We start from the raw sequence: 140470 nt of genomic DNA, 5'->3' as shown, positions 1-140470 counted from the left end.
ACCAAGAGTGCCATCCTGACTTTTTGGAAGGCATCTACTAGCTGGACCTGGCCTTCCTGCCCAAATGCCCAGGAAGCTCCAATGGCATTAGCACAAAACAGCTACCTCATGAAGTGCTAAACAGGTAGGAAGCATCCACAACAGAGTGAAAAACAGCCACCCTGCAGGAAGTGCAACATGCCCGGGAAGCTCTAACGATGCAGCAGAAAGAGAAATGGTAGTTTCCTGCTTTATTTGCCAGCCTACATGGAAAGTGGTTTTGCCCCTTATCTTTTTGTAGCTCAAAAGATAAGCATCTAGGCAAGTATAAAGGTTAACAACAGCATGTTATATAGGGTTGGCAAAAGCTGCAACTACAGTATTCTTTGTTAATTATTAAACTATAAGAATATTCTTTCTATGATACAGAAAGCCATATGTCAGGGCTTGTGCTGCAGAGTTCAAAGTACCCAGATTACTTTTAATATATGGCTCTTCTAAGTGCACAGTATTTATTTTTATTGACATGGGCTAGATGAGAGAGCAAGCTGAAATCAAACAGGTAAAATGAAAGTGCTGCTGGTATATAAAAAACTGATTGGAGTTGAGATTCAGTTTGTTTTACATAGTAGTGGTAAAGCTCTAGGGTACTGATTGTTACCACTGGATTGTAAGGAATAGTAGAGTGGGATATAATCAGCATATTGAAAGTTTCTTAGTTCAAAGTATTGAATGACTCTGACCCATCAATTTTTTGTAGATAGTAAAAAGCATGAGACCCCAAATGGAAACTTTTGAGACATTATAGATCAACAGCCTTTATATAGAACAAAAGTCCCTCAACATCACCTTTTGGGGGTATAGCCTGACAGGAAACATGAGCCATTATAGAACATTCTTCCTAAGGACCAATTTTGGGAGCGGTCCAAAGAATATGGTTGATGGTATTTATTGAAAGCTGCCAAGAAATGCAGGAAAACTACCAGAGCCACACTCATTTCTCATCAATTTCTGGCAAAAGCCATTTGCTAAAAGTACCAAGGCAGAGGCCAAGAGCCACTGACTGAAATGGGTAAAAAAAAATAGATATAGGGAATTTGCAGGTCCAAATTCATTTGAATTATAAGTAATTGACTATTTGGGACTGGCCTACAATTATACAGTAAGGTTCTACATTTAGGCCAAAAAAACAAAATGCACCGGTACTGTATATGTGGTACCTTGCTCAATAGTAGTACCTGTGAGAGGGATCTTGGAGTCCTAGTGGATAACCATTTAGATATGAGCCAGCAGTGTGCAGCAGCTGCTAAAAAAGCCAACACAGTTCTGGGCTGCATAAACAGAGGGATAGAATCAAGATCACGTGAAGTGTTAGTACCATTTTATAATGCCTTGGTAAGGCCAGACTTAGAATATTGCATCCAGTTTTGGTCGCCACGATGTAAAAAAGATGTTGAGACTCTAGAAAGAGTGCAGAGAAGAGCAACAAAGATGATTAGGGGACTGGAGGCTAAAACATATGAAGAACGGTTGCAGGAACTGGGTATGTCTAGTTTAATAAAAAGAAGGACTAGGGGAGACATGATAGCAGTGTTCCAATATCTCAGGGGTTGCCACAAAAAAGAGGGAGTCAGGCTGTTCTCCAAAGCACCTGAGGGTAGAACAAGAAGCAATGGGTGGAAACTGATCAAAGAAAGAAGCAACTTAGAACTAAGGAGAAATTTCCTGACAGAACAATTAATAAGTGGAACGACTTGCCTGCAGAAGTTGTGAATGCTCCAACACTGGAAATTTTTAAGAAAATGTTGGATAACCATCTGACTGAGATGGTGTAGGGTTTCCTGCCTGGGCAGGGGGTTGGACTAGAAGGCCTCCAAGGTCCCTTCCAACTCTGTTGTTATGTTATACAGAATATCAATCAAAAGAATGTATCAATATAAGTTTTATTACTCCTTTAGGTAAAGGTAAAGGTTCCCCTCACACATATGTGCTAGTCGTTGCCGACTCTAGGGGGCAGTGCTCATATGTGGCCAGCATGACTCAACGCCAAAGGCGCACAGAACGCTGTTACCTGCCCACCAAAGGTGGTCCCTATTTTTTCTACTTGCATTTTTACGTGCTTCGAAACTGCTAGGTTGACAGAAGCTGGGACAAGTAATGGGAGCTCACCGCATTACACGGCAGCACTAGGGATTCGAACCGCCGAGCTGCCAACCTTTCGATCGACAAGCTCAACATCCTAACCCCTGAACCTTTAGGTAGTTCACAGTAATGGCTAGGCTTGCAACTGGAAGACTGTGAATTCTGGTGCTGCCTTAGGCACAAAATCAGCTGTCTGGCCTTGGGCCAGTCACTCTTTCTCAACCCTAGGAAAGAAGCAAGTAAACCTGAAGAATGTTGCCAAGAAAATTGGAGAGACTATTCCATGCAGTTGTTAGGAGTCAAAAGCCAAGTCAAAGGCACATGCTGGCACACAAAGGCACACACACAGAATGGAATACATCCTGATCACCTCTTAACTTCGGGGCCAGTTCCATCTTTAGCAGATTTAGTGAGTTAGTAGCAGATGCATCTCTCATACAGCCTGTCAATGTTTAAAAGAATCATAAGTAATAGGACAAACTATTGCCAAATTACATCATGTATTCCACCAATATGGTGTTTAGATCAAGATGGCTATAATAATCTGATCCAATAAATTTTAATAAATTGTTGATAATTTATTAAATCAATTTATATAGCCCATCTTGCAAATAGCTTTTTTTTTTGCAGCTTTGAACAACTAACACCCATAAAAAAATACTAACATGAGACAAATCACACACTGGTCACCAAGAGTAAACCTGGAAAAAACAATGAAAACCTGTCAATGGTCTTCTAAATTCCTAGATCCCAAACCATGAAACACATTCCAGTCTTCAATAGTTTACAAAAGGTCAGAAGGGTCAGGATTAGTTTAGTCCTGGAGGATGTGATTCTCCAGAGACAAGTGCTATGGCAGAAAAAGCATGCTTCCTAGATCCCGTTGTAGAAGTTTAGCACCTACCCATCTCCGAGAAGAATGAAATATTTTGAGAAATATTAAAAAGGCAGAATATTATATTTCCCTGGATGAGAAATTGAGAAACGTGCTCTTGGAGACAGAAAGCAGCCCCTACCTTCTTAATAGCCCACAGCAGATGTCAGCATTTAAGAGATAAAGAGATAGCTTAGCTCTATTCATAGGCAAAAATTCCCTGCAGTAAAATCTGAACAAAGGTAGGATCAGCCCCAATAGGAATTGCCCAACAAGCCCCTTCATTGCATCAGCCAAACTTCAGCTCAGAAAAATTCCTAGGATTTGTACATGGCCCTATGGGAGTCTGACAATAGCCAATAGAATACATGTTCTTGCACAGGAACAGGAAGTTCAAGTGCAAAGCCCAAGAGAAGTTATAAATACCCCCAGTCTCAACTCCATGTAGTCAGCTGCCCAGAATCCATGTGGTTCTGCTTCATCATTAAACCCTTTTTCCAATCAGCATCCAGCCTCTATTTTGTCTCCAGTGCCTTTCTCCAGGCTTGGAACTGAATCAGATGAATATTTCTTCCAACACCATTAGATGACATTCTTAAATTGGGGAATCTGGAGTTTCTTGCAGGACTTAGTGGCATGGGTAAAAACAACCAGAGAGGTTGTTCTACAAATAACCCAACTTCATGCTATGAAGAACTTTATAGATGATAACCAGCAACTTGTAGTCCTCCTCGAAGTATATTGGGAGCTAATGCAGATCACAGAGCCTACCTATACCATATAGTGTACCTGGGTGTACCTGTAGTGATCTGTGCCACTGCATTTTGGACGATCTGCAGTGTCTAGATGTCAAGAGCAGCTGGATGAAGCAAGTGTTGCAGTAATCCACTTGATAAGGATAGAATAATAGTAATGATAAGAACTCCTACAATGAGCCACCTCACTGTAAGAGTTTGCCCAGCCCTCATTCCACATCTTTGTCAAGCACCTGCACAATACTGTATCAAAAAAATCCCATCTTCAGCCAGTCTTTATCTTCTTCAGCCTCTCAATGTTATGTTTTCTTTTCCTTTCTCACTTTCTCACTTTTCTTTTCCTTTCTCACTTTAACATCTCAACATTTCCTTCTGCCTGTATATGTCATTATTGGTCTGCTTCTCTCCCTTTATTTTATATTGAATTATCCAGTCCAAGTTTTTCAAAGAAGGTTCTCTAAATCCAAATTTTATAGTCCCCAAAAGCTTCCAAGTTAGTCAATATTCTATTTGAGGTCTGCAGTCCAGCTTCCTAGTTTCAAAGTTCTTTCATTCTTTTAAAAGTTCTCTTGTCTTTCTTTCTAGTTTTAAAAATGGCTCTCAGGCTTGCTTGACACTCTTTTGGGAGGTGGAGGGAAAACAATTCCACCTCCTTCTTTCTGGGTCCCACTTTCACCCAGGTTAATTTCCAAGGGGCTCATTTCTAAATAGAAGTTAGGAGTTAGAAATCTTTCGCCCAGATCGTTCACACTATTCCTAAGTCTTTCGCGCTTTCTTCATTGGTTGGCTGTCACAGCTTCAGTCAGACATGCAATGGCCCTCTTTTTCTTCCTGCTGGATTGAGAGCCTTCTCCGGATCAATCAGGGAGAATGTGGACTTCCTGAGACTGACGGAGTGTGTGCTCTTACTTCATCACCCCCTTTAGGTCCATCCTAACCTCCTTGCAGTTTGAATTTCAGTGCGACCCCATGGAGCCTCATAGAGATGTTGTGTTGCCATGATGTCAGCCCCGCCAGCACCAATAAACTGTTCATGTTAGTTAGATGAGACCGAGTGAAACACTGAGACTTTTTTAAAAAGTGCAGCTCTTGGAACTTAAGTCACTGTTTTTTTTAATTGTACTCCCAGAGGAGCGTAATTATAATCCACAAAAAAGAAGTGAGACTGTTAATTATAATCCAAGAGGAAAGCAAAAATATAATTAACAGTCTCACCTCTTTTTTGTGGATTATAATTTTGTGGGATTACAATTAAAAAAACAGTGACTTTTTTGTAGATTGAAGATAAGGAAGAAGGAAAAAGGGATACTGGAACATTGAATACTCTGACTCCTGAATAGCTTTCCCTGAAAAGGGGAAATTGGAAGGAGATAGTGAAGTTGGCGGTCAATACAGGGGCTGTTGGGGTATCGTAGTTATTATTTTTAATAATTGGTTTAAAATTATTAAAGTATCACAAAATAAAGAAAACTACATCTGCGTCATCCTCAGCATCATCATCCTCAGCATCTAGTCCAGCAGGTCAAAGGTCATTGGACATTATGTTGCAGCAAGAGAAAATGAATATGATGCAGTCAGAGATGAAAGTTATGATTCAAGGCATGCATGAAGACATTAAGGAAAGAATAGAAAAAGTAGAGGACAAAATAGAGAATCTTCAACAAATAATGACTAAAAATGAACAATGCATTCAGAAAGTAGAAGAGAAAGCTGAACAAACAGAGAAAACAGTGGAAGAGGTTGATTACAGACTTACCCTGGCAGATAAAAGTCATGAATAAACAATAATATCACTTGAGATGGATAAGGCTGATTATTACTTGCAGTTTCATAATATTGAGGAAGAAAAGTGAGAAACCTGAGGGAGATAATGGCAGAGCTGCTGGCAAATGTTTTAGAGGTGACCCCCCCCCAAAAAAGGTGCTTGTTGAGATGGATGAAATATTTAGAGTTTACACCAGATATTCAACAAGAAACAGACTCCCTAAAGAGGTACGTGTGAGATTCATTAAAAAAGCAATAAAAACAGAGATACTATGAAGAGCGAGAGATGACCCTTTAAAATACAAAGGGAAAGAAATAGTAGTCCTAAAACAGATCCCCAGAAGAGTAAGAGATATAAGAAAGGAATATCAATTTCTGAAAAGACAGCTCAGTAAGAATGGAGTAAATTTTAGATGGCTGATACCAGAGGGAATACTGGTGACATGGATGAAGCAAAGATAGATTGGATTCAATAGAAAAAGTGGAACAATTTTATGATCATTTTGGATTTCAAGAGGAAAGGAGAGTAAGAGAGGAAAAAGAGGATAGACAACAAGAGGAAGCCATAGGAGAGAGAGATACACAACAAAAAGAAGATGAAAGAGAGGAAATAGCAAAGAGAGAAGGAGCAAAGGCAAAAGAACAGAGAACAACAAAACCAATCTATAAGTAAAACCGTGGGAGAAGAAATAAAATTACTGTCAATTAATATAAATGGACTGAATTCTTCTATGAAAAGGAAAAGGATGTTTAGTAAACTAGAAAAATTAAAGTTGGATATAATTTGCCTGCAAGATGTTCATATTAAAGAACAACACAATAAACTATTGGAATATCCCAAAATTGGGAAACTATACACCTCTTTATCACAACATAAGAGAGGAGTAGCCCTTTACATAAAAGAAACAAAAAATGTTAAGCATTTTTTTACGGGTGAAGAAGGGAGGACTTTGATGGTGGAGGTAACAATGAATTACAAATAAATATTCTTGGTAGCAATTTATGCACCAAACAGCAATCAAGAGTACTTCTATGGTGGACTTCCAGTGGCTCCGCTCTCTCTGAAGGACGCCCTAAGGGCGCCCGCACTGGGATTCTGTAAAAAGCCGGCGAAAACAGTGAATATCAGATGTTCGCCAGCTGAAAGTACTTTCCCTGGGTAAAGGGGAAAGGAAAGAGCAGAGGAGGGATAGGTAGAACTCTCTAGAGGCCCCGCTTTCTTGATTTGAAAGCGGGGAACTCGAAGGGGAAAGTTCCCTGGAAATCCCTCTGCAGCAGCTCCAGACCCAGCGTGTCTCTGCTTCGGCAGAAAGAGAAGAGAGTGACCACTTCTGCTTCAAGTGATTGCTATGGATTTTTATAAGCAGATGGAACAAACACAGGAGATCAGTCATTTAAATTGCAAGTATTAAATCTGACTTCTATATTTTTTTAAAAACTTTTTTTTCTTTCCTCTACAATCAACATAATGAAACAAAATGGTGTTTACTTGCTGAGAAACTGGAAGTGAATGGAGACTTTATCTGATTGTGCTGGACTGTAAGTAGAACAGAGGCTTTTTTAGGTTGGATTTTTACTTATTTTTAATTTTTTTCCCCTCACCTGGATTTAGGTGGACTGTTGGATTATTTTAGTTTAAGTATTTCATGAGGGGACCCTCAGCAAGAACTTTGCCATGAAGGTTCTTTCAGAAGAATGGATTCGTGACTTTATACAAGATTATACAGAAAGAATGTGTTTAATTATTCAAAAATACGAATTGATAAAAAATGGGGACATTTTGGATGAAAGCTTGGAGGAAATTAACCAGTGTAATCAGTACTTGGAAAATGGAATGGAGGAGATGCAAGCAAAAGTGGATAAAAATGAAGATAGGGGCCGGGATAGCTCAGGCAATAGAGAAGCCTGTTATTAGAACACAAAGCCTGCAATTACTGCAGGTTCGAGCCCGGCCCAAGGTTGACTCAGCCTTCCACCCTTTATAAGGTAGGTAAAATGAGGACCCAGATTGTTGGGGGGGCAATAAGTTGACTTTGTAAAAAATATACAAATAGAATGAGACTATTGCCTTATATATTGTAAGCCGCCCTGAGTCTTCGGAGAAGGGCGGGGTATAAATGTAAACAAAAACAAAAAAAGATATGATCGTGAATAAACAAATGATGTAAAGAGGCTCTTTTTAAAAAGTTTGGATGAAATGCCTGAATCTGTGTTACAAGAGGCTGCCTCCTGAACCGAAAAAATTCACAGGGTTAATGCTTTACAAGAGCTCTCTTCCCGGACTGATGGAATATATGGCAGTAACTTGTGGATTGTTGGACATAAGGAACTATTAGGAAATATTGTGATTGATTTTTCAAAAGGAGTAATGAAGGAAAGACAGAGACTAATGCATCAAAAAAAAATGCAAGAGACAAAAGTATTATCCTTGAAAGAAGCTTTTTTTGAAATATTAACAGATAAAAATATTAGCGTTCCTGAAAGATTATATGTGAGAAAGATCTGGATGAAATGGGTTGATTATATGTTCCACATCTATCATAAAAGACTAGAAATTTGGATTTATATTGGATTTTGACAAGGAAGGACTAAAGTTGAATAGATATTGTAATTTCCTGTATTGAAATTATATAATATGTTGTATTTTTTTTTGTTTTTTTTTTGTTTACATTTATACCCCGCCCTTCTCCGAAGACTCAGGGCGGCTTACAGTGTATAAGGCAGTGTATTGAATTGTAAATAGAATATTCTCGAAAGATCTTATGTAAGAAAGACTTGGGGGGAAAATGGGGTGATTATATGGTTTATAGAAGCTATAAGGGAGATATTCTTTGAATTGGATTGGATTTTTATGCATTAGCTGGTTTTAAATACTTTAGGATTAATCTGTTCTATTGACTTATATATTTTATTACTGTTAATTGTTAATTTTTTTGAAGGATTTTGGTTATGTAAGGAGGAAGTCAGAGCTAGAGAGGGAAAATTGGTATAATAGTTTTGGGGGAACTCTATAAGCAGAACTCTACAAAGACTTACAAAATATTCTAAGTATACCAATGCTGGAACTGTTCAATGAAGTATTGTTAGAAGCGAAAGTACCAAATTAATGGATGGAAGCATATATCACTCTCATACTGAAAGAAGATTCAGATTTACAACAGATAAGAAAATTACAGAATGATATCCTTGTTGAATGCCAACTATAAAATATATGCCTCAATAATAGCAGAAAGACTAAAAGGGTTCTTAAATCAATTTATACATTCAGATCAAAATGGATTTTTACCTAAGAGACAAATTAAAGACAATATGAGAATTTTAAATACACTGGAGTTCTATAAAGCACATCCAGGGAAGCAAATGCGTTGATTTTTCTAGACACACAGAAACCATTTGATAATGTGAATTAGCAATTTATGCTAGCACAATTAAAAGATATGGATTTTGGGGAGAGATTTATTAACATGATTAATAGAATAGAATAGAATAGAATTTTTTATTGGCCAAGTGTGATTGGACACACAAGGAATTTGTCTTGGTGCATATGCTCTCAGTGTACATAAAAGAAAAGATACGTTCATCAAGGTACAACATTTACAACACAATTAAGGTGATATAAGCAAACAGCAAAGGTGATGGTAAATGGAGATTGACAGAGAAGGTTAACATTGAAAAAGGTACAAGACAAGGATGCCCCTTGTCTCCACTATTATTCATATTGACACTGGAAGTATTAAAACAGAAATATTAGACAAGAGAAAAAGGTATGGAAAATAAAAAAGGAAAAAATATAAACTACAAGCATTTGCAGACTATTTAGTCTTCATTCTGGAAAATCCACAAGAATCAGGGCCTAAATTAATAAAAGTAATAGAGGAATATGGAGAAGTGGCAGGATTGAAAATAAATAAAGAGAAAACTAAGATATTAGTTAAAAATCTTAAAGACATGCAGAAAAAAGAGTTAATGAAGAGAATAGATATCCAGATTACTAAGAAAGTAAAATACTTAGAGATTCATCTGACAGCAAGATGTGTATTAAGGAAGATAATTACTATAAACTGATGCAACAAATTGAAGCAGATTTGGAGAAATGGAAAAATCTGCAATTATCGATAGGAAGAATAGCTACAATAAAAATGAATATATTACTGAGACTACTATACCTATAAACTTAAAAATGCTGCAGGATTTGAGAAATAGAGGTGGCTTTGGGCTGCCGAATTGGGAATTAATCAGGCTGCGGTATTTACATGGGTGAAAAAATGGATTGATTGAGGCATACAAGACTATTGACTTTGGAGGGGCATGATTTGCAATTGGGCTGGCATGTCTTCTTGTGATATGAAAAAAATAAAATACATGGTTACTTTCAAAGATATTATATTAGGAATGTATTATTGTTAGTGTGGGAGAACAGCATTACTTGAGGATACCAGTTTGGCTCTCAACAATGGAAGCACTGATTCACCCGAATGTTATTAACATGGAAAATATTGTTAGGTAACATGGAAAATATTGTTAGATATTTTGAATGAAAAGGGGGAACTCAAAACTAAACAAGAACTGAGAGATCAAGGGATTGATATGGCATGGTACTCACAAGTGCAGATACATTCTAGATATGAGAAAAGGTTAAACCAGTGATGAAATCCAATTTTTTTTACTACCGGTTCTGTGGGCGTGGTTTGGTGGACGTGGCTTGGTGGGCGTGGCAGGGGAAGGTTACTGCAAAATCTCCATTCCCACCCCACTCCAGGGGAAGGATACTGCAAAATCCGCATTCCCTCCCCACTCCTGGGGGAAGGATATTGCAAAATCTCCATTCCTACCCCACTCTGGGGCCTGCCAGAGGTGGTATTTCCCGGTTCTCCTAACTACTCAAAATTTCCGCTACCAGTTCTCCGAATTGCTCTAAATTTCCACTACCGGTTCTCCAGAACCTGCTGGATTTCATGGGTTGATTATATGTTCCACATCTATCATAAAAGACTAGAAATTTGGATTTATATTGGATTTTGACAAGGAAGGACTAAAGTTGAATAGATATTGTAATTTCCTGTATTGAAATTATATAATATGTTGTATTTTTTTGTTTTTTTGTTTACATTTATACCCGCCTTCTCCAAGACTCAGGGCGGCTTACAGTGTATAAGGCAGTGTATTGAATTGTAAATAGAATAGTCTCGAAAGATCTTATGTAAGAAAGACTTGGGGGGAAAATGGGGTGAGTATATGGTTTATAGAAGCTATAAGGGAGATATTCTTTGAATTGGATTGGATTTTTATGCATTAGCTGGTTTTCAATACTTTAGGATTAATCTGTTCTATTGACTTATATATTTTATTACTGTTAATTGTTAATTTTTTTGAAGGATTTTGGTTATGTAAGGAGGAAGTCAGAGCTAGAGAGGGAAAATTGGTATAATAGTTTTGGGGGAACTCTATAAGCAGAACTCTACAAAGACTTACAAAATATTCTAAGTATACCAATGCTGGAACTGTTCAATGAAGTATTGTTAGAAGCGAAAGTACCAAATTAATGGATGGAAGCATATATCACTCTCATACTGAAAGAAGATTCAGATTTACAACAGATAAGAAAATTACAGAATGATATCCTTGTTGAATGCCAACTATAAAATATATGCCTCAATAATAGCAGAAAGACTAAAAGGGTTCTTAAATCAATTTATACATTCAGATCAAAATGGATTTTTACCTAAGAGACAAATTAAAGACAATATGAGAATTTTAAATACACTGGAGTTCTATAAAGCACATCCAGGGAAGCAAATGCGTTGATTTTTCTAGACACACAGAAACCATTTGATAATGTGAATTAGCAATTTATGCTAGCACAATTAAAAGATATGGATTTTGGGGAGAGATTTATTAACATGATTAATAGAATAGAATAGAATAGAATTTTTTATTGGCCAAGTGTGATTGGACACACAAGGAATTTGTCTTGGTGCATATGCTCTCAGTGTACATAAAAGAAAAGATACGTTCATCAAGGTACAACATTTACAACACAATTAAGGTGATATAAGCAAACAGCAAAGGTGATGGTAAATGGAGATTGACAGAGAAGGTTAACATTGAAAAAGGTACAAGACAAGGATGCCCCTTGTCTCCACTATTATTCATATTGACACTGGAAGTATTAAAACAGAAATATTAGACAAGAGAAAAAGGTATGGAAAATAAAAAAGGAAAAAATATAAACTACAAGCATTTGCAGACTATTTAGTCTTCATTCTGGAAAATCCACAAGAATCAGGGCCTAAATTAATAAAAGTAATAGAGGAATATGGAGAAGTGGCAGGATTGAAAATAAATAAAGAGAAAACTAAGATATTAGTTAAAAATCTTAAAGACATGCAGAAAAAAGAGTTAATGAAGAGAATAGATATCCAGATTACTAAGAAAGTAAAATACTTAGAGATTCATCTGACAGCAAGATGTGTATTAAGGAAGATAATTACTATAAACTGATGCAACAAATTGAAGCAGATTTGGAGAAATGGAAAAATCTGCAATTATCGATAGGAAGAATAGCTACAATAAAAATGAATATATTACTGAGACTACTATACCTATAAACTTAAAAATGCTGCAGGATTTGAGAAATAGAGGTGGCTTTGGGCTGCCGAATTGGGAATTAATCAGGCTGCGGTATTTACATGGGTGAAAAAATGGATTGATTGAGGCATACAAGACTATTGACTTTGGAGGGGCATGATTTGCAATTGGGCTGGCATGTCTTCTTGTGATATGAAAAAAATAAAATACATGGTTACTTTCAAAGATATTATATTAGGAATGTATTATTGTTAGTGTGGGAGAACAGCATTACTTGAGGATACCAGTTTGGCTCTCAACAATGGAAGCACTGATTCACCCGAATGTTATTAACATGGAAAATATTGTTAGGTAACATGGAAAATATTGTTAGATATTTTGAATGAAAAGGGGGAACTCAAAACTAAACAAGAACTGAGAGATCAAGGGATTGATATGGCATGGTACTCACAAGTGCAGATACATTCTAGATATGAGAAAAGGTTAAACCAGTGATGAAATCCAATTTTTTTTACTACCGGTTCTGTGGGCGTGGTTTGGTGGACGTGGCTTGGTGGGCGTGGCAGGGGAAGGTTACTGCAAAATCTCCATTCCCACCCCACTCCAGGGGAAGGATACTGCAAAATCCGCATTCCCTCCCCACTCCTGGGGGAAGGATATTGCAAAATCTCCATTCCTACCCCACTCTGGGGCCTGCCAGAGGTGGTATTTCCCGGTTCTCCTAACTACTCAAAATTTCCGCTACCAGTTCTCCGAATTGCTCTAAATTTCCACTACCGGTTCTCCAGAACCTGCTGGATTTCACCCTTGGGTGAAACTATATGGTTTTTATAATGAACTAACAGAACTAGACAAGATATTAACAGGGACAGAAGAAAAATTGATAAAGAAAACATACAGCTACTTATTAGGCATGAAATTGGAAGAAGAACAAGTGAAGGAGACAATGATATTAGGGGCAAATAACTTTGGTTATACAATAGTTAGATAAATGACAGAAATTGTGTGATAGGAATTATAAATTAACAATGACAACTGCATACAAAGAACATTTGTATAAGATGTTTTATAGATGGCAATTTGTGTCAGTGAGGTTGGCAAAAACTTAAAGATAAATCAGCTAAACACTGGAAGTGCCATCAGATACCTGGGTCATATTATCATATCTGGTGGACATGCTCAAAAGTAAAAAAATATTGGACAAAAATACATATGTGGCCGGAAAAATTGATAAAACAGTATATTGATTTAAAGCCAGAAATATTCTTGCTGGGGATTTTACCTGAAAAATATAGTAAGGGGAATGCATATTTAATTATCCATATATTAACTGCAGCTAGAATTGTATTTACACAAAATTGGAAAAGTGAAGAGATCCCCACAGATGAGAATGTGATCAGGAAAATATTAGAATGTGCAGAAATGAATAGACTAACACTAGCAATTAAGGAGAAAGAACAAACTGAATAATTATATGACATGGAACTTATTTTATCAATGGTTAGATAACAAAAATGGAAGTTAGAAACGGAAACAAAAGAAAAAGATTAGTGAAATAAAGAAAATATGTTAAGATATGTTAAGGGCCTCTGGTGGCTCAGACTGCTAAAACAGTCTGTAATTAAGACAGCTGCTTGCAATTACTGCAGGTTCAAGTCCCACCAGGCCCAAGGTTGACTCAGCCTTCCATCCTTTATAAGGTAGGTAAAATGAGGACCCAGATTGTTGGGGGCAATAAGTTGACTTTGTATATAATATACAAATGGATGAAGACTATTGCTTAACATAGTGTGAGCCGCCCCGAGTTTTTGGAGAAGGGCAGGGTATAAATGCAAATAAAAAAAAAAAAGAGGGAGAAGCAAATATTATGATTATGTTTAATATTATTATTTTACAAAGATATTTGTACCCGGATGACACGCTGTTTAATTAAAGATGGAATTATTATTTTAAAAAATAAAAAAATTATTTTAAAAATCCCATTTTATAACAGTGAAGTTAGAGAAGTAAGCTCTCTTGGCTTAGCCTTAGCATAATATATTAATAACTACTGAGTGATTTCACATAATGTACTAAAACATTACGGTACTGTATTTGCTTAACAATAATTTATGGAATATGCAATTGCCTGTTATATATCCAATAAGCCACCAATCATGGTTTATAAACAGTACTATTGTAAACAGTGCACGTTCGCATATGGAATTAGCTGAGACAACTTGAAAGCAGCAAAGAAATTAACGTATTTGCAAATACGAGTGCAACAAAGGTGAACACAGAACGAAGCATAAAGGTCAGTTTATATTCCCTTACACAGACACACAGTCCCCTCCCCTTGTTACCATAACATCCTTCCTGTCAAAGCATTTAGTTTATCACCCCCACCAAAACCCCTTTCCCTTTTGTCCTAGTCAGTTTTTAATTGTGTAACTCACTTGCATAAGTTCTATTGTTCTTCTCATTCCGTTTGCCATTACAGCTGGCATCTTGCTTGCTAGGCTTGTGGTTTCACACACCTAACATTTAGCTTGTTACATGTTTTTGAAGACAGCTTACAATTTTTCCAGCTACATGCATTTATGCTAAGCATTTTAGAAACGATACATACTCCATCTTGTTTTTGCATTTAATATTTGTATGTATTAAAATTTGTTTATATCAGTATCTTGGTTTACTCATTTTATTAATTTGTAGGAAGTTAGCATCCACCCCCCTCCTAGAAGAATTAAATACACTGCTCAAAAAAATAAAGGGAACACTTAAACAACACAATGTAACTCCAAGTCAATCATACTTCTGTGAAATCAAACTGTCCACTTAGGTAGCAACACTGATTGACATTCAATTCCACATGCTGTTGTACACATGGAATAGACAACAGGTGGAAAGCATAGGCAGTTAGCAAGACATCCCCATTAAAGGAGTGGTTCTGCAGGTGGTGACCACAGACCACTTCTCAGTTCCTATGCTTTCTGGCTGATGGTTTGGTCACTTTTGAATGCTGGCAGTGCTGTCACTCTAGTGGTAGCATGAGATGGAGTCTACAACCCACACAAGTGGCTCAGGTAGTGCAGCTCATCCAGGATGGCACATCAATGCGAGCTGTGGCAAGAAGGTTTGCTGTGTCTGTCAGTGTAGTGTCCAGAGCATGGAGGCACTACCAGGAGACAGGCCAGTACATCAGGAGACATGGAGGAGGCCATAGGAGGGCAACAACCCAGCAGCAGGACCGCTACCTCCGCCTTTGTGCAAGGAGGGACAAGAGGAGCACTGCCAGAGCCCTGCAACATGACCTCCAGTGGGCCACAAATGTGCATGTGGCTACTCAAACGGTCAGAAACAGACTCCATGAGGATGGTATGAGGGCCCGACGTCCACAGGTGGGGGTTGTGCTTACAGCCCAACACCATGCAGGATGTTTGGCATTTGCCAGAGAACACCAAGATTGGCAACTTCGCCACCGGTGCCCTGTGCTCTTCACAGATGAAAAGCAGGTTCACATTTAGCACATGTGACAGACGTGACAGGGTCTGGAGACGCCGTAGAGAACTTTCTGCTGCCTGCAACATCCTCCAGCATGACTGGTTTGGCAGTGGGTCAGTAATGGTGTGGGGTGTAGGGGGCCGCACAACCCTCCATGTGCTCGCCAGAGGTAGCCTGACTGCTATTAGGTACCGGGATGAGATCCTCAGACCCCTTGTGAGACCATATGCTGGTGCGGTTGGCCCTGGGTTCCTCTTAATGCAAGACAATGCTAGACCTCATGTGGCTGGAGTGTGTCAGCAGTTCATTCAAGATGAAGGCATTGATGCTATGGACTGGCCCGCCCGTTCCCCAGACCTGAATCCAATTGAGCACATCTGGGACATCATGTCTCGCTCCATCCACCTGTTGGAAGAAATGTCCATCTGGGTTCAGTTCCAAGTGGGGAAAAAGACGCTGGAAACATGGAGACTGCTTGGAAGGATGGTTTAATGGTGGTCAGGATCACATGGCCTGAACAGAAAAGGGGCGAGATGCTGTGCGCGCCCTGGCTTTATGCTCTAAGCTTTGATCTTCCTGGGGCACAGGAAATATATCCTGATTAATTGTCAGACTCCCAGGGGGTGGGGGTCTTAGCTAGCCTTGCTGGCTGATGTAATCTTCTCAGGTGTCATGTGGTGAGTTTCTGTTGCTAGATGGGTCCTATTGTGTTGCAGTTGATGGCCCATTGACAAAGATGGGGGGAATGAGTGAGCTTGGCTGAGGCCTTAACGGCCCATTGACAAAGGTGTGGGGGGAGGTAGGAAGCTGCAGGAGCTGCTTTGTCCTAAAAACATTTTCTCAATTTCTCATCCAGGGAAATATATTCTGCCTTTTTAATAATTTCATTCTTCTAGGAGGGGGTGGTGCTAACTTCCTACACACCAACGCCACATTGCACCACAGACTGTCCAGGAGTTGGGGGATGCTTTAGTCCAGGTGTGGGAGGAGATCCCTCAGGAGACCATCCACCACCTCATCAGGAGCATGCCCAGGCGTTGTAGGGAGGTCATACAGGCACGTGGAGGCCACACACACTACTGAGCCTCATTTTGACTTGTTTTAAGGACATTACATCAAAGTTGGATCAGCTTGTAGTGTTGTTTTCCACTTTAATTTTGAGTGTAACTCCAAATCCAGACCTCCATGGGTTGCTCAATTTGATTTCCATTGATAATTTTTGTATGATTGTGTTGTCAGCACATTCAACTATGTAATGAACAAAGTATTTAAGAAGAATATTTCATTCATTCAAATCTAGGATGTCTTATTTTTGTGTTCCCTTTATTTTTTTGAGCAGCTTATTTTAGGAAATATTAAAAAGGGCAGAATATTATATTTCCCTGGATGAGAAATGGAGAAACATGTTTTAAGGACAAAGCAGCTCCCTGCAGCTTCCTGCCTCACCCCACCTTTGTCAATGGGCCAGAGACAGAAACTCATTCCCCCCCACCTTTGTCAATGGGTCAGAGACAGAAACTCATTCTCCCTACCTTTGTTAATGGGACCATCATCTGCAACACAATAGGATGAGAAGATTAATAGTAGTGCAGATTTAGTAAATAGTAAATAGTAGTGCAGATTTAGTAAATAGTTTGACAGTGTTGAAGGAATTATTTGTTTATCAGAGTGATGGCCTTCAGGAAAAAACTGTTCTTGTGCCTAGTTGTTCTGTTGTGCAGTGCTCTATAGCGTCGTTTTGAGGGTAGGAGTTGAAACAATTTATGTCCTGGATGTGAGGGATCTGTAAATATTTTCCTGGCCCTCTTCTTGATTCGTGCAGTATACAGGTCTTCAATGGAAGGCAGGTTGGTAGCAATTATTTTTTCTGCAGTTCTAATTATCCTCTTAAATCTGTGTCTTTCTTGTTGGGTTGCAGAACCAAACCAGACAGTTATAAAGATACAAATGACAGACTCAATAATTCCTCTGTAGAACTGAATCAGCAGCTCCTTGGGCAGTTTAACCTTACTGAGTTGCAATTAATATCCAATTAATATCCAATTAATATAGTTATTACATACTTATACTTATATATATGCTTATATATTGTATAGTTATTTCATGCTTATGCTTATATATACTGTGTGACAAAATAAATAACTAAATAAAAAATAAAAAAAAATTCAAAGCTAATAAATTACATTATTACTTAATGCAAAGGATGAAGCAACACAAGGTGGCTTATTTTTTAAAATAGTCAAACAAACCATGACTTAGAGTTATTTGTATACTTAGTCACTGAATTACTTTGGATTTTGTCCCAAATCTATCTAGTTATTTTGAAGGCTATTATTGTCTGTAAAGGTAATTCATTGAAGCTGCTCTGAAACAGGGAAAAGGTCTGAGTAAGCACGCCGATTCAGGAGGGAGGGGAAGTAGCAGAAAATGGTGCGTATTTTAAATGTTACAACCTGCCAGGTCTTATTTTGAAATGCCTTGATAATAAACATATTTCAAGCAAATACGCGTTTACTTGTCGCCCAAGTAAGGGGCGTGCATAAGAGCACAAAACTGCCTACCGTTCCTGTCCTATTGTTCCCTTCATTATATTGTTGGAAGAAATATCCATCTGGGTTCAGTTCCAAGTGGGGACAAAGACACTGGAAACATGGAGGCTGCTTGGAAAGATGGTTTAATGGTGGTCAGGATCACATGGCTTGAGTTCCTGAACAGAAAAAGGGCCGAGATCCTGTGTGCTCCCTGGTTTTATGATTTTTCTGAGCTTTGACCTTTCTGGGGCACAGGAAGAGTATCCTGATTGGTTGTCAGACTCCCAGGGGGTGGGGGTCTTAGCTAGCCTTGCTGGCTGTCTCTCAAGCTTGCTTGAGCCTTGCCATGTGGTGAGTTTCAGTTGTATTGTGTTGCAAATCATGGGGGGATTGAGTGAGCTTGGTTGAAGCCTTAATTGCCCATTGACAAAGGTGGGGAGAATGAGTGAGCTTAGCTGAGGCTTTTAATGGCCCATTGACAAAGGTGGGGGGGAGTCAGGAAGTTGCAGGGAGCTCCTTTGTCTTTAAAATATGTTTCTCCATTTCTCATCCAGGAAGGTATAATATTCTGCTTTTTAAAATATTTCCTAGAATATTTCATTCTTCTAGGAGGGGGGTGGGTGCTAAATTCCTACAATATCAAATTAACAGAGCTGTTGCATACTTTTACTTTATATATATATATATATATATTATGATGTGTTGTTTTTTTTATGTCGATGTTTGTGTATACTGTTGTGACAAAATGAAATAAAAAGCTTGAAAGACGTTTTAGCTATTTTTCGATTTTTACCACCTCCGTTCACGTACTCAGATCAAAATTCCTAGAATTCACAACCTAGATTAGAACGGCTGCTGAAAAAAGCGCTTGCAGAATTTATTTATTTATCAAACATATATAAGATTACAGATTAAAAAAAGTATAAACGTAATTTGAATATATGAAAAGGGTAAGAGTAAAAAGGGACATTGCATGCGAATATTTAAAATACAGCCCTGTGCATATTTAATAGAACACTAATAATGCACTTAAAGTTTGTTCACGAAATGGGGAGAGGGAGCACGTGCTCCAGTTAAAAATGTGTAAAAAGGACAGTACATCATCTTCCCTCACTTCCCAATAGCAACGCATCTTCGAGCTATATAGCAGAGACGGTGTCCCGAAAGGCCTATTTTGCTCAGGAAGGCGTTGCGATGAGGGCGGGACTATTACGGTGGCCGAAATAGGCCCTGCTCTTCCGGATTGGCGGCGGGAGAATGGTTATTATTTGCTAGCGGCATCGAAGTGGCGGGTGATTTCAGCATGGCGGCCTCCATAGAAGCTTGTGTTTCTGGTCCACGGGAGGGATGCTGGCCCGAAGGCTCGGGTGCCGAAAGCGGCTTTATTCGCGCCGTCTTGGCGTTGCCTGCCAAACCGAATACTACTGTGAGGTTCTTTGAGCGCGGCGACTACTACACGGTGCATGGCGAAGATGCAAAGCTGGCGGCGACGGAGGTCTTCAAAACACAAGCGATCATTCGGATCCTGGGCTCAGGTTGAACTGAGGGGCTTTCCCGACTTCTCCTTGGCGGGCTTATAATAGCAGGGTTGGGTTGCTCAGTTGCAACTGCGCTCCCGGAGTTCGCTATTTATTTCACCTTAGCGCTGCAGTAGACGCCATGCTTTGTGCTCATGCCGGCGAACCGCTCAGTCTCTTGACAATTTCAGGTAGCGCTGGAAAAGCCTTCTGAAAAGTCGCTGTAGTCCGTGTAGGCTGACCTTCCCAATTACAATTTCCATCTGCCTTGTCCAGCAAGCCGGAGGTGATGGAATTTCTAGTTCCACGGGTCTGGATGAGTATCAGACTGACGAAAGTTAATCTGAGAAGACGCTTCAAATCCACTTGCTGGAGAGGAAGAGTAAGCAGGTGCCTTGTGTTCCAGAGTGGATTCATCCACTCTGGAACACAAGGAATCCATACACTCTGGAACATTCTGGAAGTGATCCGGTGATTTTAAGCTTGCTGGCTTCGAGTGTTCCAGAAGAGATTTTGCCTGCCTTGTTTATGGTTGATGATAATGATCCATAATGATCTAGACTCTAAACTTTACTTTTCATATATAGTATAACTTCCCTATATTTTTCCATTATTGCTCCATCTTTTTCTTTTTCAGATTATCAATTAAAGATTGAAGTATAAACTAACTACACAAAGTAATATTTGGACTAGGCTAGAAGCAGATTGTTTAGAAGTCCTTGGTTCCTTCAATCATAGGCGCTTGAAATTCTAAAAGCTTCTACTCAGATTTCATTATTTATAAAAATATATCAGTTGCCCACACAATGATGCAATATAAACATAGAATAAAATAAAGCTGTATGAAAAGGAACAAAACCAAATTTCTGTATCAACCCATTCAACTATCTCAAATCAAATTTATCTCACTTTTGTTTTGCACAATTTGCATGGCAAGTCAATGGCTTCCTCTTGTTTTTCCCACAACAGCCCTCTTAAACTTAGAGTGAGTGTGGGAAACTTTCCCACAAAGTCATCCAGCTGGCTTCTGTGCGTAAGGAAGGACTTGAACATCTGGTCTCATGGTTTCTAATCCAGCACTTTAAGCAGTACATTGGTATCAAGAAATGATACAAATGTAACTGTAATAGCATCCAGATATAACCAGCCTTTTTACAGTCAATGTTCTGATCTATGTCTGACTAAGTGTACCTTACTTCTGTATCAGAAGAAAGTTTCGTTGACTTTTGCATAACAAACTTTTATCAAAGAAAGGAGAGTAAAGCAGAATGCATGTGTTCTTTCTGGATATTTGGAATTCTTTCAGATAAGTGCTTTGGGAAGACTTCAAATAATACTAAACTATGCAAAATAAGTATTGAAATGCCTGCAAAACATGTTAAAAATAATATAAGAACTGTTAACTTGATTAGTCTTGTATTGACTGAATAGGGATTCAAGGCATTATAATTAGAGACGAGAAACATACTTAGATTTATCCCTGATTAAATAGTTAATTGTTGCTAATGAGCATTATATGCATAGAATAAAGGAATGGCTAAATTACAGAATAATATATGGCTTAGATCCTAGTTAATTTGAGAGGCTGCTTGTCTTCCATAAGGCCTCTCATAGTGTCAAACTGTCCAGTGCATTCCAAACGATGGCATTCTTAATTCCTATGAATTAAGCAATACCATCTAGTAGTGAAACCAAGAAACGGGCCTTTTCTGTTCCAGTTTCTTCCCTTTGGAACAGCATTCTTCCAAATGGCCTCATCTTGTCCAATTGAGCTGTAATCTGACATCCTGTAGTTTAAGTATGTTTAACAGAGATTATTTGTGTTTTTACTGTACTTCCCAATCAGAATCAATAGCATTTACCGTTAATCTTATTTTAACCAAATTGTAACTTCTAATTATATGTGTCAACGATATTCCTTCAATTTTTTCCCTTTTTAGGAACTCAGAAACTCGAGAGTGTTGCACTCAGCAAGATGAATTTTGAATATTTTGTGCGAAATCTTCTTCTGATTCGTCAGTACAGGGCTGAGGTATACAAGAACAAGGCAGGAAATAAATCCACCAAAGAATCTGAATGGTATTTGGCCTATAAGGTATGTGTTCATTGTGTTCAGAAATGTATATTGTTTTGATTATAGATCTATGAGTACTTTTCATTATTTCATTGGCAATTAAATTCAAAGCTTGTGCAATTGCAGATGTTTCTGTTAGGGCAGCCCACCTAATATTACATTCTATAGATCTGGTGAAATAAAACCCTTATGGATTATATCTAGAGATTGCCAGGCTGTGAAAAATTGCACAAAGAGTGTTTAGTTCTTTAATTGCTAGATGTACGTTTTTACGTGTTAGCAATGTTATTTCAGAATATTATTCCAAATAAAAATAATAAATTATTCCAAATAAAACAAGATTTATTCATGCATTCTATTTAACATATGGCAAAGAAGTCAGGTTTCAAAATTTTGATTGCATAGCTCTTTTCGTTGTGTAGAAAATTATTTGCATTTGTCAGTCATGAGACTCCCCCTTCAGCAACTTTAATAGTTTCAGCCCAAATACAGGTTTATTTATTTATTTTATTTATTTATTATTCGTACTTTTATACCGCCCTATCTCCCTAGGGACTCAGGGCGGTTTACAGACGCTTAAAAATATATATATATATACAAGATAAAACATTAATTTAAAAAACTTATTACATAGGCCGAATATTTAAAATAGAGATATAAATAATAAAACCCCCTTTAAAACCAAATTTAAAATTTAAACATTTAAAAAATTTAAAATTCTAGTCCAGTCCTGCGCAGATAAATGTGTCTTAAGCTCGCGGCGGAAGGTTCGAAGGTCAGGAAGTTGGCGAAGTCCTGGGGGAAGCTCGTTCCAGAGGGTGGGGGCCCCCACAGAAAAGGCCCTTCCCCTGGGTGTCGCCAGTCGGCACTGCCTGGCCGATGGCACCCTGAGGAGTCCCTCTCTGTGAGAGCGCACGGGTCGGTGAGAGGCATTCGGTGGCAGCAGACGGTCCCGTAAGTCTGCTGCCGTAAAAATAAAATAATGGCAAAATCAAAATATTTTAAAGCAAAACAGAGTAATATTAATATAACTTAAAAATCAACAATTTGATCTTACTGCATAATAACACAATAGCCCTGGAACATACCCAATATTTCTCAGAAAGATTTTCCTCCATGAACTTTTTTAGAGTCCCTTGCATAGTGCCTATAAGTAGCAACTGTAGGACTCTCCTAACAATTACTTTTTTCCCCTGTAATAAAGAAGTGGGGAGGATTTTGGCCACAACTGATAGCTGCTGGTGACATTCAGGTCCCTATTTTTGAGCAAAAGGCTGCAAGGTTCTTCTTTCCCTCTCACTCTCCTTGGAAAAAGTAGAATGATGTGAAGTATAACTGGGAGTAAAATGGAAAACTACCCAAAACTACCAATATAACTCCCATCTACCAATATAGCTTTGAAAGATGCAGGAATTTTTTTTTGCTTCTTCTGTTCTCTAGAATCATAACTTACCTCTTGCATTCCTCCGCTTGAAAATGAGCAGTTTCACCTTAGCTTAGATCAAACCTTTTGGGAAATATCTGTATAAAACCGATTGGGAATGGAACCATATTTACTTTCTTGGTTCCCTTCTTAAACCACAAAGTTAAATACAAACATAACAGCAAGATGTCATTTATGGAAATTGATGAGAAACAAAAGACTGAATAGATAGGTAAAAGAAGCAAAGAGATTCCTCTTTCAAGGAATCATGAGGTAGGAACATTTAGGTAAAAGTTTATTTAGGTAAAAGCTTATTTATTTATTATTTATTTATTTATTATTTATTTATTATTTATTATTTATTAAAACATTTAGGTAAAAGCTTATTTTCCAAAACTACTTACTTTATGGGGCTAAAGACGGACATTTTGTGGGGTGAGGAGAAATCAGTGAGTGAAGAGTACATTTAAGCCATGTGATCATGAACAAAATACCCTGATTGAAGTTATTGATTTGAAATATAGTTTTTTCTAACCTCGCAGTTCTCTGAGGAGAGAGAGAGGAGGAGAGCTGTTGCAATAGTAGTGCTCTTGATTAGCAGCCCCTGCAACATTGTATCAGATAATTTAAATAAGTGTATAGAAAAATCCAGATAATCTTTTGCAGGGTGAATTTGTTTTAAGTCAAATCATGATTTAAATCGCTAGTAAAAAGGATTTAAATCATTATTTTTAAAAAGCAGCTGTCATCTCTGTCTCGCAGTGGCGCCTCCTCTGACCTGCTGTTGACTCACCGATAGTCTCATTCACTTTAATGGGACGGCTGGTGATGCGGCAGTGACACAACAAGGTGAGGGACGTGGCAGGCAGCAGGTGAGTGGATGCCCACTAACAGGCTCTGCCATGATGGAACTGAAATGACAGGTGCTCTTTAATATTCTATTCTATTCATAAGATGCTTGGAAGGTTTCACTTTCATTTTTACTGGTTGCCCTTCTTCCTCAAACTTAGAACCTGGTGGTAGAGATGGCATCTGGTGGCATTTCTCTTCAAACAATCATACAGTTTGCAGTATGCATAGATTTGCAAAACAATGAGATAAAGCAATATTCCTGAACTTTGTTTTATGATTTATCTCCTGGTTACTGTGAAATTGTGTGAATGTATTAATGTAGTGCATGTTATCTCAGCTTGCAGAACTTGGATTCATTGAATGTTTATCAAAAATGTAAATATTGCAGAATATACAGCCTCATGCTATATAAGCTCCATTTCATGCTGAATAAACTAAACTATTAATGCATCTTAAATCACTATCTCTAGATAGATTTTTACTCCAAAAGCATTTTATTAAAAATAAAAAAAATCTGATTAAAAAAAAAACCATTGATTTTTATCCGTCCTGATCTGTTGATAGTTTTATTGCTGTATTTGTATAGAAATTAATATTCTTGTGTTATTCTTTCCTTAAATAGGGTTCTCCAGGTAACCTTGTTCAATTTGAAGATGTTCTTTTTAGTAACCATGATATGTCCTCTTCAGCTGGTGTTGTAGCCATTAAGCTGTCCTCGGTTAATGGACAGAAAGTTGTTGGAGTAGGATATGTGGATTCACTGGCAAGAAAATTAGAAATATCTGAATTTGCAGATAATGATCAGTTTTCCAATCTTGAAGCACTGTTGATACAAATGGGGCCAAAGGAATGTTTGCTGCCAGTTGGGGAGACTGCTGGAGATATGGAGAAACTGAAGCAGGTAAGCCATGGAAACTCTGAAACCACAGACATTGTTTACATGAACTTAAAACTGAAAAAACCCTCTAGGAAATGAACTTAAAATGGGCATAAAATGGAGCAGCTCATTCAGTTGTGGAGTTCTTGGTGCTTCCTTAATAAACATCAATAATTATTTTGTGTAGGTTTGCATCTGCACACTCTAATTAAGTTAACTAATGGGTACATTAAAGCTTCAAAGGGAATCTGTAGCGTAGCACTGTATAACCAAGCGTAAGAGTATTGGTTACTCTTCTGCTTATTGGGCATGCTATTTACTTGCCTAAGGCTGGGGGAAAAACACTCTTCAGGAGCTGTTAAGAATTAACCGCTTTGAAGGCCTTCCCAACAGATAGGAGTATTTCAGCACTAGGAGTCAAAAATGCAAAATGAATCCTAGTCAGAAAACCCAAAAAGACAACATAAGCACATTTTCAGATATCAAAGAAGAATTGAAAATTCCTTCACTGTGAATTATATTGTGTTGGGGGTGTGTGTGCATTGAGGGAGCTCAACCAATCTCATTGTACATATGTTGTGCACCAACAATAAAGATCTGAAATTTGAAGGCATCTGGTTCAATGAAGATATAAAAGCTGAACAACAGAATCAAGGCATTGGTTGTCTGTAATAACAGTTACTTGAAAAGGCAAATATTTAAATCAATACTGACTCTTAAGGGTATCTCCAAATTGTACAATTTGGAAGAAAAATCCTCTAGGAAAAATATTTGGCCCCAAGTATGATAGCTTGAACAAGTAGGCCTTATTTAGCAATTGCCCTGTTTAGCAACTGTTCAAATTTATGACCTGTCCTTCCACTTAACGACAATTACAGCATCCCCACAATAATGTGATGGAGATTCAGGCCCTTTACAGCTGGTGTGTATTTAAGCTATTGCAGTGTCCCGTGATCAAATGTTTGCCATGTATGCGTATCACAGCCAGCTTCTAGCTAGCAGAGTTTGAGGGTTGTTTGCTGTCCAAAGACTGGTCACAACACAGTGCAGTAAACTTGTACACGATGCTTTATTACAATACACACTTTCCCCAACAACAGGCTATTGCTCTGGGTGAACTCCGCTTGGAGTTTTCAGGGCGATGTTGTCACATAACTTCGTTTTAATGCTCAGTCAGTCCTTTATACTCTGTTAAGACACCATTCAAACACAAGTCTCAAAGTCCTTAAAGAAATATACAACCGTTGCCTTTTCCAAACATTCTTACACTGGTTGTGGTGTTTCAGTGTGGTTGCTCTTTTTTCAAATTGTTGCTGACTTCCAGACGAAGCTTCAAGCCCAAGGCAGGTGTCTCACTAGGATATTTACACTCATTGTGGTTTGTGGTCTGTGGTCCTGGCAGTTGAGTCATAGTCCTCTTATCCGCTTGTAATAGCTATCAATCTTAGACATCACCTATGCGTTCCCATAGAGGCTTTTGCTTATCACCTTTCCTGCCACACTGCCTCCTTTTCCACTCTGTCATAGCATTTGTTTTTGTAAGCTTAAAAGACTGGATGAGGTGACGCTGTCTGTGGACGTCAGCGTGTTTTTGAAAATATCAGGGTGTGGCTCGGTTAACCAGGCAGCAGGACCACCAGCTTGAATGCCTGGGACTACAATTCTAGGGAATGGATGAAAGTTTGAGGGAAGGAGGGGTAGAAAGTTCGTTTGTGGGACTACAGGCACTTTGAGAAGAGGAGATAGCAGCTCTTTTTTTAAAAAAAAATATTTTTATTACATTTTTATTTCATAACAATTGTGCATATTCAACAAAGCTGTGACGTATATTTCGACCTCCCATATAATTTTGATATACATTATATACATCTAATCATCAATAGCCTTATATATATATTATTTTCTATTTCTATTAATTGTCCATGTTTACCAGTTTTCCCAGACCGCATAGTATTCTGAATCTTCTTTTTCTTGTAGTTCTATGGTAAGCCTGTCCATTTCTGCACAGTCATATACTTTTTGGATAATCAGACTCTCTGGTGGTATGATACTAAGTTTCCAATATTGCGCGAACGCAATCCTTGCCGCTGTTAGAATGTGCAAAATCAAGTATCTTGTTTTTTTATCTAATTTTGTTTTAAACATTCCCAAAAGAAATGTTTTGGGAAACATTTCTTTTGGGAGCAGCTCTTAACTTCACACCCTCAGAGAATCAGTGGACAGCACTGCCTTGTTTCATGACCACAGGTGTTTTGTTTAATGGCTGTGGGAGAAATGACATAAATCCGCTGCAGCCATATGATTTTTTGATTAGTATGGAATTGCCTAGCCCAACTATGGTATAGGTCAGTCCTCAATTTAGTCCTCAATTTAGGACCATAATTGGTCTGAAATCTTTAGTCATTCAATGAAATGGTTGTTGAGACATTTTGTGACTGCTTCATTGAACAACTGCAATCCCAGCTCTCCCAGTTGCGGTCATAAAATGATTGCATATGTCATTAAGGAGAACATGGGGGTGCCTCAGGTCAGGGAAGCTCTGAGCAGACTACAGGGTCCACTGGTGCTCAGAAATCTGCCATGGACCAGGAGGCCTGGCTGACCAAGATATCACATGTCGAAACCTGCTGTGGCCCTCAAGCCCTCAGCCTGTTCCTCAATCCACCAGGCAAGGGAGCCCTTGAATAACTGCTGGGCGCACTGGCTACAGACACCTGCTCAAAGGCTGGGAGGCTTAGGCCTGTTCCCCTTCCCCGCACCCACCCAAGAGGCCTCAGCTGGTTACAGGGCCCAGCAGCACATGGAAATTGCTCCACTTGCCTTTGTATTTGTCTGCAGCAACTGACAGCCATGCCCAGAGCATATAGAGACTGGCTTCTGCAAGTGGGTGTCATTTTCACAATCGCTAGGAAGGCTTCTAGACTAGAAAGGCTAGAAAACTAACCAACATGATTGCTAGCAGGAATCAAGGAAAGCTAGGAAGAGCCTCCTGGATCATTCTCGCTATCTTTCAGAAGGCTCCATCTTTAAATCGTGTCATTTGGAAAAGGAGCCTTCCATGAGAATAGTGCCTGTTTGCAGAATGGTGTAAGGAGGTCTCTGTAGGAGGGCCGTGTCTCACATAGGCTGGGTGACAGACAGATCCATCTGTCAGCAAAAAAAAGAAGGAAAAAAAGGTAAGGGCAGCAATTTATGCATAACTGCTGGGCCCTGTAACTGGTTGAGGCCTCCCATGTGTGGTGGGGAGCAGACCTGGTCCTCCAGAGCCACAGTAATTTTCTCTTACTAGTGGGCCAGGTGGGTAGTTCAGATGGGGAGAGATAGGTGGCTAGAGGCAGCTGCAATGCTGCTGTTGTAATGGTGAGCGGACTGCTAACTGCCTGTATTTTCATTCCATGATTACAAGGGCTTTGCAATGGCTATAACTTGAGTACAGATTGTATGTTTGTTTGTCAGTACCATTTGAATTTTGAACAGTTGTTGCATAAACACTTACTAAACGAGGACTACCTGTAGTTAAGTAAAGTCTGTATGTGCTGCATTGCCATGGCTTTTTATTGGTGTGAAAATGATGTAATGCTTCAATGCCAGTCATGAAATTTATTGAGTGATCAAAGAGCTCTAGTCCTTACCAATGCTGTTTGCATCTCTCTTTGTACTTTAGAAGTTGTTCTTTTCCTTTGTGGGTCAGTTAGGTATGAAAGTAACTCTTAGCATACTTTGAAAATAGGCACAAGTCAAAAAGAGGGCTGTAAAAATATTTACAGATCCCTCACATCCTGGACATAAACTGTTTCAACTTCTACCCTCAAAACGACACTATAGAGCACTGTACAGAACAACTAGACACAAGAACAGTTTCTTCCCAAACGCCATCACTCTGCTAAACAAATAATTCCCTCAACACTTGTTAAACTATTACTAAATCTGCACTACTATTAATCACCCATCACCCATCTCCTTCCACTTATGACTGTATGACTGTAACTTTGTTGCTTGTATCCTTATGATTTATATTGATATTGATTGTTTCCTGATTGCTTATTTGTACCCTATGACTATCATTAAGTGTTATACCTTATGATTCTTGATGAATGTATCTTTTCTTTTATGTACACTGAGAGCAAATGCACCGAGACAAATTCTTGGCCACACTTGGCCAATAAAAAAAATTCTATTCTAAAAGTAATAGAACTTTATTTGAAAATACTGAATTTTTTTCCCCTCCTCTTTCCTACCTCCTACTCTCTCCTCTTTTCTCCCTCCCCACCATTCTAAAATGGTAGCTGGGCAGACCCGACCCTACATTAATTATATTTATACATCTTCAATAATCCCTGTACATTAACCATCACTCCATCCTCTACCCTCAACCCCCCCAATTCCCCTCCCCCTTACCCCCCACCCCGACTTCCCAGAACAAAATGCAGGGTATCAAAACTAACAATCATAATCCAAAATAATTCCTAAATTATAATCTCTAGTCACTCCACACATAATCACACTCTCAATTCCCCTCTCCTTCAGAAATATATCTAATACAAAATATTTCCTAAATTTACTCATATGCTATTTGATATTTTTTTATCTGATACTTATTTTGAATATAATCAATCCACATTTTCCATTCTAAAATATATTTTTCTTGTGTATAGTCTTTCAAGTAAGCAGAAATTTTTGCCATTTCTGCCAGATTTGATACTTTGAGTGTCCATTCTTCAATTGTAGGTAATTCTTCTTTCTTCCAATATTGAGCAATCAAAAGTCTCGCGGCTGTTATTAAGTTCAAAATCAATTTAGTCTCTATAGCTGTACAATCCATAATTATTCCTAGTAGAAAGAACTGTGGGGTAAACTTAATCTTCTTTTTCAGAATGTTCTGCATGATCCACCATACTTTAATCCAAAATGCTTTAACTTTTTTACAAGTCCACCATATATGGTAATAAGTAGCATCTTCACAATCGCATCTCCCAACATTTAGCCTGTACATTAGGATACATACATGACAACTTTGTGGGGTCTAAATGCCATCTATAAAACATCTTATAAAAATTTTCTCTCATATTTTGCGCTTGTGTAAATTTAACATTCCTCACCCAAATTCTTTCCCAAATTTCCAACATTATTGGTTGCTGAAAATTTTGTGCCCACTTAATCATACAATCCTTAACCAATTCAGTCTCTGAGTCTATTTCTACTAATACATTATACAACCTCTTAATATGCTGTTGGCCTTGATCTCTCATTTGTGAAAATACTGAATTTTATAGTACAGATGGAGAAGGAGCTGGATCAATCTATGTCAACAAAATAGAGTCCGGTAGCACCTTCAGGACAAGCAATTTTATGGAGGCATACTTTTTGTAAGCAGCAACTTACCTAGATTTGTTATTATAGGACTTTAAATGGGTTTAAAAGGACTTTAAAGAGTTAAAAGGAGAAGTTGGAGGAAAAAAGAGTGGGAAGTTAATGAATTTCTGTGATAGCAGAAACTGAGAAAAGAGGTTGTTACATTATCAGTTATAAATGAGACATTTCATTCTTTCAAGTCAATCCATCACCAGTCATACAGATCTCAGCAATAGTGATACATGTGAAGTTTTGTCAATACAATTGAATTAAAGTACATTAGAAAAGTCTAATCTATTACAGAAATCTTGAATAAGGACAATGACTTCTTAAGTCACTACATTTGCTGACTGATAAAATAATGCTTCTACCTTCCTCTTTGAGAGCTTTTTTTACTCTGCTTTTATAAATCCATTTTCTTCTCACCTTATTTTTCCCCCTTCCCTCCCTTATAAGTCTGCTTTTAAGGTTTTATAATACTGAACCCATTCTTTGTATCTGATGAAGTGAGCTCCTGCTCACAAAAGCCTGTGCCTCAATAAAGTTGGCAAGTTTGTAAGGTGCTATCGTATTCTGTGCTTATTTTGTTGAATACAATTAAGAGTGTTTTAAACCTATAGCCTGCAATAAAATTATTCCTAATTATTTTATTTGTAAAGGTGGTTCAAAGGGGAGGAATCCTGATCACGGATAGGAAAAAGACTGAATTTTCAACAAAAGATGCTGTTCAAGATCTCAACCGTTTGCTGCAATCAGGAAAGAAGGACCGTGTGTCTAGTGCAGCATTACCTGAAATGGATAAGCAGGTGAGTGAGTTGGGTATGGATGTGTGTCTTAAATCAAATAAGTATGTGTCAGTTTTAAACAGATAATAGCTGGCTTCAGTAACATTGTAATTTTTGCATCCCTCAGAAATTCCCACAATCTCATCAATCATAAACCATACAATTAAACACACTTTTAGATTCATCTTCACTTTTTTGCCATGTGTTATACATGGATGCTTAAAATCATGTTTTCAAAACAAACATTTTTCTAAGCATAACTCTGTGTTGTAGATGACTCCAGAGGAAAAAACAGGAGTCATCTACAACAAACAGTGTAATGATTGAAACAGCCACTATGAAGGAAGGACAAACAGGCAGAAGACTGGGAAAACACATCCATGAACACCAACTAGCAGTCAGAAGACATGATGAAAACTCTTTAATTTCACAATATACGGAAGATTTAACCATAGTTTCAATTGGGAAATTGTGACCATCCTAGACCAAGCCAAGTCCAAAAATGCTAGGGAATTTCTAGAAACTTGGCACACTGGCAAATTAAACATCAATAGTCAGACAATATCTGTAAAAGAGGCAAGAAGTCAAAAAAGAGAACAAAAAGACCAAAACATCCCCTCTGCACTAACAATCAGCACCCAGATGAGCATAGATTAATTCCAAGATTAGCATCAGATCAACAAGTAAACAGTACCCCAATCAAGGAACTGCCAAACAAGCTAACAGTACATTGCAATGAAAGAAGCTCCAAAGCCACCCTCGCCAACACTGACAGGACAAGCCACTAGAGCAGGGGTCCTCAAACTTTTTAAACAGGGAGCCAATTCATGGTCCCTCAGACTGTTGGGGGGGGGCCCAGACCTGCTGGGTGAGCATGGCTAGATGGTCATGTGACTGGGTGGGCGTGGCCAATTTAGTACTCCATTAAAGAAAACACTTTAATAAACTTTAATTTGTTATGCTTCTGGGGGAAAGCAGGGTAGTGAAGGAATGTGGCTGCCTGGGGGGGTTGAGGGACTTCTGTTTGTGTGTCCCTCCCCCCCCCCCCAGGCTGTGGAGGACTCTGCGGGTCCCGTTTTTGGCTGCTTCAGCCTCCAGAAGAGGGGTGAAATGCTCCCGGTTCGGACCGATTGCCTGATCCGGTACCGATGGCAGCGTGTGGTTCAGAGAACCGGTAGCAAAAATCCCTGCCCACCCCAATGCTCAGCTGAGCCGCGCGATCATCAGAGGTTTCTTTTTTTTTTTTTAGCTTTTAAAAGCATTTTTTCTTCGGCTGAAAAAAATGCTTTTAAAAGTTAAAAAAAAGCCTCTGATGATCGCATGGCTCAGCTGGGATCGTCGGAGGCTTTTAAAGGCATTTTTTTCGGCCAAAGAGGTTATTAAAAATGCTTTTAAAAGGCTCCGATGATCCCAGCAGAGTTGCCTGATCGTCAGAGGCTTTTTTTTCCTTTTTTTTTATTATAAAAAGTTTTTATTGGTCAAAAAAAAATTTTATGCAAATACATATCAGGTATGGTAAATTTTCATTTTTCTTATACATGATAAGAATTTTACTCAAAATTTTAAACACATACAACAGCCATATGGCAAGCAGGTGATACGAAGTAGCTAAGTTTCAATCTTACACAATAAGGAAGGGTCAAGAATAATCAGAATATCATACGAAAGAGAATAAGGAAAACCAACACAATACCAAATATCTTTGTCACTTCCTAGTTTTGGATCTCAGAACTCTGGGTTCAGCCTGACCCAACTCCAGGGCCGCAACAGCGGCAGCCGCCTCCGCCCCATGGTCTATAACCTCCCCTTCTTCAATTCCTGGGTCATCTAAATCCAGGAGGGCTTTGTGTTCCTCCACGTAGGCCGCAGCCTCCGCAATTGTACTAATTTTTTTCGTAATGCCCTCCCGGAAAATCATCAATCCCTCTGGAGAGGCTTTTTTTTCCTTTTAAAGGCAAAAAAAATGCTTTTAAAAGAAAAGAAAACCTCTTTGGCCGAAGAGGTTGTAGAAAAAATGCTTTTAAAAGTAAAAAAAAAAAAAAGTTGGCCACGCCCACCCAGTCACATTCCCCCTCCACCCCAAGCCACGAACCGGTAGCAACAAAGTTTACATTTCACCACTGCTCCAGAAGGCAGGTGGGGGCCGGTGGGTAGGTGGGGTGATGTGGGCGGGGCAGCCTCGTGGTCCCGCGTGGGCCAGATTAATGGCTTTGGCGGGCCATATCTAGCCTGCGGGGTGTAGTTTGAGGACCTCTGCACTAGAGTATAATCTAAGAGCAAACTACACTCCCTTTTATCACTGATGTTACCTAGTTCAGATGATGAAATGCCTGCAAGAAAACAACCAAGCACAGAGAACACCAAGGACCCCTGACTACATGTATTTCTTTTTCTCTTGGATTGCATTGATGATAATATGTGTGTTACATTTCAGTAAATGGAATGAATAATGAACAAGCTTATAAATAATGGAAAACCTTATAAATTGAACAGTGAGCTGTTGGTTAAATTTCTGTAAGGTTATGAATCATAAATAAGCAGTGCACTTTGTAGACAATGTTTGTGTTCATTTTAGAATTGTAGTCTAGAAGTGAAGGAAAGAATAGGTGAATTAATAAATGCTCAAATATACCTGTCTTTCTCTATAGGCACTAACATTATGAAGTTTGCTCCTTAAATAGCATTCATAAATATCAGGCTAAAAGAAAAGTTCTGAACTAATGAAATATTGTAATAAGACTTTTCCCCAAGCCTTTCCCAAAATTTTACAGCTTGCTATTTGAATAATTATAGCAGCTCTTTTGGGCTGATGTTAATACCTAACTGCCACTAGAAGCCATTTTAACATACGGACTTGAGAAGGAACTGACTTAACCTGATGATGCTGGAGAAATCATTTTCTTGGAGGAGTATATAAAGTTGAATTCTGTGTAGGAATGTAAGAGAAATTCCTTCAGGCAAGTTCCTAATGTTTGCTACAGTTTTAAAATGATGCATACCTCTAATATTTATTGCTATAAGATTTATTAGAAATTTCTAAGTAGAGGTAGTAGTGGCAAAGCAGCCACACAGTTTCATATAGAATGATATTCATGTGTGTTTTTTTAACATCAACCTTCCCCAATTAGATAGTCTTCAGTTGTGCTGGTGCATGACTCCCAACATTTTGAGCTAGTAGAAACTCCATACTGTCTGGCAATGATGGGGATTATACCACAGCAAATTAGGGATTGTGGAAAGCTGCCCTAGAAAAAAAATCATCTATGTTTTGTAGGTAAAATACAAAAGCAATTCTTGTTGAATGCCATGGAAACTGCTTCCCTCTTTATAGAAAGTTCTTCTCTCTTCATAGAATAATATTTAATAATGGTTGTATGATATTTGTCTGATCCTCCTTCTATTATTTCCCCAAACGTTTTCAAAAACCTCTAGCGAAACATTGGCAAACTACTTGGTTCTTTGAGCAATAATTTAATTTTGAAAAACTGCTGTTAAGAACTCTATATTGTCCACATTGCTTCTAATTTAGTCCCACCAATGCCTCAGTGACCAATTTTCAGGCTCAGTTCATATGTGATTACACTTCTGTTGAACTTTTATTCTCCAGGTTGCCATCTCTTCTCTGTCTGTAGTGATTAAATACTTAGAGCTGTTAAATGACGAGTCTAACTTTGGACAATTTGAACTTACCACGTTTGACCTTAATCAGTATATGACCCTGGATCATGCTGCTGTCAGAGCCCTTAATCTTTTTCAGGTAAGATGTATAACTTGCCCTTATATCTAATTTCTATCACTACATTGAGTAATATATGAAACCTAACTAATTCTCCAAGGCTTAAGGGGATCAGCAAGGTAAGATGTGGGGGGGGGGAGGGAGATAGGCAGGGGGTAGGATGGGCTGCTGCAGTGTCCCTGAGGTTGATTGTAACGATTAGTGAATTACCAAGTTCCTGAATTTTGTTTACATGATTGTGGGGGTGTTGTGCCAACTGTAACTTTGAGACAAGTCAAAAGTAGCTTTTTGAGGGTCTGTCATAACTTCAAATGGTCACTAAGTGATTGTTCATAACGTGAGAACAATCTGAACTTACCTTGAGTTAAGCAGAGGCTAATGATAGAAGGCTATCATGAAATTATAAGATACGTTTTAGAGCAGGGGTATCAAACTCGATTTCATTGAGGGCTGCATCAGAGGTTTTTTTTTTTATTTGCATTTATATCCCGCCCTTCTCCGAAGACTCAGGGCGGCTTACACTATGTCAAGCAATAGTCTTCATCCATTTGTATATTATATACAAAGTCAACTTATTGCCCCCAACATTTTACCTACCTTATAAAGGATGGAAGGCTGAGTCAACCTTGGGCCTAGTGGGACTTGAACCTGCAGTAATTGCAAGCAGCTGCTGTTAATAACAAACTGCATTAGTCTGTTGAGCCACCAGAGTTGTGTTTGACTTCGGGGGGGGCGGGGGGGCATGGCCAGGTTGGGCATGGCCAGCTCACCATCACTCATCAAGGCTCTGTTTTCAGCTGTGACAGCCTCCTGCACCCCTCTGCCAGCAAAAATAGAGCTTGGGGAGGCTATCTGCGGCCTCCCTGGGCTCCATTTTCGGCTGTGACAGCTTCCCCAGGCTCCATTTTTGCTGGCAGAGAGCTGCAGGAGGCTGTTGCAGCCAAAAACAGAGCCTGGGAGGGCCATGCATGACCCTCCTGTGCTCTGTTTTTGCTGGCAGAGGCACTGCGCCGTGGGCCGGATCTAAGCACCCCACGGTGCTATGGATGCAACCCCTGGGCTTCAATTTGACACCCCTGTTTTAGAATCATATTGACCTTAGCATATGCACCCCTGGGAAGCCAAATGTTTATTTCAAAGCTTTAAGTCAGGGGTCCCCAACGTTTTGGATCTCAGGGACCACCAAGTTCATAATTTTAAATCCTGCAGATCACTAATATGAATCCATCGTGCTGCTTGCTGTGAAGTGCCTAGACTCCCAATGATGGGATGGGGTCCTTCAGGCACTCTCCCTCCTCTTTTTCTCTTTCTCTCTCCCCTCTCTCTCCCCCACTCACTCACTCTCTCTCATTCTGATTCTCTGTCTCTCTCATTCTCTCTTTCATTCTGTCTCTCTCATTCTCTGGCTGCTTCCCAGACCAGTCGCCATTTACTGCTCTGAACTCCAAGGGGTAGGAGATGAGGGCTGCTTTGTGCCACCGGCTGGCGCAAATATACCAAGGCGGAATGCTGATGCAAGTAGTGTTTTGCTCCCGCAGCTTCCAGCCATCACAATTGCTGCTTTGGCCCACTTGCATCGCCCCCTCCCCCACCATGATAACAGCACCATTATTTCATTCCAGACAGAGAGGGCTGCGCTCCTTGTTGCGTATTGCACGTGCCACCCCAGGGCAGAAATTTCCAGCCCCGCCATAGTCAGTCCCATATTCCAGAGCTGTAGTAATCACATTCAAAGGACTGGCCCATTGGTCATCCCGGAGCAGCTCCTCCACCAGGGTGCACCGGCAAAAATATGAAGATTTCTCCACGGACCACCAAAATTTTCTCGTGGACCACCAGTGGTCCGTGGACCACCGGTTGGTGACTGTTGTTTTAAGTGATTTTGTTCATTTAAAAAATAGATTATTTTTTGACTTCCATTAAGGTGGCTTCTGATTTCTCTTTTTAAAACGGATAAAGTATATTTGTTCAAATAAGCATGGAAAGTAAAATTTTACCCTTTGTCTTTCTCTCCTAGAATGCTATATTTAATCTCTGTTCTGTTTATCTATTCTTGTGATGTCTTAAATGGGTAGGCTACAATTTATGAAATTGTTGACAAATGTAATTTGTCTACTGTACTTAAAAAAAACATTGAAATACAAAATATATAACATTATCTTCTGTTGCTATTCTTCTTATCATTTTCTGAAGGATTTAAACAAGGTCAGCAAATTTTGTTCGGAGCTTAGAAAAATCTAATTTAGAATAGTGCATTAGACATTTTTGTTTGTTGTTTTGTCTTGAAATAAGTTCAAACATTTGAGGTTTTCAGACATATGAGAAAGTAGAATCTTAAAACTAATTTCTTATTCTCTCCTTTTTTATGAAAATGGCCAGAAAAGCACTTGTTTTTAATTCTTCCTAATGTGAATAATAAACCACTTAAAACAGCAGAGAAAAAAATTCAGTTAAGGCAGAATTCTGGGACATCGATTGCTTTGTTCTAAGATCAGAATGTGAGTTTGAAACATTTTGTAGACAGCAGTGGTCAGGGTTTATAAAGGAATCTTCTTTTTATTAATCAACTAGCTGATGACCCAACGCTGGTTGGGTATTTTTTCATCCTAACCCCGCCTCCCGCGCATGTGCATACGACCCGCCTTGGGGTATTTTTTTCCAGAGAGTAAGTCATCTGTGTATCAAGTTTGGTTGAAATTGCTCAAGGCGTTCCAGAGTTATGCTGGAACCACACCCCTCCCCCGAAGGGGTGTTATGGGTGTCTTATCCCCACAGTGTTTGTCTCCAGAGGGTAAGTCATCTGTGTACCAAGTTTGGTTGAAATTGCTTGAGGCATTCCAGAGTTATTCCGGAACACACACACACACACACACACACACACACACACACACACACACACAGAGGGGTGTTAGGGTTGTCTTACCCCCACAGTATTTTTTTTCCAGGGAGTAAGTAATCTTTATAAAAAGTTCGGTTAAAATTGCTCGAGGCGTTCCAGTTATGCTGGAACACCCACCCACACCCACACCCACACCCCAGGGGTGTCTTATCCCCCACAGTATTTGTTTCCAGAGGGTAAGTCATCTGTGTACCAAGTTTGGTTGAAATTGCTCGAGTGGTTCCAGAGTTATACTGGATCGTATATATATATATATATATATATGTGTGTGTGTGTGTGTGTGTGTATGTGTGTGTATGTGTGTGTGTATGTGTATACACATACGTACACACATACATACATAGATCCTTTTATATAAATATAGATGAACAATGCCTAAAACGAACCATTGTGCCTTGATCTTTTGCATGCAAGATCTTGAGTTCCTTAAACTGAAGAAAAGGATGGAAGAAAAAGGAGGCAAAATGATGATCAGTGTTATAGTTAGAGATTTGAGTTAAAACTGCAGACTGTCTATAGAAATTGCAAAGAGAATTGGTAGCCAGTATGTGTTAAGGAATCAGATTTCACATGTACCATCTTGGAACAAAGAAGCAGTGCTTTGATCACCATTTCTGAAAACAAAGACTAGCAATAACTCAGCTTCCTCTCTTCTTTTAGTTTGAAGTAAAGACTTTTTTGTTTTTAATGACAAAAGTGTCACAAAACAACATACATCCTTATCTCTTTTTCTCCTCAGGATTCTTCAGAATTTACCCAAGGAACACATTCACTGGCTGGATTGTTAAATAAATGCAGAACACCTCAAGGACAAAGGCTAGTCAACCAGTGGATCAAACAACCATTGATGGATAAGAACAAAATAGAAGAAAGGTAGTAAATAAATAATGCATTCCTTCTCAGGGCTCAATTGCTTATGCTGACTAGAAATTCTGGGAATTTTAGTCTTAAAATATCAATGGGAACCAGGTTGGGGAAAGCTGTCCTGGAAAATGCATTGCCTTATTGCCACCATTTTAGAGTTATAACCTTTAGCCATTTAACATTTGTGCTTCAAATCAGTCAGTTGTATAGTACTCGGAGGAGACATATACTTAAATTCTGCAACATTTGCATTCTGAATAATTTGGTGATCAGGCTGGGGTGTTAATGAAGGTTTTTGTCAGGGTCCAAGAACCAAGAAAGACATGGGAGAGTTACTAAACAGCAGTTTCCTTCATTGTTCCTCATCTGTAAACAGAAGTCTTGCCAAATTAAAGCAACTATTTGCATCATTAGAATAGAATAGAATTCTTTATTGGCCAAGTGTGATTGGACACACAAGGGATTTGTCTTTGGTGCATATGCTCTCAGTGTACATAAAAAGACAGGATACATTCGTCAAGAATCGTAAGGTACAACAGTGATAGTCATAGGATACAAATAAGCAATCAAATCATACTGGAAAACAATATCGATATAAATCGTAAGGATTCAAGCAACAGAGTTATAGTCATGCAGTCATAAGTGGGAGGAGATGGGTGATAGGAACAATGAGAAGACTAATAGTAATAGTAATGCAGCCTAATGTGAATAGTTTGACAGTGTTGAGGGAATTATTTGTTTAGCAGAGTGATGTCATTCAGGGAAAAAAACTTTTCTTGTGTCTAGTTGTCTTGGTGTGCAGTGCTCTATAGTGTCATTTTGAGGCTAGGAGTTGAAACAATTTATGTCCAGGATGCAGGGGGTCTGTAAATATTTTCACAGCCCTCTTTTTGACTCGTGTAGTATACAGGTCCTCAATGGAAGGCAGGTTGGTAGTAATTGTTTTACAATTACAATAAGTAATTGTTGTCTACAGTTCTAATTATCCTCTGAAGACTCTGTCTGTCTTGTTGAGTTGCAGAACCAAACCAGACAGTTATAGAGGTGCAGATGACAGACTCAATAATTCCTCTGTAAAACTTTATCAGCAGCTCCTTGGGCAGTTTGAACTTCCTGAGTTGGCACATGATAGATACACTCTGGGAATAGCTAGGGAGGAGCCTTCTTACCTCTCATCCTCTTGACCAAACTTTCTATGTGTCATTGCCTCTTTGTCCCCCTGGGAATTCATATTGCATCCAACCACATCTTTTTGTGGAGAAGTGGCTTTTACTTTGTTGTTGTTGTTAGTTGCGAAGTCGTGTCCGACCCATCGCGACCCCATGGACAACGTTCCTCCAGGCCTTCCTATCCTCTGCCTTTTACTTAGTGGTCCTCTTTCCCTTTGCTTGGAAGCAGGTTAGTTGACAAAGACAAGATGTATATTAACAGAACAGAGTAGATAGCATTTATTTGGGATCTTATTTTTTTCTATATTTACTGGTTGTTGTGTCATAAGTTCTGATAGAAATACTTTGGAACAAGGCCTTAATTGTTGGAAGAAATATAAATGTACAAAGTACTTCTTAATTACGAAAAAAGGAACTGGTCCAGGGTGCTCTCACTCTTGGAAATCTTGAAATGACACAAGACCAGGCAATGTCTGAGATTTCAACTTTTAAAACTTTAATATCTCTATTTGGTGTTCTACAGCAGTCATCTGATATCTTGACTAAAACACTATAATGTGCTGTCTTTTGTGATGATGAAAATATTTCTAGTATTAAATCCATATTTTAAGACTAAGAATCTCATTATTTAAACATTGCATTATTATGTAGACCAAATTTATTTTGTGTTTAGCTCTAACCCATTGCCTTTTACGGTACAAAGTAAGTTGGGGTCATTGAGTTTTAAAAGCAATTAATAGTCTGGATTCAAACTCCCATATAGTTAGCTGGTTCTACTATTATAAAGTATATAATATACCATTACTTTTCTAGGAACTCAGTTCTTTGTTACTATTAAAAAAATAAAATGGCTGGCTTCATAGTAAGAAATGGAACAAATACAATGAGGATGATAATTAGGAAACCAGGAATAACAAGAATTAAAATGAGTTGCTATCAACCGGTATATGTCTGTGGGTATGTGTGGTATGTATGTGTATTTGATTTACAAACCCAGTCTTAAAATTGACTATCTGAATTAATTTAAAGCTATGTCATTATTTATGGGAATGAAAATCAGTTTGATAATAGCAATCAATGCCTATGCCAAAATAATCTTATGCGATATATTATCGCATAATCTCTTATGAGATATATTGTGTATATATCTCTTATGAGATATATTGTGGGATTCTAGCTTGGGAGAAGGGACAAGAAAAATTCCTGACCCTATTCTAAATGTATCATTTCTAAAATTATGCCTGATTGATCTAGCTGCTGATATGGACCTGCTTTTATTATTGCTTTGATAGCATTTTATTATGTTTTGTGCTCATTTGTTAATCTTGTATTGCATTTTTAATGAAGTGTGTTGCTTTGAGGTACCAGGCCAGGTCTTGTGAAAGAGAATAATCTAATTAAGCAAGTATGAAAGAATTGATCTTATGCTGTTTGTTTGCTCCTAGCTAATTTCATTAAGAATGTAGCTCAGCCTATAATTCTTTGAGCAAGGATGTGGGGATCCATATGGAAATGCTGTTTTGTTTCATAGTAGGAAATCTAATCTTACTTTCCTGTTTCAAAAAGGCTGTTAAGTTTTATTGAAACTAAAATATTCTTTAAAAGTAACAGCAGATAAACAGTGTCCTGGATACCATAAACAAATGAAAAGGTCATGTCATCTGTCTCCACCTTTTATTTATTTATAAAATTTATTGACTGCCCATCTTACCTCTGGGTAACTCTGGGTGACTTAAAATCTTTCACTCAGCCTCAAACACACACACACACACACACATCATTAAAATCCCATTACAGATAGGGAAGGCAGGGGCATAGTGGAGGAGGTGGGATCTGCTGTTACTTAAGCAACCACTGCACTGTGCTGCTGCTCCATTGGTACCCCAAACTGACTGGCAGAGACAGGTCTTGAGGCCCTTACGAAAGGATAGGATTGGGGTCAACCTCATATCAGGACCAAGGTCCTTCTCCAGGACCCCACCAGCTGAGATTAACAACTTTTCCCCTTGAACTGGAGGAAAAAATTAATCTCCAAAAATTAACCAACTAGAGCAGGGGTCAGCAACCTTAAACACTCAAAGAGCCACTTGGACCTGTTTCCTACAGGAAAAAAAACACACTGGGAGCCACAAAACCTGAGTGGACGTGGCCAACTCAATGTCACTCCCTCCCACCCAGTCATATGACCACCTAGCCATGCCTACCCAGCCACAAAACTATTCTCTATGTCTCTCTCCCCTCCCCCCCTGTGTCTCTCTCCCTCTGTATCTCTCCCTTTCCCCACTCTCTATGTATCACTCTGTATGTGTCTATGTCTCTCTCACCCCCTCTGTGTATCACTCTGTATGTATGTCTCTCTCCCGGTGTATGTATGTATATGTGTGTGTGTGTCTCCCCCCTCCCTTCGGGTGATCATCCTCTTCCTTCCCCCTTCCTCTCATAACTCCCTGGCCTGCTGTGGCTGAACCAGGAGCGTTTGCACGCACAGGGAGACTCAAGCCTGAAGTGGCAGGAAGTGAAGGCTGCCTTATGTGCAAATGTGGCGCGAAGGCAGTACAGGGCAGCTTTGCTCCTACATTCTCTGGCGACCACTTCCCCCTCCTCTCAGGATGCCCGGGACAGCAGTGGCTGAGCTGAGAGTGTGCACACATGTGGGGTGACCCTCCTCAAGCAAGTGCCAAAACTCAGGAAAAGCGTGTGTGAGATGGGCAGTGACTCGCTTATGGAGGGTCTCTCCGTGCATGCGCATGCTCCCAGCTCAGCCACAGCCGGCCAGGGGGTTACGAGAGGAGGGGGGGAGGAAAGTGCAGGAGCGAAGCTGCCCTGTACCTGCCTTTACGCCACATTTACACGTAAGGCAGCTTTCACTTCCTGCTGCTTCGGGTTGGAGTCCAAAAAAGAAATAAGACGGGATGGGACAGGGAGCCACAGCAGAGGGCCCAAAGAACCACTTGTGGCTCCAGAACCGCGGGTTGGCAATCCCTGGAGTAGAGACTTTGAGGACTCTGGAGTCTTTGCAGGCTTTAGCTGTTTATCTTACTGTTGATTTCTTCATCTATTTCTATGTAGTAGGACTTTGTGGTCAGACTTGTTAAAAAATTCGCTAGTTTTCAGATGCCAGGCTAAAGCTTGAGAATTCAAGAGGGCTTTTATTCTCACATTATATCTAGGAAAATAGATTGCTGTTGACTGAAATTTTAGGTAAACATTCTGTTAATTTGGCCTGCTTGATGTGTTTTTGTTTTATTTAGTATATTTCATCAGCTGCTATGGGAATCGTAAACTAAAGATGGTTGTTAAATGTGTGTGTGTGTGTGTGTGTGTGTGTAAATAAATAAATAAATAAATAAATAAATAAATAAATAAATAAATAAATATCATTTTAGTCTTTCTAGAGTGCACCACTTCTGAATACTGAGAAGGCTCCTTTGTCAAGTATACTGTGTAGACTAGAAAAATAAGTGCTTATTCTAGTTAATTGAAAAAGCTTCCCCTGATGTATTTTGTAAAACTGCTCCTGCTTCTCATTTTTTTTATTGAAAAAGTTTTACAAAATTTTTTCCCCCTTCCCCCTCCCCCTCCCTTCACAAACCCCCCTCCCCCCTCCCCCCCGTCTTCCCAGAACAAACACAAAGTATAGTAAAATTAAAACAAACATATACTAAAAATGTTTCCTTCCTAACTAAATTTATAGTCCTACAATTCTCATCAATTCCTAACCTCCCCCAAAACAATCAAAAATAATACATCCTAATCATTCAAAGGCAGTCTGATAACTCTTAGTCTGATATCTGTTTTGAATATAGTCAATCCATTTTTTCCATTCATTTAAATATCTTTCTTGCATATTGTCTTTCAAAAAGGCTGAGATTTTTGCCATCTCAGCCAAATTGGTAACTTTCAATATCCATTCTCCTATTGTAGGTACTTCTTTTTTCTTCCAATACTGTCCTATTAATAGTCTTGCCGCAGTTATTAAATTTAAAATCAACTTAGTCTCAATTACTCTACAGTCCGTGATAATCCCAGCAAAAAAACTTGCGGCAGGAACTTTATCTTCTTTTTCAAAACGTTTTGTAGAATCCACCAAATTCTTATCCAGAAAGCCTTAATATTTTTGCAAGTCCACCAAATATGAAAATATGTAGCGTCATCACAATTACATCTCCAACATTTTGCTTGCATATCTGGATACATACACGATAATTTCTTAGGATCTAAATGCCATCTGTAAAACATTTTATAAAAATTTTCCCTTAAATTCTGTGCCTGCGTAAATTTAATATTTCTAACCCAAATTTTTTCCCAAGTTTCCAATAATATTGGCTCCTGAAAATTTTGTGCCCACTTTATCATACAGTCCTTTACCAAATCCCTTTCAGAGTCTATTTCAAGTAACACATTATACAATCTCTTTATATGCTCCTGAGATTGATTTCTAATTTGCTTTACCAAATTTTCCTCATTCTGGACTATACCAATTTTCTGATCTTCCTTCCATCTAGCACGTAATTGCCCGTATTGGAACCAAGTATAATTTTTCCCTTCTTCTTTTAATACATGCAAATATTTTAATTGCAAACTACCGCTTTCAATATACAAAAGATCTTTATATGTAGTCTTGAGTCTGTTCTAAATTTATGTTTTCTATTGTATGTCTAGGACTTGCCCACATGGGAACCTTATAATTTAATTTATAAAAATATTTCTTCCAGACACACAAGAGAGCAATTCTTAACACATGGTTTTTAAAAGCCTTATCCACTTTTTTATCATAAATTAAATATGGGTGCCATCTATATAATAAATCATAACCTTCTATGTTCAAAATTCTCTCCTCCGTTAGATTAAACCAATCACTTATCGCAGAGAGAACAGCTGCTTCATAATATAATTTAAAATTAGGCATTTTAAAGCCTCCCCTTTCCCGTGAATCTTGAATTATTTTCATTTTAACCCTGGCCTTTTTACCTTCCCATATAAATTTGTTAATTCCAGTCTGCCATTCCTCCAAATTTCTGTCTTTCTTAATTATTGGTATCATCTGAAAGAGGAATAAAAATCTAGATAAAATGTTCATTTTAATAGCAGCTATTCTCCCCAACAACGATAACTGCAATTTTTTCCAAACCATCAAGTCCTTCTGAACTTTTTGCCATAAGACCTCATAATTATTCTTATACAATTTTACATTTGATGGTGTAATATAAACCCCTAGATATTTAACCTTTTTTACAATTTCAAATCCTGTTATTTCCTCTAATTTTTCTTTCTGTTGTTTGGTCATATTTTTATCATAGTGTGAATGCTAAAAAACAGTTCATTAGGTGATCAAATTCTGGTGCCCATATCTCAAGTTTGATTATTGTAATTCATTAAAGTAAGATTATGGACAACAAGTAACATTTTGATATTTCTTGCAGCAACAAGAAATTTTAATATAAAATATGTCATTTCAAGCAAGTATTAAACTGCCAATGCCAGCCCACTAACTATACTCCTTAAAATGAATGCAAAATTGAATGATTCTGCCTTAAGGTGTCTTTGAATAGATAAACAACAGGCCAGTTGTGTGATTTCTCTTTTTGTGTTTACCTAAACAGCAGAACAACTTAGAAGCTTAGAAACAGAATAGAAGTTAAGGACCATTGTTTTACTCCACACCAAATTAGAGAAACACACAATTAGCTTTTCTATAGTATGTGGCATACCTTTGCCTTTAAATAGTAATGCCCACTAAAATGGAGCAGTGTATTGCTTACACTGTCAGGCATCAGTATCTGGCAAATGTTATCCTTGGCCTTGAGTGGTATGTGGGAAGTCTCTCTCCAGAAGGAAGGTGGGGCCTGAATGAAATATTTCATTTCCTATTCATCTAGTGATGTGGAGTATAATTATTACATTTAACTCCCCCACTCATACTGTGTTTCCCGAAAAATAAGACCCACCCTGAAAATAAACCCTAGCCTGATTTTTTGGGGTGGGCCTAATATAAGCCCTACCCCAAAAATAAACGGGGTGATGGGTGTGGCCATCACAAGAGGCAGTGAGTGCGTGGGGGCCAATGGTGTCCGGCAGCAGCTGCAGTCCGCCAGCCCCTTGGTGCAGCACAGAAAAGTCTGAGCGTGGAGGCAGAGGAGGAGGGAAAGAGATGATCCAGATGTGCTGCGTGGCTGTCTGGCTCATGGGAGGCTCGCACAGCGGCACTAGCAGCAGGTGAAGGCAGAGACATGGGGGGAAGAAGGCGATCCCGACATCCCGCATGAGTGCCTGCCCTGGCGTGGCCGTGGGCAAGCTGAGAAATGGGATGGAGTGGGCGGCACATTGGGATCATCTGCCTCCCCCTGTGCCTCTGGCTGCACATTTTTCAACCAGAGGGAAACAGACTTTGTCTGCTTGCAAATGGGGTGCTTTGAAATGGAGTTAATCACTCCATTTCAAAACCCCCTATTTGCAAGCAGACAAAGCTTCCAGTCTCTGTCATTTCTCTGTCCGGGCGAAGCCCTGCAAACTGTTGTGGCTGCAGGCAAGCAGATGATGGGAGGAGGTAAGCGTACAACCTCAAAATAAGACATCCCTGAAAATAAGATCTAATGGGTTTTTTTTGTCCCCCCTCCAAATATAAGACCCAGTTTTATTTTCAGGGAAACGTGATACTTTAATAGTTTTTTAAATCATATTAAAAGTTATAATTTGGCAGAATTCCCCTCATGTACTCAAAAATAAGTCACCATTTACTTTTATAGCCTTGTTGGTCAGGTGTAATTTATGGCTTAGGGCAGGGGTGGGTTCCACTTAACTTTACTACCGGTTCACAACGGGAGCGCACTCGCTCTCTCTGCTCACACGCGCTTCTGTGCATGTGCAGATCATTTATGATGACATCCGGGCACGTGGGCAGAGCCTCCTGCCGCTTTTACTACCAGTTCGCAAGAACCGGACCGAACCAGGAGCAACCAACCACTGACTTAGGGGTGACATGATAGCAGTGTTCCAGTATTCAAGAGGCTGCCACAAAGGTGTGGGGGTCAAATTATTCTCCACCAGAATGGTTGGGAACCAATCAAAGAGAGAAGCAACCTGGAATTAAGGAGAAACTTCCTAAAAGTGAGGATAATTAACCAGTGAAACATCTTGCCTTCAGAAATCGTGGTCGCTCCATTGCTGGAGGTTTTTAAGAAGAGACTAGACAGTGATGGCTAACCTTTTTGTTGTGATATGCTGAAAGCGGGGGGAATGCGGTGGGTCGCATACATGCATGCCTACACCCATAATGCAATGCCCCCGCGCATGTGCACGTGACCCACTGACCCCACACATGTACGCTACCCCCCTGCCGTTTTGGGCCTGGGTTGTCATGCACATGCGCAGGGTGGAGATCGTGTGCGCATGCGCAGGGGGTAGGGTCATAGCATGCCCCCCATGCCAAAGGGGAGAGAGAGGGGCTTCCCCACCACTCCATCCCACTATCTCTCAGCTTGCCTGTGGCCGCGCCGAACAAGCCCCAGCACAGGGCTTCTTGATTACCTGCCTCCCCATGCTTCTGCCTTGACCTGCTGCTGGTGGCTGCAAGCAGAACCCCAGCTGCATGCGGTTTGCTCCATTGCCCGGCTAGAAAGGGAGATGGTGGAGCAGTGCACAATGCCCACAAAACCTTTCCCACTCCTGCTGGGTTAACGCGCAGCTCCTTGCCTTCACTCTCGCTCCACCGCCCCAGCTCAAAGAGACGTCACTGCTTCTGCACAGAGAGCTTATTACTGCATGCCAGTTTCCTTTTCATGGCAACTGGCTTAAGAGCGCTGGGTGTGGGAGAAGAGAGAGACACGTTTAAACTTAGTGAAAAATGAAAAGATATGCACAGGAATTGAGAAACTTTCCTCCCTTCCCTCCCTCCCTTGTTATTCTGCTCCTTTGTGGCCTGCGCATCTGCCCAATGCTTCCCGAGAGCCTTGATCGCCTGGGTGCCTTTAAAGCAAGGCTCCGGGAAAATATTGGGGAACCCAGGAAGGATCTCTCTCTTGCCTTGCTGCTCTTCCTCTCTTAAGGTTTCCGGGAGTCCCTTTTGTCACCTTTATTTTCTTCCAAGAAATCGTGACAAGGAAAGGCTTCATTTCCTCCTACTTCCCACCTCCACCCCCCCCTTCCATGCATTAATAACAATGTGATCCTCAAGGGTGATCAGGAGATGGTTCTCTGGTTTTTGCTTCTTTTAAAATGGGGGAAAGGCCTGCCGGTTAGTTAGGGTTGAGGGAAGGGATCTCTCTCCATTCGAGATAGCCAGCTGACCCTTCCCATTCAGGAATGCTGTGCTGGGCAAGTTCTCCTCCCCCCCAGCCCCTTGCAGGCCTGCCCGCTCTCGCTCCTCTTCTCCCGAAGCTACCCACGGACCTTTTGCTCTTTGGATGCCTTGAGCTCGAGAAGCTGAAGTGAAAGGCTAATTCCCTTCCTAGAGGATTAAGCGGATAAAAGCACTTCCTCTCTCTTGCTTGCAAGGGTTCTGGCCACTCCAGGAGGTCAGGCGGGCTTCATTCCACCACCCTTGCGCCCATGGAGAAGCGAATCCTGTGCATGTCTTTTCACTTTTCACTAAGTTTAAACATGTGTCTCTCTGTGTGTGGTGGGGAGCGGAGCTCTTTCCGAGAAGAGATACAGGAATCGAGAGGCTTTCTCTGTCTCTTCTCCCACACCCAGCGCTCTTAAGCCAGTTATCATGAAAAGGAAACTGGTGTGCATTCCTCCACTCTCCAAAAACCGGGGGAACCTTTGTCTGGCGCCAGGGTAAGAGATGCACTGGCCAGAGTTTAAGTTTCTTAATCTACATGAACTTCCTCCCTTTGCATTCCCCCCAAAAAAGAGCTTTGCATTTTCTGTGGCAAATGGGCGGAAGAAAAAAAAATCAATCCCCGCTCTTGCCAGGTCCAGAAACAGCAAGAAAAGGCAGGGAAATTCGTCAGTTCCAGGCTGGCTTTTGTGCTTTTGCTTTGGCCCCAGCAGATAAAACAAATCCCTGCCTCTGTCTTTGCAAGGGAGTTCCTGCAGTCGAAAAACCAACCCCACCGACTGTGACTCCCATTCCACAAGAGGTGGAAGGAGCCCGATGAGCCCCTCTCTCCCACACCCTGCTAAAAAACCTCTCTCCATGTTCTGCTTGGGCATTGCACCCAGCACTTAAACTAAACAGGTGCCTCCTTCGCAGCTAGGCTACTTTCCTTTCAGGCCAGTCCAACAGAGGCACCCGTTCAGTTTATCCACTTAATCCTCCGGGAAGGGAACCTGCCTTTCTCTTCAGCTTTTCCATAGTAATTTTATTAATTTTTAAATGAATTGCATATTCCTAATTATTTCTAATTAGATAATATTTCTTATTATGCAATTAGATATTATAACATAGTGGCAGTCTTTGGAGGAGCTCAAAGAACTGGACTAAGAGCCTTAGCGATACAACAAATTACCATATTTTTCAAAGTATAAGATGTACCTCCCCCCCCAAAAGAGGATGAAAATTTGGGTGCGTCTTATACACCGAATGTAGTCCCGCCCAGCCTCTGAAACACGTCTTAAAGGGAGGTTTTGGAGGCTGAAAAAAAAGCAAGGTGCAGAGCTCACAACCAACGAAGCTGTTGCTAAAGTTCACCTCTGAGAACAGCTGATTGGGGGCATTAAGGGAGGCCAATCCACCCCCAATCAGTTTTTTTCTTATTTTCCTTCCCAAAAACTAAGGTGTCTCTTATACTCCGGTGCGTATTATAGTCTGAAAAATACTGTATGTACTTTCTTAAAGGGAAATATGAGAACTGAAATTGGGATCCTGTAACCATCAGAATCTTTAGGTGTGTAAAGAACTAAATGATAATCAAAGGCTTTAGTATTAAAAAAATAAGCAACTGATAGGTCATGGGTGTCAAACTCATTGTGTCACGTTGTTGTCATGTGATATATCGTGATGGTTTTTCCCTTCACAGAGCTGGGGTGGGCATGGCCTGAACATGACTCATCTGGCCTGTGGGCCGTCAGTTTGACAACTCTGTGTTAGATATTCCAGTTCATGGAAGATTCTTTCTGACCCACATTTGAAGATATCTACGAAGCTTGATACAATTTCCTTAATATAGCAATTGTAACTTATTTTGCATTGGAACTAGCAGGAAAGGATAGCTAAAGCCCCTTTTTTATGAATTTGATGGCATTTACCTTTTTGCAACTAATTAGATCTGCTTATATGTTATGAGAGCGTTTGTTTTTATAATTACAGTGTTAACAAGCCACTGCCGGCAAGTTGGCAAGACAGTTTTCTGACTTTAGTTGCAGATGTTAGAGCACTACAAAGTAGATTATATTTTAGGGCATGTAGACATATTTAGATTTCTGAGGATGTGTTAAGACTCTCTTGGCTGCTGAAAGGGATGATTATTCAAAAACTATAGACCAGTGATGGCTAACCTTTTCCGGACTGAGTACCCAAAGCATGCACATGGACACCCAAAATGCAATGCATGTGGATGTCCCTGCATCCGCCCACCTGCGTATGCACATCTGACCCCCCCCATGCATACCCCACCCCCTGCACATGAGTAGCAGAGACCCGGAGATCAGCTTGCCGGTGGGAGGCGCATGCACATGCGTGGCGGAGCTGAATTGGGGCGATGGCTCACTTGCCCACAGAGAGGGCACTGTGTGCCACCTCTGGCATGCGTGCCATGGATTTGCCATCATGGGTATAGACCTACCATATATCTAAGTTGCAGAAAACAGACCGTCAGTAGATGGCAGCAAAGAATCAGAGTTTTCTGCATCTTTTTGCTGATGTCTAGTAGTTGTCTGAATGTTGCAGCCCAAATACGTTAGGCTTAACAAAATGCTTCCTTATTAAAACAGCAGAATGAAAGTTATGAAATGATAGCTAGTTAGGAAAACATTAATAAAGCATTATCCATTAGTAAAGTCCATGGTTTGTATTCAAAAGGCACTATTTTTAAAGCCTGGCATCTTCAGGTAAAAGTCCCAAGTGTAACCCTGAGTTGCTGTTGCCATCCACAGTACATTGGTAATATTGAGCTCAGGAGTGCAGTGGTCTGATCTGATGCTAGGCAGCCTTCGTATGGCATTGAGCTTTCAGTTCAAGTGAGTTCAGTCCTGTCTAGTTATATCAACAGCTATTGAGTAGTGCAGTGGCTTTACATTGAAAAAGTGAATCAGCTGGAGCACTGATTCCTTTATCTTTTTTTCCTATTGCTTGCTCTTTTCCTCTTGCATCTCTATTTTCAGATAAAATGTAGGTCAAAATAATAGAATCTTGAATAGTTGTGCATTTTTTTGAACAGTTTGTATAATTATTCTGAAAATAATATTTGAGTTATGTTGAGTTGCTCAAATTATGAGTAATGTGAAACTCTATATAGGATAATTTGGCAACAAAAATCCTGCATTGTACTAAGAACATTGTTGATGTAAATGAAATGTACTGCTATCCTTTCTTAACAGAATGAATCCATATTTTGAATTTGGATTTTAAATTGTCTTGGTGTTGGAAATGTCTTAAATTGTGGTTGCTTCAGAGAAAAAAAACTAATTGCAGCTTTTCAGTTTTTAATAATTCTGGTGCTCAGATCTTTTAACTGAAAGAACAGTTGTAAGAAATCAAAGCTATGTTCCCTAGCAGATTCAGGAAATTCTATAGGGCAGGTTTTGATTGTTCTGATTAATTGAGCTATATATGTATATTCTTATAATCAGCTTTTTAATGAAGGTCTGCTGGTTAGGAAATGTTCCATACTGCTCCTCTTACAAAAGTAATACGAATATTTCAGTTAATTGGAGAAATGTGTTAAAAATGAATACCGAACCAATATATTTTCTTTTTTGTAATAGGAAAGTGAATATGATATTCCCCGTGGCTATTGCTTTAATGTTTAATAATTTGCAGTATTGGATTTGCATCTTTATTTAGACTAAAAAAAATGGCATTCAGAAATCTATGGGACAATTTTCTACTTTCCTCGGTCGCTGCTGCTAAGAAAGTTGCTGTGTTTCTGCAAAAGGCGTTTACAGAAAGGCTTCAACATATCCTTGCTGAATGAGTTGTAATCAGAACTCTGATTAGTTCCTTCCTTATGGATTCTATGGAATCTCATCATTGAAAAATACGGTGGCATCAGAAATTGAGGAATCTGAACCATATTAGATTGATTTGGACAAATTATGGAGATGTTCAGATTGAGTCATCATTATCATCATCAGTTCAGTTTCTAAATCCACCTAATAATGGTTGTTATCAATTATCAAACGAAAGAACCAAATACAGTAACAGGGTCATGTTGGGGAAATGCACAGAAAAGAAAAATCCCAGGAACCATTCAGGCAGAATAACTGCTTTTCTGAAGGATGGAAGATTTGAACCCATTGGACTCTTTCTCTCTGTGAATTTTTATCTAGATGGCAGGGTGATAACAGAGAAGGCACCCAGCCTTTGGTTCCTAGCCAGATAGCATTGAGTGCCGTGACCCCAAGAATGCCCACATTTTCAGAGTTGTAGTATGGACAAAGACAATTACTTCTAGGCTGCCCATCATCTTGGTTCTTAACTTTTAATCTTTTTATTCTAATTTTTGTTTTTTTTAGCACTTTAAAACTTTTTATTATATTGTAAGCCACCTAGAGTCAGTTTATTAGTGAGATGGGCAGTATGGTAATTTAATAAATATATAAGAGTAAATAAGAAATTAGAGAACAGTCCTGCAAATAACAGACCTCTGGCCATGAAAAGCTATTGGTTTTAGCCTCACTGGTGCAATCTATGACAAAAATACAAACAACATAAATAGTATAAAGAATAATCTCTATACAAGTAATTAGGGGGGAAAAGAAAGAAAAAGAAAAACTAGTCATACGTTTCTGCATGTGTGTGGAGTGATTGTGGTTGTATTTAAGAGTCTGACAGCCCAAGGATACCTTGTATCTTGAGTTGAAAAATTAAAGCCAACTGGTAATCAGTGCAGCTTGGGGAATTCTGGTAGTACATAGGCATTTTGAGGTGTTCCCATATTTTCTTACACAGCTGCATTCTGAACCAGCCATAGTATCCGAATTATCATGGCTTAGGGCCGGGCTACTTACGGGACCGCCTACTGCCACCGATTGCCTTTCACTGACCCGTGCGCTCTCACAGAGAGGGACTCCTCAGGGTGTTGTCCGCCAGACAATGTCGGCTGCCGGCCCCCAGAAGTAGGGCTTTCTCTGTGGGGGCTCCCACCCTATGGAATGAACTTCCCCCAGGACTTCGCCAACTTCCGGACCTTCGAACCGTCCGCTGCGAACTGAAGACATATTTGTTCATCCGCGCAGGGCTGGCATAGGGTTTTAGTTTTTATTTTGGTTTTAATTCAAGTGGGTTTCATTCTTTTAATGATATTTTAATATGGGCCAAATTGAATCAGTTTTTTAGCTTGTATTTTATTCTGTATTTATTTTGTTTGGTGTTTTTATCTGGCTGTAAACCACCCTGAGTCCTTCGGGAGAAGGGCGGTATAAAAATTTGATTAATAAATAAATAAATAAATCTTCAAGGGCAACTCAGTGTAAAGGGCGTTCAGTAGTCCATTCCAGAGACTCTGAGAGTCTGTCAATCCAGGAAAGAGTGCAACTGTTGCGTATGAGGAATCTGTAAAATCTTTCCTGACCACATCTACTATTTGCTTTCAACTTCTTTTGTCTGAGGAATTATTACTTCATCAAGAACCAAGGGTGGAAACTACCCATTTGCAACCAATCCATGACAAGAGCCACTTGGTCTTGTTATGGTTGTCCTTGAGCCTGTTATTCCCCATGCAGACTTCAACAGACTTCAGGAACTGGTACAATACTTTAGCAACTTCAATTGGCAAGGTTTGAGATATACAATTAGATATTATTATCATACTGCTGATATCTGACCCATGCTGTCATATGTTTTCCTCCAGAGGTCTCATACAGATATTAAATAGAATAAGGAAAAGTGTCAAGCTCTGAAAAACCTTGTTGAGCAAGTGCCTAGAATGATTAATGGTACTGAAAACCACTGTGAACTCAAGAAAGATCAAAAGAGTTGCTACAAGTGCAATCAATGCTGTCTCAAAGCTATTTGAAATCTAACTGAAAGGGATCCAGGTAATTCATTTCTCCTAAAACTCCATGGAATTGCATCTTAAGCACTAAAATGAGAAACTTGGAGACCAGATTAAAATTATTGGGTCCAGCAAGTGTTCCTTGAGGAAGAGATGCATCATCTACAACAGAGGTCTTCAAACTTGGCAGTTTTAAGACTTGTGGACTTAAAGCTGCCAAGTTTGAAGAGCTCTGATCTACAGGTTGCTGAGCTAACAATTCTGAGAACTTTGCACACTTCCTAGAGGGAAGTGTGCAAAGAGGGAGACAGGACTAATCTGACAGATTCCTCTGTAGCTTCTGAGTTTTAATACGCTTCTCAAATATTTGCATTCTTGGGTTTAAAATCAATAATTGATTAAGAGTTCTAGGAAAAGTACCAATGTATGAAAGGCTTTTTCTAAAAGAAAGTATTTTTATTTATTTAACAAATTTATATAGCCACCCAATTCACACACAGATGACTCTGAGAGGCTTTCAACATTTTAAAAAGTTAAAAAATCCACCATATAATAAAAAAATTAAAAACCTCCATCTCACCCATATAGTATCAGGTAGAAGCTACATACAAAGTCAAGACAAGAACATGTTTCATTCAGTTTTTCATTTTCTAAAAAATAATATAATTTCTAAAGAGGAAGAATGGATATTTCAGTAGATCATCTTGCTAATAAAGATGAATAAAATCCTTAGGTATTGGAGGGAGGGTAGATACCTCATGAGCCCTCTTTGTGTGGCTCTTTGTCGTGTCCCACTCCTCCGCTGACGGCCGGGTCAGGGAAATCCGAATCAGGCTTGCCTCTGCAGCTCTGCCCAAAGTCCTAGCAAAGTCCTCAGAGAAGGCAGGAGACCAGTAAGTGACTTCAGCAAGATAAGTTCGACTTTTGCCTGACTCAGAGACTGCCAGAAAGTAGATCCTTTATATAGGCCATGGGGTGTGGCTCCATGACTCAGCACTCATTAAGGCCTGCCCCTCCCTTCCCTCTGTTGCCTCCGCCTATCCAATCTTCTGATGCGAGGATTACTCCAATCAGCTGTTGGGAATAAACCCTCCTCAGGCTCACATGCTGTGGAGGAGGGGGAGGGGTCTAGCTGCTCCGTTTGCCTGGGCATGGAGTCAGGGCTGGGGCCGGGAGATTCTCCTTCTTCTGCAGTTTGTGTGGGCATGGAGCCAGGACTTGGGCCGGGAGGCATACATTCCTCAGTGTTCGGGAGCAGGTAAGAAGGCCCCGGCTGCTCTGAGGGCAGGCAAGACACAACACTCTTTTTAGCACAATTTCTTGACATTTGAAATGGTAAGTAAGCAAATGCGGTATTTAGATTTAAGATTTAATGTTGTGAATCCCATTGTGAATCCCACAGCCTTGGAAAACAGCTCAGAAATATAGTAGAGGGCACTGAAAAAGGACAGGCGAGGAGATGTTGCTCATGGTAGAAAAACAAGAAGAAAATGGAAGGTTACAATTGTGTGACCTTTAGCAGTTCAGTGTCTTCACATAACTTACCACACGATATTTGTATATGTTTCCATACAAGTCTTGAATATATTTTGGTTTATTGTTTATGACGTTCTATATAGTTATAAGGGATGTGATGGCTCAGTGGCTAAGACACTGAGCTTGTCGATCAAAAGTTCGGCAGTTCAGCAGTTCGAATCCCTAGTGCCGTGTAACGGGATGAGTTCCTGTTACTTGTCGCAGCTTCTGCCAACCTAGCAATTCGAAAGCATGTAAAAAATGCAAGTAGAAAAATAAGGACTACCTTTGGTGGGAAGGTAACAGCGTTTCGTGTGCCTTTGGCATTTAGTCATGCCAGCCACATGACCCCAGAGACATCTTCAGACAGCGCTGGCTCTTTGGCTTTGAAATGGAGATGAGCACTGACCCCTAAAGTCGGAAACGACTAGCCCTTATGTGCGAGGGGAACCTTTAACTTTACCTTTATATAGTATAAACAGTAACACTGAGGCTGAGCAAGAGATTATTGGGATCAGATTCTCTCCTCTCTCTCCCCCGCAGTATTTCATAATTAATCATGTGGCAGTCATTAATGGATATCCAAGCAACTAATTAAAATTTTTGGATTGAGAGTTGGAGTGATATAAGTTCAGATGTTAATGTACTGTCTTTGAAAGGAGAAATTAGCTTGTAATAATGCAAGTTCAATGACAGAGAAGTTTTTAGATTTAGCAAGGATAATTTTTGGATGAGGTTGCAACTAGGTCAACTGAGTATTGCATAGAGGAGAGGGGGCTTTTCTTACAGGGTTATATGAATCTGTTTGATTTTACAACAATTTCCTAGAGTATACTCAGACTATTCGCACATGTACAGTATGCATGTCTGTATCTATCTAGGTGTTTATGCAATCTATGTAAATATATATACATGTGTGCATAGCACATAAAGCAATAGAGCACTAAAGTACTAAAGAATCTGTGATAAGACTTTGGCAAAATAAATGTTGCTAAATATAAAACACTAAGATGTTAATATACGTGTAATGTACTGTATATTCCATCCCCCTTGTTTCTTTTTGTTTGATCTGAAACTGTTTCATAGAAAAAGGAAATATTCTTTTCAGAGTATTAGTGTAGTGTTTAAATAGGGCAATACAGTATTTAAGAGAATGAGGTGTCCTTCTAAAATCAGGAGTCTCAATTTTCTGTATTATAGAAGGCAGATGCTAGATCCCATTACTAATGCCACCAGTTGTTTTATGGAAGGATCAGGCAAGAAATAGGGATAAATATATGATTTTATATATTTATTATTTTTATTATTATTTATTAAATTAATAAATATGTCTGGGAATTAATTAAAGGTGTGTGGAAAAACTCTGTAGTACAGGTAATCATTCTCTAGTTATGACAGTTCACTTAGTAATCATTTGAAGTTATGCAATAACCCCCCAAGTATTTATGACACAATCCCGAAATTACAAATGTTGCAGCACCAGAGCAATCGTTCACCCTTACAAATGATCGCAGAGGCACTATAACATTCACCCTGCCTATTCCCCCATGCCAGGTCTCCAAAATTGCTTCCCCACTTCCATCCTGTCGCACCAGACTCACCTTGCGAAGATCTCTCTCTTCTTTGCTGTAAATTCTTTGAGAGCGGGATGATTTCGCTTCAAACATCCAATTGGCTTGCAATGTTTTGCGCGGACACTGAAAGCTTCTGGGGGATGTGATTTTGCACAAAACATTTGCAAGCTGATGGTATGCTTTGAGGGAGCGAAATCACGCTGCCTCAAAGCGTCCCATCGACTTACAAACATTTTGCGTGGAGACTGGAAGCTTGTGGGGACTCTGATGTTGTGCAGCAGAGGAAGCTGGAGAAGAGACTGCTTGCTAGATTTTTGCAAGGTAAGTGACCCGGCGTGGCAGGATGAGGGGGAAGCAATTCCCCATGAAACACCTGAGGTTTCTCAGTGGGTCAGGGGAGGCCTTGGGTGGTCTTAAGCAGGTGGCCTGTTCCATCACTAGACTCCTCATAGCCTTCTCCATTCTGAGATACCCATGTACACTTAACATATGCATTTGATTAGTGAACACGTGGGCAAAAGTTTTCACCTTCATTTTATGTGATTCACTCCAACAAATCCTTGAGTTACGAATGTAATTGGCAGGCTCCATTACATTTGTAACTTGAGGACTACCTGTACTACACTTTGGGTTCAGTACAATTTTTCCAATGATGATTTACATCTGCATTGAAGATTGTAACAAAGTTGTGAATTGTCTCTTCTTTTCACTGAATTTGAAAACCAAAAATCCATACTGAGATACTGTTGTGATTCTATAAATATCGTAGAATGCTGAAATAATTGTAATCCTTATTTTTAGGATTCCTGAGAGGAGATTTCTGAAATAATGCCTGTCAAATGTTTTAGCCTCTGGAATATGGTTTATAAATGTCAATCATTTTCAAAACAAACTCTTTATATATCATATTCTTGTTTTTCTTAAGTTCCAGTCACCTCCTTGTTTCCTTTTATATCTTGTTAGATTTCTCTCTAAAAGTAAAGAATCCATAGTTGCTAAGATCTGACTGTTGCCTAACAACTATTGGGCAAATCTTAGAATCAGATGGTTTTTTTAAGGCAACCAAAATAACTTTTTTTCTTTTTTTAGCAATTAGTGCTGCATTTAGTTGTGATTCATGAATGCCTCTTGGATCTTGTCCATCATTTTTAGGAATATTGATGTATAGTTTTATTTTCCTGTCTCACTTTTGCCCTCCTTATTCTTTGTGATGTTCCTATAGTTAATAATTTGTGATTAAATATTATCAGATCGTTGACTTCCATTTGCTGACATGGAAAGAAGAGGGAATCTTCTTTTCATTTCTAAGTGTAGAGAAGAAAGAGTGATAGTAAGCAAGCCAGAAAAAAGCAAAGATAATTTTTGAGATTAGATTTGTTTGGCCTCACAGTTGTAGATCTTCGTGTTTCAAAAGCCTAGACTGAATCTATGACAAAGACAATTATAGCACTTGCTATGCTCCATTGGCTCTAAACAAACCAAACTTAATAATTTGTACTGCATACTGCAAACATTTATCAGTCTGCCAGCCTTAGAAACTGCTTTACAAGCAAGCACATTTTGTCAAGACAACTGCACTGAACTGAAGCAATAAAAGCACAGAGGGCTGAGATGCGCCATCAAAGCATACATTAATTTGCTTTCCTTATTAAAAACAAAGCAAACGTCGGACTGTAACAAAGTAAGGTATAGACATAATTCTTTTTATTGGAGGAGAAGCAATAAAAGGCAAACGTGTTCTACTTCTCTCCAAGAGCAGGAAGAAATAAAATTTTAATGTTTGCAGCAATGAAAGACAATTTTTTTAAAGGAAAGACTTCTGTTTTAGAGAAAATATAATCCACTATATGTAAGACTTGCTTGTCATCCAGCAGCAGAAAGACTTTGCTTTTTAAAGATTTTTTAAAAAATGTAAGTTGCTTCATGAAGATAAAAATGAGAAGGAAAGAGAATTACAAAGGATTTCTAGAATTCATCTTCTCTTATTTAACTCATTGAGGTATTGGGGAAGACTGCATGTGATATGTTTTTTTTTTTCATATTTTCCTTAATGTTAAAAACCTTTTTTTATGGTTTCTCTTTGATTTCATAATAGTTTCTCAAATTATTACATGTCATTTTGAGTTGCTTTGCAATTTGGTTGTTTACAAATCCTGTAAATACATAAAGAATAGCATGTTTTACCTCCAGCATCTCTGCAGGCAACTGATCTGAAAACCAGAAACATTCTCAGCTTCCTTGCAATCTTCCTTCCTGTCTTTCTCTTGCTGTTGTTTTTTCACTTTGGCTATGTTCCTTTCAAAGAACCACTTACAAAATGGCAAAAAAGCAGCAATAAAAATGATGATTGCAGTAAGTATTAATGAAGATGGATGGGATGGAAATACCAATCAGGGTAAAAGCACAGTAAAAAAGTCAGCTTCAGAAGAGATGTGGTTCTTCTCTAGAGTACAACTGCTCAGTTTATTCTGTCTTCCTCAATTTTCTCATTGCAAATTCAAACCTGAATTCAGGCATTACAAAGAAGGTTATAACTTACATGCAATAGATAGGAGTGAACCCTTTCCCCGTGAAGACACGTGATGTCTAATTTAAAAAAAGCATCCATGCATTCAGTCCCTGAATTGAACTTCATGTTTGCATTTCTGTGTGCATGTGTATGTAGGAAAGCTTCCATGGCACAGATATCCTTGCTGAACACATGAATGCTTTTTACAAAAGAGATGTAATCCACATGGCCTTGACTAGTGGGGTGTTTTTAATTCCTTTCTAGAATGCCTGAATATAACTTTATTGGAGGCTGAGATTTGTATATTTCTGTTGTTTAGACAGAGCAGGATGAGTTCTTATGTCCTACATAAAGCTTTGTGAAGGCTATTCAGAATGGTTACTTAATGCTTCACTTTGCTTATTCTTTTATACAGATCTGTTGCTACTTATTGAACCCCACTTCTACCAAAACGCCTGTGCCCTCTGCTGCATTATAGGCTCCCAGCAGATATTAGTCCCCGTCCCCCACATTTGAGTTGCTTCTTAAATGCAGGTAGTCCTTGTTAAATGACTATTTATTCAGCAACTGTTTAAAGTTACGAACAAGCTGTATGATGATACTTAAGACTGAAACTTGAGCAGTGGTGGTGCAGTGGTTAGAATCCAGTACTGCAGGCTACTTCTGCTGACTGACTGCTGCCAGCAGTTCGGCAGTTTGATTCTCATAGGCTCAAGGTTGACCCAGCCTTTTATCCTTCTGAGGTCGGTAAAATGAAGACCCAGATTGTTGTTGGGGCAATATGCTCACTCTGTAAATCACTTAGACTGGGCTATAAAGCACAGTGAAGTCTAAGTGCTATTGCTATTGAAGTTCCAGCCATCTCAGCACTCCTAGTCCTGTGATAGTGATCTGAGTGCTTGACAACTGTCTTGCATTATGATGTTTGTAATATGCAGTTACATGATCACCATTTGCAACCTTCTGTGCCAGATTCTGACAAGCAAAATCAATGGGGAAGCTGAGAGGGAAGGTCTCAAAGTCATTCCAGTAAGTTGTTTGCACCCTTCCTGCTCAGAAGCAAACCCCCCCACCCCATATATCCTCTTTGCCTAGCAGCCGCAACTAACACATCCATGCCATGCCTCACAGGTCACCTGTCCATCTCCCCCCACCACAACAACCACACCCAGCTGCAGTGCTTTTCATAAGCCCGCTGTACATCCCTCCCTACTCAGCAACAGCTATCCCACTGTGTTCACATCACACCTTACCTTCCTGTTAGTCTGTTTGCAATCCACCTGGGACTTGCTTAATGACCCATGATCCTTGATTAATGACAGCAGGGACTGCTGATACCATGATCACCAGCAATGTGATCACATGATACATGATCACACTGTATAACTGCGTTATTTAGCAATGAAAATCCCTGTCCCAATTACCATAATTAACCAAAGACTACCTATAAAGTCATAAACTGGATTTTTCTAGTGATTAATACAGTTCCTATTAATCTTTATTCTCTGAATGCCTGAGTCTTCCTCCCAAGCAGAAAGTATTTGAATTGCCTTAAGCCTTACTACTTATTGTTGACCTATATTGATGAATAAATGTTCTGTCTCTTTAATGACCTGAATGAATCAGGAATACATAGTAACATGTTGTTCCACTGTGGAGAGCTTGATGAGCATTAACACGCCACCTCCCCCACCCCCACAATTTTTTGGCTAGAAATAGAATACTACTAGTGAAGATTGGAGTCATTGTACTGTTCAATATATGTTAATCATGTCATTTGTCCCATTATATACTTCCATTTGGCAAATGGAAAACTATAGTGTATCTGTTCAAATTAAAAATGAAAGCAGCAGCATCACTCTAATGTAGTATTATTGAATCATTGCATTAGATTAGTTAGCTAAATATTGCTAATGCATTGCCCACAAAAATGTTGCTTTAGAAGTTAATCCAGTGCTTTGCATATGAAAAGTTTTGGTTTTAATCCCTGACATTTTGAGTAATAAACTTTTGAAATTTATGGTCAGTAAAAATAGGCAATCCTGGCTAAAAGTCCTAACATAGGACTTAAAATAGTTTGATATGTTCATAAATTTACACTCTCCAGTCGAATATTTGTTTGAGATGTTCCTATTTTTGAATTATTTTTTATAGTCAAAAGAATAATTCTAAGTAAATCTATCAGAAGACCAAAAACTATCTGTCTACAGTTGCAGATGGTTAGCCATGGCAAATGGTTTACTTTGGAATTGTCTTTGCTATAAATGTTAATTGATTTTTAGCAAAGATTGCTATCAGCCTGAAAGGCAATCCAAAACCTATATATCGCTAAAACTCTGTTTATTGTGACCTTTAACTGGGTAAAGCATGCACCATAGGGCAACAATAACAGAATAACAGTTGGAAGACAGAATAACAGTTGGGGGTCTCCTAGTCCAACCCCCCCCCCATTGAAACAGGAGACTCTATACCAGAGGTCTCTAACCCCTGGTCCGGGGATCGTCACGGGCCGCAGCATGCCATAAACCAGGGGTGAAATCCAGCAAGTTTTGACAGGTTCGGAGAACCGGTAGTGGAAATTTTGAGTAGTTCCGAGAACCGGCAAATGGAAATGAAGGTGGAAATGAAGAATTTACAGTATCCTTCCCCTGCCATGCCCACCAAGCCACACCACACCCACCAAGCCATGCCCACAGAACAGGTAGTAAAAAAATTTGGATTTCACCACTGCCATAAACCGAGCCGCACAAAGTGAAGCTCCATCTGCTGGATGCAGGTAGCATCCCCTTGAGTCCACAGAAAAACCTCTCTATGGAACGGGGTTGGGGGCCGCTGCTCTATACCATTTCAGACAAATGGTTGTCCAATCTCTTCTTAAAAACCTCTAGTGATTGAGCACCCACAACTTCTGATGGCAAGATTCCACTGATTAATTATTCTAATTGTCAGGAAATTTCTCCTTAGTTCTAGGTTGTTTCTCTCCTCGATTAGTTTCCATCTATTGCTTCTTGCCCTGCCTTCAGGTGCTTTGGAGAATAGGTTGACCCCCTCTTCTTCGTGGCAGCCCCTCAGATAACTGCTATCATGTCACCCCTAGTCCTTCTTTTCATTAAAATAGACATATTCAATTCCTGCAACAGTTCTTTGTATGTTTCAATCTCCATTCCCCTAGTAAATTTTGTTGTTCTGCTCTGCACTCTTTTTAGAGTCTACATCTTTTTTTTTATATCATGGTGACCAAAACAGTATTCCAGGTGTGGTCTTACCAAGGCAACATAAAGTGACATCAATGCTGCATGTGATCTTGATTCTGTACCTCTTTTAATGCAGTCTAGAACTATGTAGGCTATTTTGGCCAGTACAGTTTTTGAACTAAGATACCTCAAATAGGCTAATTTACCGAATGTGTCCAAAATTTGGAAAGGTTGTGGCTGTTTCAGTGCTACTGACTGCTGCTGCAGTCACATGACTTTCATTTTCAAAGTTCTGTGACAGTTTCCCAGCCAGTCTTGCAATCACTCACTTCCCCCACCCATCCAGTAGCAGCCACTTACCTGCCTATTGCAAAAGGAAGGGGAAGGGAGGAAGGGAGATTTCCAGTGCTCCCTCCCAAATTACCACAATGAAACTCAATGGGGGAGTTGGCAGAATGTCAGAAGTTGCTCCTGCTTTATTGCTTTTTTGCCCACCCATTTTGTTTCTGTGTTTAGGTAAGGAAATGTATCTGAAAAGTTGGCCCAAAGGGGCACAGGTTGTCTAATAACAGCTAAAAATAACCATAAATAATATACATGTCTGAAACTGTCAGCATATACAGAAGAATCAGTTATAGTTTAGAAGCAATTATAAAACACGAGCACTTTCCTTGGGTACTTGTAACAACTCTTATGTGTTCCTTTCTAGGGTGGAACTTTTGGGTTGCCTGAACATGGAATCAACAAAAAAGCATTTTATTATAGCAAGGGGAGGTGGTCAGGATGATTTATAGCTGTATAATCATCTGTTAGGATGGTGGACCTAAAGGTCTGGCCTTTAATGATTAATGTATGTGGATGACTGACCATATTGTATTTTTACACATTTCTGTGAAGGTAATCCTGTTTACAGGTCTAGTGTGGTAGCAGTTCCACTGAGCAAGTGGGCTGTGATACCCTGAGGTAACTTGCTAAGTCATATTTGGCAACCAGAACAGCATTGCTTTGAAAAAATGACATTAACTTCATCACTCTTTTTTCCCAAACAAGCACTTTACAATTAACATCATTTGTTGCAGAATTCGAGTTTTGTTTCATAGATGCGGAGATTTCTATTTTGCTTTGAATTATTTTTGTGTTTTTAATTATGGATTTAACATTTAAATTCTAGTTTGGCTCATTTTAGTGCTTACTTTTGGTAGCAAAATGCAGTAATTAAAGACAACTATTCTTTGAGCCTAATAAGCATACTGAAAATGATAACTGATTGAAGATTATAATTCCTTTATAATTAGAAAATTATTGAGAATTACATGTAAATTGAGAATTTTTATAATCTCAGGTTACTGGGAATTGGGCAGCATATACATTTAGTAAAATCATTATGATTATTGTTACTGGGCTATGATTTTGGGAATTCTGTAGCTGAATCTTTGGTAGCCAGAAAATTTTGGATACAAATACATATACTAATTCAGAAGATTTTAAACACTAATGTACAATGAAACTGGAGGATTTATTTTTTGGGAATGAAATTGGGACAAGAACAGATGGAAAAAAGTCGTGGAATTTTGCTTTAATATATAACTGCAGCAAGATTTATTATATGCTTCAAAGTGGAAAGGTTTGATACTATCCACAATGGAAGAATGAATGATGAAGATGATGGAATTTCCTGTGATGGCTAAATTGACTTCTTTGGCTAGAGAAAAGGCAACATCTATATTTGTTGCTTACTGGAAACCCCTTATACACTTTTTGCATGAAATAAAAAAAATGAACTTTTGATTTATAGTTTTGATGATAAAATATTAGATAGTAGAAAAAGAGCCTAATTTGTAATTATAGAGTAAGGTAATTTTCTAATCATACTTCTATTTGCTGCAAAAAAATCTTTCTTTTTTTATCTTTTTATACTTTTATCAAATTCTTTTCCCATTCTTATCTTTCTTTACTTTTCGTATTAATTTTTGTTAGTTTTTAACTTCTTTTTAAACTCTTAGTAAAATGTATACAAAAGTATTTCTGATGGTGAAATAATTTATGGTTATGGTCATTGACATCTTAGAACAGTTATCCCCAGTCTAGCACTCTGATTAATTTTAAGCTCCAATTTTAAAAGTTAATTTGAAAATCTGTCATAGTTTTCAAAATCATGACAGTTCCATATGCTTAACTTTTTTTCTGTCTATTTTAAACGTATCTTACACTTAGGTTAGATATGGTGGAGGCCTTCATGGAAGATGGAGAACTAAGGCAAATTCTTCAGGAAGATCTCCGCCGCTTCCCAGACTTCAATCGGATAGGAAAAAAATTTCAGAAGAAAGCTACTCTGCAGGACTGTTACAAAATGTATCAGGCAATTAATCAGCTACCTAATGTGATACAGGCACTGGAAAAAAATAATGGTAATTTTTTTTCTTATTTTCTAAATATGTTTAGAAATTTTCTAAATTTTAGAAAAAATTAGAGGTTTTACTTCTAAAATTTTTAGAAATAGAAATTTTCTAAATATTGTGCCTGTAGTAAGATCATGAGGCAATCTCTATTCAGCTGCCAAGAGGCATCCAGGAAAACTGTTTTACTGCCAGTGTTAGTGTGTAGGTTTTGTGTAAAAAGCTAAGCATTCTGGTTTGGAATGCCTTATCATCTGATATTTGTATTCCTTTGTTCATTTTTCATATAAGAAGAAAACAATTAGTGTAGGCAACATGGGGAAAAAAACCCCAATTCTGATTATTAAATTGACTTGAAATCAGTATTTTGGTATTAGAAATATAGCCGCAATCTCTTAAGTGCAGAACAACCAAAGAACTGAATCAATAAAAATTTAAAAACATCATCAATGGAAAGAAAATAGCAATTAAAATATCCTAATTGATGCAGTGAAACAGTGCAGCAATTAGAAATTTCTAAACTGGGCAATAAGCAAAAAAAAATTCTGGCTAGGGTATTTTTTATTCAGAGCACGATTGCTCACTTCACTTCTGCTCACTTTACTTCTGAAATAAGAAATGCTTGGATATAACCAAGTTGTTTACAACAAAGCAGGATTAGCTACACTTTTGTGTCAATCATGACTCTTATTACATGAACTTATTTACATGTGCACATGAAGTTACCTGTATGTCCAGTGAGCATATAATTTACATCTTTCTCAGAGTTGCATTAAGTGTGTCTTTTTCCAAATTATTAAAGAGTTTTTCTTTAAAAGAGTCAAGTTTTCCATATGCTGAATAAAAAACCCATTCAGTTTGTTTGTGTGATAATCCTGCTATGTGGCTCAGCATGCTATTCCGAATTGTGGTAATAGAAAGAGAGGAAGACTGAGAAATTTAATTTGCTAAATAATAAAAAAAGAATTTTAGAATAGTAACAAAGCAGTTTGGGATGCTAATCTTTAGAAATATTTGTAACTCAGGATTGATCAAGTGTGAACAAGGAAAGATGAATAGAAATAGGACGGAGAAAAAGAGTAAGATATAAATTGGTATGTTGGCTTTAGAATAAGGTGAAGCCAAAATATAACATTTCTTGGTTGATCATAACAAGCATTAGTTATCTTTTGTTCAAAATGTAGTCCCAACACTGTTTGTCTAGAAACCTCTATATAGCACGTTGTCCACAAAGAACTAGCAATATGGCTGAGAAATCTTGAAGGAGTTGATATAGACTCCTATTCATAGAGGAATATCCAATGAAGCCCTGACTGATTAAATTATATACGGGAAGCAGATCTAATTTAGTTGTGAACGTATAAACATTTGTTTGTGACTAAAAATCTTGGTAGAACACCCCAGATTTCCAGCTTGTCCATCAAATAAATGAATAAGCCATAGTGTCAGCAGCTATTAAGAAGTGTCACAGTCGCCTGCAAATTAACACACACACTCTGTCGGAAGTACAAGAACCTATGAACCATGGTGGTGCAATGGTTAGAGTACAGTATTGCAGGCTACTTCTGCTGACTGCCAGCTGCCTGCAATTTGGCAATTCAAACCTCACCAGGCTGAAGGTTGACTCAGCCTTCCATCCTGAGGTGGGTAAAATGAGGACCCAAATTGTTGGGGACAATATGCTGACTCTGTAAACCGCTTAGAGAGGGCTGTAAAGCACTGTAAAGCAGTATATAAGTGCTATTGCTATTGCATTATAGAGTTAGACATAAAAAGGCAAAGTGATTTTTGGCTGAAGGTAACTGACATTCTGGTTCTGGAAAAATCTTTCCAAAATTTAACACTAGGTGCAGAGAGTTCAACTCATAGAACTCCCCAGCCATCATGGCCATTACTGAGAACTCTGGGAGTTGAAGTCTGTACATGTAAACACAGTACAAATATTTATAGTAAGAAAGAGAAACTTGCACGATGAATATTCTATTATACAAGGGAACTCTTGAGTAATTTTGGAATTGATTGTTGTGGGATATTGAAAAGAAAACAGATTATTCAAACTTGATCCATTTCAAACAAAATCTTAATAACATTCAATGTCTATAGGACGTGGCAAAAATACATTAACTATGTCCAGGAATGAATCAGAATCTGATGGAAATTCCTGGCTATTAAGTTGAATGAAAACAAATTGGTTTTTAAAAAGGCCATGTAGAAGAGCTGTTGCTTTATTGTATGAATAGTCCAAGTGCACTACAGTCTCTAATCTTTTGGACATTTCTCTAGCAGCTTGAACTGAGTGATCAGGCTGTTCCCTTTCAGTATAATAAATGTCAATTTGCATCTAACATCAAATGGCAAATATAAAGATCTGACTGTTCATTAAGTTAACAAAAGGTGAACCTTCTAACTTCTGCAAAAACAACCCATCTGATTTAAATGTGCCAGTACTGTAGCTGAGAAAATTAAATGGCATTTTAGGTAAACATCTTTAATTTGGCAGCATGAAAAATGCCAGATTTGTTATCTATTAAAATCTTTATAACATGCTTGCTGCCTGACTGCTACTACAAATTTGAAGGTGTTTTTTAAAAAAAAAATACCTCCACGAAGCAAACGCCACATTCAGAATCGTAAATCCAAAAATGTATTAGCTTCTAAAAATAGGGTCTGGAACAGAAATTTATTGTGTGAAAGTAAGTTGAAGGTGTCAGCCAATCAGTCATACTTTCTTCAAGGGACTCTGTTATATTTATCTTTTTGCTCAGAATTTGTCAAAATTCTGTAGCCACTGAATATACTTTGTGTATTACTTACTTACAGATTGGTTTTAAAAGTCTCTCTCCTCTGGATTTTATTCTCTTAATTTTTCTTTGTTCCTCTGCAAATATTAGAGTAGTATTCACTTCTAGCCTGTTGTTGCCTCCATCATTTATGTTGTTAATTTTAGGGGGTTATATTAGTAATTGGCAAAATGTGTTTAATCCAGGCAAACAGTACAGATAGTCCTCAATTTACAACAGTTCATTTAGTGATTGTTCAAAGTTACAATAGCACTGAAAAAAGTGACCTACCACTGTTTTTCACACTTACAACCTTTGCAGCATTCCTATGGTCATGTGATCAAAATTCAGATGATTGGCAACTGATTCATATTTATGACGGTTGCAGTGTCCCATGATCAAGTGATCACCTTTTTACAAAGTCAGTGGGGAAGCCAGATTCGCTTAACAATGGTATCTCTAATTTAACAACTGCAGTGATTCACTTAAGGTCATAAAATGGGGCAAAATTCACTTAACAAACGTGTCACTTAGCAACAAAAATTTTGGGCTGAATTGTGGTCGTAAATCGTGGATTACCTGTATTTATTTTACAGCATTAGAGAAACTCCTAAGGTTGAACAGAAGTAGAAATTGCTTTATAAAATTGATCAGTCCTACCAGATAGATCAGACCAGAGAATCAGAAGCATTTGCTTCAGTTGTGTTTTCCAGTACTTAATGTTTCAGTCCCTTTACCTAGATAATGGTTATTGCATATTTCTGCGAAGGTTACTTAGTAATAATAATAATAACAACAACAGAGTTGGAAGGGACCTTGGAGGCCTTCTAGTCCAACCCCTGCCCAGGCAGGAAACCCTACACCACCTCAGAGAGATGCTTATCCAACATCTTCTTAAAAATTTCCAGTGTTGGGGCATTTACAACTACTGCAGGCAAGTTGTAAATACCTCCCTTTCTTATACAGCTTGTGTTGTTTGTATTGAGAGTCATATGGAAGGACCCCAAAATCTTGTCTGTACATTCCTATTAGGAAGTCTGATTTGGTGCAGGTAACATAGGCAAGCTTTTTTAGGAGCTAACCTTGAAGATAGGAGAATGCCAGGGAGAGTATGTACTCCATCATTTACTTGGCAGGATGGATAAAAATCGATGATTAAAAAAAAAAATTGAATTTTTTTTAAATTGGATTTTTTTTATGTTTATCAAATTTATTTTAATAAAACGCTTTTGGAGTAAAAATCTATCTAAATATAGTTTTCTATTTAAGATACATTTGTAATTTAGTTTACTCAGCATGAAATGAAGCTTCGTTATGTAGCATGAGGCTGCATATTCTTCAATATCGGGACTGTCGGTGAGTCAACAGCAGGTCAGAGGAGGAGCTGCGGGACAGAGAAGACAGTTGCTCTTCAAAAATTATGATTTTAATTGAGTTGATTTAAATCAAGCCTTTTTACTAGTGATTTAAATCATGATTTAAATTGATTTAAATCAAATCCACCCTGGTACTTGGTATCCAAATAAATGGTACCAAAGAGCCTTCTGCACTTCTTTGGAGCAGAAGGATTCCTGCATCCCCATTTTATATGGATAATAATGTTACACACACATGTTAAGGAAACCACTAGGAGTCAAATTGAACTCACTTGGGCTCACCATTTGATATTTTTCTGACATTGTAAGATTGATAGATTGGCTTCTTAAGTGCAACCATTGGTCTTGCAGGGAGTACTATAAACCTAGGAAATATTACTATATTAACTCTCTTTCTGTGGTCTTGGTTACTGCTGTGATAAATAATAGTTAAGGAGAGTTTCCCTCTAAGGGTAGAGAAAGAAAAATTCTTTCTGACCCAGCTTCTCACCTGAGTAGGAATTATCCCTTCTCTGTTGGACTGTTACCTGTGAGGCAGGACAATATTTTACAGTAAGTCAGGATTTACACCTGTTCCATTAATGGCAAGAAAGTAATTTACAGTATTGTGCTACATTGTGGAAACAAATGATGAACAAATTAGGTTTTGTTCAGAATTGTGAAGTAGACTCCTTAAGCAATAATAATTTAAAAAATAATTTGCACTTTTCTACCCTTTCTATTCAAGATACAATGAAGGCAGTCCAAAATATCTACATGATATATGGCATTCCATATTGAGTAGGGTTACATGCCATGACTGTATTAAAGGGTCTAACTGTTCTCATGTTAGAAATAGATTGATTTGATTCAGGATTCCTGATAAAAAGGAGAAAAATGGCAAGCTGATCAAGACTCTGGGAATCCACGAAAGTGTTAAAATTCTGTCTACTACTGACCATATAATTAAAAGTATAATTCTGTAAATTAGTAAAATTTTTCCCTTTCAGATTATTGTTGATTCTTGAAGACTGCTTGGGTTTTCTCTGTAGTTCTTCTGGCAAGACTCAAAAGTAGTTTGCCCTTGTCTTCTTCCCTGGGCTGAGAGAGAGAGGCTGGCCCAAAGTTACTCAACTGGCTTCAAGCCTGAGGCAAGACTAAAACTCATGGTTTTAGCCTGGAGCTTTAACCACTGCACCAAACTGGTTCTTAAATTACTATTTAGTAAGTTGCTATACAGCTGCTAAGTTATTTAAACATATCTGATAAATTCAAGTAGGATTGTCAGTCAATGTATTTATTGGTGATTCTTTTTTATGTGTTTTATCTTTTGACAGGAAACTGCAATATGCTACTAGATGCGATATTCACAAAACCTCTTAAAGAGCTAAATTGTGATTTCTCCAATTTCCAAAAGATGATCGATGAAACTTTGGACATGAATACGGTAATCTATGAAAGTAGAATGATTTATGGTCCTATCATATATATTCTATGCCAGTTTATAGCACAGAGCACAATTGGTCAGGAAAGAAATTTCAGAGACATGTTGCCATACCAGGAATGGGCAAGCTCAGATTTCTCTTTCCAGGTGCTAAAAACGTGCAGTGGGACCTGCATATAGCAACTAGAAGTACTGTAAATGTATCCAACACAAAGTTCCTTTGAGTGGACACATTTCCAGTTCTCCTAGTTGTTACATTGATAATTCAGGATGCTTTGGTTATTTGCATTACTAATAAGAATATTGAATAAAAACAATAATAAGATTTTCAGTAGTAGATTTCCCTATCTATGGGTACATGCATAACTACATCCTCATTTTTGCTGTTATCTTTCAGGTAAGCAATGTAATGCTTACCCTCTCCATCATTAGGGATAATGATGACTGCTCTTACATTATTTTTTTTCAACCATTGCTACTTACATTTCCCCAAGCTCCTCCATACTCCAGAGGTACTTAGTGATATAGTTGTTTTCCATCATTTCGAGGAAGCTTTTATATTAGCAATAGTGATAGTACTTAGACTTATACAATATCGATAATACTTAGACTTATACACCTCTCCATAGTGCTTTACAGTATTCTCTGAGCAATAAGAGACATCTACAAATGTCAGCTTAATGCCCCCAACTATCTGAGTTCTCATTTTACTGACCTCGGAAGGATCAACCTTGAGCTGGTCAGTATCAAACTCCTGGCAGTGGGCAGAATTAGCCTGCAATGCTGCATTCGAACCACTACGCCACAACGGCTTCCCTTTCTTTTAATATCCACTTTCTATTTATCCAGTTGGGGAAGATAACCTATTTTGTAGTACCTTTTCATAATTGCTTTCTCTTCCTGAAGTAGTTTTATTTTCACATTTATTTCTTACATTTCTTCAATGTCTATATTTCCCAAGATTCACTCTTGACTGGTCAAAATGGATTGTTTCATATTCAGAACCTCTTATCACTTTCTTTCCTTCACTAATATTCTCTATGTTTCTTCCTAAGCATTCAACTTAAATCAGTTCAGTTCTTTTTTTTATTTATCCATGTGTATGCATGAACAGACTTATGCATAAACCATTTATTTGAAACAGCTTTTTCTAAGGAAATACTTACAAAGGAATTGTTATTCTCATTCATTTTTGTGACTCTGAATGGCCCAGTAGTATTTTCCATAGTCTCTTATTTCTATTCATCTATTAATATCATATAATAAAGCTTCCCCCCCGCCCCCCGGATTGCATGTTACAGTCTAGCATACTTTATTTTAATCACCTGGTGGGCCCATAAATTAATGTCTGCTGCCCATCATGGCTTTGATCAATCACAGTTTTCACATAATGCTTTGTAATATAATAAAATTACTAGGCTTAGTCATACCAATGCTACATGCAGCATTGCCTTTTAATAATAAGATCAGTACTCTCAGTACTGGCACATTTTGGTCAATATGCTACAAGAATATTTTTCCCCAAACATGATCACATACTTCTCTGGAAGTTAGGATTTATAATTTAGAAATTACGGTACACTCAGTATTGTATCAGTATCAATAAAAAGGTTCATGCAGAATAGTGATAGTCACTCAGAAAAATGGATCAAATTGGTAACTCAGACCTATGTATATCAAATGTATTGCAATTCCTGTTATTCAGATTAATAGTAGTTACATGTTATGGAAAGAGTTTATGTATTTGTGAGTGTGTATGTGTTAGCAGTGAACATTTTTGCAGAACTCTTTGAACAAGCAATCCTTTTTTTCTGGGAAGATCCACTCAAAAAATGATAAAGACAAAATCAGAGAAAAATTGAGTGTTCTTTGTCTCCACTTTCATCGAATACTTATATTAGCTTTCTCCAACTTCATGCCTCTAATAGTATTGGATTTCAACTCCTATTCATAATTCCAGAAATATAAAGGCTCATATACAATAAAGGATTAAAAATTCCAAAAATGATCTAAAGGATACTTGTTGCCCTTTTAAAAAATGATTCATTAAGATTTTGCTGTGTAATGCCAGTAAAATTATAAATAAATTATTATAAATTAGAACTCAACTCTTGAATTACTTAGTACTCTCTGTTCTTGGTCTTGCAGTTAATATTCCCTTTTGTCCTTCTATTCCTTCCAGTTAAGCTGTTTATTCTTTAAAACCAAACAACAAAATTGCGATTTGTAAAATGAAACTCCTACACACAGTGATGTGAAATGGTTGAGCAGGGCATACAACTAAATAAATAAATAGAGCATTCTGTGCCAGGCTTTGTTAGTATTTTTACATTCATGAACTATTCACTCGTGGTTACTGGGATAGTAAACTTTCTGGAGTGTAAAAATCTACACTCTTGTGATTGGAGATTTTATGGCATTCAGTTTGATGTGAAAACCTTTATGAATCGTTTAATTCTTCTCTTTGCACAGGGCATGGTGAAGTTACAAGTCACCATAGCAACCAAATTATTAATTTTTGCTGAAGAAACTCTTTGTGTATAAATTGAAGTTTTAGAACCCACCAACATATTACCTTGTGAAAGGTACATTCTCTTTGTTATATAGAGCCCTCCCCTCTTTTTGATCCTTTCAAGACTTTTCCTCCTCCTGTCCTCTTTTAAATTCCTGGCAATTGCCTTAGTTTCAATAGTTTTCTTGACAAGAAGTGGTTTGCCATTGCCTTCTTCTAGTGCTGAGAGAGAGCTACTGGCCCAAGATTATCCAGCTGGCTTAAGGCAGGACTAGAACTCAGTTACTAGCTTGATGCCTTAACCGCTACACCAAACTAGCTCTCCTATAGAATCATTGTTTTGAATTATATTTTATAGGCAGCTTCAAGGATTGGAAGATGGCTTTCAGCTCTTCCCTTACTGTTTTCTTCTTTAAGCTAGTCATACTCATTTCTTTAACCATTGTTTATAGGATTTAGCCTCCAAGCCTCTCACCATCTTATTTGCTCTTCTGTACACTCTTTCCAGTTCTTTACTGTGCTACTAGTAATTTTAAATTCAAAGGAAAAAAAATCAGTTCTCTGAAAATGATGCACTGAGCGGCAGGGCAGTTTTTTTCCTTCTGCTGGCAAACAGATAATTTTGCTGCCAAAGAGCCAGCTTTAGTGGTGCAGTCACCCGATTTGAACAGGAGCAACTAGGAATGACCCTTAGATGATCATGGACCTACCAGGAAAGAGAAATCCCAATGGTTGCAATTTTCAGTAGGAGCGACCAGACAGTTGGATCTTCATCTTTTCCTTTCAGCTGTTTGTTCTTTTGAAATGCATCTCAGTTTTTAACTGCAGTTCTTGAAGTTTTCTTTTTTCGTTTTGACTTTTATCTTTAATTGTTAATTGATTGATTGATTGAATGCTGATTTATTCTAACCCTTTGCTGTACTTTAATTTGAATTCTTTGTGGTTTTTTACTGCTTCATTTCTAACATGAGAACAGTTGCGAATCACTTTCATTTTCGCTGTATGGAAGTTGATGGAAATTTCTTGAGTAGTGAAAGTGATCAGGTTTAATCTACATTTATGTCTGATTTTCACTACAAAGATTTTGTATGCTATTAATTTTTAAAAGCTCTGGTCTTATTTCCTTTAACTTCTGATGTTTCCCTTTTTCTCTATTCGTTTTTCATTATGGAAAATATCTCAATTCTTCTGCAATTATTCTGTTATGGTACATCTATTTCCCCTGTCCATACTCTTTGTTTGGTTGTGAAATCTCAACAACAGAAGAGTTTTGTACTGTATTAAAAATAAAAACAATGCATCAGCTGAGTGATAAAGTCTTTTGAGAAGTCTTTGAAAAAATGCTTTTTTAGCTTTGACTAACAACTTCTAAAAGTCAGGAACAATTGTACCATTACACATTAATGGTTTGTGTAATAAGGCAGATTACCATCTGTAGGACATATTTTTTGCTTTCACCTTCAGAGAAAGACTATTTCTGTCTTTCAACTTTCAATAAATAAAATGGTTCAGCTTTCCATATAAAAAGAGACATATTGTCAATCAGTAGATCCATAGTAATAAGTGGAACATTTTAGTTTTTCAGTATTTTGGGTATAGCTATAGATCATTTACAGACCCGTGTTTAGATATCTTGCAACACACTGATCAGGCTATCTTGTAAACTGCTAAATGCAGACAAGCAGGCTTTTAAACTTTTCACTTGATTTGGCTCATCTTCTGTGCTTCTCTCAGTCAATGCTGGTGTTTAGAATAGATCATCTCTGCGGTCTCATTACTCTACATAGAATAAAATAGAATTCTTTATTGGCCAAGTGTGATTGGACATACACAAGGAATTTGTCTCCGGTGCATAAGCTCTTAGCGTACCTACAAGCAGAAAGTGATAAATTATGATCATAATCATAAAATACAATCATCATAAATCATAAGATACAACATTCAGTGATAGTCGTAGAATACTAAATAATCAACATAAATCATAACAGGATACTGATAAAAGCAATCAACATAAATCATGAGATACAACAAAGTTATAGTCATAAGAAATAAAAAAGATGAAAAGATGAGAAGGATAATAGATATTACAGCCCTACTAGGTGGTTTGACAGGCATAAGATAGTGTTGTGGGAACACAATTAATAAAAAGTAAAATAATGTTCTGCTGGCTGATACCGGAGGTATATTAATAACATGGCAGGATAAGAAAATAAGGATAGACACAATAGATAAAGCCCAGGAATTCTATGAGCGATATATAGAGGAAGAATTGGACAGTAGAGAAGAGTTGGAAACCAAAAGTCAAGAGGAGCAACAGCTAGAGGAAAAGGAACTAGAACAAGACACAAGAGAAAGAAATGATGTAGAAGTTCAAGAAAGAGATGGAGCGAGGACAACAAAACAAAGGGAAACGAGACAAAGGAGAGGAATAATGGCGACAAATAAGTAGCGGAATGGAGGAAGAAGTGAAACTACTTTTGGTCAACATAAATGGATTAAATTCACCGATAAAAAGAAGACAAGTAATTGCTAAATTGCAAAAACATAATATGGACATTATATGTTTACAGGAAGTTCACATGAAAAAGGGGAAGGTAACCTTCTGGAATCCCCCAAATTAAGTAAACTATTTTCGACATCAGCTAAAACAAAAAAAAAGGGGAATTGCAGTTTATATAAAAGACTGGTTAAAACCCAAACAAATACATGTGGACAAAGAGGAAAGAATGTTACTGATTGAAATATCAATAATGATTTCATATTAAAGAATATTAATTTAGAATATTAATTGCAATCATATATGCACCGAACATTAAATAGAAGGAATATTACAGTGAATTACACAAGCAAATTGTAGAATTGGAAATGGATAATATATATTTACTAGGGGATTTCAATGCAGTGGTTGACCCAAAAAAAGACTACAAAATAGGAAGTAAAAAAATTATGAAAGGGGAACACTACCAAAGACTTTCTTTGAAATGACCGGAGAGCTAAGTTTAAAAGACGTTTGGAGAGAAATCAACCCACGGCAGAACCAATATACATACTTCTTCAATCCACATAATTCGTGGTCCAGGATTGACATGGTCTGGATGTCTCTGTTTCTTTTAGAGTCATCTTTATTAGAATAGAAATAGAATAGAACAGAACAGAACAGAATAGAATAGCATTTTTTTATTGGCCAAGTGTGATTGGACACACAAGGAATTTGTCTTGGTGCATATGCTCTCAGTGTACATAAAAGAAAAGATAGTAATCATTAGTGCATTTTGATTTATATAATCATATTTATATGTCTACCCATCTTAAGAAAAGTGACTCTAGGTAGTATACAGTCCAGCCATAAAAACAATTTTAAAATAATTCAAGTACAGAAAATGCTATTATTTTTTCATTAAAGGGCTAGGAGAGACCATCAGATATTTCAAACTGTGGAACTATTTTGTGACAGTGAATTCCATAAATCAGAGTTGGACAATTCATGGTCCCATTTTCTGCCTATTCTTCTTCTAGACAATTCTTCTTTTCCTCCATAAGATTTTCTTACAGAATTTAAGTCTTAGTCATTTTTCTCTCCTCTTATTTCCAACTGGTAAACCATCAAGATTATGCTTTTTAAGACTTGAGTGTTGCTCCTTTAACTGCTGTGTTTTTCTCTGTGATGCATCACATCTCTTTCCCCATGGTGGATTTGAAGCCTGTCTGGCTGATCCACCCACTTCTGTTGTCAAGGGAAGAAATTTGCATTACAGGTAGTTCTAAACTCAAGGACCATTTGTTTCACAACTGTTTGAAGTTACCAAAGTGCTGGAAAAAATGACTTACAACCGTTACTTGCACTTAATGAGAGTTACAGGGCAGCTAGGATGCATTTGTGATAGTTGCAATGTCCCAAGGTCAAGTGTTCAACTTTTGCAAACTTCTGACAAGCAAAGTCAATGGGGAAGCCAGATTCATTTAACAACTAACTTAACAACTGTGTTACTAACTTAACAACTGTGGCAAGAAAAATCATGAAATGGGGCAAAACTCACTTAACTGCCTTGCATAGCAATGAAAATTTTGTGTCAATTGTGGTCATAAGTCAAGGACTACCTGTAATAATATTGGGCTTCTTGAGCTTTGGCTAATTGACACTGCTGTTTTAAGCTTTTCCTCATATAATAGATCTTTGGTTGTACTTACAAGGGGTTAGTGCCATAATGGCGAACCTATGGTACGCATGCTACACGTGCCACGCATAGCCATATCAGTGGGCATGCAGGCTCAGCTCTGGCGCAAATGGGCGCACCGGCCAGCTGATTTGCGAGCTTTTTGTGCCCACCAGAAGTAGGGAAACAGGCTGTTTCCTGCCTCCGGAGGGCCTTTGAGGGTGGTGGTGGGGAAGGCCTGTTTTTCTTTGGCTTCAGGGCCTTTCTAGGAGTCTGGGGGAGGGGCAAAAACAGCCTTCCCCACACACCGCCCGGAGGTCCTCCAGAGGCTGAAAATGGCCTGTTTGCCAACTTCTGGTGGGACCGTAAGGTCCGTCTTTTGCTGTTCCCAGCCTCCAGGGCCTCTCTAGGAGTCTGGGGAGGGCGAAAACAGCCTTCCCCACCCAACCCTCTGGAGGTCCTCCGGATGCCAGAAACGGCTCATTTGCCCACTTCCGGACTAGAAGAAAAACGGGCCTACCGGGCCATCGCGTGCCAGGAGCGGGGGGTGGTGTTTGCATGTGCAGGGGCGGGGCACATACAATTATGGGTGTGGGCATGCGCGCAACCCCCCACTCCCCCTTCTGGCACACAGTAGCAAAAAGATTAGCCATCACTGGGTTAGTGGATACTAAAAATTAAACTGGCAGGAAGGAGATAAATGATAAATCCTCCATTTTGGTATAGGAATAAAAACGTGTTGTTCTAAAGGGGCAAATTAAATAAGATTTCTCTTACTCTCACTACAGGAAGAAAAAAAAATGACATTGTTAGGAAACCCATAAATCATGGTTTTTATAGCTTTCCCTCCTTTTTTTTCGACCCCAGCAATGGTTTCATTCACTACTTATGTAACTGTATTTTTATGTAAAAGTATTTGATATGCTAGAATATAGTCTTTGCTCTGATCATCTCCTTTGTCAATTTTTCAGACATGGATTACAAATAGCCACTTCTAGGTCAGTTACCCTCAGAATGTCAGCCTCACACATCCACTTTTCCCTCACCCTCCTTTCTACTTTACTTCTTCCCTTTGTTATTGCAATTATTATCTAGATGTTCTGCATCCAGAATATCTTCAACCCCACAACTTAGATTGGATGTGGGTTCTTTTCTTCCTTTTTTCCCACAGAGCTAACTGCTGTTCCTAGGGAAATTAAAAAGCAAAAAAACAAACAAACAAAAAAACCTTGAGTAACCCCCCCCTTCCCTTCCCTCCCTCTCATTATTTGATCTCAAGGTATAGGAGTTCTTGCTCAGGCCACTTTGTTTTTTAAAAGGTAGAGAAGATTGGTCTATAGATAATTGTGGATGCATTCTTAGATGGTGCCCATTACAGGGGTATATTAGCAAATATTAGCAAACTATTTACTAAATCTGCACTACTATTAATCTTCTCATCGTTTCCATCACCAATCTCTTTCCACTTATGACTGTATGACTGTAACTTTGTTGCTGGTAATCCTTATGATTTATATTGATATATTGACCATCATTTGTGTTGTAAATGTTGTACCTTGATGAAGGTATCTTTTCTTTTATGTACACTGAGAGCATATGCACCAAGACAAATTCCTTGTGTGTCCAATCACACTTGGCCAATAAACAATTCTATTCTATTCTATTCTATTCTATTCTAAATAATGGAGTTTATACAAGAGTATTTATCACAGGACTCTCTCAGACTTGAAGCATTAGTGTTGTTGCTATGATAAGAACAATGACTTATAAATAAAATTTGAATTTCTATTGAGGACAGATATATTCAATTGCTGATACAGCATTGTGATTGAAAGATTTAAGATTTGATTTAGATTTACTCCATTTGTGTGCAGGGAGAGGAATTCCTCAGGCGTTGAAGAACTCCACTATAATTGTAATACATTGCATTCTAAATTTCTTTTGAACTATGCAATTTCAGTTTGTTGTTTTGATTTATGCATGGAAGAAATAATGGTTTTTTCCTGTGAAGCAGATTTCTGGATGATTGGTGTTTCCAGATAGAGCTTTTATTGTGCAGAATCCTTGCCTTGTTCCATGTAATAAGAAGAGGATCCAAATGTTGCTTTCCATTCCAAACCCTTGTTTTTTGTTTATCTTTTTTTAAGTATTTAGTCCTCTATTAAAGAAGGAAAATGGGATATTAATATAGTACCTTTGGAATGTTAACAACAGAATCTCTTTAGAAGAAGGAAAGTTGAACAGGTTTCCTTGAGTTATAATGGTGTTCTTTCCTGGATGAAATAAGGCAGATTGTAGCACAATAATGCCCTCACCTGCTGCTGTGTTGATTTTCTAGAAATAAAGAGTTTACAAAGGGAGATTCCAGCACATGCTTTATAGTGGTACACTTGAACAAATCATTATTTTTGCTGAAAGGTCTGATTAGCCCTTTGGCTGCAAAATTAAATGATTTTTGTGATTATTTTTCCAAATTCTTTTGATTAATGAAAGTTTTAGTTACTACACCTTATTTGTAAACTAAGTTTGTAATAAGAGTGCAAATTTTGTGAAATTTGTTTCCTAGGTGGAAAGTCATGAATACCTTGTCAAACCTTCCATTGACCCCAATCTTGCTGAATTGAGAAAAAGTATGGATAAACTGGAAGAAAAAATGCAGGGTGTCCTGAAAATTGCAGCCAAGGAATTAAGTATGTTGGAGGGTGAAAATTATTTTACCAAGAAGTATTTTTAAGTTTGTTGAGTTTTTTCTTTCTCCTTTCAAGTCACCATCAATATTGACTTGCTTAAGACAGGTTCACAGCCTAAAATGCAGTGCCACATGTCAGCCTTCTCCAGCCTGGGGATTTCTGGGAGTTGTAACCCAGAACATCTGGAGGCACCAGGTTAGGTAAAGTGGCAGCATATTGCTCTTTTAATCCCTTCTTGGAAACTTATTAGGGTTTCTTCAATAAGAAAGTCAGATAAGCTTTCCCACTACTACTGATATTTACTTTGAACTTTCTCGGTTCTGCTAGTACCCTGCTTTTATTCACTGTACGCATTCAGGGTCTTCAATGAATACATACCACTTTTATGTATCTTCAGGGGTCCTTGATGTGGAAAAGACACTCTGAAGGAAAAATTCTGGAAAATTATTTCAGTATTCAAGGATGCCCAGTCAATGATGTTGTAGCTCTGCCCCACCCCACATTAGTTGCTTGTCATTTCACTTCTACTGAAAATGTTAAAAACTGCAAAAGCTGTGGAGTCAGAGGCACCATACTTCTGAACTGCATCTCTCCTTCGGCTTTCTATATATGTCAGTACATTGAGGAGATCCACCTAATGCAACTTTGACTGCTAAATTGATATGCCATAATGGGAATTATTATATAAAGAATAAATAGGCTGTAGAAAACAGCTATTACTAATCCTAGAATGTTTGTAATTTTGAAATGAAGGTAAGATTATCCTGTTGACAGATTAATTATATAATTTTATTTGATAATGCTGTCCAAAGAAATTCAATACATGGTCTTATTTAAACACCTACATTTTATTTGTCTCAGCAAATGGCAGCATCTACTTGTCTGAATTTGAAACTAAAGAAAATTGGCCCTAAATTGTTACTTCTATGGGAAGTTGAAAAACATCCCACAAGAAGCCAGTGACAAATTACTTCTGTACTTCCCCACCCCCAATTATCATTATAGTCATTATATAACTCAATTCTGGGTTAACTTTATTTTTACCTTAACTTTACCTTGTCTTTACCAAGTTGCACTATAGATTGAGGTGGGCATTTTTAAAACTGAAAATCTCATACTTCTTGATTGTAGACTATGGCTTACGGAGCTTTCTGAACCAAAATATTTAATAAGAGCCTGGTTCTTTTACCCACTGTTTTAGGTACTGTGATGATGTTATAAATTAGATATACCTCTATTGTTGCGAGATCCATTAATGAAAATTTCTCGGCTGCTTTTATCTGGCCAGCTGAATGATATGACTTTCTCCAAGTCCTATGATTAGTCAGTTAGCTTTTCAGTAAGGAACCTGGTACAATGTTAATCAGCAAAACCAAGGAAAAAATTTGATCACAGAGTGAAGATAATGAAGTGTGATTTGTGTGCTTTTATGGTGCCATAATCAGTCATCAATGCTATTTCCTCTTTCCTTCCCAAATGAAAAAAAAAGGTTTGGAACCTGGCAAGAGTATCAAATTAGAATGCAATGCACAGTTTGGACATTTTTTCAGAATTACCTACAGAGAAGAGAAGGTTCTGCGGAATAATGCGAAATATAAGATCTTGGAAACCCAGAAAAATGGGGTGAAGTTCTCTAACAGGTAATGTCAACATCACAAGTCAGTTCTATTCCTGGTTTTAGCCCTGAACAGCAGTGGTGAGATTCAAATTTTTTTCATACTGGTTCTGTGGGCGTGGCTTGGCGGGGGAATGTGACTGAGTGGGTGTGTCCAACTTGATGTAACACGCCCACTCAGTCCCATGACCTCCTCTCCTGCCAAGCTACGGCCACAGAACACAATAGGAAATTCCTATTCTTTCTACCTATTTTCTGCCCAGGCCTGGCCTAATTTGTCAAAGGCCTGGCCCAATCCTGCATGCCACCTGCTCTCCCTTTGCAAGTTGCACACGTTGCTCTGTTTCCCCTCCTTCAGAGGCCCTGGCCCTAGCCCTGCTTCCTCCCCCACAACCACCTCTTTCTTCGGGCTTACCTTCCTCCCGTGACAGCTGGTGGCAGATTGAAAGGCAAGCCAGGGCTGAGCTGTCACTGCTGGGCTTCCGCCTGCCTACATCTCTCCCTCCTTGTTGCGAGATACCCCGCTTGCTCCCCCATGACCACCTCTTTCTTTGGACTTACCTTCCTCCCACGGCAGCTGGTGGCAGAGGGGAAGGCAAGCTCTCTTTTTCGGCGTGACTGCAAGAAGCTTTCCAGCAGCAGAGGGTGCCAAAAACTACTGGAGGTCTTGAACACACCGAAAAAGCCGCTGCCATCGCCAACCCATTCTTCATGCTGGCTGTGCATGCGCATCCCGTTGCCTGCTGCGCCAGAGGGACTTAGCCGGGCAATTCCCTCCAGCGCAGTGGCAGCAGGCAATGGGGTGTACCTGGGCGGCTGGTGCATAGAACAGGGCAGTGGAGGTGCGTTTGAGTAGCGGAGCCGGAAGCCAGTAATTTTACGACTGCAAGAAGCCTGCAGTCACCACCTCCAACCGCACTGAAAAAAAGAGGTGGCTGCAAGCATCTCACGACAAGTGGGGGGAGTGAGATGCGGGCTGGTGGGGAGCCTAGCGGCAAAGGTTCAGCCCTAACTTGCCTTCCCTGGCAGCCAGCCACAGGAGGAAGGTAAGGTCACAGCTGTGGGATGATGAAAGGATGGTTGTGGGGGAGGAAGCGGGGAGATTAAGGGCTGGGGCCTCTAAAGGAGGAGAAACGGGGCAACGCGTCACACTTAAAGGAGAACATGTAGACGCTCTTGGGCAAGGCCAGAGCCAGGAAATGGTGCATTCCCTGATCTGGTTGAGGTGGATGGCAAGCAGGCAGTGGCTCCAGGGCAAGGCCAGAGCTGGGGAATGGCTTTCCCTGACCTGGTCGAGGCGGGTGGTAGCTTTGGGCCAAGGCCGGAGCCAGGGAGTAGCTGGGCCACATGGCGAAGCAAAGGCAACATATAAGGCTGGGATGGGTGGGGTGAGCGGGCAGGTGTCAAGCGGGTAAGCGACCGGGGTGTGGGGGGTGGCAGCCAGATTTCGCTACCAGTTCGGCGACCCAGGCCAAATTTCCTCTACTGGTTTGCCCAAGCTGGTGCGAACTTGCTGAATACTACCAAAATATGCTACTTGGAAAATGATTGCGTTCCTGGGAAAACAGTGGAATATTACAATGTGAAATGTTGCAAACATTTCTGGCTTTTTTATTTATGTCCAGTGCATTGAAAGATATTAATGAAGACTATATGAAGAACAGAAAAGAATATGAAGAAATGCAAGATGCTGTAGTTAAAGAAATAATCAATGTTGCATCAGGTAAGACTACATGCTTGCTTTTGAAATTGCATTGAATTTAGAATTTTTCTAAATTCTATCATGAGGAATTGTCAATATGTTAATATCCGTTCTCAATCAGAATTTCATTTAGTTCATCATTTGGTATAATAAACAATAATACCAATTCTAAAGGCAAAAAATGGTGTTGAATAAACAGAAAGCATATAGATAGAAACTTCACACAACTAATTTCTGCTAAAACATATTGTCATTCTTACTTAGTCTTCACTCCCATCAAATTGTATCCACTCTCCCTTTAAACCAAAATGGATGGATGGATGGATGGATGGATGAATGGAAGATAGATAGATAGATAGATAGATAGATAGATAGATAGATAGATAGATAGATAGATAGATAGATTTTAATTCGTTATGGGTGCTTACTCCACTAGACTGGTTGGCTTACCAAAATCTAATACATAATTAAAAGGGTTAAAAACATAAAGTAATAGAAGACAGCCTGGTCTAAAAACAACTGCAACAATAAAAACCGAAAAGGGTCTTGACAAATATGAAGCAGAGCCAGATTTTAAGGGCTTTCTGGAATCCCAGGAAAATGTCTGCTGTCAGTTTCAGTGATGTTCCATTTTGTCATGGAAATTGAAGTAGTTGACCTTGTTTAGTATAGTATATATATCTACTTTAGTGTGTATTGTATATTTGTATAGCATAGCATAGTAGATTATTTTGTTCCAAGAAAGGGAATGCAGGAACTCTGTATTTCTGTCTCTTTTACAGTCACAACTTAGGCAAAATGGGATTTTAGCTTTAACAGGAATTAACAGTTTGTGAGTTTTAAATACTAATTTTGCCATTTTAAAAACAAATTTGCAACATGCTTGTCATTTACACAGATGAATTTTGGCAAATATTCTTGGCTATGTATACCTTTGCCATGGTATAAAACCAGGGGTCTCCAACCTTGACAACTTTAAGACTTGTGGACTTCAACTCCCAGAATTCCTCAGCCAGCTTTGCTGGCTGAGGGATTCTGGGAGTTGAAGTCCACAAGTCTTAAAGTTGCTAAGGTTGGAGACCCCTGGTATAAAAAAATGATAAACCAAAGTACCCTTTTTTATCACTTCTTGCAGGTAGAGCAGAAAAAGCTTTCCCCTAGGAGGTAGGGAAGTGATGAATAGATAACATAAACATGGGTAAGATTATGATACAGGCAAATGGACTAACTTGTAGCTTTCTGTTGGATAAGCTGTTCCAGATTGCATGAGAGTTCATGACTAGTGGCTGCCTAAACATTTGGTACATAATGTTCCAAGCAATAGGCAATACTTTGCATTCATTGGTCTAAATAGTAATTTTTGATTCTAGACATTGAATATATATCAGAATAGGTTTGTGGGGATAGGATAAACTTCTAGGGATTTTTCTTTCTTTAAAAAAAATTTAAGGTTCATTTACATAGTCTTTAGCCTCTTTGCTTGCTGAATCTTTCATTCACTATAGAATGAAATAAAACATAATTAGATGCCATGAGACCCATTTATCAATTTATCCACTAAATGCTGGAAGCCTTCAAATAACTGTCTCTAATTTATTAACGTACAGATAGTCCTTGATTTAGGAATATTCATTCAGTGACTGTTGAAAATTACGATGGCGCTGAATGAATGGTGGTTGCAACTGGTCCTCAGAGTTACAGCTATCCCAGCACCTCCATGGTTATGTGATTGCAGATCCCTCGCATCCTGGATATTTGCAGATCCCTCGCATCCTGGACATAAACTGTTTCAACTCCTACCCTCAAAACGACGCTATAGAGCACTGCACACCAGAACAACTAGACACAAGAACAGTTTTTTCCCGAAGGCCATCACTCTGCTAAACAAATAATTCCCTCAACACTGTCAGACTATTTACAGAATCTGCACTACTATTAATCGTTTCATAGCTCCCATCACCAATCTCCTTCCACTTATGACTGTATGACTATAACTTGTTGCTGGCAATCCTTATGATTTATATTGATATATTGATCATCAATTGTGTTGTAAATGTTGTACCTTGATGAACGTATCTTTTCTTTTATGTACACTGAGAGCATATGCACCAAGACAAATTCCTTGTGTGTCCAATCACACTTGGCCAATAAAATTCTATTCTATTCTATTCTATTCTATTGCGACCTATTTGCTTGGCAGCCCATTCACACTTAGGACCTCTTGCCAAGCATCCTGAAATCACTTGATTACTATTTGCAACCTTCCCTGCTGGCTTCCCCAAAAGGTCAGTGGAGAAGTGGAAGGAAGGTCACAAGTTGTAGGTATGTCTCCACCTGCATACCCTCCCCAGCTCTTCTGTGCTTCTGCTGGCCACTTGTGCAGCCTAGCATATCCTCCCCAACCCATGTGGCACCTCTCCCACACTTTCCCTGACCCACATGGCACCTCTCCTGCACTACCATGAATCCTCTCCAATCCTCCCCCCCCCGATCTGTCCTGCACCCTCACTTCCGCTCCCACTTGGCAGCAGCTACTTGCCTGCCAAACAGCTTAGGACGTTGCAACTTCACCACTGATTTTGGTTGTGGGAAGTCGGCGAGAAGTTGTGTCTCCTAATGACTGTGGGATTCAGTTAATGATAATAACTGGGACTGCAGGGATTGCCATGGCTTTTGAATGCAATTACACTTTATGAATGCATCGCTGTGCTGTTTTGATTGCAAGTCCAGGACCATCTGCATTAACAAGTTGCTTATTTGCTGAATACAGATGTTCAGAGCAGGTCCCATTGAAAGGAAATAAAGAAATGATAGTTCCTTTAAAATCAAAGCACCTAATTATAAAAATTATAGATGGGATTTTTGGTCCTTTCTTGCCTAGATTGCTGCATTTTGAATTTGATGGAACACACTTATTATTTAGCATATCACACCAAATGTGGCTAAATGATAGAAAGCATTTTGCCTTGACTTCCTCAAAGCAATAGTCAGTGTTGTACGTAACCATGGTTATAACTCTGTGTGATTTGTAGATATGTTTTGCTAATCAGCATGGAATTCCTCAATATCTGATTGCAAAAATTAGAGCAAAAGTTATTACTTTGTTATTGTTTTGTGTAATTAAATAGTAAGTATTTTATCCTTATAACTGAATTATAATTTATAACTGAATAATCGTTTCTCTATTATGGTTATCTGACAAAAAGGCCTATGTGGTGGATGATTACAGTGGTATCTTTACTGCCTTCATTCCTAGACTTTAATGGTTAAAGCTAGTGGATCTCAGACTTTGATATGGGCTGGGGGAGGTGAAAAGCCAAAGGTTCATTGATCCCCTTTGTTGTGTTTTTGTCTGAATATGATTGAGTCTAAGTATAGCAAGAATCTACTTTCGCTCACATAGAAATCTGTTTATCAAATATTTTTTCTTATCCAGAAAAAGAAAACTATACAAAACACAAAAAATGAATAATAAAAAGCTACATTAGTATGTCTTCTGTGAATTATGTTTATATGTATTTGGCATGCTTGTTTTTACATAACTATCAACCTTCATTTTCTGCTTAAACAGTAATATTCAAAGTGTGCTTACAAACGCTAAAAAGATAGTTCTCAACATTTTTGAAAGCAAAGAAAGTAAAATGAAACAAAAATTGATTGTGTGTCATCAGGTCAGTCGATTCTTGTCAGATAGATACATACAGGTAGTCCTCAACAACCAATTGCTTAGCAACCGTTTGAAGTTATGACAGACAACTCAAAAGGTATTTACGACCCAGTACTAAAGTTCCAATAACCCCTCCCCTATATCCAGTCGTATAACTGCATTTTGGGTGCTCAATCACCGACTTGCATTTACAGCTGTTTCTGGATCTGTAATCACGTGACTATGATGTATAACTTTTTCTCCTGAAAACTGATCTTTACTTCTGATTTTCAGCGAAAATAGCATATAACAAACAATAGCTTCACTTAATGACCCTGGCGGTTACTTTAGAACCATGGTTTTTGCTTAATGACTGCTGCAACAAAGTTAAAAACACTTTACAACTGTCTTAATTTATGACCCTAATGTACCAGGTCTTCATTTCTTGCTTAACAAGAACTGTCAGATGAATCTGATTGGGAAGACCATTCCATTGTATTGATGTCTTCACACAGAGCCCAAGCTGCATGTTTTTAATCTGAAAGGGAAGGTAGAAGAGACTCCTTCAAGATATTCAGGCTTGACATGTCACTGGAAGAAGCATGGTGCCCTTGCAGTTGTCTTGAGAGTATGTTGTCTGCAACTTCCTCTTTGAGAAAAAGAACTGAAATATTCTGTACTAGCTGCTGCTCATGAGTATTCTCCAAAGACAACCCTATGTAAACCACTTCTTATATATAAAACTATATATAAGAAGTGATGACCGAATAAAGACCTTACTTGGAAGATGATCTGAGTCCTCAAAAATACACATGGCACGGGAAACAGCTTCATTATTCCTTCAAGTAGTAAGAAGATCCAGCTTTGTTTTAATTATAGTATGAGGAGGCTGGAGCTTTTGTAAATCTATTTGTAGGCCTGGTCCAGAACTTGTTTTATACATCTTATATTTCAGGAAATGAAAGTGTAGGGCCACCACTATCATACTTTCCCCCTCTGCTGGCTTGTTAATCCTTTAATTTGCTATTCCTCAACAAGCTCATAGTTACATTCAAACATACCCTTAGGCAATCCCTACCAGATATAACAACAAAACTTACTGCTTCTGACATGCTGTTTTCAGGCTCATTTAAGGCAGCATGAACTTGGCTAAGTTTCTCCGACTCTTGAAACAACATAGATAGAAACTAAATATAGTAACTCAAGAACTCACTTTACTGAGGGATATGAGTCTAATGTAGAAGTTGTATCTCATCTTGACTCAAACCCTTTTCTCATGATTCCTTTTGTGTAGTGAACTTTCTGTCTTCCATTTTTCATTCTCAGTTGTAAGTGCCAGGGTTGTCTGTTGGCATTCTTTATATCCTGTTCTGAGAATCTCTTGCATTAATGGGCTTTTGATCCCTGTTGATGGCATTAGTATATATAACACTAAGTTGGAGAAGAAGGACTAATTGAGTCAGCTGGATTCAGCAGCCTAAGCCCCATTGGTTGCTGGAACTTAACTTTGACTGAATTTGAATCTAATATCTGAAGGGATTTTAAAACTGAAACATATAAAGCTGAGACTATCAAACTGGAATTCCCCAGGGATCTTTCCTCTCTAGTTATAAAAAATCAATTTGATTCCTGATGATTTCATAAATGGAACAATGATGTGGAAGCAGCTTCCTGCTATATTCTAGGTTTTTTCTTTCTTTTTTGTTTAGCCTTGATCTTTTTTGTTGATTTCTCATCCAAGTTATTAAGTAGGACTAACTTTATTTGCTAAAGATCAGTCTATATACCCCGGTTATAAAATTACAGTGAAATAAAAATCCAACTCTAAATGAAAAGAATATATTGGGTGAAATTCTATGTCAAACTGATCACAGTTTGACCAAACTGGTTACAGAGAATGGTACTAAAATAACATTAGGAATTCTCTTTGATTTCTGCATAGTGAGAAAAATATCTGAACATTCTTTCTTTTCAATAGGGTATAAAGAACCCATTCAAATTCTCAATGATGTCATTGCCCAGCTAGATGCCATTGTCAGTTTTGCTCATGCATCAAATTCAGCACCAATACCATATGTGCGCCCAGTTATTCTAGAAAAAGGGCAAGGAAGAATTATCTTGAAAGCTTCCAGGCACCCTTGCATTGAAGTTCAAGATGATGTTGCCTTCATCCCAAATGATGTTACTTTTGAGAAGGACAAACAGATGTTCCACATCATAACTGGTGAGACTTCATTTTTATATCATGTTTATGGTCTTCCCCCTCTGACCCTGTTTGAACTGCAAATTTTTTTATGTGGATGCTTTAAAAGGCTTGAAGCTTTGCCTTTAAACAGACAGAAAAAGATGGCATAACAGTTGTTCCAAGAGTATTTTGTGTTTAGGTGTTCAGTCAATTTTAGACTCTAGAGGGAGGCATTTTCAAGTAAGCCTCATGCACCCAAATTTCACTTGTAAAACGGGAATTGATGCACTGCTGCTCTCCAAATTAGTGGGGATGATTTTCATGATATGCAAATAAAGCAATAAACTTGGAACAGCTGTGGCTGCCTGGGTGGGGGTTGGGCTTTCTGTGGAAAAAGTCTGGAGCAAACCCACACCTTCAGTTTGTTCCCTGTTCTTGTTTTTTTTTTTGTTCCTCCTCCTTATTTCCTTTTCCGGGAAGTCCCAAATAAAAGTAACCTTTCCCTCCTCCGCCCACAGCTCAGTTGTAAATCTGGGTGTTTTTTTAAACTTATTGTTCTCTGTAGCAGTTCTTCAAATTGAATGACTCATACCTTGAAAACGATTGATCTGCAGCACTTTAATCTGTAAAATGCTTTAGAGTTTTTAGGTGAGGTCTATGCAAGTGAGGGCACAGATGACCAGTTTGACCTTTGAATGTTCTGTTCAATTCTCATGTATCCCTGTGCATTTGAAACATCCACTCTCCTTTTGTTTCCGTGTAAAAAAACCAGACTTTTCCTCTCGTAGAATGCTGTCCCAACAAAATGCCCAAGTAATTTTATGGTGCTTTCATCTACCCCAAAGATTTTAATTCCCTCCCTTATAAATAAACACGAGGAAGTCTGAAGAATGCATCCTTGGTTATCTTACTCTCAGTTCTAGGCATTTCCCAGCCTCTCTTCTCCCACAACACCTTTGGTGAAACAGTTTTGCTGTGATTTTATGGTTGCTGGGGAGAGCTTTTCTTTTCCCCCTAACTGGACATACCTACACTTTCCTAGTATTTACAGACTTGGTAAATATATGATGATTTCTTGGCAATAGTGTAGAAATGATTTGGTCCCGTGCCTTCTGAGATGCTGTTTTGGTTTTCCAATCTAACCTACAGTAATTTCTCTTGTATTTTGTTTTATTTTTAAAAGAAACTGACCATTTCTAATTTTGACATTTCTTAAATGTAAGCTTATTTTTTTCTGGGTGGGAAGAGAGGATTACATTAGCCTACGGCTAATTTTTTTTAGTACTCATTAGTTTCATGGAGTTTGCTGTAAATCCTATACTTAAAAAGAAAAATCCTTCCCTTTTTTAAAGAAAAAACCCCCATAGAACTAAAAATACAGAATCCCATTTGTCACGGTTCTCCCAAGCTAGGCCATGGGCAAGGGACCTTTCATCTCTGGTTAACCTTCCATTCATCAGTTGGTCATGAGCCATGAGGAGGCAAATGGGCGTGAGCAGCAGAGGCTTATAATAAGAGGAAGGGCGATCCCAAAGGCTCTGTTGCTTTCATTGCTGGGAAAATAAGTCCTTTTGCTGCTGTCTGCATTTGGGTCATGAATGTGAGTCACCAGGAGAATCCTGGCATTCAAACTTTGTTTATTCAGAAATGTTGCCTTGCCTGTTTTAAAATTCAGTTGTCTGTTAGACCCTTGTGCAAGAGCGAAACACTCTTGGTGCTCCAGATGTTCCTGAGCTGTAGCTCCCAGCATCCTTTATTGCTGCCCATACAGCTGGTGTTCTGGGAGCTCTAGATTGTGGGTGGAGACATAGGCTTTCTATTGCCTATAAGCAGATGATAGGAGATATTGAAAACATTTTTATACAGAAGCTGAAATAAGGGAGATGCCAGAGTTAGCCATAATTATTTGGTTATATAGAATAGACATTCTAGTTAAAGACTGTAAAAAAAAAACATGGCAAATATGAAGTTTGTTTTATTTAACTTTTGAGAAATACTTGCTCTGCAGGGCCAAACATGGGAGGAAAATCAACTTATATACGGCAGACTGGGGTGATTGTTCTTATGGCCCAAATTGGATGTTTTGTGCCGTGTGACTCTGCAGAAGTGACTGTCGTAGATTGCATCCTGGCTCGAGTTGGAGCTGGAGATAGTCAACTGAAAGGGGTATCTACCTTCATGGCAGAAATGCTGGAGACTTCCTCCATCCTTAGGTAAGAGCAGTTGATAACATTTGTTCAGAAGTGTGAAAGATAAAGGACTGTTTCTCCAGGCTTACTGATCTGCCCCTTCTAAAGAACATACAGATGACTGTCAGATCTATTCTGCCTTCACTTACCTATTGCCACAGCTATCTTTCATTCCCCCATTTTTTTCTCCTAGCTACATTGCTTCAATGAAAAGTTGCTGTTTTCTTCTGCTCTTGCTCCTAAAGAAATCAATGGCTTTTTTCTATATCTACCCTCAGGGCTTTATTCTTTTCTATGTTAAATTAATTGCTTGCACAACTGATTGCTTGCACGAGAACTGCTCTTGTGCAAAAGGAAGTTTTATTGGGCGGAATCTCAAGAGGAATCACAAAATCTTGAAAACCTCTTGTTCAAACAGCCCAGTGAGCGTAGAATACTGATGGTGGGGGTGGGGGATGGGAATGGGAATGGGAATGGTAGGAATTGAACAAGGGCTGCAGCATTCTCCAAACAAGACTTCCTTACAGATTTCCCTTGTCCTGAGTATCTCCGTCTAAGGTCTGCTTGTACAAACCCATCTGTAAGTTTAGATCAAGTGTATAGAGAAATATAGAGATGCAGAGAAATTCTTCAGGTCACATTTTAGCACAATCTTAAAATGTGTATTTCCAAACTGGCATGTGAATTGCACTGTAAATTTCTTGCACGCACACACACACACACACAAATTTGTAAGAAAGTGCAAATAAAAGGTACAAACAAAAGTGCAAATATTAGTGGATATAAAGCACACAAATGTGTTACGAAAAAATGTTTTGAGTTGTTCTACTTTAAAAGTAGAGTCTAATATCTTTTTTTTCCTTTTAGGACTGCAACCGAGCATTCTTTGATAATCATTGATGAGTTAGGGAGAGGAACATCAACATATGATGGATTTGGATTGGCTTGGGCAATTTCTGAATACATTGCCAGCAAAATGAAAGCTTTTGCTATGTTTGCTACTCATTTTCATGAATTGACAGCACTGGCTGATCAAATACCCACTGTAAATAACTTGCATGTTACAGCATTAACCACAAAGGAAACACTGACAATGTTGTACCGTGTGAAAAAAGGTGAAATGCATTACTCAACTGGGACAGAGAAAATCTGCTTTATTTTATTGTAGAATGAGTGACTGTTTCTTTGCAAAGTTGAAAAATTGTCTCAGATATTTCTCTTTATAGATTGTAAAGTATACTTTCCTATATTTCTACTTTCTTTGATTTTATGAAAATATAGCTCTTAGGATCTGATTTATCTTAATAATATATTTATGAGAAATGCCAGCTGAATTGTTGATTGGGACTGATTTCAGCAGATTCAGATAAAGAATACTGTGTTTTCCCAAAAATAAGACCTCCCCGGATAATAAGCCCTCCCCTGAAAATAAGCCCTCCGTGAAAATAAGCCCTCCCCAAAAATATTTAACCGTTTGCACAGTCGATCCCCGCCATTTCCTCTGGTTAGGGTTAGGGAGACAGAGCTGGAAATCAGATGTGACCCAAAATAATAAGACCTCCTCGAAAATAAGGCCAAGTGCTTATTTTGGGGTTCAAAAACATATAAGACAGGGTCTTATTTTTGGGGAAACACGGTAGTTGATGAGATGATTTAAGTAAACAGTTATTAAAAATGGAGAATGAGGTATTAGAGCACGGATGTCAAACTTGATTGTATCACGTGACCTACCATGACATAGTGGCTGACTGTTGGAGGCGAGTTACTGGCCCCAAAGGATAGGGTGCGCAACTTAGGTGTCCTCCTGGATGAACGGCTGTCGTTTGAAGATCATTTGACGGCCGTCTCCAGGAGGGCCTTCCACCAGGTTCGCCTGGTTCGGCAGTTGCGCCCCTTCCTTGATCGGGATGCCTTGTGCACAGTCACTCATGCGCTCGTTACCTCTCGCTTGGATTATTGTAATGCTCTCTACATGGGGCTCCCCTTGAGGTGCACTCGGAGGCTTCAGTTAGTCCAGAATGCAGCTGCGCGGGTGATAGAGGGAGCTACACGTAGCTCCCACGTAACACCGCTCCTGTGCAGACTGCACTGGCTACCTGTGGCCTTTCGAGTGCACTTTAAGGTTTTGGTTATGACCTTTAAAGCGCTCCATGGCTTAGGGCCTGGGTACTTACGGGACCGCCTGCTGTTACCGCATGCCTCCCACCGACCCGTACGCTCCCACAGAGAGGGACTTCTCAGGGTGCCGTCCGCCAAGCAATGTCGGCTGGCGGCCCCCAGGGGAAGGGCCTTCTCTGTGGGGGCTCCCACACTCTGGAACGAGCTTCCCCAGGGTTTACGCCAAATACCTGACCTTCGGACCTTCCGTCGCGAACTGAAGACACATCTTTTCATTCGCGCGGGGCTGGCTTAAATTTTATTGATTTTAAATTTTCTATTAATAATTTTAAATGGGGTTTTAATCTATTATATATTTTAAATTTTTAGGCCAATTATAAAATAAGTTTTTTAATTTGCATTTTAAATTGTATGTTGTATTGCCTGTTTTTACTTTGCCTGTACACCGCCCTGAGTCCTTCGGGAGAAGGGCGGTATAAAAATCAAATAAATAATAATAATAATAATAATAATAATAATAGCGTGACTTTTTTGCCTTTGTAGAGCTGGGGTGGACGTGGCCTGTGCGTGATGCATCCAGACCACAGGCCGCCAGTTTGACACCCCTTTATTAGAGGATAGTGATACAGAAATGGTTTCATTTTTCACTTTTAAAATGTGGACTTAAAATTAAGAACATATAGTAGGAGAGTTAAAAATCTCATATAGAAAATTAAATTGTCAATTTTCAATTTGTCCCATTTTAATATTTAATTTTTTTGTAAGGAAGGACTTAAATTCATAACAACGGATACAATGCATATCAGCTTGAATATTTATATTGGAATAACCAATCAAGTCAATAATAATTTGAAAGTTATATTTGTGCAGGATTATAACAGAATAACAGAGTTGGAAGGGATCTTGGAGGTCTTTTAATCCAACCCTCTACTCAAAATATAATTTATCTTGGCTATATATATAGAATTGTATATGCATTTATTATTTATTTATAATTATTGTCACTACATTTTGAAATCATTAGATGATATTTCAATGTACAATGATATATGGAAATTTATTAAAATGGTTAATAGATTGGCATGGAAATTACATTGCACTTTATACATTGTACAAAAATAGAAAAATTTCAAATTTATTTGCTATCAATTGGGGATGCATTTTTCAACTATAAGAAATCTGGGGAATATGTAGTCTTATCCAACTTCAAAGGGTTGATTACAAGTAGTCCTCGACTTACGACCACAATTGAGCACAACATTTCTGTTGCTAAGTGAGATAGTTAAGTGAGTTTCCCCCCATTTTATGGCCTTTCTTGCCATATTGTTCAGTGAATCACTGCATTTATTAAGTTAGTGACATAATTGTTAAGTGAATCTGGTTTCCCTATTGACTTTTCTTGTCAGAAGGTCACAAAAAGTGATCACATGCCTGTGGGGCACTGCAACCATCATAAATATGAACTAGTTGCCAAGCATCTAAATTATGATCACGTGACCAGGGGATGCTGCAGTAGTCCTAAGTGAGAAGAACATGGTAACTTTGTAAGTAGAGGATTACATGTATTGTTGCTATTGACCTGAATACTTGCCAATATCTTGTTTTGGGTGCATATTCTGCTCTTTGTGTGGTCTGAAGTTATTAAATTAACATTCAAATTAAAATGACTTCCTCATGATTCTTCTTCAGGGGCCTGTGACCAGAGCTTTGGTATCCATGTAGCAGAATTAGCTGCCTTTCCCAAACATGTCATTGAGTGTGCCAAGGCCAAAGCCCTGGAACTGGAGGACTTCCAAAACATTGGAATATCTCAGGAGGAGGATGAAGAACCAGCTGCCAAAAGATGCTACAGGGAGAAGCAGGTTTGTTGGATTTTACTGTTTAGTTATTAAAATGTCTATATTCTGCTTTGCATAATTCTTTGGAAAATATTTGCCAAGTTCATATATCTTTATCATAATGTCACTTTGGCTTATTGTGATGCGTCAACACAACCATTGAGACTTGACAACAGATGTATGCTTTTAAGATGAGCATCCATACAAATCTTTTGAATAAAAAATGTAGCTCATATTTACAATCAATAATCTTGACTTTTATCAAAACATTTTTTAAAAATGCAATCCTTGTTATCATTGTTCATTAAAAATAGTTGGAACTAGAAAAGATGAAGAATACGAGAGGAACATTTTGAAACAGAACATTGTTAAACTGGCTTCAGATTGTAAGATATTTTTATGAGACAAAACTTAGAGAATCAGCAGCAAGTCATTTCAAGCAGTCTTTTCAACTTGTATATTTCTGGTGCTCATCCCTTATTGAAGACAATATTAATTTGCTTGTTTGTTTTCGCATAAGAATGGCTTTGCAAAATCAATCTAAGGTTCATTTTAATCCAGCATTTTCTCTCTTACCATGTCCAGTCAGATGCTTCTGAGGTGTTTGTAAGCAGGAAAAGGCATCTCCTCCTGTTGTACCCCTGCAGTAGTAATTGGAGACAACACTGAATCTTAAAACTAATAGCTTTTGATAGACTTGTTCTACACAAAGCTTTAAGTTCTCCTTTAAAGTTAATGGCCATCACCTCAACTTGTGATAGAGAAATGATTGAGCCCCCTGATTATTTTGGCTGCTCTCTTTTGCACTTTTTGCACTTCTCTCATAACCTTTTTTAGATGTGACACCAGAAATGTTCACAGTCATGGTGGAAAAGCTCATGTCAGAACATGTCAACAATTAGAGATGATCCAGCTATTGTTTCATTAAAACTAACAAGTTATACTGAGTCATTGGTCTCCTGCTGTTAAGAACAAAGAACATTGGAGATTAGTCAACCAAGTTTTTATATAAGGTTATAAAGATTGAAGTTGAGCTGATGGATTCATTTGACCATTGTCAAAAAACCTCTTTGCAACTTATAAGAAAAACATACAGGCCATTCATAGGAATCGAGATATCTCCGTCTTTGGAAAGAGAGCACTTTGCAATGGAGGTATGTATCAGTTAGTCACTATGGCGTTAATCATATGCCTTCTTCAGCTATTACAGATATGAATAACATTTGCTATCTGAGCAAGTATGAGAGTGCATCTTTTCTCCTCAATTCTTTTGTCAGTTCAATTTGGAATTAGGCTATTGTTCCAAGGACTTGTTAAATAAAATGGGTATGTTTTTTAATACCATTTCTAGTTAAATATATTTTTTCCTAGAAGGTGATAATTAGGGCTCTTATTAGTGAACATTTTTGGAGAGCTTGTGGGTGGCAGAAATAGAGTGAACAGGGGCCGGTTTTAGGACCTTCTTCACCTGGCAGGTGGGTGAAGTAAAACTTTTAATCAATGAGCCAGTTCAATAAACTGCTGTTGCTATATTTCCACAGTATTTGTGCTCATATGCCTTTGTTGAAGTATAAGGAAAATCTTAATTGTGTACCAGGTTCTTTAAGTAAATGTGTATCTTCTAAATTGGGGGACCCAAACCCTGGTCCATGGACTGGCACTGGTCCACAGCATGCCAGAAACTGGGCCTCGCGAACAAGTAAAGCCCCATCTTCAGGATGCAGGCAGCAAAACCACACCCTCTTCAGTCCACAGAAAAACGTCTCTCCATGGAACCGGTCCCTGATGCCCAAAAGGTTGGGGACCACTGTTCTAAATAAATGTTTTCCATTTTTTCTTTCATTGTGGTAGTCCGTCTTGTTTAAATAGTCATAGGAAAAAAGATCGAAGAGTTATGGATGAACATAAAAGATACTTTCTAGTCTCTTTCTATTTTTCTTTATAGTTGCCTTGATGGAAAATATTAAACCCTAACTAGGTTCAATAAATATTGAACTATAGGTTCATTTAATGATCATTTGTTCAGTGTTGTCTGATGGACCCTTTGGTTTCTGACTTGAAAGAGGAGGATGAGTCGGAACCAGGGCTGTGAGAAACAGGGATCCAGGGTCCCCAGGAGCGCTCAGCCCAGGAGTGGAAGAGTCCCGGGTCTATCAGGCATTGGGGGGCACAATTGATGGATGAACGGCCACCTACTCAGGAAAAGGGAGGAAAGGCACGGCTGCCATCAGTTGACACTGACAATTGATGACAGGCTGCCTCTGATGAAGAACAGCTGCCTCCCTTGCCTGATCCGCGGATGCAAAGAGCGGAGAGACAGGAAGCTTGCAGGTCGGTGAGGCTGCTCATGAAGAAGCAGCCTCACCGTTCCTAATGAGGAAGACTGGGTTGTGTATTACATAGTCAGGCATGTGGCAGGGAGTGGTTGGTGAAGATAGCCATTTGGTTTCATGCGTGTCTTTGGCTGTGCTCCTTGTATATTGATTTTGTGTTGTGATCCTTGGGTTTGTCTGGTTGGCTGTTCCTGAACCTGAACCTGGGTTTGGATCTGGATTTGGATTTGGACTATTTATTCTGGACTTGCCTCAGGGAGTTTCCTTGTGGGGTGCGTTTGCTTGGGAACTTGTTGCATCAGGTTCATGTGTGTGCTTGGATTTACTCATTGAACTGTTTGTGACTTGGGGAAATTTTGGGGGATATTGCTATAACAAGTAGAGTGGTGCAATAAACATACTCTACTCACACCTATTGCTGTGTGTGACTTGGTTCAGAACAGACTGTTCAAATGGTATTTATGCCTGGTCTTTGAAGTTATGTCTGTTGCGGTGCTCCTGCAGTCTGATAAAATTGGCAGCCCTCCTGAATTTTTGACAACAGGGTGCATTTCAGTTCCCCACATCCACATATCTCCCTTCATCTCTCTGCTTTTGGCTGTCCTCTGTTCAGGTGTCCATGTCTCTCTGTGCCCTGTCCTGTACCTCCACTGCTCTACACCGTGCTTTGACATCTGCCACCTTGCACACAGGAAGTCTGCAAAGCTAAATAGCCTCATGAAGGGCCAGGCTGGACATATCTTGTCAGCATCAGGAAGAAGACAACGACACTGAAGTTCAGCTGGGAGCAGCAGGGGTAGCAGAGTGCAGGGGTGTAGGGCAGAGGAGTGGGGGGGAATGAAGGGTAAAGTTCAGGGCAGTAGAGAACACAGAGTGGCAGGTGCATGGGCAGGGCAATAAAAGTGGAAGGGGTGCAGGGTATAAAAATCTAAAAATCTAAATCTAAAATCTAAATCAGGGTGAAGCACAGGGCAGCAAGATGGTGGAGCGGATCCACAAAGTAGTGTATTTTTCGGACTATAAGATGCACCGGTGTATAAGATGCACCAAGATTTTGAAGAGGTAAGCAAGAAAAAAAAGTTTTTGCCCTTCTCAGCCCCCAGGAGCACTCTGCAGGCCTCCCAAACTCTTGACACGTTCTGTTTTTTGAAAAAATGGTGCACGTAGAGGGTTTGGGAGACCTGCAGAGTGCTCCTGGGGGCTGGGGAGGGCAAAAACGCAAAATGTGGGAGGTTTGGGAGTCCAGAAACGGGCCTGTTTTTCCGAAAAAGGGGGTATTTTATTTTATTTATTTTATTTAATTTTATTAGATTTTTATACCGCCCTTCTCCCGAAGGACTCAGGGCGGTGCACAGCCAAAATAAAAACAGTAACAAAATACAATTAAAATAAACAATTAAAAAACTTATTATAAAATTGGCCAAAATTTAAAACATATTAAAATTTAAAACCCTTTAAAATACTAAAATCTAAATAACCCCAGTTAAAATTAATAAACTTCTAAGCCAGTCCCGCTTGAATAAATAGGTGCGTTTTCAGCTCCCGGCGAAAAGTCCGAAGATCAGGCACTTGACGTAAGCCAAGGGGAAGTTCATTCCAAAGCGTAGGAGCTCCAACAGAGAAGGCCCTACCCCTGGGGGCCGCCAGCCGACATTGTCTGGCGGACGGCACCCTGAGAAGGCCCTCTCTGTGTGAGCGTACGGGTCGGTGGGAGGCATAGGGTAACAGCAGGCGGTCCCGTAAGTACCCGGGCCCTAAGCCATGGAGCGCTTTAAAGGTGGTAACCAGAATCTTAAAGCGCACCCGAAAGACCACAGGAAGCCAGTGCAAACTGCGCAGGATTGGTGTTACATGGGAGCAGCGAGTTGCTCCCACTATTACCCACGCAGCTGCATTCTGGACTAGCTGCAGCCTCCGGGTGCACTTCAAGGGCAGCCCCATGTAGAGAGCATTGCAATAATCCAAACAGGAAGTGACCAAAGCATGAATGACCGTGCATAAGGCATCCCGGTCAAGGAAGGGGCGCAACTGGCGAACCAAGCGGACTTGGTAAAAAGCCCTCTTGGAGACGGCCGCCAAATGATCGTCAAACGACAGCCGCTCATCCAAGAGGACACCCAAGTTGCGCACCCTCTCCATTGGGGCCAATAACTCGCCCCCCACAGTCAGCCGCAGCTGCAGCTGACTGTACCGGGGTGCCGGCATCCACAGCCCTCCGTCTTGGAGGGATTGAGCTTGAGTCTGTTTCTCCCCATCCAGACCCGTACAGCTTCCAGACACCGGGACAGCACTTCGACAGCTTCGTTGGGGTGGTCCGGGGTGGAGAAGTACAGCTGCGTGTCGTCAGCGTACAGATGGTAACTCACCCCGAAACCACTAATGACCTCATCCAGCGGCTTCATGTAGATGTTGAACAGGAGGGGTGAGAGAATCGACCCCTGAGGCACCCCACAAGTAAGGCGCCTCGCAGTCGACCTCTGCCCCCCTGTCAACATCGTCTGCGACCGGTCGGAGAGATAGGAGGAGAACCACCGATAAACGGTGCCTCCCACTCCCAAACTCTCCAACCGGTGCAGCAAGATACCATGGTCGATGGTGTCGAAAGCCTCTGAGAGATCTAATAGGACCAGGGCAGAGGAACAACCCCTATCCCTGGCCCTCCAGAGGTCATCTACCAACGCGACCAAAGCTGTCTCCGTACCATGTCCGGACCGGAAGCCGGACTGGAACAGGTCTAGAAAGACAGCTTCATCCAGGTACTGGGGAAGCTGCCATGCAACCACACTCTCTACAACCTTCGCCACAAAGCGAAGGTTGGAGACTGGACGATAATTTCCCAAAATAGCTGGGTCCAATGAAAGGTTCTTGAGGAGGGGTCTCACCACCGCCTCTTTCAAGGCAGCGGGGAAAACCCCTTCCAACAATAAAGCATTTATAATTCCCTGGAGCCAGCCTCACGTCACTTCCTGAGTAGCCAGCACCAGCCAGGAAGGACACGGGTCCAGTAAACATGTGGTTGCATGTAACCTCCCCAGCAACCTGTCCACGTCCTCGAGAGCCACAGACTCAAACTCATCCCAAACAACCTCAACAAGACGTGCCTCAGTCATCCCACTTGGATCATCGCAATTTTGGTCTAAACTATCCTGAAGCGGAACGATTTTATTGTATAGATAACCGTTAAACTCCTCAGCACGTCCCTGTAAGGGGTCATCCCGCCCCTCCTGGTGAAGGAGGGAGCGGGTCACCCGAAACAGGGCGGCCGGGCGGTTATCTGCCGATGCAATGAGGGTGGAAACGTAAGAACGCTTCGCCTCCCTCATTGCCACTAGGTAGGTCTTAGTAAAAGATCTCACTAGTGTCCGATCAGCTTCGGAACGGCTAGACCTCCAAGTACTCTCTAGGCGTCTTCTCCGGCGTTTCATCTCCCTCAGCTCCTCAGAGAACCAAGGAGCCAATTGAGATCTGCGCCGGGTCAGAGGCCGCAAAGGCACGACACGGTCCAAAGCCCCAGCCGCGACCTGTTCCCAGGCCGCAACTAGTTCTTCAGTCGTGCCGTGGGCAAGATCCTCAGGGAACGGCCCAAGCTCCGTCCGGAATCACTCAGGGTCCATCAGGCGCCTGGGACGGAACCCACGCATTGGCTCCGTCTCCCTGCGGTGGTGAGCGGCGGTCCGAAAGTCTAGGCGAAGGAGAAAATGATCCGACCATGACACTGGTTCCGTCACTAAATCTCCTAATTCCAGATCATTAATCCACTGTCCAGAGATAAAAATCAAATCTAGTGTGCCTCCCCCCGTGTGTGTAGGACCATCAGTTTCTTGAATCAGGTCCATGGCCGTCATGGAAGCCATGAACTCCTGAGCTACCGTCGATGACAAGCCGGCCGATGGCAAGTTGAAATCACCCATGACTAAAAGTCTGGGAATCTCAACTGCCATCCCGGCAAGCACCTCCAGCAGCTCAGGTAGGGCTGTAGTCACGCAGCAAGGAGCCAGGTACGCGATCAACAGACCCATCTGATTCCTATGGCCCCACTTCACAAGGAGGGATTCACAACCAGTTATATGAGGCACAGTGGACTCCCTCGGCTCTAGGCTTTCTTTAATCACAACCGCCACCCCCCCACCCCTACCTTGGGCCCTCGGCTGATGGAATGCATGGAAACCCAGAGGACACAGTTCTACCAGGGGTACACCCCCCTCTGTGCCCAACCAGGTCTCCGTAATGCCTGTAAAGTCCGCGGACTCCCTCTGAATAAGATCACAAATCAAGGGAGCCTTATTTACCACGGACCGGGCATTGCACAACATCAGCCGAAGCCCAAGGCTCTGAGGATCTTGGCCAACCGGGGAACGAGTAAGGACTAAGGGGCCGGAGCACGTGATCGCTTTTAGACATCGAGCACGTGCTCCCGGGGAACGATACGGCCATATCTGCCTCTCCCACTTACCGTACAGATGGAATAACACTCTACGCTCTGAACATCCCCCTCCCCCCCGCCTTCAGACCGGATGGAATAATGCCGTGAGTGCGCGCTGGGACTGGACATACCCTCCCTGATGGGCTTCTTCCCCTACCCGTCACTCCCCTCCCCCCCTTTAACCCCCCACCCGTCACATCCATCCCCCCCTTCCCAACCCTTAAAATCCCCATTAAAACTCCCCTTAAAAAATCTATTAAAACAACTAATTAAAAAACCCTAAGCCTCCTATTTTTAGCATGCCACCTCTCGGGGCTCCAAAGCCCGTCCTCAAGGTAGGCCCTCGATAATGTGGAGGGCCAAACCCGCGAGAGAGGGGCATCTCGCAGGGCAAGAAGGTCAGCCGCTGTAAACATTCGCATCGCAGAGAAAGTCCGGCAAGAAGGCCCATTTTTGCTTTCCCCAGCCCACAGGGGCACTCTGCAGGCCTCCCAAAGCCTCTGCATGCCCTGTTTTTGGAAAAACGGGCCTGTTTTTAGCAAAAATGGAATGCGTGGGGTGGGGCTTCGGGAGGCCAAAAATGGCTGTATTTGGTGTATAAGACACACCAACATTTCCACCCTCTTTTTTGGGGGGGGAAGTGCACCTTATACTCTGAAAAGTAGCCCATGTTGAACTATATAGCACAGTCAAACATCAGCAGTTGTCCCCAGAAATATTTTATGACGTTTTGTATTATGTCATAAAATGTTTAACAAAGTTTGTCAAATTTTAATTTCACTGGAGTCTTGGGTCCTGGATTTTGCTTACATTCTGTAAATTAGCTCATTTTAGGTACCTTGGTCAAAAAAGTTTTGCCCTATGATATACCGTTTCACCCAGTTAAAGGATACAGGCACAAAGGGTTTACTAGTATATAGATATATATCTTAGTTAATTGCTACATAGTTGACAAAATTTGTCAGGACTTGGGTAAAAACAGTTCAATTGTATTTATATATTTTTATTTATGTTTATTTGCCTACTTTAGGCTTAATAGTTTTATCTCATTATTCTGCTTTGTTATTCTAGTCTGGTCAATGATGAAATAAAGGACTTGTGTTTTTAAAGTTGATATTAAGTAATTGACAAGTACTTTTTTTTTCCTTTTTCAGGAGGGGGAACAAATAATTCAAGATTTCCTTTCTCAAGTGAAAGCAATGCCATTGACAGAAATGTCTGAAGAAGAAATCCGGACCAAACTAAAGGAATTAAAGGACTACGTTTTGAGGAAAAATAATTCTTTTGTAAATGGAATCATTTCCCGCATCAATGGTACCTCATGATACATAACTAAAACCACTTGAACTTGTGATTCTTTTCTGATCATAATCTCTGAAGTGACACCACAACTACTTTGTCCCCTCTTACTCCAATGCAATAGTAAAGAAGAAGCCTCAGGAATCATTGTGTTCCATTTTCTCATCCACATACATAAAGAGAGTCAGAACAGTAGTTGGGAAATCTATAACAATGATACAAACACCTAGTCGGACTGCCCTTAAGTGGGCAGAAAAGCTTCAGAACTGACATACACATCTTCTTCTTTGGTGTTCTGTCAGTTGTACTTTTTCCATGCCAGATCCAAAGTTCCTTTAACTACTTTGGATCTGGATGCTACAGACTTCTTTACATTACTAAATATTATAACCATGAAGCTATGCTTTTGGTGCTGTTTATGTATATATATGCTATATCTTGTTGGGTTGTATTTTGCTGCAATCACTGAAGAATTCTTGTTTCAATCTTACTTTTGAAAAATATACTTTTGTGGTATCCTCTGAAATACTTTCAGGCATTTGACAGCCTTGGAATAAATCACACTTCTCTGTCATTAAGAGGTATGTTAATGTCACAGAAACAAAAAGAGACATGGCATTTTGCTATTATTTGTGAGAGGCCCATAGCTTATGCCAATATATTTAACTCTGAAGTCTGGAACAAAAAAAGCATTTACTAATGCTTGTGTTTAATTTGCGTGTTGGTGAAGGGTGTCGTTATATGACTTCCATGGGATTCCAAACTTAAAATTGTTATCCTTAATGCAGTGTAAAGTTTTACTACATATTTTATTCATGTTTTATTCAAAACATTTCAAACGACTTGAAGAAAATAAAAATAGTTGGTCTTCCAATTAGTTTGTCTTCCTGTTAGTCTGTCTTCCACTATCGTTTAGTGGCATATTATACCCATATTTCTTCAGTGAATCTTTGTGGAATTTCTTACATGTCTGTACTGTATTACACATATTACTCTATTTCTTTTTTTGAACAAATGATAAAAATACAAGAATATTTGCTTCTAATATTTTATAGGTAATAATTATGCCACTAATGAAACAGAGAATTAAGAAAATACTTTACTTTCTAGAGGAGATAATGGCATATAAGTTTAATTTTGAAAAGTTTAAAGTTTTTCCCTGTCCAGTCATGACTGATTTTAAAAGGTGATGCTCATCTCCAATTCTTAGCCTAGGGATCCTGTTTTGTTTGAGAGATGCTTTCATCATCATGTGGCCATCAGCATGAAAGTACAAAAAACAGTAACTTTTTTCACCAATGTGGTACCTCTTTATCTACTCACATTTGCATGCTTTTCAACAACTAGGTTGGCAGAGCTAGGGCAAGAATGGGAGCTCACCCTGTTGCGCAGAACTGAGATTCGAACCCCACCTTCAGTGGTTTTTTTTTATTCAAAAAGTTTTACAAACATTTTTACCCATACTTCCCCTCCTCCTCCCCCAACCCTCCCCCTATCCCCTATCCCCTCCCCCACCCACCTTCACCCACTCGCCCCACCTCCCAAGCTTCCCAGAGCAAAATACAGGATATAACACCTAACAAACATAAACTAAAATAAGCAAACAATCCTTAAATTTCCATCTCTCCCCTAGTACCTTAACTCCCCTCATCCTAAAGAAAAAAAGAAAAAAAAAGAATAAAGATATTTCTATTCATAAAATATTTTCAGTCCCTCTTCTCCATTCTAATATTCTTCCGTAAACAGTTTTTAAGTACAGTATTCCATCTTCCAATATTTCAATGGCAAAAGTCCAACTATTATTATTAAATTTAGAGTCAATTTACTCCCTATTATTCTTCAAAATAATATCTTGTATAGTCCACCAGATTTGTAAATCCATCATGCATAATAATAAGTAATATTACGCTGTTTTCAGTCCTTCTTCTCCATTCCAATCTTCTTTCGTAAATAGTCTTTTAAGTACTCTAAAGTTTCATATCAAAAATCCATATGATAATATTAGATTTAAAGTCAGTTTACTCCCTATTATTCTTCAAAATAATGTCTTATATAGTCCACCATATTTGAAATCCATCATACATAATAATAAATAATATCATTCTCCATCTCTTATTCTATTATCATTACCTTATTTAACCCCAAACCTTAAATAATCAGATAGCATTACTATGGTCACTCCAATATTTAGATTAAAAATTCAGACAGTACCATTTACATTTACATTTAATCCTTCTTCCCCATCCATCATTATAAATTACCAAATATTTTAATTCAATTAATAATTCAACCATATGTAATCAAATCTCCAACATTTAAATTATAAATTCAAACACAGATAATTTTTTTTACAAACTCCAAATAACATCTTTACAGAAATCATATATAAATTGACCTTTCTTCTTATATTATATTCAAATATTTCAGTTATAATTTATCCTTTCCCATAAAAAGAAGACTCTTTTCGCTTAAAACTATTTCTTCTTTCCGCCCAGCTCAATCTTCGCTTCTCTGCATCCCCTACTTTTCCCAATGTTTCTTCTTCAATAATTGCACTCCCAACATTATCTTGTATTCCTTCCTTCTCCCACCATTTTTCCCTCTCCACTCCTGTTCTCATCTTAACCTCTAACAGTGGGAGATTTAATACATTAGTATAAAAATCTCTTGCTTTAACAACTGTATTAAGACAAAACTTTCTTGCTTTATAATATACTGTTAAACCGGCTGGAACATCCCACCTATACTGTATCAGATGTTTCCTAAGTTCTTCCACCAAAAAAGCAAACTCTTTTCTATTGCTTAGCATTTTAGAAGGAATTTCTTTCATCTTGTTCTACTATTTGAATTTTATTTTTATAAAATTCTTGTAAAATTCCATTTCTAATCTTCTTGGTTGTGAAGTAAATCACAACATCTCTTGGAGCTGCCTTTGTCTGGCAAACCAAGAATTAACCCGATAGATTTTTTCAATATGGACTTCAAAATACGCATCCCTTCTTAGACCGGGATTCCCTATGCACAGTCACTCATGCCCTTGTCACTTCCCGCCTGGACTACTGTAACGGTCTCTACATGGGGCTCCCCTTGAAGAGCACCTGGAGGCTCCAACTGGTGCAGAATGCGGCCACGCAGGTGATAGAGGGAGCGACTCGTGGCTCCCATATAACACCTCTCCTGCGCAGGCTGCACTGGCTTCCGGTGGTCTTCCGGGTGCAATTCAAGATGTTGGTTACCACCTTTAAAGCGCTCCATGGCATAGGACCAGGTTATTTATGGGACCACCTGCTGCTACCGGTGGCCTCCCATCGACCAGTGCGCTCTCATAGGGAGGGTCTCCTCAGGGTGCCGTCACCCAGACAATGTCGGCTGGCGACCCCCAGGGGGAGGGCCTTCTCTGTAGAGGCTCCAGCCCTCTGGAACGAGCTACCATCAGGTATCTGCCAACTCCCTGATCTCCGGACCTTTCGTCGTGAGCTGAAAACATTTCTGTTCCATCACGCAGGACTGGCCTAATGGGTTTTTAAATGGGGTTTTTATTGGATTTTATAGTCTCCAGCCAAATTCAATTCTGAACCTCTTCTATTTTCTTTTCCAAATTCAAATTAATTTGATTAATTTCTTCCATTCTTTCGTCCAACTGGATGATATTTTGTGAAAAACATTGACATGCTGCCACCACACTTTCCATATCCTTATTCCAGACTTCCACCGTATTTTTAGTTCCAATATTTCTTTTTCAATTTCACTAAATTTTTGGTCTATCAAGCCTTTTAAATATTCCTTCAGATCTTCTTTTAGTTTGTGTATTTGAGCTAGCGAGATTTCAAAGTCCTTAGAAACACTTAGCTTCGTTTGCTTAAAAGCCATTTCTTTTTAAACTTTGTACTCTACAAAAAGGAAAAAAAAATTCAATGAATCTTCTTCGGATCTTCTCTTCAACACAGTAATTAAATGAAATAGATCAGTTCTTATTCACTCCTTGGGCTTAACCTCTTCATATAACATCGGCGCCGGCATCTTTAACAAGCACCTCTTTAACTTTCACTTTCACGCTTTATTGCAACAAAGACACCATTTCCTTTCCTCTTTTTAAGTCATTTCACATCTACCTCATGGAGCAGGCAGAAAATAAGATTACATAACATCTCAGGCATTCAGTAAGTCATTTCAAGAGAAAAAATATACGTTAACTAAAAAAATTAAAATTTATTATTTGCAATCTTTTGATTCAGTCTCTTCGTGTAACATCGGCACCGACAGCTTTAACAGGCATTTCCTTAAGTTTCGCTTTCATGCCTTGTTACAACAACGCCATTCCCTTTCTTCTTCTTAGATCGTTTCAAAAAAATTATATTGTAACTGAGGAGTTAAACTCTGTTACTTGCCACTAGAGTACTCCTGATTTTGCTCTGTCTGGTAAAAGAAAATCCATTCCAACTTCAATATTGGTCACAGAAGTGGTCACGGTGTTTTGCTCTGCCCAAGGCAGAGGTGCCCCGGATCCGGAGCTTGTCGAGCTTATGAGGGAGCTCTCACCCTCAAGCCTCCAGAATCATTCCTGGGGCTTTCCAGGGAGCTCTACCTCAGCTCGATTGTTCACCATTCCCTCTTTGCCAGAGGGAAAGGTTTCCGAGTCGCCAGACAGCTGATTTGCGCTGTCTGAGTGGCTCTACGCGATCATGGGGCTAGCGGTCTAAAAAAAGACCACCATCAACAATCTGTGGTGCCACTGGAAGGCCCCCCCCCACCTTCAGCTTTCTAACTGACAAGCCCAGCATCTTAACCTTTGAGCCATTGTGCCATTCTAAGTTAGATTGATTGATTGATCGATCGATTGATAATCTAAGTGAACAGAAGGCATAGTTTTGTTCAAATGGAAACTTTTTGCTAGTATACTAATTTATGTATTAACCATTTATTAATCTGTTTAAATTATGATTGATAATAATACTCACTCTCAGACAAATGTTGAGATCCTCCAGGGGCTATATAGTACTGCTCAATTTTCTAAGAAATCCTCTAAAGCTAAGTAAGCCAATTCATTAAAACTCAAGTACTTTTCTTCAAAAAAATATTTTTCTTTCTCTTCTTTTTCTGAAGTACATGGTAGCTGAAAAAGAAGCTGTAATAGGAATGCAGTAACAGTGACAGTTTTGGGATGTAAATTGTGCTACTGTTGAGAGTTAAAGTGTCATTTAACTGTCAATTTTTTTGTACAAATGATTTTCTTTCTGCTTAGTTCTAACAGGACTAAGTGGTTGTGTGTGGTAGCTTTTCAGTTAAGGGGAGAACAGCCTTTAGAATTAATGAATGGGCCTGAAAAATATGGATCATATTGTCTTATTGGAGGTCCCCTTTCAAATGTTTTCTATTTCCAATCAGCACGTAGCATTTTGGGATTATTGTAGAGCAGTATATAACATGCAAGCATGTTTATTGTCAAGGCAGAAATTATTGTCTAAAACATTTCCTGGCCTCAGCATTATTCATTAATAGAATTGGCAAAACAGTAGCTGGGGTCACGCATTGCACTAAGCTATAATGTGGTTGGATTGTTTATGGCTTAGTATTATTGTGCAAATGAGGTTGTTTGAGTTTGTTCAGCAATTACAATTAGCACATAGTTTATGTTCACTCCATTAGCTAAAAAGCTGTTAAGTATAAGGATATTGGTATATATATTAATATACATATTGGTGGCCATAGTGATCTGTCTTGTATGTTCCATGACTGTTCCATGTTGTGAATTTTGACAGGGATCTTTAATTATAGTTTCTTCATATTTTTGAACTGGAGATGCCAGCAAACCGGCCTGGCAGTTTTTGATTACAAAGGATATACTTACTGTTGGGGTCATGTTCTCTGAAGGCCATCTGGTGGAAAACTAGTGGACTTCCTAGTGCAGTTGATTGGCCACTGTGAAAACAAACTGCTGGATTAGATAGTAATAGCATTTAGATTTATATACCGCTTAACAGTGCTTTACAGCCCTCTTTAAGTGGTTTACAGAGTCAGCATATTGGCCCCAACAATCTGAGTCCTTGTGGGTCTTATAGATGAATCTAGGGTCTTATACAGCAGGGCATATATCCTCTTGCTGTATTATATCCAAGTCTTTGCTTTATATAGAGAGACTGAAATTGCCATGGTCATGACTTTGACAGGTTGCAATTACCGGTAGACTATTGCATGACTTGCTAAGTCAAGAATCCCTAATCTTTTGGATCAGTGAGTACATTTTCAATGTTGCAGGGTTGTAATGGGCACTCTAAAAATTGCTGTGTGAAAGAGGACAAAACATCCATTTATTAGACTAGTTTGTTTGCTCCCAGCTACCTCCTCTAAGTCTTCTACATTCCAGCTTATATCTGTCTTTTCTTCAGATCGAGTAGTCATACTCTGAATCAGAAAACTGGGCTGAAGATCCCCATTATTTATATTTCTAAAGATCCCTCCAAGAGGTATACAGAATCCATAAGCAGTCTTAGAAATAAATATTATGTTTGAGTTGATAATTGGCTTTACAGCATACTAGTTTTCCTTTTTTTTCAGTTTAAATTCAAATAAAATAACATCTGATAAGGCATGATGCCTGTCAGGCACTGTAAGAGATGTGAAAAATGTCATGTTGGGACCCAGTTTGGTTAAGAATATTATAAATTATTGATTTTTTGCTAACTCCACCTGATGAAGCTCCATGGACAGTCAAGAAAACAAACAAATGGATCATCAAATAAATCATCCCAGAGTTCTAACCTGAGAGATACATAACTGGCCTCAAGTTATCCTACTAAAATCACATAATGTGAAGAACTAATTCTCTGGAGAAGGCTCTAATGATGGGAAAGATGGAAAGAAACGGAAGCAGCAAGGCTGATGGATACGGTTAGTCGTGATTATTGCACCACTGGGCCTGAAAAACTGAGCTAGGGATAGATCATCATAAAGAAAATCTATGTGGTTGCTAAGAGTCCTTAAAGCTCTTGATACAAACTTTCTCATAGTTAATGTTAAACAGAAGCCCCGTAAAATGTACCCCAGTAAATCATATAAAATAAAGCATAATGTGAAATATGACCATTTGATTTTGCTCTGATTTGGTTGAGAATGAGTGTTGTATCAATTTGTTAAAGGCACCATGTTGGAGGAATGCTACATTGGAATCTCTAGGGATGTTGCTCTTTTCTCTGGATTGTTCAGGGTAAGCAAATTATACTGAATGCCACTGGGTCTTTTCAGACCTGTGGAATAGTCTAAAGATGCATAAATATCACCATATTGCTCCAAATTAAGTCAGTGGAATAATATAATGGAGTTCTATATCTGCTACTGGAAACTCTTTGCTTATATTGAACAGTGAAGCAGTATTTGATACTCTTGCTACAGTTGATGATCGAGAGATTATAACACAATTAGGCTTTATTTCTGAAAAACAATAGTATATCCATTCCTCTTATATTTTTCCCTCACGTCACCCAGCATTTTTTTAAAACTCCATTCTAATGTCCAATTTCTAAATATATGGTATTCTCCCATCCAAGTGTTTCAATTTGGTAATTATTTTCATTGGGAGACTTACATTCCTACTGTGAGAGTCACTAGGAATACATTCTGACAAGTCATCATACTGATGAAAATAAAATGACATTTACATTTCTCATTGTGTTGGGGTGCACAGTAAGTCACTAGAAAGAATATAGAAAGTCTATGTTCCAGCCCACTGGCATAACCATTTCGAAGATTAGAATTTAACATTGTCAACTTCACAAAATTATTTTTTCCCATATTTTCTGCTTACTTCTTTCTTACACAGTAAACATTTCCAGGAGTGTAGGTGTATTGTGGGTGATACAAAGCAACTCATTGTATATGTAGGGGGAAAAAAACCCTCTAGGGTTTTTTAAGATCATAGAATCTTTTTATATAAATACATGTTTTATTGCGTTTACAATCTTAAAGGGTGCTCGTCCAAAAAAAGAATCCCACTGCAGCATATAGTTTTACTACATATTAAAATAGCCATTACTAAAGCATTCATGACAGCCCTTCACATGTTATTCTATTTCTTTCCTGAATAGTATCTACTTTGGAGATGAAATGGAAAGTGTGATCTGATCCAGGAGTGAAATGTAAAAATGTTTGCTACCGGTTCTGTGGGCATGGCTTGATGGGCATTGCGTGGCAGTCATTTGACCAGGTGGGTGTGGCCGGCTTGACGTCACTCACTGTTAGAGCCAGAAGCTGCACATTTTGAAACACATTCTGCCCTTCCGAAGCCCCCAATGCTTTGAGTTTCCCTCCGCCACCCAAGCGAACATGGAGCCTTCTCTTGCAGAAGCGGAATCCAGGCAAAGAAATGGAAAAACGGGGGAAGGGGAAATGGGAAGGAGAAGGTGTAAAAAGCAGAATCCAGGCACAGAAATGGAAAAACGGGGGGAGGAGAATGGGGAGGAGAAGGTGTAAGAAGACGTTTCCTTAGATTGCTGACGTTTGGCGATCTAAGGAAACATCTTCCAGCTCTTCAAGATCGACTTTAAGAAGCTGACAGAAAAAATAGTGGCAATGGGGGCGACGGGCATGTGTGTGTGTGTGTGTCTGTCTGCAAGGACTTGGTGGCAGACACCGCCCCTCTTAGGAAAAGAGGCGGCGGCGAAGCCCTGGCTGTCACCTGGGAGAGGAGTACCGAGGAGGGACATGCAAACACACACTCCTGTTGCCCCCACTGCCACTAATTTGGCTGTCGGCTTCTCAGAACTCCTAAAGTCCATCTTGAAGAGTTGGAAGACGTTTCCTGAGATGCTCCGAACGATGAGTTTGGCAGCATGGAAGGCAGGGAAGCATGGCAGAGCTGTGGGCCATGGACCGGTTTGGGGGCGTGGTCAGCCAGCAGTTGCTACCGGTATGGCAAACCATCCCCAATCTCCGCTACCGGTTCTCCTGATCCGGTCTGAACCGGTAGCATTTCTCCCCTGATCTGATCCCAACTTAGATTAATGTTCTCTTCAGTAGGTAAATGGGAAAGAAAAAGATGCATTGACTAATTTAGCATTCTATATATTTTGGTCCTTAATGGGTCATTCATAATGTATTTGTAAGGTTTCTGGCTACTGAGTGGAAGTCAGGTATGCTTTCAGGCAGCTATTCCAGTTCCGTCAAGTATAATGAACAGAAAGGCACTTTTATTGGAGTGACCTTTGATATTTGCTAGATTTCCATAGCAGTAGTTGTGTATCCTTGGCTTTAATAAGATGATGCACTGGAAGAAACAGAAACCCAATTTCTTTTGTGATTGTTTCAGAGTTACTACCACTTTGATGACAAAGCTGTGAATCAAACAAGCTTATAGTCAGCCATTCTAGCATTGCAACAAACAGCTCTGTTTGGTTATTTTTTCAAAGTCAACCTCTCTAATGAGACCTGTTTGACAAGACTGTTCTATTCTTGCAGCATGTCCCCTATTTTTGATGGGTTTCCAGTATTAGGTGCCAACAAGCTGTTTAATGATGCCAAAGAAATCTTGCAGGAAATATAAGTTACATAATTAAAAATTCTGTTGCCTCAAATGCTTTTGGTTTTGCGTGCCATGCATGAAAGAAATGAATTAGCAAAATCTGTACTGAGAGTGAATTCAAAGCAAGTCTTATGTAGACTGTTCTCAGAACTATAACCTAAAAGCAAAGAAAACAACAAACAACCTCTCAGTTGGTTTGAAAATCTAAGGATGAAAACATTACCTTCCCACTTCTAAGAGCATTTTCTTCTTTTCATTTGGTGATTTATATTCTTTCTGGGTTTGAACAGGTACATTTGAATCAACATGACCAAGTTTATACTTCCTTATTCTATTATTCTGATCACTATTATGCTAGATACCAATCCTGATTTTTATTTGCTTAATTTTAAAAATGGCAAAGTTGATAATTACAATAACAAATTAGATGTGGAGGCTATCATGCGCAAATGCCTGTTGGCAGCAGCCTTGCATAGAGAAGCAAAACAAAAATAATTTTATCACTAATAAGGCAGCTTGCCCAAATTGAACAAACTTGTCTCCCACATACAGAACATACCCAACCTGGTGACAGAACGTCTAATGACATTGGGGAATTAACAGTGTTAATTGTTGTTTTTTCCTCTAGAGAAGAATACCTATTAAGTAATGCCATGTTTCTCATAACAGCAATCAGCAGTCCTTTAGCCTAATAAAATAAATTCTGTGCTAAACTTCTAAACATTTGCTCCTTTCCAAAAGGAAGGTCCCTTTTTCCCATACTGTACAGGTAGTCCTCCACTTACAATAGTTTACTTAGTGACTTTTCAAAGTTATAACATCACTAAAAAAAGTGATTTATGACCATTTTTCACACTTAACAACCGTTGCAGCATCCTCAGTGATCGAAATTCAGACAGTTGGCAACTGACTCATTTATGATGGTTGCAGTGTCCCAGAGTTATGTGATCCCCTTTTGCAACCTTCTGACAAGCAAAGTCAATGCGGAAGGCAGATTCACTTAACAACCAAGTTACTAATTTACCGTATATACTCGAGTATAAGCCGAGTTTTTCAGCACGTTTTTTGTGCTGAAAAGCGCCCCCTCGGCTTATACTCGAGCCAAGCCGTTCAGCCCTTCCTCTTGCAGCGAGTCCTTTCTACCGCAGGCAGCTAGCTCTCGTTAGTGCGCGCGCATGCGTACTTATTCCTATGTGGACACACGCGCACACCCCCTCACGCACAATTACCCGCGCGTTAGTTATAATTGTTGACAGCGTTGACAGAGAGGGCACGAGGGAGAGGCGAGGCAAGGCAAGGGACCCCGACCGAAGAGTTATAATTGTTGACAAATACACACGCGGGAGAAGAGTGAAACCCTCCGGGTTTCAAGCGAAGGAAGGAGGCGCCTGGCTACACACCCGCCTTCAAAGAAATAGCTGGCATTCCTCGCGGGTGACGGTAGCGACACACACACACACACACACACACACGCTCGCCCTCCTAAATTCATTTCCCCCACCCCACCCCCCCCCCTTTTTCTTTGCTGCTTCTTCTTTTCTCCCCCGGCGCGCAGGCCGTCTAGGGCTCTCCTTACCCAGCCCGTGCAAGTGCGGTCAGCTGCCAAATCGCGTTCCTCTCCTCCCACTGAGGAGGTTTCAAGCTCTGGATTTAAATACAACCGAAAGGGGCGCTGGGGCTACAAACAAGACAGGGAGGGAGGGAGGGGAAGGAAAGGACGGAGGGAGGAGGGAGGTCGAGGAAGCGCAAGAAACTTGTCAGGTAAAACTCAACAGGCAAGGCGGAAAAAACAGGAACTGGGAAAACGCCCCAACTAGGGAGAAAGGGAAGGTGGTGTTTTTAAAAACCAAAAGTCCCGAAACCCAGCGACGGAACCTTTTTCAAAACCGGCTGCCGAGCCGAGAAGTGACGGACGGACGGACGGCCGACTCACGAGGCCAGAAGGTAGCCCAGCCGCCCCTCGTCAGGCTTTTCTCAGTTACTGCGGCCCCGCTCTCCCTCCCTTCCGTAGCGGTTTAGCAGGGCTGCTTTGGAAGAGCCTTAACGAGCCCGTCCTCAGCCACCCTCCCTTCCCTTCCTTCGAGCCTCCAGCTCCAGCAGCAGTCTATCCCGGTGGACGAACGCCTCCCGTTTTGCCTTCCTGGAGCCTAGCCGGCCCCGCTCTCCCTCCCCTCCGTAGCGGTTCAGCAGGGCTGCTTTGGAAGAGCCTTAAACGAGCCCGTCCTCAGCCACCCTCCCTTCCCTTCCTTGAGCCTCCAGCTCCAGCAGCAGTCTATCCCGAGTAAGAATCCGGCCCGTCTACCTTCCGGAGACTGGCCGACCCGATCTCCTCCCTTCTCTAGCGGGCAGGTGTCTAGGGCTAAAGAACCTTGAGCTCCACCGCCCCCTCTCCCTTCCCTTCCTTGAGCCTCCAGCTCCAGCAGCAGTCTATCCCGGTGGACGACGCCTCCCGTTTTGCCTTCCGAGCCTAGCCGGCCCCGCCTCCTCCCTCCGTGGCGGTTCAGCAGGGCTGCTTTGGAAGAGCCTTAAACGAGCCCGTTCTCAGCCGCCCTCCCTTCCTTCCTTCGAGCCTCCAGCTCCAGCAGCAGTCTATCCGGTAAGAATCCGGCCCGTCTACCTTCCCGGAGACTGGCCGGCCCGATCTCCTCCCTTCTCTAGCGGGCAGGTGTCTGGGGCTAAAGAACCTTGAGCTCCACCACCCCTCTCCCTTCCCTTTCCTTGAGCCTCCAGCTCCAGCAGCAGTCTATCCCGTGGATCCCAGCAGTCTATCCCGGTGGACGACGCCTCCCGTTTTGCCTTCCGGAGCCTAGCCGGCCCGCTCTCCCTCCCTCCGTAGCGGTTCAGCAGGGCTGCTGGAAGAGCCTTAAACGAGCCCGTTCTCAGCCGCCCTCCCTTCCTTCCTTGAGCCTCCAGCTCCAGCAGCAGTCTATCCCGGTAAGAATCCGGCCCGTCTACCTTCCGGAGACTGGCGGCCCGATCTCCTCCCTTCTCTAGCGGGCAGGTGTCTGGGGCTAAAGAACCTTGAGCTCCCCCCCTCTCCCTTCCCTTTCCTTCGAGCCTCCAGCTCCAGCAGCAGTCTATCCCGGTGGATCCCAGCAGTCTATCCCGGTGGACGAACGCCTCCCGTTTTGCCTTCCCGGAGCCTAGCCGGCCCCGCCTCCTCCCTCCGTAGCGGCTCAGCTGGGCTGCGAGCCCCGCCTCGGTCGCCTTCGCCCGGCCCTTTGCTGGCCTCGCCTGGGCAGGGCTGGGCAGAGCCGTGACATCACCTCCACCGCCCACCCGTTGCCGTCCGCCGTCCGCCGCCCGCCGCCCGCCGCCGCTGCTCGCCTCCGTCCCTCCCTCCGCCTCCTCCAGCAGCCAGCAGCGTGGCGGGCGCTCGGCGCGGCAGGGCCGGGCTGGCGGCGGCCTCTCCTGGCGGCAGCAACGGCGGCAGCAGCATCAACAGCACCAGCAGCACCAGCGGCTCCCGCAGCAGCCCCCGCAGCCGCCTCCTTCCCCGGGCGCCACCTGCATGAGCCACCGCAAAGGCGACAAGCCGCCCATCAGCATCCAGGAGCACATGGCCATCGACGTCTGCCCAGGTCCCATCCGCCCCATCAAGCAGATCTCCGACTACTTCCCGCGTTTCCCCCGCGGCCTCCCCGCCGCCGCTTTGCTCAGCCGGAGCCTCCCTCTCTCTCTCTCTCTCTCTCTCTCTCTCACACACACACACACACACACAGAGACTTCTAAAGTGGGTTTAATGATATTAGAGACCCTTATTGCCCTGCCAAAAAAAAAAAAAAAGAGCCACCCCAACGTCTATGAAAATTAACCTTCTCTTCCAAGAGACACTGTGCAGGGTATTTTCACTGTTGGTGTGCATACAGGCTTAGATTTGTGCTGGGTTCTTAGTACTTAGAGCACTGACCTTCAGAGGCACCCTGGTCCCTTGGAAGCTAAAGGAGGACTCATTTTCATGCTTGCAGTGTTCAATTTGGGAAGGGCATCCAAAGAAGTGGTAGATCCTTGTGTGTCCAATCACACTTAGCCAATAAAAATTCTATTCTATTCTATTCTATTCTATTCTATTCTATTCTATTCTATTCTATTCTATTCACTCATTCATTCATTCATTCATTCCTTGTGTGTCCAATCACACTTGGCCAATAAAAATTCTATTCTATTCTATTCTATTCTATTCTATTCTATTCTATTCTATTCTATTCTATTCTATTCTATTCACTCACTCATTCATTCATTCATTCCTTGTGTGTCCAATCACACTTGGCCAATAAAAATTCTATTCTATTCTATTCTATTCACTCACTCATTCATTCATTCATTCCTTGTGTGTCCAATCACACTTGGCCAATAAAAATTCTATTCTATTCTATTCTATTCTATTCTATTCTATTCTATTCACTCATTCATTCATTCATTCATTCCTTGTGTGTCCAATCACACTTGGCCAATAAAAATTCTATTCTATTCTATTCTATTCTATTCTATTCTATTCTATTCTATTCATTTTATTTTGTCAAATACATATTAAATAATTATATAAATATAAGCATGAATTGAATACATAAAAGGAATACAACTAAAGGGAACATTAGGACAGGGACGGTAGGCACGCTGGTGCTCTTATGCACGCCCCTTACAGACCTCTTAGGAATGGGGTGAGGTCAATACTAGATAGTCTTTGGTTAAGGCTTTGGGGATTTTGGGAAGAGACCACAGAGTCAGGTAGCACATTCCAGGCATTAACAACTCTGTTACTGAAGTCACATTTTCTGCAATCTAGATTGGAGAGGTTCACTTTTAAGTTTGAATCTATTGTGTTCTCGTGTATTGTTGTGGTTGAAGCTGAAGTAGTCATTGATAGGAAGTACATTGTAGCAGATAATTTTATGAGCTATGCTCAGGTCATACCAAAGGCGGCGTAGTTCTAAATTTTCTAAAGCTGGGAATCCTCCTTCCCCCTTTTGCACTTTTATTGTTTTTCGTTCTGTAGGAATTTAGCACCCACCCCCCTCCTAGAAGAATGAAATATTCTAGGAAATATTTTAAAAAGCAGAATATTATACCTTCCTGGATGAGAAATGGAGAAACATATTTTAAAGACAAAGGAGCTCCCTGCAACTTCCTGACTCCCCCCCACCTTTGTCAATGGGCCATTAAAAGCCTCAGCTAAGCTCACTCATTCTCCCCACCTTTGTCAATGGGCAATTAAGGCTTCAACCAAGCTCACTCAATCCCCCCATGATTTGCAACACAATACAACTGAAACTCACCACATGGCAAGGCTCAAGCAAGCTTGAGAGACAGCCAGCAAGGCTAGCTAAGACTCCCACCCCCTGGGAGTCTGACAACCAATCAGGATACTCTTCCTGTGCCCCAGAAAGGTCAAAGCTCAGAAAAAGCATAAAGCCAGGGAGCACGCAGGATCTCGCCCCTTTTCTGTTCAGGAACTCAAGCCATGTGATCCTGACCACCATTAAACCATCTTTCCAAGCAGCCTCCATGTTTCCAGTGTCTTTGTCCCCACTTGGAACTGAACCCAGATGGATATTTCTTCCAACAATTGGCACCCCAGATGGGACTCCAAGCTAACCTAACCAATGGACCTGGCCCAGGTAAGCCTCCCTTGCTAGCAGCAGACCCATTGAGTCTGTGGGTAAGTTTTCCTGGACCTTGGCCATTTGGAACTAGGTTTTAAAGGGGTTTTGAGTGTTGAGCTCAAAGACTGCTTGGAAAGAAGGTGAGTACCTCTAAATTTTAATTTTAAGCATGGAAAAGTATGGGAAATATGTGTATGCCTGCATGTGTGTGAATGAGAGAGCCCTTCTCCCAATCATAGCTGGATTTTGCTTCCTCTGTGCATTTCCTAACCGCAGAAAGACCAAAAGTCTGGAGAGCATGGGGGTTTTGCCAGAGCACAGGACCTTCTGTTAGGGAAGGAAGAAGTGTGTGTGTGGGATTCCACCTGAGGAAACAGTCTGATTCCACCTCTTTGAGCAACCTCTAGCCGCACCTCTGCCTACTGCTAGCTCCACCGAGCCGTGACCGGTAGGATAGAGAAAGCAAGGGGGGGAAGCCAAACGTGGAACTTTGTGTTTATTAGGAACGGAAGCCGAGCGAGAGGAAAGTAAGTGTGAATGAAGCAATTAAGAGAGTAAAAAAGGAGGAAAAAAAAGGAAGCAGGAGATCTGCTTGGGGCCCTGGATGCCCGGAGGCTGCCAGTACTGCCTGGTATGCTAAAAAGGAAGCAGGAAGCAGTGTTGAAGAGGTGCTCGTACCTACTGGCAGGGCAGTAGGTCCTCTGGGATCACCTTTTTTTGATCCAAACTGGAAGCTCCCTTAACAGGAAGGTGCTCATACTTCGACAGAAGGGAGTCGAAGTCCTTCCCAGAACCTTTTTTTTCTGAAAACTGTAGGAGGATCCACCCGGCTAAGCCAAAGTGAAAAATAAAACCTCACATCAGAGAGGGAAACATGGGAAGCAGTAGCTCGAGGGTGGAGGGAAATCCCCTGGAAAACCTGCTGGGGGCCTGGAGTGCCCGGAGGCTGCCAGTTTTACCTGGTATGCGGAAAAAGAAATTGAGGAAATTGTGTAATAAAGATGAGAATAGGAAACAAATTTGGCTAAATAAAGGTACTTAAAAGAAAAGGGAAATATATAAATAGGAATGTTTGGGTTTTTGTTTGTTTGTTTGTTTGTCTCTTTCTCTTTCTTCTATGGAACCACGTGGTCTGTCTGTTAAGATTTGTGCCTTCCCTAATTTAACTGAGATTTATGGCGGGAATGATCAGTGTGTGTAAATCTCAGAGTTTTGTTTTTCTCTTTGTCCTCCTTGTTTTTTATGTGTGTATGTCTGTCTTTGTGGGCCCTTGAGGTAATTGTAACTGTAAAATGTATCTGATCTCTAGAGACAAGAATTTTAAATTGTTAGGGAAAAAGAAAAACAAAAGGTTGAAACAATGAAAATGGGGAAGAGAGAGAGAAAAAAAAAAGGAAAGAGCCTTTTTCCTGTCTTTGTCCGGCCAACAAAATAGTAAAAAGGACTTTTCATCCTATTTCTGTTTTTTTTTCTCCTCTCTATCTTAAAGTAACAGCTCAAGTTTATAAGGAAACATTTTAAGTTCACTTACAAGAGAAGTTTATGAGGAAATGTTTTAAGTTCACTTACAAGAGAAAAAAAAATTCAGTCTTGCATTTACTGTGTATTTAAATGATTTTACCTGTTCATCCTCTTCCTGAAGTATGTGAAGTTTTTTCTTTCTCATCAGTTGTGTCTCCATTTTGTTTAAACTGCATTACCTTTTAGTAACTGCAATATTGATGTGTTGTTTCTTTTCAAACTCTGCCTGCAAGATATCTACCCCCCCTTTTTTAATCCTGTTACAATGCCTTTCCTGAGAAGATTACCCACAAAAGTGGGGAGGAGATCCTGTTCTAATGTCTTTCAGCCCTGAAAAGATGACTCTGCAACTGTGGAAGCAGAGCACATGGTTCCAGATGCTGCCCCCAGAGGAGACCTTCCATTTGTTGGAGCCAGGAATTGAGTTTGAATCCAGCCCCCACTGAAAGTCATCACAGCAACCAGATTGGAGCAGACCTTTCCAAACCTGACTGACCAACAAGCATGCCACCCAAAAGATATGAAAGAAAGGACCCTGAGATGTATAAGTAAAGACTAAAAGACTCTTTTCAATTCCCAGAAGACAACTGGAAAGACTATGGGGAAGGGTGGAAAATTCATTGTAATGTTTTCTTTCTTGTCTCATTTACATTGTAATCAGTCTAAAGTACTCATGTAAGGATTGTATTTGAGTGGCTACCACAGCAAGTTCTGAACACCTTAGATTTCTGTCTAATGGTAGGGAAATTTGTCCAGCATGTTTGTATTGTTTGTATTGCCTGAATTGTAAAGGTAGCTGCATACACAGGCACACACAGAGACACACCATTCAGAATTAGACTGAAACTATTCCCTTCACTTACCTCCACACAAGACTTTTAGGTTGATTTTTGCTCTGTGGCACTAAAAGCCCAAGGAGTCAGATCTCCCTGCTAATTCCATGGGGGAGGGGCATCCCCCTCAGGCAATTCCTCACTTGAAGAGATAGCAGAAAAAGTGATATCCAAAACCCAAGCCCTGAATGACTCACAAATGATGCTGCCCAGTTGCCCAGTAAAGCAAGATATGTTGCACTGGTGGTCTCATGAGTAGAAGTCCCAGGGCTCATTGTGTAATTTTTTAAAAAGAAGAAAGGAAAAGCCTGGATTGCACACTGATTAACCTCAATTTGGACTGGAAAAAAATCTTGGATAGACTAAAGTAAGAGCTAGGGCAGGTTCAGTAACCAACCCTTGAAATGGCAGCCTGTAATTTAAAGGAAAGCCATGGCTGTGAAAATTTTGGGATGTGTGCTTGCTTGACCTGACTGGAAGCTCTCAGAAAGTGATATCTAACAGCTGAAATTAATTGGCATAAAAAATTGGATACTGTAAAATTCTTACCAGAACTTTTCCGCTGGCTGCTAGACCTTCATGGTTGAAAGCTTTTGGGAGCCACTGAAGGAATCTTTTTCTGTTGTCTCTATCAATGGCTTCCTTTGCATCAGGAAAATTAAAAGCACCCACTGATTTGATCAATTTTAATTTTTGCCAAGAGCATGTTTCAAAACTCACGTTTTGAAAAAAAAAAAAAGTAGGGATTGTAGGAATTTAGCACCCACCCCCCTCCTAGAAGAATGAAATATTCTAGGAAATATTTTAAAAAGCAGAATATTATACCTTCCTGGATGAGAAATGGAGAAACATATTTTAAAGACAAAGGAGCTCCCTGCAACTTCCTGACTCCCCCCCACCTTTGTCAATGGGCCATTAAAAGCCTCAGCTAAGCTCACTCATTCTCCCCACCTTTGTCAATGGGCAATTAAGGCTTCAACCAAGCTCACTCAATCCCCCCATGATTTGCAACACAATACAACTGAAACTCACCACATGGCAAGGCTCAAGCAAGCTTGAGAGACAGCCAGCAAGGCTAGCTAAGACTCCCACCCCCTGGGAGTCTGACAACCAATCAGGATACTCTTCCTGTGCCCCAGAAAGGTCAAAGCTCAGAAAAAGCATAAAGCCAGGGAGCACACAGGATCTCGGCCCTTTTCTGTTCAGGATCTCAAGCCATGTGATCCTGACCACCATTAAACCATCTTTCCAAGCAGCCTCCATGTTTCCAGTGTCTTTGTCCCCACTTGGAACTGAACCCAGATGGATATTTCTTCCAACAGTTCAAATAAATATTCATGTTATTTTACTTGGCTCTATCTTTATTTTTTACATTGACCAGTAGCTGCCTCATTTCCCACCCTCGGCTTATACTCGAGTCAATAGTTTTTCCCAGTTTTTGTGGTAAAATTAGGTACCTCGGCTTATATTCGGGTCGGCTTATACTCGAGTATATACGGTAACTGTCAGGTTTGGAAGCCATATTAGGTTGGAAGCTTCCGTGCTGCCATTTTCTCATGTGTGGGAAAGTAGGAGGGGGGATTTAGTAGAGGGGTTGTCTTTAGATATAATAGCATTCTTCCTATTGGTCAAGGTCAGACTGATCCTGCATCTGGAGAAGGAGTGGTCGGAGTGCTGTCTCGAGATGGGACGGATGATGATTGGAGCATGTGATCGACTGAGGAGTGAGGGGATGGTTTTGGGGTTTTTTGATTTACTGAGGGAAAACCTGGATCTCAGATTCGGGTGTTCCCAGATGTGTCCGTTTACCTATCCTAGTAAATTGAACTTTGAACAATGCTTGCTTCAGAGTTTTTACTTGGTGTTGGGGTTTTTCTCTTTTTCTGGAACACTGACATTAACAACTGCAGTGATTCACTTAACAACTGGCAAGAAAGGTTGTAAAATGGGACAAAACTCATTTAACAAATGTTTTGTTTAGCAACATACATTTTGGGATTAATTGTGATCACAAGTCAAGGACTACCTGTTTGGAACAAATGAGACACTTATCCTTGGTGCTGTTTTAAAACCAGTCTTTTTCAGCTCAAATCAGTGGCCTTCAACCCAAATCTGTTTTGCACTTCAGTATGCTGGCTAGGAAATTCCTTGAATTGAAGTCCACATATCTTAAAGTTGCCAAGGTTGAAAAACACTGTTTTAGAAGGACATTCCAAATAGCTACTCACTAAAAGCTTCTTGGTGAGTAGCTATTTGGAATGTTGTACTATCCGATCAGATTGTTGTTTCTGTTATCTATAGTATTGTTTGGCATTAGCATACTTAACTGTTCTGAGGTTCTGTGACCTACAGAGATAAAAATCAGGTGGACTTTCAGTTCTCAGTTTAATTTACCATCTGGGTTTGAGTAGAACTCTTTAGCAATTTTGTGGCCTAGCACACAAAGTTTTTTCAGCTCACTGCTTCTTAGTTGCCTTATCTAAAAACTCTGGACATCTTTCAGCATATACTAAATCTTGACATTTTAGCAGCCTTTGATCTATTACTGGATTGGCATTCCAACTTTTCTCATTTGCTCAAACAAGCTTCAAAAGAAGGAGCTACAGGGAATTTTTCAGCCCCAATTTTCCACATTGTTATGTGAGAATAAGGCAGTACCAGTCAAACTGGGATAAACAACATGTTGAGCTAAACATGTCCCAGCAGCAGCTGTTCCCATTGCATGAAGACATCATGATCTCCTGATTGGCTTGCTGCCCTTTGGCTGGTATAGCTGTTGTTCTGAGAGTCCCCCAATTGCATTGTGAGATGGCTGCAGCCTGAGATGAGAGGACAGTTGGTTTGCTGCTAATTTCACAATGTCTGCCTCCTCAGACTTTTTTTGGTGGTACCTACACCATTTAATCTCCAGCTAGCAGCCCATCCTTGTATACATATCATTGAGGGGATTTTCAGATTGACATTCCTAGGATGTTACACTTCTCAATGCCATGTTTTGGACTGTTGGAAGAAATATCCATCTGGGTTCAGTTCCAAGTGGGGACAAAGACACTGGAAACATGGAGGCTGCTTGGAAAGATGGTTTAATGGTGGTCAGGATCACATGGCTTGAGTTCCTGAACAGAAAGGGGCTCGAGATCCTGTGTGCTCCCTGGTTTTATGATTTTTCTGAGCTTTGACCTTTCTGGGGCACAGGAAGAGTATCCTGATTGGTTGTCAGACTCCCAGGGGGTGGGAGTCTTAGCTAGCCTTGCTGGCTGTCTCTTAAGCTTGCTTGAGCCTTGCCATGTGGTGAGTTTCAGTTGTATTGTGTTGCAAATCATGGGGGGATTGAGTGAGCTTGGTTGAAGCCTTAATTGCCCATTGACAAAGGTGGGGAGAATGAGTGAGCTTAGCTGAGGCTTTTAATGGCCCATTGACAAAGGTGGGGGGGAGTCAGGAAGTTGCAGGGAGCTCCTTTGTCTTTAAAATATGTTTCTCCATTTCTCATCCAGGAAGGTATAATATTCTGCTTTTTAAAATATTTCCTAGAATATTTCATTCTTCTAGGAGGGGGGTGGGTGCTAAATTCCTACAGGACTTTAGAGCCTCTGGCCAGTCTATGAATACTAAGGTTGCCAGAGAAGGAAAGCACAATGTAAAACATACATCCCAGCAATAGGATTGCCATGGTAGGGAGGCCCTAAATCAAACTGGGGCATTTTAGTTTAGTTTATTTAGACTTTTATACCGCCCATTTTATGGCCCATGGGCCGCAACCATTCCTTTGACTGTCCCTGTTCGGCCTGCAGTGGCAGCAACATGGGTGATGGTGGTGGTGGGGGGGAGGGGGAGGGGGAGGGGGAGGGGGAGGGGTAGTGGTGACCCTCCACAACAATCCTAGTTTCTCCTGTGGCTCCTTGGGAAAACTAATTGCCCACCCCTGTACTAGGTCATCCTTCTACTTAAACACTGGGCCAGTTTGTCTCAGTCTTCATGAGCCACTGCTAAGGCTTGTTTCCAGCTACTCGCTCTAATTGCTTGCTGTCCTGGCCCTTCAGAAAGAAGAGAGAAAAATATATTCTCTATATTCTCTCTCTCCATCTGCCTAACAGCCACCAGTTGCTGTCACACAAAAACACCAGCAAGGATATATTAATCAGATCAAATTAGAGATAACCCTCCTTTTATATAGCTCAGTATTTTATTCTCTTTTTTGATTCTAAACTTGATGGAGATACATCCCCCGTGGTTGTAAGTTGCTGTGGGAGACAATCATCTGAAAACTGAAATAAGAACATAGCAATTAAACAAATCGTTAACATGTCAAGCCACAATCATTGCCAGTAAATTGGGATAAAAACATGGTAATTAAAGAAATCATTAACAAGTTCATTTTAATGTTCAGCACTGCTTAACTTTTCCACCTATAACTTAAGCTTGTTACAACCAATCCTATCACTTGAGGAAACAGGAAATGAGTGATTCTGAAATGAATAGGCATGGTTTTGTTGTTCCCTTATATTTCCAGAAATGGAAAAACTTAAGAGAATGATGCCTGTTTCTTCTTGACAAATTTGGGTGTGCCATTAGTACAACTCTGTTCTCAATGGGACCCAATTTGGATGTCTGAAATTTCCTTACCATTCTATGGAGGAATACTATTATCCATCTCTATTGTGTTTTTTGTTTTTCTACTTATCTTTCCTTAGTAAATTCACTTAAGAAATGTCTCACTTAGCAACAAAAATTTTGGGCTCAATTGTAATCAAGGACTACCTGTATTTTAAAGTCTTTTCCCATTGGATGAATGCTCAGATTAAATGCATCTACATTTTCAAACTTTCTACATGGAATTTATTTTCCATAGCACTGGTCATCTTCAATGAGCTCCTGGAATAAAGCTGCAAGTATGTTATGCCCCAATTTATAGAAATTGTGGGAGGCATGGTTTGGAGATAGGGAAGTAAGAAAATGAATTATCTTACCCAGCCCATGTCTTGAAGTAGATCTGATCTGGGGTAGCAGCACCAACTGTGAGGTCTTCACAATTATTGTCCAGTTTCAAAATTGGAAAAGTATTTAGCATTAAAGTGACAACATTTTTGAGCTAGTGGGTGGGCCTTTGGTTTCAGAAGAAGGAAACTTGGAGTCTTCCAGATATAATTGGACTCTGGCTGTCATCAGTTCCTGAACTTCAATTACGCACATTTGTCTACAGTGAACAGTTCTAGAGGAATAGTGATGTTAGCTCTTCAGTTTTTAAAAATGAGAAAAATGATTTAAAAATTATATGAGCCTGAATATAAACCTTTATAGTAGCAGTGAATGGTATGGATTGTCTAGTGCCCTAGACAACCAACTGATTGCCAATTGCTTTCCTTCCTATGGGCAGGTCCTGCTGGCCATATCAATAGATACTGTAGATACAAAATTAAACTGAGTGTATATATAAAATCAAAGCATTACAAAGCAGATGCAGGTACAACAAGCAGCTTTAAAAAATATCCTTATGGTGCTTTTTTCTAATGCCTTAGAGTAGACCCATCTTTATCACTAATATTGTAATAACACAAGGTCTATAATTTTTCTCTCATAAACAACACTGCTGGCTTGAAACCCAGTAGATTTCTTTTTCTTTCCTGGAGCTCCCTATATTTCCCTTTGTTTTATTCTTTTCTCCACTCATTGGAGTATTTTGACCCAGATTTCAAACCAGCAAATTTTGATAACATGACAAGAGCTAAAACCATTACATTATTAGAGCATTTATAATAAAAATATTCCTGATTTATATTCCTGTTTTATTTGGCTGTAAACCACCCTGAGTCCTTTGGGAGAAGGGCGGTATACAAATCAAAACAATAAAATAAATAAAATAAAAATAAAAAGGTAGCCTTATAGAAGCACTCACTTCGTTGAAAAAGCATCTCTTCCTTTGCAAGGTAGTCAAGGAACTACTTGGGTTAACAAATGTGCTTTCCAAAATTGAGAGCAGCTTTGAGTCAACATAACATAAAAAGGGAACTTTAGAACTGGTCCTGAAATTGCTTTGATGGTGAGTCAACATCATCTGTTTCTGTTCATAGAAGGTTGCCTGCCTATTCTGGCTATTGGGTGGTGGAGATAAACCCCATGTACCCTCATGGTCATATTTAAGATTTCCTTTTCACTAAATTCTTATACAAAAATGTTTCAATCTATTTAATAAACTTTTAAGTTTAAATCTTAAGCAAAAATCTCTGTTTTGGAAGGGATTTTAGAGAGATAAGAATGAGGCAACAAAGAATCAAACCTCTGTAGTAATAAAATAACATAGAATCAAGCCAGCTGTCCATTGACTGCAGATTATTTCTTTTGTCCATTGAAAGACTGTAGAAACTGTTTAGGAAGGCACAATTCTTTGATTGTTATTTCTTTTCTCTTATTCCACCCCAAATAATCAGTTGTCAGTAGCACTTGTTCCTACTTGAGGATTAAAAGGATACCACCAGCCACCTACCCTCTATGGGTTCCTTTCCCTTTTAAGGTCATCTCAACATGTATCTAGCACCGCATCCTACAACAGTCCCTTGTATTAAGTGTGTAATAGATGGCAAATGAAGTTATTTCTTTTGCCTGTCTTCCAATCCTGCCAATCAGTTTAATTGGTTGAGCTGGAGTTCTATATTATGAGCAGCAAGGAAGGTAGGTCACTGCCAAGAATTTTGAAGAATGGAAACATTTCTTCTTTTTCTTTAATTAATGCCTGCCATTCAGCTGCCTCTCTTCCTAAAACCTTTCGAAGTCTATTGAAAAATTATTGCCCCTCAAGTAGTAACATAAATATTTATCTTATTATGGGTTAAATTCAAACATAATGCCTAGAGAGTTTTTAAAGTTATGATTTAACCTTGTAAGCAAAGAGCTTATTGCTTTGATCATAATTAAATTATAAATTGGTCATTCTCACCCTTTTCTCCTGTAGGAAATACATGACTATCCCGCCAAGAGGTTTTTTTTAATGCATCTTACTAGAGGTAAAAAAAGCTTTTGATGCTTTTAGAGGTGAATCTCAGAACACCAAAAAGAACAAGAGTTCCTCAACTCTCATGCTTTGCATTAAAGATCCCATTAACTATGAAAAGCTGTACTTGCCTCTGAATATAACTGTTCTCTTGGGCCTCAATTAATATTGAATTTTTCTTAGAGAAGTCAAACTGTGGTCAAATGGCTGGTTGAATACACGCTCACACAACCCATATTTCCTTTTAATCTGGATTTTCAAATTCTAATAAGGAAAGGAAAACTAGGGGTTTTGCATTATGTAGACATAACAATATGTGGGGTGAGTTATAAAAATGAGTTTTATGTATTATGTGTTTATCTGTTATTAAAAAGAAAGCCAGGTGGGATTAAAACCTGCATTTGAACAAAATTTCTTCAGCATTCTCAGAAGCTTGAGCAAAAATCTGCAATCTTTTTTCCAGCATTTTCCTTGGTTTTAATGAAGTGAAAAAGACAACTTAAAGCCCTAGAAGAATCTTTTTCATTGCATGCCGTGGTCCCTTTATTTTCTTTTCCTTTTTCTTTGCACTTTTAAACAGAAAAATAAATGGTAATTATGTAGATCATCATCACCTACTACAACCATGATTTTCAAAGAAATTTCTGAGCCCAGAAGAAGTTCCAGATCCGTGTTTGGAAATAACTGTAATGGGTGGGTGCATGTCCTACTTCTGTGTTTGCAAGCATATCATCTACATTAGGAAGATGAGATAGTAGAGAGCAATCTGGCTAAAGGGGATGATAGGCTGTAGAATGTGTACCTTTTCAGATCCAAACGGAAAAGGTATTTTGCTGGACCTTCTAGCATCTCCTTAAAGAAGCTGTGACTTTTCTTGCATTAATAGGGTAGCCATATGGTCCCATGAAAATATGTGTTTGAGTTCAGGAGACAAAAATGGTCTTAAAGGTAAGGTAAAGGTAAAGGTTCTCCTGCACATGCGTGCTAGTTGTTTCCGGCTCTAGAGGGCGATGCTCATTTCTTTTCAAAGCCAAAGAGCCAGTGCTGTCCGAAGACATCTCTGTGGTCATGTGGCTGGCATGACTAAACACCGAAGGCGCACAGAGTGCTGTTACCTTCCCACCAAAGTGGTCCCTATTTTTCTACTTGCATTTTTACGTGCTTTTGAACTGCTAGGTTAGCAGAAGCTGGGACAAGTAACGGGAGCTCATCCTGTTACGCGGCACTAGGGATTTGAACTGCTGAATTGCCGACCTTCTGATCGACAAGCTCAGTGTTTTAGCCACTGAGCCACTGTGTCTCCTGATAAAATGGTCTTTACAGCCTGTCAAATGCTCCTTAATTCAAATATTTATTTTCTAGGATTGTGCAGCTTCTACTTGACTTACAGCAGTTCATTTAATGACCGTTCAAAGTTACCATGGACTGAAAAATGTGACTGTTTTTCATAGTCACAACCTTTGCAACATCGCCATGATCATGTGATCAAAATTCAGATGCTTGGCAACTGGTTCATATTTATGACCTTTTCTGTGTCTCAGGGTCATGCAATCCCCTTTTGCGGCCTTCTGACAAAGTCAAGGGTTAAGTCAGACTTAACTAATAAACTGCAGGGATTCACTTAACAACTGTGGCAAGAAAAGTCATAAAATGGGGGCAAAACTCACTTTACAACAGCAGAGATTTGGGGCTCAATTGTGCTCGTAATTCATGGACTACCTGTATTCAAGATGCCAAAAGATGGAGCAAGTGCACCTTCCATCTTCTCCAAAATTCTATTTTGGCTTTGGATCTGAGGAACAGCATGTAATCAGCACTGAGCAGTCTTGCCAAGCTTGTTTTCAGATAAGTGGGTTTTTTATATATATATGTATCTGAGTAGCTATGGGCAGCATTTTATAAGTAGGCAATTCTTTTACTGCTCCCTGTGGCAGCCATTTTTCTCTCAACACTCCAGATATGCCTGCCAGTCCCCAATGATATCCTTAACATTCTGATATTGCCTGTGGATTGCTAAATTTTAAGTGCTATGTACAGCCGGACTTGCATGTTGCGGTGCAGGTGCATTGAGCTCACCAACAAAGAGCCCCAGCAATCTAGTAACAATACCTTCTGAGCATAATAATACATAGAAAAAGAACAGCTGTAATTTTGGCAATTGCTGCTGGCTGACAGATGCAGCTGTAGCACAGACACAGGCTTATGTACCACATTGTTCATGATTGCAATGACTTAACAATTTGAATATGCAAGAAAGTTTGACAAGGTGCACGATCAGAATTGGAGGGTTGGTGGAATATAAATTTGACCATCTGAAAGCTTCATTATCCTTTGGTGGTAGGGGTCAATGTCTGAAAAGTTAGAGGATCCTCTGCTTGGATTGGAGCAGCATAGGCAAGGAAATACGCAAATGATCAATAGCTACTACTGTTTCCACACTCTTCTGTCGCTTTCCTGCCTTGCCTTAATATATGATACTGTAGGCGAAGCAATGGCAGAGTCTGGGCGAAGAGTCAAAAGGGGAATCAGCCTAGAGCAGTGATGGGTAAACTTTTCCAGATTGAGTGCCAAAGTGCACGCACTCACCCCCAAAATGCAATGCACGTGTGGCCCCCGCGCATGTTCCCTGCACCTGCTCATTCTCCCACACGTGCCCTGCCCCTGAGCATGCACCCCATCCCCTGCACATGCGCAGCAGAGACCCAAAGACCAACTGGCTGGTGGGAGGCGCACACGCATATGCAGTGGAGCTAAACTGGGGTGATGGCTTGTGTGCCCACAAAGAAAGCGCTGCATGCCATAAGTTTGCCATCATGGGCCTAGAGTCTCCACATTAATGGTGAGTTTCACTTACCTTTGCTACTGGTTCGCTTTACTACTCACTTTGTTCGTGCATGTACCACTTCTGCGCATGTGCAGAGCATATTTCATGATGTCCAGGCGGAGTGGGTGGAGCCTCCCGCCGCTGCTACTACCGGTTCGCCCGAACCAGGGTGAACCAGTAGCAACCCACCACTGCTCTACATAGCCATGAACAGACTAAGCCCAACGCCTCTTGAATTCTGTTGACCCTTATCCAGCATCAAAATAGTGCTAACCATTACTTGAGTAGATTCCTGTGCTTAGGCATGAATAATAATAAATCAGTTTAATTGGAACTTCATGTTCTTCTGGTCTTTCGCACCTGACAGATAACTGTGTTTCATGGTATTACTTTAGGGTTAAAGGGTGGGATACACAATTTGCTCATGCACACTATTGAATAATGCTGTCACATAGTTATATTAAAAAAAATCTATGGGCTACATTTCTGTCTTGGATGCAAAAATAGCCAGCAAATAAAATTTTGTTACAGGTTGAGAGAGGAAACTGTGTGTAACTACATGAAGAATGCATGAAACAAACAGTGCCCCTTTCGAGGGGGTGCAATGGCTCGGCAGTTAAAGCCTCGGTTTGAAACCTGAGGGCCGCTCAATGGGGTGACCCACCTAGCAGTTTGAAAGCATGCAAATATGAGTAGATTAATAGGTACCTCTTTGATAAGAAGGTAATGGGATTCCATGTGCCTTTGGCTATAGCCATGCTGTCCACATGACCATGGAAAATGTCTTCGGACAATGCTGGTTCCCTTGGCCACGAAATAGAGATGAGCACCATGCCACCAGACATGACCAGAGAGGGAAAACTTTGCCTGCATTATATAGATAGCTATGGAGACTATAAACTCTAAAGAAACAAGCTGACTAAAGAATGATAGATAATTATCTCTCATTCTGTATCCCTTTTTATAGCAGGGAGGAGAGACACTTTCTTATAAATGTGTCTTTTGAATATCTTCGTATGGGTTAAAGTTGCTGTGTATTATATATAGTTATTTGTGCTTTACATATTAATCTTGGATCCTACCTGGTTGACTTTCTTCTTATTAAGTGATCTTCGCTCGTGGAAATGTAGACTGACCAGAAAGGCAATAGCCAATTGGCAGAAAGCTCTATGAAACACATCAAGTTTTTATTGCCTCTTAAAATGAGATACCATAGTAGCCAGTGTGATATAGTAGTTAATGTGTTCTACTAACCTTATGTAACCTTATGTAAATCCTATTCGGCACATCACTATTGCAGGCTAATCTACCTTACAAGATTAATGTGGTGCAGACAGAAGCCATCACAAAAAGGGTGGGATAAAAATATATCAAATCCAAAAAGGAGTTGGAATTAAAAGGATGAGTCTGTCACTGGTTTATATATGTACAATTGAAAGAAAGGTTTAAATTAAATTGAAAAGGTTATGGAATTGACTTTGTAAAAAATGTATTAGAAACTATTATGCGGTAACGATGAACATATTATTGCTAAATTTTATAAATTGTTATTGAAATTGAATTTGGAGAATGAGTATGTGAAGCATTGTGTGATCCAATGGACAAAGAATTTTGGATCTAATATAATAATAATAATAATAATAATAATAATAATAATAATAATAATAATAATAATAATAATAATAATAATAATAATAATAATAATAATAATATCAGAGTTGGGAGGGACCTTGGAGGTCTTCTAGTCCAACCCCCTGCCCAGGCAGGAAATACACCATTTCAGACAAATGACTATCCAACATTTTCTTAAAAATTTCCAGTGTTGGAGCATTTACAACTTCTGCAGGCAAGTTGTTCCACTGATTAATTGTTCTAACTGTCAGGAAATTTCTCCTTAGTTCTAGGTTGCTTCTCTCCTTAATTAGTTTCCACCCATTGCTTCTTGGTGCTTTGGAGAATAGTTTGACTCCCTCTTCTTTGTGGCAACCCCTGAGATATTGGAACACTGCTATCATGTCTCCCCTAGTCCTTCTTTTCATTAAACTAGACATACCGAGTTCCTGCAACCATTCTTCATACGTTTTAGCCTCCCTAATCATCTTTGTTGCTCTTCTCTGCATTCTTTCTAGAGTCTCAACTGTGTTCATATAATGGATGAACAATGAGAAAACATGGATGAAGGGTTTAAAATGTATATTAAATTATCATTTAAAGGATTTTTTAAATAAAATGATGTAATGTTGGTATCTAACACCAGATAAAGTGTCAAAAATGTATAAAGGAACTTCAAATATATGCTGGAAATGTAAATGTAAAGAAGGAACTTTTTACCATCTTTGGTGCACTGGGACAAAGCAAAGAAATATTGGAGTAGGAGTCATATCTTAACAGAGAAGATTCTTAAAGTGAATATAAAGATAAAACCAGAGATTTTTCTTTTAGGCCTAATAGACAAAGAACTTGAATTGTTTTGAGGAAATTTGATGTTATATATGCTGACAGCAGCAAGAATAGTCTATGCACACAAATGGAAAGATACTTTAATTCCCACAATAGATGACTAAACTGATGGAGTTAGCAGAGATGGCTAAATTGACTCTTTTAATTAAAGAAAAGAATACAATTAATGTTGTTTCTACTTGGAAACCACTTATGGACTTTGTGCTTTGTGCAAAATGAGACTTGATTTTGATTTTGCTGATTAGGTAGGTTTGTTGTAAAAGTTGTGGCTGTATATTATTACCCTATTTTATCGTGCTAAAACAGTTGGAAGTCAATGCTTTCCTTTTTCTTTTCCCTTTTCCCTTACACTTTTTCCTCTTCCCTTTTTCCTCCCCTACTTTCCAATTATTTTAATGTTTCTTTGTGTTTTACATTTCAATAAATTAATAAAATTATATCTGCAAGTATCTGATTGTGCTGAACCTTTTCCTCCGCATAGTTCCATGAATTAAGTTTCTGTTTGAGTCACTTCCAAACATTATCTAGACATTCTAAACTTAAAAAAGAACTTTTTGCCTAGAACCTTTTGCCTAGGTAAAACTTGTACTATTGGCAAAACAAATACTAAGCATAAATAAGGAGCAAATTTGCTTAAAACAAATAGTACAATTAGCATTATGTAAACTTATATAATTTTAACAAGTTTTATTCATTTTCATATTCCTGATATAATCCTCATATCACACCTGACACAATCCTTATATCTTATGTTTAATGCATTATGCTGAAGTATTTAGTAGTCGCTGGCTGTTTTTCTTTGATATAATTCTGGAGCCATTTTCTTGGTCTTTCCTGCCTTAGGTATGAAAACCAGCTTAGTGTGTTACTCTCAGATACAATCACACACATGCTATGATGTCAGCCAGAGCTTGTCCATGTCCTGTTTTGTAAGATGATACAGAACTGGTCTTGATATTTCAATGTGTAATACCCCTTTGGACATCATGCATACACATAGATTAAAAGATTTCATCAGTTTCTCCTCATAAAACTTATTTTCCAGTGTCCTAATCATCCTCATTGCTTCATTCCTGTTCTAATGCCTCTGAATTGTTTTTTAAATGTAGTGACAAGAACTGGATATAGTTCTTGGAGTCTAATACTCAATTGCTTTTGTACTAGAGCTATTGTGGAAGATTCTTGTAATTGATGTCAACACAACAGGAAGACTATTAAATGGTTAGGTAAAGTTGGGATAAACCAATTTTTTCTCTGAAAATGGAAGATGAAGTAGGGGCTCCATCAGAAAATCCTAAGTATCTTAGTACTCATACCGGGTGTTTCTTGAGATACAATTGGGTATGAACTATTTAGGATTTTTAATAATAGAAATAGCAGTTTGATGATATCCAAAATGGCAGGTTGTATAAAGTTGAGAGATCATGATGGGGATTTATCCCAATCCCATTATAATCCAACAGTACAGGAACTATTCTTGTTATAACCTCTGCATATCAAGAACCACCAGGAAATTGGCTTCATTGAGAATCTCAGACTTTTTAATACTTTGTTGAAACTGGGAATGGTGTCTTTCACCTTTCTTTTATTTAGTGGCTTTTCCCTCTTCCAATAATTTAGAATTAGTTTTATAATTTTGTGTTGTTGGAATTTGCAAAGTTCACATAGTATTCAACTGATTTTTTTAAAAAAAGAATTCAGGCTCCCTGCTTGTTTTTCTATGTTATCATATGTGCTTATTACTATTTTTTTTTTCATTTTTCTACTCTTCTGTTACCAATTTCCAGTTATTTGTACAGTTTCTGAGGACTCTGAAGACCCTAATGCTCAGTTAAATAAAGAAGCAGCAGCTGCCCAAAGCTGATCTAGCCAGTTGTTATAGCACAGTAACACAAGGTGTATCCAGTGGTGGGATTCAAATAATTTAACAACTGATTCTCTGTCCTAATGATTTCTTCCAACATCCAGTTCACCAAACTGCTCAGAAAGTTAACAACCGGTTCTCCCGAAGTGGTGCGAACTGGCTGAATCCCACCACTGGGTGTATCCCATGAAATACCAGATCTCACTTGGGTCTTTTGCTTTACATCATGGGCGTCAAACTTATAGTGTCACATTGCCATCATGTGATGTATCGTGATGTTTTTCCCCTTCGCAGAGCTGGGGTGGGCGTGGCCTGTATGTGACGCATCTGGCCCAGTTTGACATCTTACATCCATTTGCTCTGAAATCAGCAAATAATTTTCCAGGAAGGATAGGTTGGTTCCAGGTAAGATTCACACAGCTGACTCTCAGTGGAATAAAGATTGCCATTCTTGGCTATCAAAAAAGGAGGAGATTGATTAACATTTAAATGGATGGAGATGTCAGATACATTCTTCTTGAGATCATGGTGATTTCACCAATAAAAGTTGTTTTTTATTTGTTTTCAAGTAAAATAGAATAGAATAGAATAGAATTTTATTGGCCAAGTGTGATTGGACACACAAGGAATTTGTCTTGGTGCATATGCTCTCAGTGTACATAAAAGAAAATATACCTTCATCAAGGTACAACAAAAGCCTGAATACCAAGTCTCTGTGGGGAATGGAATATATTTTTAAAAAAAATCAAAGGTCTGTAGTTTCTTGGGCGAGTCTGCTGTGGGAGAATGTTTTTTTAAAAAGATTTTCAGATAGCGGGAACAGAACATATAATTGAAAGTTCTCTCTTTTCTTCTTACTACATCTTAATGTATGTTTATTTTTTTGCCACTCAAAGGGAGTGTGCAGGAAATCGAAATATTAAAATAACACTTGAGATTACATTTAACAGATGGATTTTACTGAAGTGAATGAAAAGTATTGATCCATTTCCTCATGTCAGCTTTTAAGGCCTCTGGTTGCAATAAAAGTAAAAATGATGACGTATTGGAAAAAGAACTGAAGATGTGTAGGGTGTGTGTGAATAATGTTTAATTAAAACAAATGAAGTGCCTAAATGTGAGGCTTAAAATTAGGACCTGCTTCGCAGTTATCCCTGGTTGGCCATGACTTTTTTTTTCAATTTTGTCACAACAGTATATACAATCATCAACATAAACAATAATTCCTCATGAGAGAAAAAGTATATATAAGTAAAAGTATAAGTAAAAGTATGCATATAATACTATAATGAAGAGAACAATAGGACAGGAACGGTAGGCACTTTTGTGCTCTTATGCATGCCCCTTATAGTCCTCTTAGGAATGGGGTGAGGTCAATATAGACAGTTTTTGGTTGAAGATTTTGGGGTTTTGAGTAGAGACTATAGAGTCAGGTAGTGAGTTCCAAGCGTTAACAACTCTATTACAAAAGTCATATTTTCTGCAATCAAGTTTGAAGCGGTTGACATTAAGTTTAAATCTATCGTTTGCTCTTGTATTGTTGCGATTGAAGCTGAAGTAGTCTTTTACAGGAAGGATATTACAATAGATGATTCTGTGTGTTAAACACAGATCATGTCGGAGTCAGCGGAGTTCTAAGTTTTCTAAACCCAGGATTTCAAGCCTGGTGGTATAAGGTATTTTGTTGTTTTCGGAGGAGTGAAGAACTCTTCTAGTAAAATAATTCTGGACACGTTCGATAGTATTAATGTCAGAGATGTGGTATGGGTTCCAGATGGATGAGCTGTATTCAAGAATAGGTCTGGCAAATGTTTTGTATGCTTTGGTTAGTAGTGTAGAGTTTTTGGAAAAGAAGCTACGTAAAATTAAGTTTACAACTCTTAGAGCTTTTTTTGCTATGTAGTTGCAGTGGGCTTTGGCATTTAGGTCATTTGATATGAAAACTCCAAGGTCTTTGACAGGTAGGGGGTCGTCAGTAAGGTAATGTCCATCAAGCTTGTACTTGATATAGGGTTCTTTTTACCAGTATGTAAGACTGAGCATTTGCTGGTTGATATTTGAAGTTGCCAAGTTTTAGACCAATCGGAAACAAAGTCAAGGTCATTTTGAAGAGTAGAAGTATTGTTAGTGGTATTGAATAGTTTGACGTCGTCAGCGAAGAGAACACAATAACTTGAGATGAGGTCACAGAGATCATTTATGTATAGTATGAAGAGCGTTGGTCCAAGAACACTACCTTGTGGAACGCCACTTTTGACAGGAACAGGATTTGATAGAGCGTTGCCAATTTTGACCACTTGTTGTCTGTTTGATAGGAAGGCATTTATCCAATTGTGGAGAGATCCTGAAATGCCGTAGGATTTTAGTTTTAAGAGAAGTTTGTCATGTACTACTGAGTCAAAAGCTTTGCAGAAGTCTATGTAGATTGCATCTATTGGTTTTCCTTGATCAAGGTTGGTAGTCCATATGTTTTTGCAGTGGAGAAGTTGTAAGTTACAAGACAATAAAAGACTTCCATTGATCCAACTTTACAAACCCTCTTTTCCTATCTTTTTATTTTGCTGTCTTCAGTAAAGCTTTTTTTTTTTAGCTTAGAAACTCTTTGGGGCAGTGAGATAAAATATGAGGAAGATACAAAATAGGATTGATAGTTGATTTACTGAAAGAAAGGAACAGATGGATTTTTATTAAATAACCAACAAAATTACCTATAAACAGGTTCACTACAAATTTTCTACATCTTATCAATACTTGCATACTTAGTATTAAAAATATTCCTAGCCCTATCTCCCTGACGGAGTGAGGTTTGACTGGTTTGGACTCTCAGCCTCCCTTAAACCAGTCCTTGCAAATATACTTTCCAAATCCTTCTTCTCCAGTTCCCTCTTCTTGCTGGATGATAACTCCAGAGGAGATGCTCTTTATTACCCTCCCGACTAGCAGTTCATCTCTAATCATCATAAGGAGAAGATGTTATCTGAGAATGCAATGGTAGGTTAGATCTTATCCAGCACTGGAATAAGCCAAAGTCAAAAGTAGGTGGGATCAGTTTCTTGCTTTTTCTCATTTAATTAGTGGCTAGTTGGAAGGAACAGATCTGACTTCACTCAAACAGGGATTTTTGAAATGACGTTTGAGGCACAGGTTGGAAAATCCAGCAAGATAGTTTCTGCCCACTGAGTGTAAATTGACTTTTTTGCTCGTGTACTTTGGCCAGGGTTGGGCAATGATGCCTAACCTGATTAGCCACTTGGCACCTTTCAACTGTTCAGATCCTGAAATCAATAAATAAATCAAGCTTGTGTTCCATTGCTCCTTTCTCCTTCCCAGCAAAGGTCAACCAACCAAAGTAGAATAGATTAGCCCCACTTCCCCTGGCAGTATCATTTTCCACGCAGGCTAATTCAATTGGTTACATGTCTTGGGAATATGGGCATGATCTCCCACTTGGATAGCACTAGAACTAGCCAAGATAAACTTGGATAATCTACCTGATTTCTTCTCATAACCATAAAAGGGTGGAGTTATTTGAGATATTCTTCAAGGATGTAGGAAACCTCAGCTATGACCTTGGAGAAAGCATCCAGAAAACTTTTAAGGAGAAAAACAGGTGCAGAAGAAGCATATGTGTTGAGCCCAGACAGTGGGTGGGAAAGTATTAGGAAAAAAAACCTCAGACAGGCTCCTCCTTGATTTTCTGGATTATAAGAGGGAAGAAAGGAAAAACACAGGCGAAATGCGCAAGATTCTGTTACTATAGGCCACTGATGGTTAACCTTTTTTTCCTCAGGTCCAAAAGCGCGGGGGATAATTTGTGCACATGTGCCCATTCCCATAATGCAATGCACCCTACGCATGCCCCGGCTAGGCATGTGCGACCTGCCCCCATGCCCCATTTTTGGCCTAGCAGGCCACCCTGAAGCCTCTGGAGGCCGGAAACAGCCCATTTCTGAACTTCCAGTAGGCCCACATTTCACTCTCCCGAGGCTCCAGAGGTTTCCTGGAGCCTTCAGGAGGGTGAAACAGGCTCCCCCGGCCCTCCATTCTGGTACTTCCAGGAGGCCCATTTTTTGCCCTCCACATGCTTTAGAGGCTTTCCTGTAGCCACATGGAGACTCCTGGGAGGGGAGGGGCGGCATGGGCATGCGTGTACATCACCGCATGTGCGGCAGAGCCCCAAAAATCAGCTGGCCAGCAGGAGGTGCACGTGAATACATGATGGAGCTGACCTAAGGTGACTGCTCGCGTGCCCACAGAAATGGCTGCGCGTGCCACCTGTGGCACTCATGCCATAGGTTCTCCATCACAGCTATAGGCTGTCTCAGTAGAGTCTAATTCTGGCTTTACTTTGGAAGCAGTTTCCTGATCTGGTCTCATAGGGCTGAAAAGAAATCTCTTTCCCATCTCGGTACACTATGTAGTTAAGGAGCTTCAGCAACACAAGTTACTTTTATTTTGAGCTGGTTTGTATATTTCATACATCCCCTGGATCAATACTACTGCTACATAGTACCACTTCTTTCTGCAAAAGACATTTGATAAATGGTACAGCTTGTTTAGACCTGTCCTTTTACCAACACAAAGAAAATGCTTTGTCTATGCCAATGTGTCTCTCTAGATTGCATGGAGTGTTGAGCTGCCAAGACTATTAGTTTTGGCACCAGCAGAGCTAGATTTTTCTTGTTGTTTTGTAGTGTTTATTTCATTATGACAAAATATTGATCTAAGAAAATTTATATTACTCTGTCTGCATTTATGAAGATCCATTAAGTTTGATACTTGCAATACATGACAGAAAAGTTCTTTGAAAACAAAACAAAATAAACCGTTACCTTAAAATATAAAGGTGGTAAGCAATTATATAATAGCAATTAAAGAAACACAGCAAAAAATAAATGTACCAGTTTTATGAAACAATTTTACTCTCTTAAAATATTTTATTCTATTTTTATTATTGTTATTATTCTTATTCCCATTTTAAATGCAACTTTGTAATCTCTTTACAAGAAAAAGAATATGGAAATGTTGGCAATCAATTATGCCACTTAGGAAGAATTGATAACATCAAACATAAGAGATTAGAGTTTATTTTTTCAGAATTTTCCCAGTATGTGATTTTTATACTTTTTGGGTTCAAATAAACAGGAAAAAGGGAATTGTGAGTACTAGTATTTTCATGTTGGTGCTTTGTTTGAATGAATGTTTTGGTTGCAACAGTGATTTTTTCCTCATCCCACTTATGAATTAATACTTGCAATTTATTACAATTTATCAGTCATGAGGATCCTATGTATAATACTGTAGCAATGTTTCTTCTGTATGTAATATCAATGAGTCCTGTTTGCTGCCATGAAGGATATTAAACATATTTTTGTAAATTAGCTCTATTTATTACCCAAAAGAAGAATATTCCATTACTTGAATAGACTGCCCTCTCTGTGAAGTTTCCGAAAAATGCCCTAATTAATTCATGAGCCACAAGCCAAACTTCAAAAGAAATACAGTCATTTATTAGGAGCACCATTCCGGCAATACTCTGATGCAGTCAGAACTGACCTCACGTAAATTTACATTCCCCCATGACCCTGTCTCCCCCCTTCTCCCTGGGCATGTCATAAATCATTCTCCAATT

General features: G+C 39.6%; 1 protein-coding gene across 3 annotated transcripts; it reads left to right on the top strand.

The window, feature by feature from the left end:
* Positions 1 to 19347: 19347 nt before the first annotated feature.
* Positions 19348 to 110378, top strand: MSH2 (mutS homolog 2). 3 transcript variants are annotated; one of them, XM_058165008.1, is made up of 16 exons: positions 19348 to 19651; positions 21574 to 21728; positions 24605 to 24883; positions 30871 to 31017; positions 34604 to 34753; positions 38371 to 38504; positions 64770 to 64963; positions 70424 to 70533; positions 79763 to 79886; positions 81376 to 81526; positions 83127 to 83224; positions 88828 to 89073; positions 91043 to 91247; positions 92091 to 92338; positions 95031 to 95203; positions 103090 to 110373. In XM_058165008.1, the coding sequence occupies exons 1-16, from the start codon at positions 19420 to 19422 to the stop codon at positions 103258 to 103260; spliced, it is 2817 nt and encodes a 938-aa protein (XP_058020991.1). In that variant the 5' UTR covers positions 19348 to 19419; the 3' UTR covers positions 103261 to 110373. The 3 variants fall into 3 exon arrangements, with proteins under 3 accessions (XP_058020991.1, XP_058020992.1, XP_058020993.1); XM_058165009.1 differs by lacking the exons at positions 19348 to 19651; positions 21574 to 21728; positions 24605 to 24883; ... (1 more) ...; positions 34604 to 34753; positions 38371 to 38504 and adding an exon at positions 56798 to 57173 and having other exon boundaries at positions 103090 to 110378; XM_058165010.1 differs by lacking the exons at positions 19348 to 19651; positions 21574 to 21728; positions 24605 to 24883; ... (1 more) ...; positions 34604 to 34753; positions 38371 to 38504 and adding an exon at positions 59877 to 59895 and having other exon boundaries at positions 103090 to 110378.
* Positions 110379 to 140470: the final 30092 nt, after the last annotated feature.

The sequence above is a fragment of the Ahaetulla prasina genome, chromosome 1, assembly GCF_028640845.1.
Source record: "Ahaetulla prasina isolate Xishuangbanna chromosome 1, ASM2864084v1, whole genome shotgun sequence".
In the NCBI taxonomy this organism is placed as follows: domain Eukaryota; kingdom Metazoa; phylum Chordata; class Lepidosauria; order Squamata; family Colubridae; genus Ahaetulla; species Ahaetulla prasina.
The sequence above is the reverse complement of the archived record's forward strand: the minus strand, read 5'-3'. Positions and strand labels throughout refer to the sequence as shown.

Coding starts and splice junctions, on each gene's coding strand:
- MSH2 (XM_058165008.1), top strand. CDS start 19,420: ATGGCGGCCTCCATAGAAGCTTGTGTTTCTGGTCCACGGGAGGGATGC. Junction 21,729..24,604: donor AATGGTATTTGGCCTATAAG/GTATGTGTTCAT, acceptor TTCCTTAAATAG/GGTTCTCCAGGTAACCTTGT. Junction 70,534..79,762: donor AAACTTTGGACATGAATACG/GTAATCTATGAA, acceptor TTTGTTTCCTAG/GTGGAAAGTCATGAATACCT.